Below are 144179 nucleotides of genomic sequence, written 5' to 3' on the forward strand. Positions count from 1 at the left end.
CCACTGTATTTATCAAAAGCATCCATCACCCTTGCTACTAAGTCATCTACAGTTTCAGTTGGTTTTTGGGTTATGGATGAAAGCTTACTGTAGTCTGGGGTTACTTTGTAATATGTTTCCATGCGACCTAGTACCGCTTCAAATGCGTCTTTCAGCGCTTCACTGTTCCAGTCAAAAAGTTTAGGTGGATCTGTCCCTACAGTAGGGTGATAAATTTTCCATTTCTCATCCACCTCACTCCAGGAAGTACCATTCATTCGCCTGAGGACTCTGTCGCATTCTAATGCTGTCAATTTAAAGCTAGCTCTCAAACCCCTTAGGCCTTTTACACAGTCTGCTATATCTTCCTTTGGGGTAGGAATACCTTTGAGAGCACTGATCATGTCATCCTCAGTCCAAGGTCTGTAGACCTCCTGTATGCTTCCTGAGCCATTTGGGAGTTCTATCATGGGCATAGACTGCACCACTGGGTCAAGTGGTGGGGAAGGTGCTGTAGGTACTTCCTCTTTTGGCAAGGGTGGATATACATTAACATAGGGAGGCGGAGGAGGATGGGCATAATTCTCCTGTAGGTGAGCCTCCGCCTCCTCCTCCTTGATGGCAGGTTTCTCCTTCCCTGACCTACCCCTTCTCTTCTCTGTCTGTTTTGGTTCAAGTTTAAATGTAGTCTTTTTGCTTGTCGTCCTGGTAGCGGGGGCGGACGCAGATCTATGTGAGGCCACCGATCTAGCTCTGAGCCGGGGTGACCTGCTAACGGGGGAAGGAGACCGGTCACGCCTATCGGCTACCTCGTCCTCCACCTCCCCCTCGTCACTACTCTCTGGGTCATCTTGTCGTGTGTGTGCAGTCACATAGTCACTTTCAACAACATCAGTCTTTTTCCCAAAGTAAAATGTACAAACGTCTTTCTTTTTCTTATCTGCCTCATCCTTCCATATTTCTGCTTGCTGCAGACCAAACCTTTTTTCTAACCTTACATCACCTTTAGCTTCATCCTTAATACGTTTTATGAGGGCCCGGCATTGCTTTGGGTGTAAGTGACCCGGGAATTGAAACCGCGCCCGCCAGAGGCCACACTTCTTTGTGTAAGAAGGATCCCTCCTGTGCATGATGACCTCGTCATCTGTAGCCTCTAGAGGACGGGGTTTGTTACTTCCTTGTCCCATGCCTGGGTTTGAGAATTACAAATGAGCTATGACAACAACTATTTTCAGTCCCTTTCTCTCTGGACTACCTTAAGGATTTTTTCTATCACCTCACGACTAGTGTTGGGCGAACATCTAGATGTTCGGGTTCGGGCCGAACAGGCCGAACATGGCCGCGATGTTCGGGTGTTCGACCCGAACTCCGAACATAATGGAAGTCAATGGGGACCCGAACTTTTGTGGTTTGTAAAGCCTCCTTACATGCTACATACCCCAAATTTGCAGGGTATGTGCACCTTGGGAGTGGGTACAAGAGGAAAAAAAAATTAGCAAAAAGAGCTTATATTTTTTGAGCAAATCGATTTTAAAGTTTCAAAGGGAAAACTGTCTTTTAAATGCGGGAAATGTCTGTTTTCTTTGCACAGGTAACATGTTTTTTGTCGGCATGCAGTCATAAATGTAATACATATAAGAGGTTCCAGGAAAAGGGACCGGTAACGCTAACCCAGCAGCAGCACACGTGATGGAACAGGAGGAGGGTGGCGCAGGAGGAGAAGAAGGCCACGCTTTGTGAGACACAACAACCCCGGCCTTGCATGAGGGCAAGAAGCGTGCGGATAGCAGGCTTTGTACCGCCATGCAGTCATAAATGTAATAAAGATAAGTGGTTCAATAAACAGGGACCACGCGGCAACGCTAACCCAGCAGCAGCAGACGTGATGGAACAGGAGCAGGCGCAGGAGGAGAAGGCCACGCTTTGTGAGACACAACAACCCAGGCCTTGCATGAGGGCAAGAAGCGTGCGGATAGCAGGCTTTGTACCGCCATGCAGTCATAAATGTAATAAAGATAAGTGGTTCAATAAACAGGGACCACGCGGCAACGCTAACCCAGCAGCAGCAGACGTGATGGAACAGGAGCAGGCGCAGGAGGAGAAGGCCACGCTTTGTGAGACACAACAACCCAGGCCTTGCATGAGGGCAAGAAGCGTGCGGATAGCAGGCTTTGTACCGCCATGCAGTCATAAATGTAATAAAGATAAGTGGTTCAATAAACAGGGACCACGCGGCAACGCTAACCCAGCAGCAGCAGACGTGATGGAACAGGAGGAGGCGCAGGAGGAGAAGGCCACGCTTTGTGAGACACAACAACCCAGGCCTTGCATGAGGGCAAGAAGCGTGCGGATAGCATGCTTTGTACCGCCATGCAGTCATAAATGTAATAAAGATAAGTGGTTCAATAAACAGGGACCACGCGGCAACGCTAACCCAGCAGCAGCAGACGTGATGGAACAGGAGCAGGCGCAGGAGGAGAAGGCCACGCTTTGTGAGACACAACAACCCAGGCCTTGCATGAGGGCAAGAAGCGTGCGGATAGCAGGCTTTGTACCGCCATGCAGTCATAAATGTAATAAAGATAAGTGGTTCAATAAACAGGGACCACGCGGCAACGCTAACCCAGCAGCAGCAGACGTGATGGAACAGGAGCAGGCGCAGGAGGAGAAGGCCACGCTTTGTGAGACACAACAACCCAGGCCTTGCATGAGGGCAAGAAGCGTGCGGATAGCATGCTTTGTACCGCCATGCAGTCATAAATGTAATAAAGATAAGTGGTTCAATAAACAGGGACCACGCGGCAACGCTAACCCAGCAGCAGCAGACGTGATGGAACAGGAGCAGGCGCAGGAGGAGAAGGCCACGCTTTGTGAGACACAACAACCCAGGCCTTGCATGTGGACAAAAAGCGTGCGGATATAGCAGCAATGCTTTTTGCCGCCATGCAGTCATAAATGTAATACAGATGAGAGGTTCAATAAACAGGGCCCGGAAACGCAACACCATCCCAGATGTTCATTGGTCATGTTACTTGGTTGGGGTCCTGGAGTGTTGCGTAGTCATTTCCAATCCAGGATTGATTCATTTTAATTTGAGTCAGACGGTCTGCATTTTCTGTAGAGAGGCGGATACGCCGATCTGTGACGATGCCTCCGGCAGCACTGAAACAGCGTTCCGACATAACGCTGGCTGCCGGGCAAGCCAGCACCTCTATTGCGTACATTGCCAGTTCGTGCCAGGTGTCTAGCTTCGATACCCAATAGTTGAAGGGTGCAGATGGATGGTTCGACACAGCTACGCCATCTGACATGTAGTCCTTGACCATCTTCTCCAGGCGATCGGTGTTGGAGGTGGATCTGCACGCTTGCTGTTCAGTGGGCTGCGGCTGCATGGGTGTCAGAAAATTTTCCCACTCCAAGGACACTGCCGATACCATTCCCTTTTGGGTACTAGCTGCGGCTTGCGTTGTTTGCTGCCCTCCTGGTCGTCCTGGGTTTGCGGAAGTCAGTCTGTCTGCGTACAACTGGCTAGAGGAGGGGGAGGATGTCAATCTCCTCTCTAAAGTCTCCACAAGGGCCTGCTGGTATTCTTCCATTTTGACCTGTCTGACTCTTTCTTCAAGCAGTTTTGGAACATTGTGTTTGTACCGTGGATCCAGAAGGGTATAAACCCAGTAATTGGTGTTGTCCAGAATGCGCACAATGCGTGGGTCACGTTCAATGCAGTCTAGCATGAATTGAGCCATGTGTGCCAGAGTCCTACCAGAATCCTCATCATCCTCTTGTGAGCGTTGTGATAGTTGTTGTGATGCATCATAGTCGTCACCTTCCTCCTGGTCTGCTTCTGCTGACCATTCGCGTTGAATTGTGGAAGTCCAACGTGCACCGCTCTGGCCCTCGTCAGTGGTGGCATGAAATTCCTGCTCCAACTCCAGCTGTTCCTCCTCCTCTTCTTCGTCATAGCTGCTGGGGCCAGCGTTCCCTGAGGCGGATGGCCTGATGTTGGTACCATCACGCTGATCGTTTTCTCCTTCAGATTCCCCCAGTTGCATCATGACAGCTGTTTCCTTGATTTTTAACATCGACCTCTTCAGTAAACACAGCAGTGGTATGGTAATGCTGACTGAAGAGTTGTCACTGCTCACAAGCAACGTGGATTGCTCAAAATTTTGGAGGACTTGGCAGAGGTCCAACATGTTGGCCCAATCGGATCCACAGAAGCTTGGCAGCTGGCCGGATGCGCCTCGGTACTGCGCCGTCATGTACTGGACCACTGCACTCTTCTGCTCGCAAAAGCGGGCTAGCATGTGCAGCGTAGAATTCCAGCGCGTAGGGACATCACACAGCAAGCGATGGTGGGGGAGATTGAAGCGCTCCTGCATCTTGGCGAGTGCCCCCGAAGCAGTACTGGAATTTCTACAATGTTTGGACACTCGACGCACCTTCAACAGCAGATCGGGCACGCCTGGGTATGTCCTCAGGAACCGCTGAACTACTAGGTTCATCACGTGCGCCAGGCAAGGGATGTGTGTCAGCTTAGCCAACCTTAAAGCGCGAATGAGATTACTCCCATTATCACACACAACCATGCCCGGTTTCAGGTCCAGCGGTGCCAGCCACAAATCCGTCTGTTCCTTTATTCCCCTCCAAATTTCCTCCCCTGTGTGCTGCTTATCCCCAAGGCAGATTAGCTTCAGCAACGCTTGCTGACGCATGCCAACAGCTGTGCTGCACTGCTTCCACGATCCTACTGCTGCTGGGTTAGCGTTTCCGGATGAGGTACAGCTTTGAGATGCGTTGGAGGAGAAGGAGTCAGAGAGGTAGGTGCTGCTGTTATCCAGTGGGAGGGACGGCGGTGCAGCTGTTTGTGGCGTGGGCAACACCCGTGCCGTAGCAGGTGAGGAATCGCTGCCAGGCTCCACAAGGTTCACCCAGTGCGCGGTAAGGGAGATGTATCGACCCTGGCCGAACGCACTCGTCCAGGTGTCAGTGGTGAGGTGAACCTTGCAGGCAACGGCATTCTTCAAGCTTCGGGTTATTTTGCTGACCACGTGCTCATGCAACTCAGGCACTGCAGAGCGTGCAAAGTGGTAGCGGCTGGGAACCACGTAACGTGGGATGGCCACTGACATCATGCCCTTGAAGCTGTTTGTCTCCACCAATCGATATGGCAGCATTTCGCAGGCCAGAAGCTTGGCTATGCTGGCTGTTACTGCCACGGCCCGGGGGTCATTTGCTGGCAATTTCCTCTTGCGCTCAAACATCTCCGACACAGACAACTGAACCGTAGCGCTGCACACGGAAGGGCTGTTGGTTGTTGTGTTTGATGAACACTGGGAGACCTCAAGAGCACTACTCCGGAAAGTGACAGTGTCAGCGTCGTCTGATGTTTGTGAATGTTGTGAACCACGCAATGGCTGGGCTACTGCTGCTGCTGAGGCGGGTCTGGTGAACCCAAGGGAGGCAGTGTTGTTTCTGGTACCCTGTCCTGACGCGTTTGCCCAAAGAGTGGGATGTTTGGATAGCATGTGACGGCTCATGCTGGTGGTGGAGAGGTTGTTAATATTTTTCCCCCTGCTCAGGCGGGTCTTGCACACCTTGCAAATCGCCATGGTAACATCCTCAGTGCAGTCTTCAAAGAAAGCCCAGACTTTGGAGCACCTGCCTCCTTGCTGGCGATTTCTGTTTGCTCCTCTTTTGCCTCTCACTTGAACTTCCACGCTTGTGGTGCCTGAAATTGCGCGCCGCCTACCTTGTGGCACAAGGCGAACTCGTGCAGCAGTGTGTTCTTCAACAGACTCATCTGTGCTGCTGCTACGACGGCGATGTTCTCGTTCACAAACAAAATCTGGGTCTCTGTCCACATTGTCCATACCCTCCTCTTCCATCTCCTCAAACTCGTCATATGTCATTGTGGGCCACCGCCGTGGAGTAGAGCTCCCCACAACAACCTCTGCGCAGCACACTCCAACGTCGTCTTCCAGATCTTGTCGGCCGACCTCCTGCAATTGCAACCCCTCCTGCCCAAATTGCTCTGGGATTTGGGTTTCCGAGTCCTCTTCGGACTCGCCTCGTATTTCAGTGCGCGGTGCATTTCCCACAGTTAACGGTTGTGAATCCAGGCACAACATTTCTGGCTGTTCCTCCATTGACCTTTGAAAGGTGGAAGTTTGTTGGGCTGGGAATAGCTCCTGCGAATACCCCATTGTGTCCTGAGGTAATTCATCGGACTGGTTATCTGGCAGTTGTGTGCGTGGTGTCGCTGCCGGTTGTGTCAGCTTTGTGCCCACTGGCTCCTTGTAACTGGCTGAGGACTCGGACCTCGTGCGTGATGTGCTGGTGCTGCTTAACCCACTGCTGGACGCTTGAGAGGTCATCCAAGTAATTATCTGGTCCTGTTCTTTTGGATTTGTGAGGGTTGTTGTCCTGGACAACATGGGCGGTATTGAGTGGGTTTTCTTGGGTGCTCCCCTGTGGCCTGTACGTGAACCGTCAGGGGAAACACCTCTTCCCTTGCCCCTCCCTCTTTCACCGGATTTCTTCCTCATTTCACTTATCCTTACAGTACACGCTGACTGGCAGCAGTACAGTGGCAGTACAGAAATGCTATACAGTACCACTATTCCCAGCAGCGACACAGAGCACAATGCTATACAGTGACGGGTGAGCGGTGTACCACTATTCCCAGCAGACACAGAACAGTACACAGAATGCTATATAGTGTGGCTGAACGAGCGGTGTACCACTGTTCCCAGCAGACACAGAACAGTACACAGAATGCTATATAGTGTGGCTGAACGAGCGGTGTACTACTGTTCCCAGCAGACACAGAACAGTACACAGAATGCTATATAGTGTGGCTGAACGAGCGGTGTACTACTGTTCCCAGCAGACACAGAACAGTACACAGAATGCTATATAGTGTGGCTGAACGAGCGGTGTACCACTATTCCCAGCAGACACAGAACAGTACACAGAATGCTATATAGTGTGGCTGAACGAGCGGTGTACTACTGTTCCCAGCAGACACAGAACAGTACACAGAATGCTATATAGTGTGGCTGAACGAGCGGTGTACCACTATTCCCAGCAGACACAGAACAGTACACAGAATGCTATATAGTGTGGCTGAACGAGCGGTGTACTACTGTTCCCAGCAGACACAGAACAGTACACAGAATGCTATATAGTGTGGCTGAACGAGCGGTGTACTACTGTTCCCAGCAGACACAGAACAGTACACAGAATGCTATATAGTGTGGCTGAACGAGCGGTGTACTACTGTTCCCAGCAGACACAGAACAGTACACAGAATGCTATATAGTGTGGCTGAACGAGCGGTGTACTACTGTTCCCAGCAGACACAGAACAGTACACAGAATGCTATATAGTGTGGCTGAACGAGCGGTGTACTACTGTTCCCAGCAGACACAGAACAGTACACAGAATGCTATATAGTGTGGCTGAACGAGCGGTGTACTACTGTTCCCAGCAGACACAGAACAGTACACAGAATGCTATATAGTGTGGCTGAACGAGCGGTGTACTACTGTTCCCAGCAGACACAGAACAGTACACAGAATGCTATATAGTGTGGCTGAACGAGCGGTGTACTACTGTTCCCAGCAGACACAGAACAGTACACAGAATGCTATATAGTGTGGCTGAACGAGCGGTGTACTACTGTTCCCAGCAGACACAGAACAGTACACAGAATGCTATATAGTGTGGCTGAACGAGCGGTGTACTACTGTTCCCAGCAGACACAGAACAGTACACAGAATGCTATATAGTGTGGCTGAACGAGCGGTGTACTACTGTTCCCAGCAGACACAGAACAGTACACAGAATGCTATATAGTGTGGCTGAACGAGCGGTGTACTACTGTTCCCAGCAGACACAGAACAGTACACAGAATGCTATATAGTGTGGCTGAACGAGCGGTGTACTACTGTTCCCAGCAGACACAGAACAGTACACAGAATGCTATATAGTGTGGCTGAACGAGCGGTGTACTACTGTTCCCAGCAGACACAGAACAGTACACAGAATGCTATATAGTGTGGCTGAACGAGCGGTGTACTACTGTTCCCAGCAGACACAGAACAGTACACAGAATGCTATATAGTGTGGCTGAACGAGCGGTGTACTACTGTTCCCAGCAGACACAGAACAGTACACAGAATGCTATATAGTGTGGCTGAACGAGCGGTGTACTACTGTTCCCAGCAGACACAGAACAGTACACAGAATGCTATATAGTGTGGCTGAACGAGCGGTGTACTACTGTTCCCAGCAGACACAGAACAGTACACAGAATGCTATATAGTGTGGCTGAACGAGCGGTGTACTACTGTTCCCAGCAGACACAGAACAGTACACAGAATGCTATATAGTGTGGCTGAACGAGCGGTGTACTACTGTTCCCAGCAGACACAGAACAGTACACAGAATGCTATATAGTGTGGCTGAACGAGCGGTGTACTACTGTTCCCAGCAGCGACACACAATGACTGGGGGGGACCCTGGCTAGCGTGGCTGGAGCGCGAACTACCCTGCCTGCCTACCCAAAGCTAAACCCACAGACAAATGGCGGAGATATGACGTGGTTCGGGTATTTATTTACCCGAACCACGTGACAGTTCGGCCAATCAGAGCGCGTTCGGGTCCGAACCACGTGACCCGTTCGGCCAATCACAGCGCTAGCCGAACGTTCGGGGAACGTTCGGCCATGCGCTCTTAGTTCGGCCATATGGCCGAACGGTTTGGCCGAGCACCGTCAGGTGTTCGGCCGAACTCGAACATCACCCGAACAGGGTGATGTTCTGCAGAACCCGAACAGTGGCGAACACTGTTCGCCCAACACTACTCACGACTCAAACATTCACATCTAGTCCTGTGAATAGGAAAAAGGAAGTAACACTTACGTTTCTGCAGTTGGAATCAATGGACCCGGGACCCTCAGTGAGTGGCACGCGATGTCTCTGAACTGTCTCCTCCGTCTGTGGTTCTTTGGAAGCAGCTGTTGAGGACGATGGAGTCTGTGTCGAGTGGCCTCTGTTGACAGGTTACCTTGTGGGTCCCCGGAGGACTTTGGGTGGACGTCAGCTGTGATTAGACGTCCAGCAGCACTCGACCAGAGGTCCAATTCGTCTACGATCAGTGCTTCCGGTTCGAAAAGACCAAAGATGTTGAAGTAAAAAGCAACCTTATCTACTTAGAAGCACCGGAGGAAACAGAATTGATTTCAGAAACAAAGCGTTGTTTATTACACACGTGCGGCTTCTCCCTGGATAACAAAGAGTCTATGATAAGCACAGCTCTACCCAGAAGAGAAGTAAGTTTCCCGCGCAGCTAACCCCCCCTATATAGTCCTCCGTTGTCTTCTGGGTGTCTCTTTGGTGATGTCAGGTCATAGGCGGTGTCATCAGGGAAAGTCAGTATCTGACCAGTAGAAGTTCAGAGTTCGATGCTTTCTCCTTATATGTCCTTACTGAAACCATGGCTCCCTGGTGGTTCCTCATTCTGTATAAGGCTCATGTACAGACAAGAGTGGGCCTCATCCTCCAGACACGCTCGCTTCCTGTGGAGAGTAAAAATATCCACGGCAGACTGGTGCTCTTTTGAACACATTCATCACCCTAGTTCCTTAACCCTAGTTTCACTGACAGGCTGCCTTAAAAGGTATCACGCAGCTGCTTAAACAGTAATACTGAGTTAACCCTTTAACACTTTGCTAAGCTTGATGCACAGAACACATATGATTATATCCACATCCCCTGCCTGCCAGAGTAGGAATGAGGGCATTGGCATGCTGTTTAATAACCCAGGCATAAAGGTTTTGTCACATGCTGTCATCATTCCGGGAAGGATGATGGTTGTGAATTTTGATTTATTTGGTTCCCAGTACCGTCTTTTTAACTGTTACGCTCCTGCAGACAAAAATGAGAGGGCGGAGTTTTTGGAGGTGCTCAAGTTCAATCTGCCAGGCCGCATTAAGACCATTGTGGCCGGCGATCTGAACTGTGTAAGATCGGTTGGGGATCGAGTGGGGTCAGGAGAGACCAAGCTGGACTCCACCAGTAGGATCCTCAACCAGATTGTGACAGATTTTGGACTGCAGGATGCAGCTTTGGCGGCAGGCAGTAGGGACAGGGAATATACTTACTTTTCGGATACGGGCACGGTTAAGTCACGCATAGATTACTTTTTACTTTCTAGGTATGTGTTGGTTTCTGCTGTCTCTTATCACCAGGTCACTTTTTCTGATCACAGAGCCATTCTTTGTTCCCTAGAAACGTTGGAGAGAGTGGTGTTTGGGAAGGGAGTCTGGAAGTTGAATGTGGAGTTGTTGGAGGATGTGGACGTACTTGAAAGATTTAGGGTGGAGTATGCAGGATGGGTGTGTAGGAAGAGAGGTTTTGTGGATTTGTTAGAATGGTGGGATTGGGCAAAGAGGAGGATTTCTGGCTTTTTCAGGAATCTGGCGTATGAGAAGAGGTGTTTGCAGAGAGAGGAGGAAGAGAAGTGGAAAGTGAGATTGCAGTATTTGGTGAAGATGAAGGAATGGGGGTATGAGGTGGAGGAAGAGATGGAGGAGGCAAGACAGCGAATGAAGGGGATGTTGATGGAGCGTGGGAAGAGGATTGTGTATCAGGCGAAAGTGAGAGATTTGGAAGAGGGGGAGTCTTGCTCCCGGTTCTTCTTTAAGAAGGTGGTGTCCAGTAGGGATGTGTTAGAGTCAGTGGTGGTGGATGAGAAGGAAGTAGTTGGTTCTGAAGTGGTGGAAGAGGTGCAGATGTTTTATGTGGATTTGTATGGAGGAGGGAATGTTGTGTCAGATGTGGAGATGGAAGAGTATTGTGATGAGGTGTTGGAGGAGTGTTTGGATCCGTTGGAGGTACAGCAGTTGAAAGAGTCGGAGGAGGTATGGGCGGCAGTGGGTGCCATGCAAACAGGCAAGACTCCAGGGAAGGACGGGCTCCCAGTGGAGTTTTTTAGGTGGGCCTGGCCTATCATTGGTGGGGAAGTGGTGGAGGTGGTCCAGGAGGTTTTTTCTTCTGGACGGTTGTCCCCATCAATGCGGGAGGGAGTCATCACCCTGATTTATAAGAAAGGACACAAAAAATTGATAAAAAATTGGAGGCCGATTTCGCTGTTGAATGTGGACTACAAGATAGTGGCGAAATTGGTCGCAAACAGGTTAAGGAGTGTGATAGCATCTATGATTGGAGAGGGGCAGACCTGTGCGGTCCCCGGTCGAAGAAGCGCCGATAACCTGGTTTTGTTAAGGGACATGATAAGTTTTTCACAGGAAAATAAAGTGCCGATGGTCATTGAGGGTATCGATTTGGAAAAGGCATTTGATAGAGTATCACACTCCTTCCTGTTCGGGGTGATGGCAAAATTAGGGGTCCCTGATTGTCTCCTGAAAGTTATTAGAAGTTTTTACACTGGAATTTCGAGCCACGTCTTGGTAAATGGGGTTTTGTCCAGGTCATTCCCCATTTTGTCCGGAGTCAGGCAGGGGTGTCCACTGTCGCCTATGGCTTTTATTTGTGTGGTGGAGCCTTTGCTGAGGTATGTCCAACGGGACAAGGTGGTGAAAGGATTTGTTGTGCCAGGTGGTGGTGGAGAGCAGGTGAAGTATTTGGCTTATATGGATGATGTGGCGTTTGTGGGTGGGTCGCAGGCTGATATTGATAGGGTGAATTTGCATGTGAAGGTGTATTGTGGAATGTCTGGAATGGCTGTGAATTGGGAGAAGTCCCAGCTGGTTTCCTTTGGGAGGCCTGTACCTTTGAATGTGGAGAAAGTGCCGGTGAGTGAGGAGATCAAGGTGTTGGGTGTGGTGTTTGATGCAGAGATGAAACGTAGAAAGACTTTGGATGAGGTGAAAGGGAAAGTGGTAAGAAAGTTGAACTTGTGGAGGTTGCGGAAGTTGTCTTTTTCAGGGAAAGTGTTGGTGGTGAAAGCTGTGATATTGCCATTGTTGTTGTATTTTTGTTTGGTCTTGCCTCCTGGCAAAAGATGGATGCAAGAGGTGCAGAGAATGTTGTTTGTCTTCTTCTGGGGTTCAAAGATGGAGAGGGTGGCACGGGTGACGGTTCACAAGGGTGTGTCTCTGGGTGGTTGGGATTTCCCTGATGTTGCTTCTTTTTTGTCTCTGTACTATCTGGTGTCTGTCCGTAGAGTATTGGAGTCAGAGGGGAGGGTGAAGGATTTTGTAAGATACTTGGGAGGATGGTTGTGGAACAAGTTGGGATGGGTTGCTAAGGACCTGAGCAAGCCTGTTGCATTCACAACCACGCTATGCTATCAAAAGGTTAAAGAAATTCTGTACAATTTCAATATGACAGGAGCAGCCTTGGCGGATATAAATAAACAGAACATAAAAAAATGGATCACAAGAAATGATATAATATGTTATATAAAAGGAATGACAAGTGCACAAGCAGAGACAATATGGAAAAGAATGAACATTAAAGGAACAACAAACAGACAAAAAGATGTGGTGTGGATGTCCCTGGTATCAGCACTCCCTACTATGGTTTTTTGCAAAAGGAGGGGTATGACTCCCTCAGGAAGGTGCCCAAGAGAAGGGTGCGGAGGGGAAGAAGATGTGGATCACGTTTTTTGGGAGTGTGATTTTGCAAGGGATTTTCGGAGGAAGTTGGGGTTTTTTTTAGAGGTGGTGGTGGAGGTTAGGGGCACATCTCTTTTAATGGTGATGGGTGGAGTGTCACTGGGTGCAAAGGAAAAGGATAGGAAGGGGTGGATCGTGTTTTCTGTATTCAAGGAAGTTCTGTGGGATGCAAGGAATCTAATTGTATTCAAGAAGGAGCAGTTGTCATTGGAAGCAGTATCTTGGCGAGATTGTATGTGGTGTATTTGGCAGATAAAAAAAGTGTTGGAGAGGAGAAGGCTCAGGAATGTTGGAAACAAAAAGAATGGAGCTCATTGATATAAAAAGTGAACAGATTTAATAAAGGCCGGTATGATGATTTAATTATGAAGGATGGGCAATATCGCTGCCAACCTGATGGAGAGATCCGCGTGATGGCTGGTTTTTAAAGGGACTCTGAGCTCACGAAAAAAAGAAAAGTTGTACTCACCAGGGGCTTTCTCCAGCCCAGTGCTGGTCGGGAGGTCCCACGCCGGCGTCCTGGCTCCTCTCCTTCTCCCCGCTCCGGTATAGCTGACAGGCCGCAGCCCGGGCGACACTCGGTGGAGTGTCGGGCTGCAGCTTCCGCGTATGACGCGGATTACGTCACACGCCGGCCGCCTCGCGTCATCACGGCGGCCGGCGTGAAAGTACTGCGCATGCGCGATTAAAGCGTCCGGCGAGAACACTTTGGTTTTTTTTCCAGGGACATGGATCGGTGATCAGGAACTATGTTCCCGTTCACTGATCCCAGGGCTACCGGGGGACACCACGGGGGTGCACCTGCAATCATGCGCGGGAGCGCGCCGAAGCGTGGGAGCGCAAGTGAGCAGCCACCCAGACGTAAGCTTCACGTCTGGGCGGCTGAAATGGTTAAAGAGAAACACTAATTGATTATGTGGGGAGTTAAAATATGAAAAAAAAGGCTTTCAATTAACATCAGGACTGGTTCCAGACAGCGGTCGTGCCACCCACATTGTGTCCAAAGTCCAACCGCAAGACTGGGACATCACAGTTTTCAGCCCAGACACCTCCAAAAAATGACACCGCAATTGTGTTTTGGGTTGAATATAGGTGGCGGTATCAGCAGCAGTGGCCTGTGGCACCGTGGCAGTGGGAGCCAGCGCCAGCTTGCATCAGCCTCTTGAAGTCCTGATCAGTGATGCTCGGATACCCCTTTTTATTATTCGAGTTAGGTCGAATTCGAATAGTAAATTATTTGAGGTCGGTCGAATATTCAAGTCAAATATTTTTTACTATTCGATTCGACCTCGAAATTCGAGCTCACTATTCGAGTCGGTATTCGAGTTCATTATTCGAGCTGACTATTCGAATTGGCCTTAAATAGCTTCCAACACTTGTTTTGGGGGTGAATGATGCAAGAAACATCTTTTTTTCCAAGTAACAACAGCAAGTGATTATGTGGGGATGTTCCTTTAAAAAAAAAAAAAAGGTGGAAAGAGAAGTTGTGTCCAAAATTCTGTTCAGTACTGTATACTTCTTCTTCTTCTTGTTCTTCTTCTTCTTCTTCTTCTTCTATATCTTCTTCTTCTATATCTTCTTCTTCTTCTATATCTTCTTCTTCTTCTTCTTCTTCATCTTCTTCTTCTTCTTCTTCTTCTTCTTCTTCTTCATCTTCTTCTTCTTCTTCTTCTTCTTCTTCTTCTTCTTCTTCTTCTTCTTCTTCTTCTTCATCATCTTCATCATCTTCATCTTCTTCATCATCTTCATCTTCTTCTTCATCATCTTCTTCTTCATCTTCTTTTTCTTCATCTTCTTTTTCTATATCTTCTTTTTCTATATCTTCTTCTTATTATTATTTTGTCTATTTCTTCTTCTTCTTTTTCTATATCTTCTTCTTCTTCTCCTTCTTCTTCTTCTTCTTTTTCTATATCTTCTTCTTCTTCTATATCGTCTTCTTCTTCTTCACTTATTTCTCTTCAATTTTTTTTTTTTTTAAGAAATGCAGCTATTTTTGAGCATAATAAATAGCTGGTGACGCATGATGGAAGCGCCATTGTATGTGCTCCCTGGCAGTGGAAACACACAGACAGCAGGAGGTAAATTCAGCAGCAGCAGCAGGAGAAGGATGATTGTGTGGCAGCAGGCAGTCAATGAGGCAGGCAGCGAGACATAATAGGCTGTGGTACCTAGCGGTGGTACCAGGCCATAAATACACAGCATGAGGTTCCAGACAGCGGTCGTGAAGCCCACATCGTGTCCAATACACAACTGGGACAACACAGTTTTCAACCCGGACACCTCAGAAAAATTAAACCTTTTTTTTTAATGTTTTTTTTTTGTTTTGTTTTTTACAGCAAATTACACATATAGCTATTGTTGGACGTAATAGCTGGTGGCAGAGTGGCAGCAGAAGGTAAATCTGTGTACTCTGGCAGTGGGAAACACAGCAGACAGACAGCAGCAGCAGCAGGAGGAATGGAGGAGTAGTGTGAGTGTGGCAGCAGGTAGGTAGGCAGCATGACATAATAGCCCTGGTACCTAGCGGTGATACCAGGGCTGTAAATAAACACAACAGGAGGTCCCAGACAGCGGTCGTGCAGCCCACATCGTGTCCAATACACAACTGGGACAACACAGTTTTCAACCCGGGCACCTCAGAAAAATTAAACCTTTTTTTTTTAATGGTTTATTTATTTATTTATTTTTACAGCAAATTACACATATAGCTATTGTTGGACGTAATAGCTGGTGGCAGAGTGGCAGCAGAAGGTAAAATCTGTGTACCCTGGCAGTGGGAAACACAGACAGACAGCAGAAGGGCAGTACACAGCAGCCCACTGTAGGTGTAAAATGTGTGGCTACAGGCGACGTAATAGTGAAACTGAACCAGGCTGGCTTAGTAGTGAGCAGGAGCCAGGAGGTGGTAAAGGGTGGTAAGGCATATTAACGATGGTTCCGGCAGCCAGTTCATGTCCCCCTCTCGCCGACAACAGGGGCCAGGAACTCGCCTTCCACCCACGCCTGGTTCATCTTGAGAAACGTCAGTCTGTCCACAGACTTGTGAGACAGACGTGAGCGTTTCTCGGTGACCACGCCACCAGCTGCACTGAAGCAGCGCTCGGACAGCACGCTGGAAGGGGGACAGGACAGCACTTCCAGGGCGTACTGCGCCAGCTCGCTCCAGATCTCCAGGCGCTTGACCCAATACTCCATGGGATCAACAGGGGCATCGCTGTCAAGCCCGCTGTAGGACCCCATGTAGTCAGCAACCATGTGGGTCAGGCGCTGGCTGTGACCGGAGGAGGATGCTGCTGCATGCACCTCCTCTCTAGTCACTGCTGGAGGCTCTACAGTCCTGTAGAGCTTGTTGCTGAGAGACAGCAGGTCTGTGGGGCACTTGCTGCTGGATGCAGGCACCTGCTGCTGCCTCTGTGCTGGCTGGACAGTGGGGGTGGAAGGCTAGGGGAAGGCTTCCTCCAAGCGCTCAACAAGGGCCTGCTGCGAACTCCTTATTTGTTGCGCTGGGTCTCCTCCTGTGATAGGCAGGAACTGGCTCAACTTCCCCTTGAGGCACGGGTCCAACATCATGCTGATCCAGATGTCCTCCCTCTGCTTCATCTGGATCACCCTGGGGTCCCTGCACAGGCACGTCAGCATGTGCGCTGCCATTGGGAAGAGGCGGGCCACGTGTGCTGGCACATCGATGGCAGTGCTGTCCTCATCCTCCTCCTCTGCCGCCTCATCCTCTCTCCACCCCCGCATCAACTCAGCTGCGCTCTGCTGATCCCCCTCATCAGCAGCAAGGTCAGGGACCTCCACCAAGTCCTCCTCCTCCTCCCCCTCAGAGGTAGACTGTGCAGCTGCATGCCGCTCCTGCTGGGCCAAGGCTGCCGCTCCCTGTTCCAGCAAAGCATTGAGGGCCCTGTTCAGCAGACAAACCAGGGGCACCCACTCGCACACCATAGCATGGTCCCTGCTCACCATGTTGGTGGCCTGCAGAAAGGGAGCCAGCACTAAGCACACCTGCTGCATGTGCCCCCAGTCGTCATCGGGGACAATGGACGGGATGTTGCTGGTCTTGTCCCTTTTCTGAGCAGCGGACACAGTGGCCAGGGCAAGGTACTGGTTGACAGCGTGCTTCTGTTCAACCAGACGCTCCAACATCGCCAGGGTGGAGTTCCAGCGAGTTGGAACGTCAAGGATCAGCCGATGGCGTGGCAGCTCCAGCTCCTTTTGCACGTCTTCCAGGCTCGCAGAGGCTGCAGGCGAGCGCCAGAAGTGACGCACAACATTCCTTGCTGTTTCCAGCAGTTCGCCCATCCCCTGGTAGGTGCGCAAGAACTTCTGCACCACCAGGTTCAGCACGTGGGCAAGACAGGGGATGCGGGTCAGGTTTCCCCTGTCGATTGCGGCAACCAGATTGGCCCCATTGTCGGCCACCATCTCTCCGACTCTTAGGTCTCTGGGGGTCAGCCAAATCCTCTCCTGCTCCTGGAGTTTGGCCAACACATGGGTTGCCGTCAGCTTGGTCTTCCCAAGGCTGACCAACTGCAGCAGCGCTTGGCAGTGGCGTGGCTTCACGCTGCTGCTGAGGCGGGGGGTTTGGCCAGGTGTGCTGGAGGATGGCAGAGGATCGGAGGAACCTGCTGCAGTTCCCCTGACCCTGCGGGGTGGCACCACCCACTGTGTTGCTGCTGCTGCTGTGCCCGCTGCTGCTCTCCCATCCTCACCCCCTTCCACCAAACTGACCCAGTGGACAGTGAAGGACAGGTAGTGGCCTGTCCCGAAGCGGCTGCTCCAGGAGTCCATGGTGACGTGGACCCTTTCACCAACCGCGTGCTCCAGCCCTCGCTCCACATTGGCCATCACAAAGCGGTGCAGTGTAGGCATGACCTGGCGGGCGAAGAAGTTTCTGCTGGGGAGCTGCCAGTCTGGGGCTGCACAAGCAAGCAGCGCACGCATGTCGCTCCCCTCCTGCATGAGCATGTACGGCAGGAGTTGGGAGCACATGGCCCGTGCCAGCAAGCCGTTCAGCTGCCGAACGCGACGGCTGCTGGGAGGCAGAGCCCTAACCACCCCCTGGAAGGACGTAAAAGAAGGGGATCATGTCCTTTTAAATACAGCACCACACAAGTATTAAATTCCAAATGTAACAATTTATTATATTCAAAATATCAATCACTATAGAACATGTTAAAAGCACTTAAAATAAATCATGCTGCCTGTAATAATCAATCAAATATACCATAAATCAATCAATAAATGAAGAGCGCACCATCATAGAATAAGTATATAATACCGTATACTCTAAGGTGCTCAATACAGAGCTACCCCAAGTAGTTGAACCCGGGTTCAGTGTTTAAGCCTAAATGGTGAGAGAAGACCTGTAAGGATAAAAAGTGAACACACAGTGCAAAATAACCATCAATATGATGCAAAACAATCAAAAGATGCAATATGATCAAAAAATCAATAGCTAACCAATGGTGCAGACATCAGTGATGTAATGTGATTCAATGGCTGTGACTATGATACCGCATGCTATGAGGCTAACATAGTATAAGAAGGCAAAAATACTTAGCCGGATGGGTGCAATGGCAGGCAGCAGAAGGAAGAGAAAGCCCCAGGCGGATGTCTCCACCGGTTCCGCGGCAAACGACGCCGCTTTATCAAGAGAGAGGGGGACTCCTGTAGCCATAATGGCGACGGACGCCAGGTTATATAGTGAACAGAGCGGTGTCACGTGGTCGCGTGACGTAAGGAGTTGGGAGCACATGGCCCGTGCCAGCAAGTCGTTCAGCTGCCGCATGCGACGGCTGCTGGGAGGCAGAGCCCTAACCACCCCACTGGAAGGACTCGCTCAAAAGGCTCTGGCGTTGCCTTTTGCTAGCACGGGAATCAGCGGAGACAGCAGAGGAGGCCACTGAGGACTGGCTGCCAGAACAGGCCTCAGTGTCGGCGGCAGGAGTTGCAGAGGGGGGAGGAGCAGTGCGTTTCCGCACTCCTGCTGGTGCTGCTGGAGGAGCAGGAGGGCGGGTGGCTGCTGTTGCTGCTGCTGCTGAAGGCTGTGCAGTGATGGGTGTGGTGCCACTGCCAGCACCAGATGCCTTCATGTCAGGAACCGGCCCGCGGCACGCCTGCGTATACGGTTCCCGACTGCGGGTTTGACCAGGTTAAGCGGGGAACAGCCTTATTTAAGCTACAAACAAGGCTGGAACCCCTCAAACACTTCCCACTGCCACCACTAGCGTTGCTAGACACGTTCACTCAGCTTTCGAGTGCTCAATACGCAATCTGCGTTTTCGTATTTGGGTCAGCTTTGCGCTTAGGCCAAATACGGGAACGCCACGCACCCACACACACACAGTTGCAATCTTACACTGTCGTGAAGCAAAGACCCACTAACAGTCGTTCCGAACGATACTGTTAGCCACTCTGCTGTCGCTACTCGCACTGGCGTTGTTCGTACGTTGGGTCAGCTGCGCGCTTAGGCCAACGTATGACAAACGCCCCCACACACAATGCAATTACAATTTCATCCGGTAGTGTTGCTCAAGCGTACAATTAGGCATGAACTTATACACGGTTACACTTCAGTCTCTTCTAGGCTATGAGTGTTAGTTTAGTACGGCAGAAGTCAAACTTATTAAATAATAATTTAATATTCTAGAAAAACATAGAACAATGCAGAACTTATTATATACAAAAAGATTACAAAAAACAAAGTAAAAATAGTTACAAGATAAAAGTTACAAAGATAACACACACGGATATTTGCGTAAAAAAAAATGGGGATTAAAAAAACGTTACCAGCTTAGGTTAGAACGTTGTTTGACGGGAGGACGCCGGTTCGACCAGGAGTCGCGATCCTCCCTAGCTATTCGCTACCTCCGAGAGAAGACCCCGGTGGCTGTCCTGGGCCACCTTAAATAGTCTGAAGTGTCCCCTGGGGCATTTAATGTCCAGCCCCCAGGAACTAATGCAGTTTCCCCGTTTGTGACATCACCGAACGCTTGTCATAATCCTTCTTGTGATATGCACTTCAAAGGGGGTTCCTGTTTTAGCTTCTTGAAGTTTGGCAGGACACAATGTCACCCATTGAACTCTGCAGACATCAAAAAGCTTCCTCCACATTATTTCCTTGGTTAAAGTGTATTTTAGCACATCCATGAAAAGATCGAATTTTGGTTACAGGTAGCAGTTTGCCTGTAATCCTGTTTACACTTACAGATTTCAAAGCAATTCCACTTCCGTTTTTAAAGTCTGTAGAAATTTCCAAAACCTTCAGGTGTCCGCTTCCCATCCCCAACACTCTGGCAGGCTTGCTTTGTATGATGGGACAATGGCTGATTCCAGTTCAAAAGCCATGCCGACCAGCCTATTCTTCCTCAATTGGCCGCTAATTAGCAGTACACACAGTTTCCCCGGCTGGACAATGAGGGCAGAGGTAATGTACATTTACATGCAGACTTACATTATCCTTCAGATTACTCTGGCCAGGTGGCCAATTACTACCAAGCACAATACACATCTGAGGTTTTACCCAGTAGACAGAAAAAAGACAGAAATATGTTCTGTTATTATCCTTAACATTATCAGCACCCCAATATATCACCACACCTCCCCTCTTTAGAATGGGGCAAGGCAGATGATCTTCCCAGATTATCCTGCCTGCGCCTACATTGTTGGTTCTGCTTGACGGGACAACCCGTCCGCATTCCCATGATTGCTCCCCTTCCTATGTTGAATGGTGAAGCTATATTGTTGGAGAACCAAGCTCCATCTCAGCAATTTTCCATTGTCACCAGAAACCCGATGTAACCAACTAAGAGGGTTGTGGTCGGTGACGACCGTGAATACGCGACCATAGAGGTAGTGCTGCAGCTTTTGTAGGGCCCATACAATTGCCAAGCACTCTTTCTGTATGGTGGCGTAGGCTACCTCCCGGGGTAGCAGCTTCCGACTTAAATACAGAATCGGATGTTCTTCCCCAGTCTGGTTTACCTGGCTTAACACAGCACCCAGGCCAAAGGCTGAGGCGTCCGTCTGGACCACAAACCGTCGGCTGAAGTCTGGCGCTTGCTAGAGATGAGCCGAAATTTTCGAAATTTCGAACTGCTTTTATTACGAATGCGAAATTTAACATTACGACCCAAATTCGTAATTTCGTAATTAATTTTCAAATCGTAATTTACAATTTCGTAATCGAAATTTCACTCCCGTAATTACGAATTTCCCTCTAGATGCCTAAAATGAATAGCACAGCCAGCCAGCCAGCCACTCCTCCTCCTCCTCCTCCTCCTCCTCCTCCTCCTCCTCTCTCTCTCTCTCTCTCTCTCTCTCTCTCTCTCTCTCTCTCTCTCTCTCTCTCTCTCTCTCTCTCTCTCTCTCTCTCTCTCTCTCCAGAGATCTGTAGTATTTCAAAACCATACTCACATTCATGACATGTCCAGGGATCAAACCCAGGCCAACCACATGGAAGACAGCTATGCTCACCACCATACCACCAAACACACACTAAATAGACTGCTAACCTAAATCTTACTTGTAGACAGTCATATGAGACACATGCTGGGTGCAGGGCTTTGTGATTGGACCATGCGATAGAGTGAGGTGCAAAAATGAAATCATGCCTAGCAGAGGATGGTTTCACAGTGCTAAATGCTAGGCTGGCTGAGGTGCAATTGGTTAGTGTGTCTGGCTGGTAACAGCAAGGTTACAGGTTCAATTCCATCCAGGCATGTCTTTTCCTTTTGCGTTCAACAGTTGTCCAAACAGAGCCAACAGAGCCCCAGATAGCCATGTAGAGTTAGGTCACAGCTAGCCTGGCTGTGGTGCAATTGGTTAGTGCGTCTGGCTAGTAACAGTAAGGTTACAGGTTCGATTCCATCCAGGCATGTCTTTTCCTTTTGCGTTCAACAGTTGTCCAAACAGAGTCAACAGAGCCCCAGATAGCCATGTAGAGTTAGGTCACTGCTAGCCTGGCTGTGGTGCAATTGGTTAGTGCGTCTGGCTGGTAACAGCAAGGTTACAGGTTCGATTCCATCCAGGCATGTCTTTTCCTTTTGCGTTCAACAGTTGTCCAAACAGAGCCAACAGAGCCCCAGATAGCCATGTAGAGTTAGGTCACAGCTAGCCTGGCTGTGGTGCAATTGGTTAGTGCGTCTGGCTAGTAACAGCAAGGTTACAGGTTCGATTCCATCCAGGCATGTCTTTTCCTTTTGCGTTCAACAGTTGTCCAAACAGAGTCAACAGAGCCCCAGATAGCCATGTAGAGTTAGGTCACTGCTAGCCTGGCTGTGGTGCAATTGGTTAGTGCGTCTGGCTGGTAACAGCAAGGTTACAGGTTCGATTCCATCCAGGCATGTCTTTTCCTTTTGCGTTCAACAGTTGTCCAAACAGAGCCAACAGAGCCCCAGATAGCCATGTAGAGTTAGGTCACAGCTAGCCTGGCTGTGGTGCAATTGGTTAGTGTGTCTGGCTGGTAACAGCAAGGTTTGATTCCATCCAGGCATGTCTTTTCCTTTTGCGTGCGCGCGCTGCGCCATTGAACCCCATGGGGTATTTTGCGTGCGTAAAACTTTACGCATGCAAAACTTTGTGCTCGGTGTTTGGACAACTGTTGAACTCAAAAGGAAAAGACATGCCTGGATGGAATCGAACCTGTAACCTTGCTGTTACCAGCCAGACACACTAACCAATTGCACCACAGCCAGGCTAGCTGTGACCTAACTCTACATGGCTATCTGGGGCTCTGTTGGCTCTGTTTGGACAACTGTTGAACGCAAAAGGAAAAGACATGCCTGGATGGAATTGAACCTGTAACCTTGCTGTTACCAGCCAGACACACTAACCAATTGCACCACAGCCAGCCTAGCATTTAGCACTGTGAAACCATCCTCTGCTAGGCATGATTTCATTTTTGCACCTCACTCTATCGCATGGTCCAATCACAAAGCCCTGCACCCAGCATGTGTCTCATATGACTGTCTACAAGTAAGATTTAGGTTAGCAGTCTATTTAGTGTGTGTTTGGTGGTATGGTGGTGAGCATAGCTGTCTTCCATGTGGTTGGCCTGGGTTTGATCCCTGGACATGTCATGAATGTGAGTATGGTTTTGAAATACTACAGATCTCTGGAGAGAGAGAGAGAGAGAGAGAGAGAGAGAGAGAGAGAGAGAGAGAGAGAGAGAGAGAGAGAGAGAGAGAGAGAGAGAGAGAGAGAGAGAGAGAGAGAGAGAGAGAGAGAGAGAGAGAGAGAGAGAGAGAGAGAGAGAGAGAGAGAGAGAGGAGGAGGAGGAGGAGGAGGAGGAGGAGGAGGAGGAGGAGGAGGAGGAGGAGGAGGAGGCTGGCTGTGCTATTCATTTTAGGCATCTAGAGGGATAGAAACCCTTACAAACCTGAAATAGTAAAATTTCGGTTGGAGACACGAAATTCGTCATTACGGGAGTGAAATTTCGATTACGAAGGCATCTAGAGGGATAGAAACCTTTGCAAACTTTAAAATACTAAATTTCGTAATCGTAATTACGAAAATTTGCGTAATTTGCAAAAATTACGAAATTTCGATTACTGCTAAAATCGTAATTGTAGTAATTTCGCAAAATTTCGGAAATTCGTAATTAGGTCATTACGCTCATCCCTAGCGCTTGCAACACGGGAGGGCTGGCTAGGGCCCTCTTCAGAGCTGTGAATGACTGTTCACATTCTGGCGTCCAGAGAATCTGCTTGGGCAGCTTCTTTTTGGTGAGATCTGTCAATGGCTTGGCGAGGGCACTGTAGTTGGGGACAAACTTTCTATAGTACCCAGCCGTTCCTAAGAAGGACTGAATCTGTTTCTTCGTTTGGGGGGTGGGCCAGGACACAATGGCATCTACCTTCCCCGCATCTGGACGAAGCTCTCCCCCCCCCCCACCACATGTCCCAGGTACTGTACCTGTTTCATGCCGATCTGACACTTGCTAGGCTTGACTGTTAGTCCTGCTGCAGTGATGCGCCCCAAAACCTGTGACAGCTGCGCTAAGTGGTCGTTCCAGTTGGCGCTAAACACGGCGATGTCATCAGGTAGGCGACAGCGCAGTGTCCCAAACCTTCCAGGAGACCATTTACAACCCGTTGGAAGGTGGCCGGGGCGTTTTTCATTCCAAACGGCATTATATTAAATTCAAACAGACCTGAGGGGGTGATAAAGGCAGACCTCTCCCGTGCCTCAGCTGTTAGAGGGACCTGCCAGTATCCCCGACTCAAATCCACGATTGTTAGATATTGCGCGCCAGCTAGCTTATCTAACAATTCGTCGACCCTCGGCATTGGGTAAGCATCTGACGCAGTTATCAAATTTAGTTTTCGATAATCTACACAGAACCGAGTGGTCTGGTCCCGTTTGGGTACTAGCACTACAGGTGATGCCCATGCGCTGTGCGACCGTTGGATCACCCCTAGTGACAGCATTTCCTCAATCTCCTTGCTGATGTGGGCCTGAACCTCAGGGGAGACTCTATAGGCTGACTGTCTAACCGGCTTGTTATTTCCGGTGTCAACATGGTGTACAGCCAGGCTGGTCAGACCAGGGCGGGCTGTAAAGGTACCATGGTAAAGGGTCAGCACATCAGATAGCCCAGCCTGCTGTTCTGCTGTCAACTCCGGATTGATCTGCACCTCGGTAACAGAGTCGGTTTCCTGGGTGGAGGCCAGGATGTCAACCAGGGCCTCTGCTTCACCATCCGGTAGCAAACTGCAGACAGGGAGAGCGCAAGCGGTTCTAGCATGATGATCCTTTAACATGTTTACATGGTGTGTTTTCAGCTGCTTACCTCGGTCATCCAGCGCGACCACATAGGTCACATCACTAATCTTCCTATGGATGGTATAGGGCCCATCCCAAGCGGCCTGCAGCTTATTCTGTCGCATCGGGTTTAGGACCCATACCTTGCGACCTACCTCATAAACTCTCTCCCTAGCCCCGTGGTCATACCACTGCTTCTGGGTGGCCTGGGCTTGGGTAAGATTCTCTCGCACTAACCCCACCAGGGTGTCCATCTTTTCCCAGAACTTTAGAACGTATTCCACTATGGAGACCCCGGGACCCATATCCTGCCCCTCCCAGACCTCTCGAATGAGATCGAGGGGTCCGCGTACCCTCCTCCCATATAAGAGCTCAAAGGGCGAGAACCCGGTGGATGCCTGGGGCACCTCACGATAAGCAAACAGTAAGTGAGGCAGGTATCGCTCCCAGTCTCTCCCTTGCGATTCAACAAACACCCTTAGCATCTGTTTCAGAGTACCATTGAACCGCTCACATAACCCATTTGTCTGGGGGTGGTAAGGGCTGGCCATGATGTGTTCTACCTGCATTTGTTTACAGAGGCATTCCATTAGGCGTGACATGAATTGCGGGCCGTGATCGGTGAGCATTTCACGGGGAAAACCGACCCGTGAGAAAATGCGCACCAATGCGTCCGCAACCTTGTCTGCCCGTATGGAGCTCAGGGCTACAGCTTCAGGGTAGCGAGTGGCATAATCGACCACCGTAAGAATGAAACGTTTCCCTGTGCTGCTGGGTATTGCTAGAGGCCCGATTATGTCCACAGCAACCCTTTGGAAGGGCTCCTCTATGATGGGCAAGGGCCTCAGTGGGGCTTTGTCTGTGTCACCTGCTTTGCCGACCCGCTGACATGCGACACAAGACCGGCAAAAATCGGCAATATCTGTCCCCATGTGGGGCCAATAAAAATTGTGTGCAAGCCGGGATTTGGTCTTGCGGATCCCCAAGTGACCAGCCAGGGGCACCTCATGTGCTATTCTTAATAGCTGCTCCCTGTACCTGTGGGGCACAATCAACTGCCTGTCTGCCTCCTCCACTCCAGACAGCTCAGAGGGAGTAACCTCTCTGTACAGTCTGCCGTGCTCCCAGTACACCCTCACTTTGTCGCCCTCCACCGGTGCCCTGTCCGCCAGACCCCTGAGCTCTTCCAGGCTGCTATCAAGTCGCACAGCCTCGGAGAACTCAGCGCTGTCGGCCACAGGCACCAGGGAGGTGGCAAACTGAGAGGCCTCTGGGTCCTCAGAGCCAGGCTCTGAAGTGGAAGAGCCCGACCCAGTGACAACAGCCCCTTCAGTGGACAATTCGTCTGCTGCAACCCGGTGAGCACTTCGGGTCACCACTGCAGCTGACGGAGCGTTCACTGTACGCATGTCATTATGCAACACATCACATATTACATCAACATCATCTGCATTCATGGTAACATCGTGTCCTCCTCCAGGCCTGGGCACTGGAGACTCACTAGGGCTGGCTCCTAGTACACAGTCCGTAGCCCCTGGGGCCTCACCAGCACTCCCCGCTTGCACAGCATTATCACACAGTACCTTGCAAGAGTCCGGAACTTCTGCGGGGGATGCAGGCTCCATGGGGCGTGGAGTAGGCTCATACCGGGCCACTAACTGTCCCAGGTCAGTACCCAACAAAACGTTTGTGGGGATGGCATCCGTTACCCCCACTTCTTTCATTCCGCTGCCGGCCCCCCAATCCAGGTGGACCAAGGCGGTGGGTATGGCGGGGGTGACACCCCCAACTCCTTTGACAGCCATAGTCTTGCCAGGAATGTACTCCTCAGAGTTCACAAGCTGGGGGTGCACTAGAGTCACCTCTGCTCCAGTGTCTCTTAGACCGGTGGTAACCGTATCCCCAACCGTGACAGGTTGCAGATTCTCTGCATAGCTACCTGCATTCCTGGTGGCACACAACGCATTTCGGGCCCCGCCAGAGTTTGGGGCTTCCTTCTTCTTTTCTGGGCACGTAGCACTGATGTGACCCGGTTTGTTACAGGCAAAACATCTCCGAGTGTCAACGGTGGCTGTTCTACCTCCAGGCGGCTGCGGGACTTGGCTTCGCTGGGTGCTCAGAGGAGAAGGTCTCGCAGGCTTTTCTCCCTTCCAGCTGGGCGCCGTAGTCCTTCGAAAGTCAGATGCTCGATTGGACGTGTAGGCATCAGCAACTTTTGCGGCCTCATCCACGGTCTTCGGCTCTCGGTCCCGTACAAACTGCCGGACCTCAACAGGACAAGTGTGGAGGAACTGGTCTTTTATTATCAGTTCCTGCAGGGCATCAAAGGTTTCAACCGACAGTCCTTTTAACCACTGCTGGAAGGCAGTGCGCTGGTTGCAAGCATGATCCAGGTAGCTGTCATTAGGACCTCGCTGCACTGTCCTGAAACGTTTTCGATACACCTCTGGCGTGAGGTGGTATCGTGCAATGATGGCTTTCTTAATTGCCTCAAAGTCTGTTTCTTCCTCCTGGGGGAGACTCACAAAACGCCTCCAGGGCCTTGCCTCTCAGCCCTGGTGTGAGGTATCTTGCCCACTGCTCACGGGGCACCCCATACTGCCGACAAGTCCTTTCAAACCCCTGTAGGAAAGTGTCTATGTCAGAGTCCTTGTCCATAGCGGGGAACTTATCCAGGGGGATTCTGTGGACTCGCTCACCTTCGCGTTCTGCGGGTCCAGCAGACCGGTTCTGCTGCTGAAGTTTAGCCAGCTCCAGCTGGTGTTGCCGTTCAGCACTTTCCCTCTCGGCCTGGAGTCGCTGGGCAGCTTGTTCCCTCTGGGCTTGTCGTATTTCCCTTTCTGCTTGCCGATGTTCCAGAATCAGCTTTAGGCGCAGTTCGGGCTCAGCCAAACCTAGTAGCTGTAGGTCGGCTTCCAGAGATGTCATCCCCATGTTCGGTGGATCATCCAGGACATCGTCTCCACTCGCATCCTGTGGCGGGAGCGATTCCTCCTCTGGCGTGTCGTGAGCTGCACCCGCTGACGTTGAAGCACGGGCTCGTTCTGCCTCATCATGCTCCTCGAGCGCACGAACTAACTGCTCCTTAGTCTGGCCGCTCACCGTCTCGATGCCTCTGTGCTCACACAGGTTGAGTAGCATCTCTTTGTTTTGCCTTGCATAGCTGGATGCTTTCTCAACCATCGTGTTGCAAAAAATAAAAAGAAAAAAGGGGGGGGGAGGGAAAGCAAACACCAAGTGTGTATCTTTGAACAAAAAAAAAAGTATATAGATTCTGCACTGAGTAGACTTCTGTAGGCTAGTTGCTTCTAGCAAGCTTCCAGCCTTTAGTACTCAGAATAGCGAGCTAAACTGCATACTAATGTACTAAACGATGCCACCACTGCCAGCCAATTATGTCAGGAACCGGCCCGCGGCACGCCTGCGTATACGGTTCCCGACTGCGGGTTTGACCAGGTTAAGCGGGGAACAGCCTTATTTAAGCTACAAACAAGGCTGGAACCCCTCAAACACTTCCCACTGCCACCACTAGCGTTGCTAGACACGTTCACTCAGCTATCGAGTGCTCAATACGCAATCTGCGTTTTCGTATTTGGGTCAGCTTTGCGCTTAGGCCAAATACGGGAACGCCACGCACCCACACACACACAGTTGCAATCTTACACTGTCGTGAAGCAAAGACCCACTAACAGTCGTTCCGAACGATACTGTTAGCCACTCTGCTGTCGCTACTCGCACTGGCGTTGTTCGTACGTTGGGTCAGCTGCACGCTTAGGCCAACGTATGACAAACGCCCCCACACACAATGCAATTACAATTTCATACGGTAGTGTTGCTCAAGCGTACAATTAGGCATGAACTTATACACGGTTACACTTCAGTCTCTTCTAGGCTATGAGTGTTAGTTTAGTACGGCAGAAGTCAAACTTATTAAATAATAATTTAATATTCTAGAAAAACATAGAACAATGCAGAACTTAATATATACAAAAAGATTACAAAAAACAAAGTAAAAATAGTTACAAGATAAAAGTTACAAAGATAACACACACGGATATTTGCGTAAAAAAAAAATGGGGATTAAAAAAACGTTACCAGCTTAGGTTAGAACGTTGTTTGACGGGAGGACGCCGGTTCGACCAGGAGTCGCGATCCTCCCTAGCTATTCGCTACCTCCGAGAGAAGACCCCGGTGGCTGTCCTGGGCCACCTTAAATAGTCCGAAGTGTCCCCTGGGGCATTTAATGTCCAGCCCCCAGGAAATAATGCAGTTTCCCCGTTTGTGACATCACCGAACGCTTGTCATAATCCTTCTTGTGATATGCACTTCAAAGGGGGTTCCTGTTTTAGCTTCTTGAAGTTTGGCAGGACACAATGTCACCCATTGAACTCTGCAGACATCAAAAAGCTTCCTCCACATTATTTCCTTGGTTAAAGTGTATTTTAGCACATCCATGAAAAGATCGAATTTTGGTTACAGGTAGCAGTTTGCCTGTAATCCTGTTTACACTTACAGATTTCAAAGCAATTCCACTTCCGTTTTTAAAGTCTGTAGAAATTTCCAAAACCTTCAGGTGTCCGCTTCCCATCCCCAACACTCTGGCAGGCTTGCTTTGTATGATGGGACAATGGCTGATTCCAGTTCAAAAGCCATGCCGACCAGCCTATTCTTCCTCAATTGGCCGCTAATTAGCAGTACACACAGTTTCCCCGGCTGGACAATGAGGGCAGAGGTAATGTACATTTACATGCAGACTTACATTATCCTTCAGATTACTCTGGCCAGGTGGCCAATTACTACCAAGCACAATACACATCTGAGGTTTTACCCAGTAGACAGAAAAAAGACAGAAATATGTTCTGTTATTATCCTTAACATTATCAGCACCCCAATATATCACCACACCTCCCCTCTTTAGAATGGGGCAAGGCAGATGATCTTCCCAGATTATCCTGCCTGCGCCTACATTGTTGGTTCTGCTTGACGGGACAACCCGTCCGCATTCCCATGATTGCTCCCCTTCCTATGTTGAATGGTGAAGCTATATTGTTGGAGAACCAAGCTCCATCTCAGCAATTTTCCATTGTCACCAGAAACCCGATGTAACCAACTAAGAGGGTTGTGGTCGGTGACGACCGTGAATACGCGACCATAGAGGTAGTGCTGCAGCTTTTGTAGGGCCCATACAATTGCCAAGCACTCTTTCTCTATTGTGGCGTAGGCTACCTCCCGGGGTAGCAGCTTCCGACTTAAATACAGAATTGGATGTTCTTCCCCAGTCTGGTTTACCTGGCTTAACACAGCACCCAGGCCAAAGGCTGAGGCGTCCGTCTGGACCACAAACCGTCTGCTGAAGTCTGGCGCTTGCAACACGGGAGGGCTGGCTAGGGCCCTCTTCAGAGCTGTGAATGACTGTTCACATTCTGGCGTCCAGAGAATCTGCTTGGGCAGCTTCTTTTTGGTGAGATCTGTCAATGGCTTGGCGAGGGCACTGTAGTTGGGGACAAACTTTCTATAGTACCCAGCCGTTCCTAAGAAGGACTGAATCTGTTTCTTCGTTTGGGGGGTGGGCCAGGACACAATGGCATCTACCTTCCCCGTATCTGGACGAAGCTCTCCCCCCCCCACCACATGTCCCAGGTACTGTACCTGTTTCATGCCGATCTGACACTTGCTAGGCTTGACTGTTAGTCCTGCTGCAGTGATGCGCCCCAAAACCTGTGACAGCTGCGCTAAGTGGTCGTTCCAGTTGGCGCTAAACACGGCGATGTCATCCAGGTAGGCGACAGTGCAGTGTCCCAAACCTTCCAGGAGACCATTTACAACCCGTTGGAAGGTGGCCGGGGCGTTTTTCATTCCAAACGGCATTACATTAAATTCAAACAGACCTGAGGGGTAATAAAGGCAGACCTCTCCCGTGCCTCAGCTGTTAGAGGGACCTGCCAGTATCCCCGACTCAAATCCACGATTGTTAGATATTGCGCGCCAGCTAGCTTATCTAACAATTCGTCGACCCTCGGCATTGGGTAAGCATCTGACGCAGTTATCAAATTTAGTTTTCGATAATCTACACAGAACCGAGTGGTCTGGTCCCGTTTGGGTACTAGCACTACAGGTGATGCCCATGCGCTGTGCGACCGTTGGATCACCCCTAGTGACAGCATTTCCTCAATCTCCTTGCTGATGTGGGCCTGAACCTCAGGGGAGACTCTATAGGCTGACTGTCTAACCGGCTTGTTATTTCCGGTGTCAACATGGTGTACAGCCAGGCTGGTCAGACCAGGGCGGGCTGTAAAGGTACCATGGTAAAGGGTCAGCACATCAGATAGCCCAGCCTGCTGCTCTGCTGTCAACTCCGGATTGATCTGCACCTCGGTAACAGAGTCGGTTTCCTGGGTGGAGGCCAGGATGTCAACCAGGGCCTCTGCTTCACCGTCCGGTAGCAAACTGCAGACAGGGAGAGCGCAAGCGGTTCTAGCATGATGATCCTTTAACATGTTTACATGGTATGTTTTCAGCTGCTTACCTCGGTCATCCAGCGCGACCACATAGGTCACATCACTAATCTTCCTATGGATGGTATAGGGCCCATCCCAAGCGGCCTGCAGCTTATTCTGTCGCATCGGGTTTAGGACCCATACCTTGCGACCTACCTCATAAACTCTCTCCCTAGCCCCGTGGTCATACCACTGCTTCTGGGTGGCCTGGGCTTGGGTAAGATTCTCTCACACTAACCCCACCAGGGTGTCCATCTTTTCCCAGAACTTTAGAACGTATTCCACTATGGAGACCCCGGGACCCATATCCTGCCCCTCCCAGACCTCTCGAATGAGATCGAGGGGTCCGCGTACCCTCCTCCCATATAAGAGCTCAAAGGGCGAGAACCCGGTGGATGCCTGGGGCACCTCACGATAAGCAAACAGTAAGTGAGGCAGGTATCGCTCCCAGTCTCTCCCTTGCGATTCAACAAACACCCTTAGCATATGTTTCAGAGTACCATTGAACCGCTCACATAACCCATTTGTCTGGGGGTGGTAAGGGCTGGCCATGATGTGTTCTACCTGCATTTGTTTACAGAGGCATTCCATTAGGCGTGACATGAATTGCGGGCCGTGATCGGTGAGCATTTCACGGGGAAAACCGACCCGTGAGAAAATGCGCACCAATGCGTCCGCAACCTTGTCTGCCCGTATGGAGCTCAGGGCTACAGCTTCAGGGTAGCGAGTGGCATAATCGACCACCGTAAGAATGAAATGTTTCCCTGTGCTGCTGGGTATTGCTAGAGGCCCGATTATGTCCACAGCAACCCTTTGGAAGGGCTCCTCTATGATGGGCAAGGGCCTCAGTGGGGCTTTGTCTGTGTCACCTGCTTTGCCGACCCGCTGACATGCGACACAAGACCGGCAAAAATCGGCAATATCTGTCCCCATGTGGGGCCAATAAAAATTGTGTGCAAGCCGGGATTTGGTCTTGCGGATCCCCAAGTGACCAGCCAGGGGCACCTCATGTGCTATTCTTAATAGCTGCTCCCTGTACCTGTGGGGCACAATCAACTGCCTGTCTGCCTCCTCCACTCCAGACAGCTCAGAGGGAGTAACCTCTCTGTACAGTCTGCCGTGCTCCCAGTACACCCTCACTTTGTCGCCCTCCACCGGTGCCCTGTCCGCCAGACCCCTGAGCTCTTCCAGGCTGCTATCAAGTCGCACAGCCTCGGAGAACTCAGCGCTGTCGGCCACAGGCACCAGGGAGGTGGCAAACTGAGAGGCCTCTGGGTCCTCAGAGCCAGGCTCTGAAGTGGAAGAGCCCGACCCAGTGACAACAGCCCCTTCAGTGGACAATTCGTCTGCTGCAGCCCGGTGAGCACTTCGGGTCACCACTGCAGCTGACGGAGCGTTCACTGTACGCATGTCATTATGCAACACATCACATATTACATCAACATTATCTGCATTCATGGTAACATCGTGTCCTCCTCCAGGCCTGGGCACTGGAGACTCACTAGGGCTGGCTCCTAGTACACAGTCCGTAGCCCCTGGGGCCTCACCAGCACTCCCCGCTTGCACAGCATTATCACACAGTACCTTGCAAGAGTCCGGAACTTCTGCGGGGGATGCAGGCTCCATGGGGCGTGGAGTAGGCTCATACCGGGCCACTAACCGTCCCAGGTCAGTACCCAACAAAACGTTTGTGGGGATGGCATCCGTTACCCCCACTTCTTTCATTCCGCTGCCGGCCCCCCAATCCAGGTGGACCAAGGCGGTGGGTATGGCGGGGGTGACACCCCCAACTCCTTTGACAGCCATAGTCTTGCCAGGAATGTACTCCTCAGGGTTCACAAGCTGGGGGTGCACTAGAGTCACCTCTGCTCCAGTGTCTCTTAGACCGGTGGTAACCGTATCCCCAACCGTGACAGGTTGCAGATTCTCTGCATAGCTACCTGCATTCCTGGTGGCACACAACGCATTTCGGGCCCCGCCAGAGTTTGGGGCTTCCTTCTTCTTTTCTGGGCACGTAGCACTGATGTGACCCGGTTTGTTACAGGCAAAACATCTCCGAGTGTCAACGGTGGCTGTTCTACCTCCAGGCGGCTGCGGGACTTGGCTTCGCTGGGTGCTCAGAGGAGAAGGTCTCGCAGGCTTTTCTCCCTTCCAGCTGGGCGCCGTAGTCCTTCGAAAGTCAGATGCTCGATTGGACGTGTAGGCATCAGCAACTTTTGCGGCCTCATCCACGGTCTTCGGCTCTCGGTCCCGTACAAACTGCCGGACCTCAACAGGACAAGTGTGGAGGAACTGGTCTTTTATTATCAGTTCCTGCAGGGCATCAAAGGTTTCAACCGACAGTCCTTTTAACCACTGCTGGAAGGCAGTGCGCAGGTTGCAAGCATGATCCAGGTAGCTGTCATTAGGACCTCGCTGCACTGTCCTGAAACGTTTTCGATACACCTCTGGCGTGAGGTGGTATCGTGCAATGATGGCTTTCTTAATTGCCTCAAAGTCTGTTTCTTCCTCCTGGGGGAGACTCACAAACGCCTCCAGGGCCTTGCCTCTCAGCCCTGGTGTGAGGTATCTTGCCCACTGCTCACGGGGCACCCCATACTGCCGACAAGTCCTTTCAAACCCCTGTAGGAAAGTGTCTATGTCAGAGTCCTTGTCCATAGCGGGGAACTTATCCAGGGGGATTCTGTGGACTCGCTCACCTTCGCGTTCTGCGGGTCCAGCAGACCGGTTCTGCTGCTGAAGTTTAGCCAGCTCCAGCTGGTGTTGCCGTTCAGCACTTTCCCTCTCGGCCTGGAGTCGCTGGGCAGCTTGTTCCCTCTGGGCTTGTCGTATTTCCCTTTCTGCTTGCCGATTTTCCAGAATCAGCTTTAGGCGCAGTTCGGGCTCAGCCGAACCTAGTAGCTGTAGGTCGGCTTCCAGAGATGTCATCCCCGTGTTCGGTGGATCATCCAGGACATCGTCTCCACTCGCATCCTGTGGCGGGAGCGATTCCTCCTCTGGCGTGTCGTGAGCTGCACCCGCTGACGTTGAAGCACGGGCTCGTTCTGCCTCATCATGCTCCTCGAGCGCACGAACTAACTGCTCCTTAGTCTGGCCGCTCACCGTCTCGATGCCTCTGTGCTCACACAGGTTGAGTAGCATCTCTTTGTTTTGCCTTGCATAGCTGGATGCTTTCTCAACCATCGTGTTGCAAAAAATAAAAAGAAAAAAGGGGGGGGGAGGGAAAGCAAACACCAAGTGTGTATCTTTGAACAAAAAAAAAAGTATATAGATTCTGCACTGAGTAGACTTCTGTAGGCTAGTTGCTTCTAGCAAGCTTCCAGCCTTTAGTACTCAGAATAGCGAGCTAAACTGCATACTAATGTACTAAACGATGCCACCACTGCCAGCCAATTATGTCAGGAACCGGCCCGCGGCACGCCTGCGTATACGGTTCCCGACTGCGGGTTTGACCAGGTTAAGCGGGGAACAGCCTTATTTAAGCTACAAACAAGGCTGGAACCCCTCAAACACTTCCCACTGCCACCACTAGCATTGCTAGACACGTTCACTCAGCTATCGAGTGCTCAATACGCAATCTGCGTTTTCGTATTTGGGTCAGCTTTGCGCTTAGGCCAAATACGGGAACGCCACGCACCCACACACACACAGTTGCAATCTTACACTGTCGTGAAGCAAAGACCCACTAACAGTCGTTCCGAACGATACTGTTAGCCACTCTGCTGTCGCTACTCGCACTGGCGTTGTTCGTACGTTGGGTCAGCTGCGCGCTTAGGCCAACGTATGACAAACGCCCCCACACACAATGCAATTACAATTTCATACGGTAGTGTTGCTCAAGCGTACAATTAGGCATGAACTTATACACGGTTACACTTCAGTCTCTTCTAGGCTATGAGTGTTAGTTTAGTACGGCAGAAGTCAAACTTATTAAATAATAATTTAATATTCTAGAAAAACATAGAACAATGCAGAACTTAATATATACAAAAAGATTACAAAAAACAAAGTAAAAATAGTTACAAGATAAAAGTTACAAAGATAACACACACGGATATTTGCGTAAAATAAAAATGGGGATTAAAAAAACGTTACCAGCTTAGGTTAGAACGTTGTTTGACGGGAGGACGCCGGTTCGACCAGGAGTCGCGATCCTCCCTAGCTATTCGCTACCTCAGAGAGAAGACCCCGGTGGCTGTCCTGGGCCACCTTAAATAGTCCGAAGTGTCCCCTGGGGCATTTAATGTCCAGCCCCCAGGAACTAATGCAGTTTCCCCGTTTGTGACATCACCGAACGCTTGTCATAATCCTTCTTGTGATATGCACTTCAAAGGGGGTTCCTGTTTTAGCTTCTTGAAGTTTGGCAGGACACAATGTCACCCATTGAACTCTGCAGACATCAAAAAGCTTCCTCCACATTATTTCCTTGGTTAAAGTGTATTTTAGCACATCCATGAAAAGATCGAATTTTGGTTACAGGTAGCAGTTTGCCTGTAATCCTGTTTACACTTACAGATTTCAAAGCAATTCCACTTCCGTTTTTAAAGTCTGTAGAAATTTCCAAAACCTTCAGGTGTCCGCTTCCCATCCCCAACACTCTGGCAGGCTTGCTTTGTATGATGGGACAATGGCTGATTCCAGTTCAAAAGCCATGCCGACCAGCCTATTCTTCCTCAATTGGCCGCTAATTAGCAGTACACACAGTTTCCCCGGCTGGACAATGAGGGCAGAGGTAATGTACATTTACATGCAGACTTACATTATCCTTCAGATTACTCTGGCCAGGTGGCCAATTACTACCAAGCACAATACACATCTGAGGTTTTACCCAGTAGACAGAAAAAAGACAGAAATATGTTCTGTTATTATCCTTAACATTATCAGCACCCCAATATATCACCACACCTTCCGCCTCTGGAACTCCTCATGCTGGTGGTAATGTTTAGCAGCAAGATGGTTGATGAGAGAGCTGGTGCTGAACTTTAAGGGGTCTGCACCTCTGCTCAACTTCCGCTGACAGTGGTTGCAAGTGGCGTACTTGCTGTAAACTGTGGGCATGGTGAAAAATTGCCAGATTGGTGACAAGAAAACCCCCCTACGGCCTGGAGCCGCTGCTGCCTGTCTCTCTGTGGTGGTTGGGGGGGGGGTGGCTTGGGTGCTGTGGTGGTACTGGCAGATGCTGCTGCTGAGTCTGAGACACCAGCAGGCTGTGGGACCTGCCTACTGCTGCCAATGCTTGCAATGATGCGCCTCCTTGCAAGGCCCACAAGCGCATCCTCCTCCTCCTCCTCAGAGCTGCTGATGATGACATCCCCAGGTGCTGGTGGTGGCGGCACCCAGTCTTTGTCTTTCACCCCGTCATCATCATCATCCTCCCCCTCCTGAAACATGTTCTGCTGGGATGATGACCCCCCAAACTCCTCTCCTGATGCATGGATGGGCTGCTTGACTGTCGCCACAGTCTTGCTGTCCAATCCCTCCTCCCCCAAAGTGCCCATCAGCATCTCCTCCTCAAAATTGCCAACAACAGCAGACAATTGACTCATGATGCCTGGGGTCAAAAGACTGCTGAATGACAGATCGCCAACTGACGGTGAACTGGCCTCCTCCCCAGGCCCTGCTGGGCGGCTGCTGCGAACAGGGGTGGTGGTGGTGGTGAGGGTGGAGGCCTCAGATGCAGAGCTGATGGCGGGCTGCTCATCCTCCGTCATCAGTTGCACCACAGTGGCTGCATCCTTTTCCTCAATGGGACGTTTCCGACCCGGGTGGAGGAAAATAGGAGCAGGTACTACACGCTGCTGCTGCTGTGTCTCTGCAGCGTGAATTGCAGATGCTCCTGCTGGGCGCCCAAGGCGTCCACGGCCAGTGGCTATAGGAATGTTAGCCACTGACGCAGCTGCTGCTGCTGCGGAACTGTGCATGGTGGCGCGGCCGCGGCTTGCCACAATGCTGCTCCCTTTCCTCCTGATTCCCTTGCTGCCCTTCCCCTTGCCCAAACCGCGCTGGCTGCCACTTCCAGACATCTTAGATGTTTTGGGCATAAACAAAAAAGTTTTTTTAAAAGGGCGGGTGAAAAAGTGGGGTACTTTAATGGAGTGGGTTGGTGGGTGAGGTGACACTAATCACTAAGTGATTAGATCGCTAAGTGATTACTAGTACAGTACAAATACAAAATACAATAATCAGTAATCAGTAAGTGTGAACAGTGAACAGTGAGTGTGTCCCCTAGTACACTAACTAGAAAATACAATAATCAGTAGTAATCAGATTCAGTAGAAGGAAATAGAGTGTGTGCTGTACACTACAGACAGTGCACGCACACACACACGCAGGAGCTAGCCTATGAACAGTGACTGAGTGTCCCTAGTACAGTAAGTACAACTAGAAAATACAATAATCAGATTCAGTAGTAATCAGATGATTCAGTAGAAGGGAATACTGTGTACTGTGTACACTACAGACAGTGCACGCACACACACACGCAGGAGCTATGAACAGTAACAGTGAGTGTCCCTAGTACAGTAGTATAACTACAAAATACAATAATCAATCAGTAAGTAAAGGACAAGACAGGGTAGAATACACAGCAGAAACACTGGTATAGATGATAAATAAACTAACAGAGGACAGGAGGACAGCTGCCCACACAGGCAAGGCCCTGAGGCCTAAAGCTGTGTAAGCTTGCCTGCAGCAGCAGCTGTCTCTATGTAACACACAAGCTACTAACTAAAATACAATCTCTATCTAGCTAACAACAATATAGGTGTATATAGCAGGTGTATGTGAGCAAAAACGCTAGGTAATTGACCACTATAGAGCACTTGCTAAGCCAAAGCACAAAGGAGCAGATCTCTCTCTGTACAAGTCAAGCAAGAACGGAAAAACCGAACATGGCGGCCGCTATTTATAGGGTAGGGGCTGGCCAGGGTCCCCCTCTGTGATTGGCTGCCGTCAGAGGGCCTGGGAGCCCTCTGATTGGCTCTAAGGACATCAATCTGGGCTATGACTCTATTCGAGCTCGAATAGCGCTGTTTGCTCGAATAGCTCGAATAGTGAGTGGGCTATTCGAGTTCACTCGAATAGCCCATTCGAATAGCTGCAGCTATTCGAGGTCGGTATTCGAGCTCGAATAGCTGAAAAAGAGCTCGAATATTTGAGATACTCGAATATTCGAGCTCTGCTGAGCATCCCTGGTCCTGATGCTCAACAACATTTTTTTTGGCCAGATGGGTGATGAAGCTGGAGATGCCATACTTGTAGGGGTCACAACCTCTGCTCATCTGTAGTTTGCACACATTGCATATGGTAGGCTGACCAGCTGTCTTTTTTTTCCCGGACAGGTCCTGACAGGTTTTTGAAATGTCTCCAGTGAAGAGAGCCGAACACAGAGGGAGTCACAAGAGCCGATTGAAGAGACAGAGAGCCGAACAGCCAAGACTCAGTCCAGTGTTTTCCCCAGAGCCTATCAGCTGGGCAGTAGTGTTGTCCGGATCATGAACGATTCAGATCTTTGATCTGGATCTTTTTTGTGAGTCGAATGATCAGGATCATTACAATGAACGAATGATCCGGATGATCCGACTCACAAAAAAAGATCCTGATCAAAGATGCAAATCGTTCATGATCCGGACCACACTACTGCCCGGTAACAGTAAAAAAGGGCGCAGGAGGCCAGTGGACAAATCGGGCGCCGCCATTCACTCCCATAATAAATATCCCTTACTGTTTCTAAAACATTATTGTACACACAATACAGTGATCACTAAGGAGGGTCTTAGGGTTAGGCACCACCAGGGGGTCTTAGGTTTAGGCACCACCAGGGGGGTCTTAGGGTTAGGCACCACCAGGGGGGTCTTAGGGTTAGGCACCACCAGGGGGTCTTAGGTTTAGGCACCACCAGGGGGGTCTTAGGTTTAGGCACCACCAGGGGGGTCTTAGGTTTAGGCACCACCAGGGGGTTTTAGGTTTAGGCACCACCAGGGGGGTCTTAGGTTTAGGCACCATCAGGGGAGTCTTAGGTTTAGGCACCACCAGGGGGGTCTTAGGTTTAGGCACCACCAGGGAGGTCTTAGGTTTAGGCACCACCAGGGGGTCTTAGGTTTAGGCACCACCAGGGGGGTCTTAGGTTTAGGCACCACCAGGGGGGGTCTTAGGTTTAGGCACCACCAGGGGGGTCTTAGGTTTAGGCACCACCAGGGGGGTCTTAGGTTTAGGCACCAATCCGCGGGTCTAGGGGTTAGGGGTAGGTACAGGGAGGGTTACTTACTAATTTTTTTTAAACGTTGTTATACGTTTCACTTTCTAAACGGAAGATTAACGTTTTCACAATTGCCGATTTCATGCACATTATTTAATGATTTATAACTTTATAAAACATAATTTTTTAACGAATTTAAACGTTATCCATGTTTATCGTTTAAAACCCCGCGCCCTTTTTTCTCAGCGCCCCTTTTTAACGTACGCCTACTGCAAAGCTGATAGGCTCTGGGGAAAACACTGGACTGAGTCTTGGCTGTTCGTCTCTCTGTCTCTTCAATCGGCTCTTCTGACTCACTCTGTGTTCGGCTCTCTTTACCCGAGACATTTCAAAAACCTGGCAGGACCTGTCCGGGGAAAAGAGGACATCTGGTCAGCCTAGCATATGGCAAACTTGCTGTCCAATGAGGGCAGAGTGAAAAACCTCCAGATTGGGGAGGTGAAGATTCCCCTGCGGCCTGAATGGGATGCTGCGGCTTTTCTCCCTGTGGCGGTTGGGGGTTGAGTGGTGCGGCTGGTGGTAGCGGCAGAAGGATGTGGTGGGTCCCGCATTCCACGGCCACTGTCTGCAATGCGGATCCTCTGTGCCAAACCCACCGATGCATCCTCCTCTTCAGAGTCAGAGCTGACATTCCCATCCTGTGGATGGTAGTCACAGTCCTTCATCTCATCATCAACATCATACCCCCCCTCCCCCTCCTCAAACACCAGAATATCCTCCTCAAACTCCTTGCGGCTAACAACCCTGAGTTCGTTTGCGGTGCCTGGAGCAAAAAGCTCGCTGACTGAGGGTAGGCTGCCCGCTGGGGTCGTCACTGACACGGCAGACCTTCTGAGGGTGGCCACAATGTTGCTCTCTGTCCTCTTGCCCTTGCTGCCCCTCCCTCAGCTGCCAGTGCCAGCAGACATAGTACAACTTATAAAGGGAGGGGGGACACCAAGAGCCCAATAGTGTGATATTGTATAGATCAGCCCTGTCCAACTGGCGGCCCGTGGGCCGCATCCGGCCCGCCAGACCTCCTGTTGCGGCCCGCTCCTCTCCCCGAGATGCAGGCATGGCGTGCGCTATGGGCGCCATGCCTGCTCCCTCTTGTGTGGCCTCTCCTGTGTCCCCGCTGCCTCACAGCTCAGCTCAGACCTCACAGATCGCGGCGACAGGAGGCAGACAGAGCGCGCTGCACGCGCATAACACCCGCATGGAGTACGTCACATGCGGAAGTGAAATCAATCACTTCCTCATGTGACGTTCTGCCGCGCGGGTGTTATGCGCGCGCTCTGCTTGTTTCAGTCGCCGCGATCTGTGAGGTCTGAGCTGTGAGGCAGCGGGGCACAGGAGCGAGGTAATGGACGCTGACTGGGGGGGCAACCGTCACTTACTGGGGGGCACCTGTCACTATCTAACTGGGGGTGGGGGGCACCTGTCACTCTAACTGGGGGGAACCTATCACTATAACTGGGGGGGCATCTGTCACTCTAACTGGGGGGAACCTGTCACTCTAACTGGGGGGGCACCTGTCACTCTAACTGGGGGGGGGGGCACCTGTCACTATGTGACGGGGGGGGGCACCTGTCACTATCTAACTGGGGGGGCACCTGTCACTAACTGGGGGGGCACCTGTCACTATCTAACTGGGGGGGCACCTGTCACTATCTAACTGGGGGGACACCTGTCACTAACTGGGGGACACCTGTCACTATCTAACTGGGGGGACACCTGTCACTATCTAGCTGGGGGGACACCTGTCACTATCTAACTGGGGGGACACCTGTTACTACCTCATCCGGCCACACCACAGCATCACCGCCAGCCCGGCCACAGCAGCACTGCAAGGCCTTTCAGCCCACACATCATCACCAATCTGGCCGAAAACACTATTGCCAGGCCAGCCAGGCACAGCAGCCAGTAGAGGAGAATACAGAAGCCAGGTAAGAAAATTGTTTATCTTCAGAGTTTATTTTCAACTTGGATTTTCCATAATGTTCATGTATGAGTTAAAACGTTTGTATGTAGTTTAAATTGCTGTTGCCACTTTGCGATAGATAAGTGACTTTTGGGTTGCAGTTTGGACACTCGGCCTCCAAAAGGTTCGCCACCACTGTCATAATCTATTGCTAAGTTCATGTAAATTTGCCTCCACCCGTGGCCACACCCGCATTCTGGTCCATGGCCACACCCATTTTTCGGCGCGGCGCGCTAGAGGCGCTCAGTGTGGTTTTGATGCTGTTAAGCTGTATGCTCCTTTTTGATTGGCCTGATGAAGCGGGATTGAGCCCGTGAAACGCGTTGCCTATTTTTACTGTGGAGTATAAATAAATTGTTGTTTGACTGTTGATGCCACAGTCCTTCCTTTGTTTGCTTTGTCTGCATGGATGGGATAGGCCCACCACTGCTTCATCGGTTTTAAGCTCGTTTAAGTGACTTTTATTCTATTGGTGCCTCTGGAAAGCTTCTACATATAGTACAACTTATATGTGATGATGTCACCAGATCTAATCAGCACGGAGTGACATACAGCAGATAAGAAGAAGACACAAGAGCACATTGTCTATAATCTGTCACACTGACAGCTCAGCACAGCAGCAATCTGTAGTAAGCTAACACAGTACTACTCTAACAACTAACTAGCACTGCAGTACTAACTACACAATAACACAGTAATCCTATTCCCTATAACAGCAGGCCTGCTCTGTGCACAGACAGCACACACAGTCACAGGTCCTGCTGCAGCACCTCTTCTGACTGTCACTCACTGAAATCACACAATGACAGCTAACTACTAGAGTTGAGCTGAAATTTTCGTAATTTCGCATTACTATAATTACGCATGCGAAATTTGCGATTACGATGCAAAATTAGCGTAGCGAAATTGCCATTAAAATCGTAATTGAAAATACCATAAGCGTAATTTTCAACGCGAAATTTCGCGTTTCGTTCATGCCGTAATTTCGCATTAAACGCTACCGTAATTTCGCGTTAAACCGTAACGCTCCGTATAATATAAAAAAGCCGCCGACTTTAAGGGTTAATAGCAAAGCCCCCTTAAATGCTAAGAGCCTCAAATTTGGAGAATATATTAAGGAGATCAGGAGGAATAAGAGGAAAATTTTTTTTTTCAAAAAGACCTTATAGTTTTTGAGAAAATCGATGTTAAAGTTTCAAAGGAAAAATGTAAACATTTAAAAACCCGCCGACTTTAACGGTTAATAGCAAAGCCTGCTTAAAGTTTAGGAACACCAAATTCCCAGGGTATATTAAGGGGATCAGTGGGAATAAGAGGAAAAATTTTTTTTCAAAAAGACCTTATAGTTTTTGAGAAAATCGATTTTTAAGTTTCAAGGGCGAAAATGTCTTTTAAATGCGGAAAATGTCAGTTTTTTTTGCACAGGTAACAATAGTGTATTATTTTCATAGATTCCCCCAAGTGGGAAGAGTTTTACTTACTTCGTTCTGAGTGTGGGAAATATAAAAAAAAAACGACGTGGGGTCCCCCCTCCCAGACCTCTTTAACCCCTTGTCCCCCATGCAGGCTGGGATAGCCATAATGCGGAGCACCGGCCGCGTGGGGCTCCGCACCCTGACTATACCAGCCCGCATGGTCCATGGATTGGGGGGTCTCGGAAGGGGAGGGGCAGCCAAGCTTTCCCCTCCCCCTCCGAGCCCTTGTCCAATCCAAGGACAAGGGGCTCTTCTCCACCTCCGATGGGCGGTGGAGGTGGAGGCCGCGATTTCCTGGGTGGGGGGTTCATGGTGGAATCTGGGAGTCCCCTTTAAAAAGGGGTCCCCCAGATGCCCACCCCCCTCCCAGGAGAAATGAGTATAGAGGTACTTGTAGTACCCCTTACCCATTTCCTTTAAGAGTTAAAAGTAAATAAACACACAAACACATAGAAAAAGTATTTTAATTGAACAAAAAACATAACCACGAAAAAAGTCCTGTAATATTCTTAATTAACCATTAATACTTACCTGTCCCTTTAAATAAATGATCCCACGCAATATCCTCGGAAATGTTCTATCAGTTACAATGTAACAAAGTTATTACAATATAACAACTTTGTTACATTGTAACTACGCCGCACCCGACGTCACTCACCGCCGCCGCCGCCACCGCGTCTGCGCTGCAGGACCCGAGCTCTGAGCTATAGCTCAGAGCTCTCAAAAGCATCTTTGTATTTGGGCTCCAAGGAGCCCCATTGGTCCTTAGCAGACCAATGGGGTTCCTTCTGATTTGAAGGAACCCCATTGGTCTGCTAAGGACCAATGGGGCTCCTTGGAGCCCAAATACAAAGATGCTTCTCAGAGCTCTGAGCTATATAGCTCAGAGCTCTGTCGGGTCCGTGCAGGACGCTAAGTCCCCGCCGGCTCCGCTGCCCTCCCCGCCTCTCCCACATGTCACCCACATGTCACCCACATGTGGGTGACATGTGGGTGACAGATGTGGGCGGGGTGGACAGCGGGAGCTGCGGGGACTTAGCGTCCTGCACGGACGCGTATGCGGCGGCTGAGCGGCGAGTGGCGTCGGGTGCGGCGTAGTTACAATGTAACAAAGTTGTTACATAATAACTTTGTTACATTGTAACTGATAGAACATTTCCGAGGATATTGCGTGGGATCATTTATTTAAAGGGACAGGTAAGTATTAATGGTTAATTAAGAATATTAAAGGACTTTTTTCGTGGTTATGTTTTTTGTTCAATTAAAATACTTTTTCTATGTGTTTGTGTGTTTATTTACTTTTAACTCTTAAAGGAAATGGGCAGGGCCGCCATCAGAAATTTTGGGGCCCCTCACAAATCATCAGTCCGGGCCCCCCCCCCCCCCCCAAACTGAGAAATGTGCGTAGCCATTACATGTTGGCAGAGCTAGTTGGAGGCTTGCTGTCCACAAATTAATCACGAATAACCACGGTGGATACTCGTGATTCAAGTTAGCTCTAATTGCCACAGCTGAGCGGCTAGATGCGGCGGGGTTAATTACCCAGACCGCCGCTCTCCGCCCAGCGTTTCAACGAGGTGCAAGTTTCCGAATGGACGCGTTGCAAGCCTCGATATCGAGCACTTCCTCCTTCAAGCCGGAAGGAGGAAGTGCTCCATCATTTTTTTAGAACCTCCCAGTTTTATTTTCTGTTTAAAAAAACTAAAAAAGTAGGTTTAATGCTATTGTCTCATATGGTAATGATTCAGCTTTTCCCATAGTCTCGCAGTTAGCAATCATGTGACCCCCAACAAGACAAATTCAGCAATCATAAGGCCCCCAACAAGACAAATTCAGCAATCATGAGGCCCCCAACAAGATAAATTCAGCAATCGTGAGACCCCCAACAAGACAAATTCAGCAATCATGAGGCCCCAACAAATCATGAGGTCCCCAACAAATCATGAGGCCCCCAACAAGACAAATTCAGCAATCTTGAGGCAATGAGGCTCCCAACAAATCATGAGGCCCCCAACAAGTAAAAATTCAATCATTAGGCCCCCAACAAGACAAATTCAGCAGACATGAGGCACATAATGCCCCCTTATTATGGTAGACACCTCTCACCTGGATTCTGACAGGGACCCCCAGGTTAGGTAGTGAGTGACATGGAGCCCCTTTAGCTAGTGAGTAAGTGACAGGGAGCCCCTTTAGCTAGTGAGTGAGTGACAGGGAGCCCTTTTAGCTAGTGAGTGAGTGACAGGGAGCCCCTTTAGCTAGTGAGTGAGTGACAGGGAGCCCCTTTAGCTAGTGAGTGAGTGACAGGGAGGCCCTTTAGCTAGTGAGTGAGTGACAGGGAGCCCCTTTAGCTAGTGAGTAAGTGACAGGGAGCCCCTTTAGCTAGTGAGTGAGTGACAGGGAGCCCTTTTAGCTAGTGAGTGAGTGACAGGGAGCCCCGTTAGCTAGTGAGTGAGTGACAGGGAGGCCCTTTAGCTAGTGAGTGAGTGACAGGGAGCCCCTTTAGCTAGTGAGTGAGTGACAGGGAGCCCCTTTAGCTAGTGAGTGAGTGACAGGGAGCCCCTTTAGCTAGTGAGTGAGTGACAGGGAGCCCCTTTAGCTAGTGAGTGAGTGACAGGGAGCCCCTTTAGCTAGTGAGTGAGTGACAGGGAGCCCCATTAGGCAGTGAGTGAGTGACAGGGAGGCCCTTTAGCTAGGGAGTGAGTGACAGGGAGGCCCTTTAGCTAGTGAGTGAGTGACAGGGAGCCCCATTAGGCAGTGAGTGACAGGGAGGCCCTTTAGCTAGGGAGTGAGTGACAGGGAGGCCCTTTAGCTAGTGAGTGAGTGACAGGGAGCCCCATTAGGCAGTGAGTGAGTGACAGGGAGGCCCTTTAGCTAGGGAGTGAGTGACAGGGAGGCCCTTTAGCTAGTGAGCGAGTGACAGGGAGCCCCCCCCAGCCGCCGCCGCTGCCTCCCCTACCTTGCCAGGCTGCCAGCAGCATCAGACCTCAAGATCAGCGGCGACCCGACCAGTAAGAGCGGGCGCTGGACGCACCCGCTCTATATGCGGAAGTGACGTCACTTCCGCATATCAGTGCGGGCGCTGGGTCCTAGCGCCCGCACTATTGTCGCCGCCTGATCGGGGTCTGACGCGGCGGCGGAGGCGGCGGCTAGAGGGATGGAGGGAGGGAGCAGTGGCCAGGGGAGGTTGAGCGGCGGTCGGCGGCACCCGCTAGGGCCGCAGCGGGGATGGGGCCCCCCTGCAGGCCCGGGCCCGTGACGGGAGTCACGGATGTCCCCCCCTGATGGCGGGCCTGGAAATGGGTAAGGGGTACTACAAGTACCTCTATACTCATTTCTCCTGGGAGGGGGGTGGGCATCTGGGGGACCCCTTTTTAAAGGGGACTCCCAGATTCCACCATGAACCCCCCACCCAGGAAATCGCGGCCTCCACCTCCACCGCCCATCGGAGGTGGAGAAGAGCCCCTTGTCCTTGGATTGGACAAGGGCTCGGAGGGGGAGGGGAAAGCTTGGCTGCCCCTCCCCTTCCGAGACCCCCCAATCCATGGACCATGCGGGCTGGTATAGTCAGGGTGCGGAGCCCCACGCGGCCGGTGCTCCGCATTCTGGCTATCCCAGCCTGCATGGGGGACAAGGGGTTAAAGAGGTCTGGGAGGGGGGACCCCACGTCGTTTTTTTTATATTTCCCACACTCAGAACGAAGTAAGTAAAACTCTTCCCACTTGGGGGAATCTATGAAAATAATACACTATTGTTACCTGTGCAAAAAAAACTGACATTTTCCGCATTTAAAAGACATTTTCGCCCTTGAAACTTAAAAATCGATTTTCTCAAAAACTATAAGGTCTTTTTGAAAAAAAAAATTTTCCTCTTATTCCCACTGATCCCCTTAATATACCCTGGGAATTTGGTGTTCCTAAACTTTAAGCAGGCTTTGCTATTAACCGTTAAATTCGGCGGGTTTTTAAATGTTTACATTTTTCCTTTGAAACTTTAACATCGATTTTCTCAAAAACTATAAGGTCTTTTTGAAAAAAATTTTTTCCTCTTATTCCTCCTGATCTCCTTAATATATTCTCCAAATTTGAGGCTCTTAGCATTTAAGGGGGCTTTGCTATTAACCCTTAAAGTCGGCGGCTTTTTTATATTATACGGAGCGTTACGGTTTAACGCGAAATTACGGTAGCGTTTAATGCGAAATTACGACATGATACGACTGTAATGCGAAAATTACGCGAAAATTACGCTTACGCGAAATTTCGTGAAATCCTTCTTCGTTACGATTATGTACTTACGGCCATAATCGTAATTACACTAATTACGCGAAATTTCGCAAAATCGTAATTAGGTCATTACGCTCATCTCTACTAACTACTATTATTATTATTATTATTAATTTATAAAGCGCCAACATATTCCGTGGCGCTGTACAAAGTAAGAAACAAACATGGGGTACATAATACAGACAATGGTGCACACCAATATACAAGATACATAATTAGTGACAAAATACAAAAAATGATACAGCATACAGAATACAAAATACAGAAGTGGTAATGACAGTGATAAAAGTAACATGATGAATAAAATGTATAATGATTTCCAAGATACAAAAGGGGGAGAGAGCCCTGCCCTTGCGAGCTTACAATCTAAAGGGAATGGGGGGAAACAAGAGGAGGGGTAGTATACGATAAAATATATAAAGGCAGTATGTTTTAGGATACTGTGAAGAAACGCGGAAAAGCCGCCGCTTCTCAGGGTGAGGCGGCTGTTTCCGCGTCCAGCATGGCGTCACAACGCGGAAAAACCGCCGCATGCCGCATAGGCAGAGCGGCGGAATCCGCATTGGGAGTGGCGGAATCCGCATTGGAGGAGGCGGACTTGCCGCATGGCAGTGTCCCTGACAAGGGGGCTGAGCGTGGGGAAGCCGCCGCTGGTGTAGTGAGCGGTGCGGCAACTCCCACGCCCGGTCCGATGGATACATTGCAAGACAGTACTGGTGTGGCTGGGACTGATAGTCCACCAAGATTCAGAGTGACACGCGCGCGCGCGCGCGTGCAGAGGCAGAGCTTATATAACAGCCAGAAGTGAGTCAGCTGACCAGGCTGGTCAGCTGACATTTTCCACAACTCTCATTGGTCCAGCAATTAGGGAGGGGCCTGGAGAGTGTTCTGGTATATATACTGCTGGCTGTTCAGTTGCTGGTTGTCTGGCGTTGCGATCACTACGTGGTAGCACGCAGACCTGAGTCAGATCCGAAAGTGTGCCGGGACCAGCTGGAGCTGTAATCCTACACTTAGCTAGAGATTGTTGATAGTTTAAAGTACTAGTTTGATTGTGATTATCTGTTATGACCTTCTGCCTGCCTGACCATTCTCCTGAACCCTGATTCTGTACTTTGTCATTTTGATACTCTGTTGCCGAACCTCGGTTCATTCTTAGACTCTGCATCTGCCTTCTGATTTTGTACCTCGATATTTCTGATACCCTGTTGCTGAACCCTGCCTGTACTTTAGACTCCACCTTTGCCTCCCGAATCTGTACTTTGTCTGTCCGTGTGGTTACGACCTGATCTGTCCGACCTCGAGAACCGACCTTACTGTTAGAGGCGGTTCCCAGTCCTGATAGTGACACTTCCTCTAGAGTAATAAAGCAGAGGGACACCAAGAGCCCCAATAGTGTAATTCGTCTTGGGGACAACAAAATAAATGAGAAGTTAAAATTATACTTACAAACCAGGGTTACCAATAGTCAACCACTGTATAGGCAGGTGGGGAGAACAATCCTGACCCCACTCAGGAATAAAAAGTCGCTCTCTGTAGACAGGAAAATAGGGTAACAACCCTCCACCCAGGGTGGACTCAATGTAGTGTACAAGATACAGAGGCGCCAAAAGAATAAAAGGTAATTAAATGAACTTAAAAAAACCAACTGGTTAAACAGAGGAGGCAGCAGTGGTCTTACCCCCTCCAAACAGACACAGGCAAGGACTGCGATTCAGACAGTCGACAATTTATTCGGAACTCCAAAAAACAATGCAACGCGTTTCACAGGCCATACATCCCGCTTCCTCAGGCAAAATACAGTAGGAGTCACAGCATCTGTATTATATCAGCGAGCTCGGCGCCAAGCTCACTGATATAATACAGATGCTGTGACTCCTACTGTATTTTGCCTGAGGAAGCGGGATGTATGGCCCGTGAAACGCGTTGCATTGTTTTTTGGAGTTCCGAATAAATTGTTGACTGTCTGAATCGTAGTCCTTGCCTGTGTCTGTTTGGAGGGGGTAAGACCACCGCTGCCTCCTCTGTTTAACCAGTTGGTTTTTTAAGTTCATTTAATTAACTTTTATTCTTTTGGCGCCTCTGTATCTTGTACACTTCCTCTAGAGTGTCACTCTCGTTCTGTCACTCCTTCTCTCAGCCTGACTCCTCCCTCCGGGAGAGTCCAGAAGGAATTGTGCAGTACTCCTTACTGCTCTGAGGCCAGTCCTCTCATTATTACTGTTTGCACCAAACACTCTACTCAGGTGTCCAGAGGTTAGCTTGTATATCTGATTGTCGGTGATACTGCAGATCATCAATAATCAGGTATATATCTGTATTGCCAGTGATACTGCAGATCACCGGTAATCAGATCCTCTCTGTGTTACACCGATCGTTACAGATACCTAGTAGGAGTGCAATTTGGTCTTAGGACAAAGGGAAGTGGCCTAAGGTAGTGCATATGCTTGTCGGAACAAGTGTGCTTATAGAGAGCGTTTAAAAGTAACAAAGGTTGCGAGTGACGGATGTGTTGTGGAAGAGGATTCCAGAGGAGGGGTGAAGCGTGTGCAAAATCTTGTAAGCGTGAGTGTGAGGAGGTGATTCTAGAGGAGGACGACAGAAGATCGTGTGCAGATCTGAGATTGCGATTGGGTTTGTATCTGGAGATTAGTGAGGATATGTACCGGGGAGAGAGATTGTGGAGAGCTTTGTAGGTTAGGGTTAGGAGTTTGAACTGTATCCTCTGGTTAATTGGCAGCCAGTGAAGAGCTTGACAGAGAGGGTCAGCAGAGGAAGATCGAGAAGAAACATGAATGAGACGAGCAGCTGAGTTCAGTACCGATTGGAGCGGGGCCAGTTTGTTAGAAGGCAGTTCACAGAGTAATATGTTACAGTAGTCCAGACTAGAAATTATAAGATCAATGGTGTAGTGAAGGTGTTTAGTAGCACTCCAAAGGTTGATCACTGTATACAGCACTTGCTTAGCCAAACAGCACTGGAGATATCGCTCAGTGAGCAGTCACACAGCAAGGATGAGATTTCTGATCATGGCCCCCCTCCTTATATACAGGAGGGGCTGGCCAGGATTCCCTGCTGTGATTGGTTGCTAGGGCTTAGTCTGGGACTTCTGGGAGCCCTCTGATTGGCTTTGAACGTTATTTGAGTCATCTCTATGGTAACAGTATTTGGATTTGGATATCCGTGCGGATATCCGCATACCAATTTGGATACCACATGCTATCCGCGGATAGCAATCCGGATTTCCGCAGATATCCGAAATCCAGATCTAGATAGTGGAAAAAAGTGCGGATATCCACGTGATTCAAATATCTGAAATGCGGATGAACACCACTGATAAGTAGGCGCAGAGGGAGCACTGTAGGCACAAGGGGCAGAGAAGGCACATTGTTCAGACTTAAAGGATACCAGAGCCCAAATTATTAGGTGAAACGGGGGAGCAGGCACATATAGGGAGCTGTCCTGATGCCCACTGTTCTCCCGTTACAGCATAACTGGGCCTGCGCAGGAGGTTTTCTCAGGCCCCGCTGGGCCGATTTGCATAATTTTTTTCCTACACGCAGCTAGCACTTTGCTAGCTGCGTGTGGTACACGATCGCCGCTGCTACCCACCGATTTGCCGCTACCCGCCGCGCCGAGCCGCCCCCACCCTCCCAGATCCCTGCGCAGCCTGGCCAATCAGTGCCAGGCAGCGCTGAGGGGTGGATCGGGATTCCCTCTGATGTCCCGACATCCCACCCGGACGCCATGGCTGAACGGGATTTCCTGCTTACTCTGATCGCCGGAGGCGATCGGAGTGGGTGGGGGGATGCCGCCACCCTGGGCTCGCTACATTATTTGAAAAAAAAATAAAATAAAAAAAAGTGCTGCGCTGCCTCCTTGCCGGCGGGAAGTGGACCGGCAAGGAGGTTAACTTCCTACAACTACAGTTAGACAGTGATGGCATCCCCAAAAACCTAATTGAACTATTCTGGCAAAAAGTATGTTTTGAATCCTCTCCATCACTAGCACCGCCCACAGCTCGCTTGTATTTCCATATTGACAACTCTCATTTTATTTATTTGTTTATTTCTATAGGGTTCATCCACGACGACACAAAAATCTACTAGCCTTTAAATTTGCCATCGAAGAGATAAACATAAGTCATCGTATTTTGCCTAATGTGACTCTGGGATACCACCTGTATGATTCATGTGGAAATATGAAAAAAGCCATAAAAGATGTTCTGCAGATACTGAGTGGCCACATGTGGACAGCCCCAAATTACTCCTGTATGGAGAGGCAAGATGTGGTGGGTTTTATTGGAGATCATGGGTCTGACACCACTGTACATATAGCCCGGCTGCTACGTATGTACGGCTATACCCAGGTAAGGGAAACAGAAGAATTCTTGTCAGGGGAACAATCTCAAATCTAACACAGCTCAATACTCCAATCAATCAGGCTGATTAGTATACATTAGAAGGATTATCTGTGAAGTACACAGGGGGAGATGCAGCAATTAGAATTCCATGGCTGAAAAAAGCCCAATAACGCATACTGTTTGTATGAAAAAAAATCACTCAAAGTAAGTTGTTCCTGATTAACAATAATGTGTTTTGGGGTGTATTTTGACATATACCCATGCTGGGTGGGAGAATTATCTCTGTAAATGAGATTTTTTTTTTTATTTTTTTACACGCAATTGTCCATTTACAGAGATATTTCTCCCACCCAGCATGGGTATGTGTAAAAATACACCACAAAACACATTATACTACTTCTCCTGAGTACGGCAATACCACATGTGTGGCACTTTTTTGCACCCTAACTGCGCTAAGAGGTCCAAAGTCCAATGAGTACCTTTAGGATTTCACAGGTCATTTTGAGACATTTGGTTTCAAGACTAATACTCACGGTTTAGGGCCCCTAAAATGCCAGGGCAGTATAGGAACCCCAAAAATGACCCCATTTTAGAAAGAAGACACCCCAAGGTATTCCGTTAGGTGCATGGTGAGTTCATAGAAGATTTTATTTTTTGTCACAAGTTAGCGGAAAATGACACTTTGTGAAAAAACACAATTAAAATCAATTTCCGCTAACTTGTGACAAAAAAAAATCTTCTATGAACTCACCATACTCCTAACGGAATACCTTGGGGAGTCTTTTTTCCAAAATGGGGTAATTTGTGGGGTTCCTATACTGCCCTGGCATATTAGGGGCCCTAAACTGTGAGCAGGGCCGGATTTGTACTTTCCAGCGCCCTAGGCCGGCTGTCACCAACCGCCCCCCACCCCCACATTCTGTCCAACTCTGACTAGTTTGAACGGGCCCCCCTCTGTTTTGCTGCTTTGCCCCGTTCAACAAAGAAGCAGTGCATGCTCTGTCCACTCCATGTAATTTTGCGCTCCTGTCTGCATGCACAGCAGGCGATAGTGTTCTGGGCTTGCATACTTCAGAAATGATGCTCATGTATGAGCAGCACTTGGCAAGTACACATATACCCATAACACTCCCTCAGCTCCTGTGCACATGCATACAGGAGTGCAAAATCACAAGGAGCCCCAGTGGACAGCGCTGCTTCTTTGTCCTCTGTGCTACTAGCTGCCGTCAGAGCCACAAATAGGGAACAGTGTAGCACAATGCAGAGAAGCCCATCCAAACCAGAGAGCAGGTAAGTAGAAGGATCCGACACTACACACACTGGCATAGATGTAGTGTAATGCTAGGTACACATGATGCAATTTTCTGACAGATTTACTGTCAGGTCGTTTATTTCCATCATGTCTGATCTAATTTCAATTTTTCGATCAATTTGCTGTTCACTTCTATGAAAAATCATTCAGAACATTGATTGGAAAGCAGATCGGACATGTTGGAAATAGTCGACCTGACAGTAAATCTGTGAGAAAATTGCATCGTGTGTACCCAGCATAAGCTCAGGTGTACTTTACACAGTGACAATTTAGCACTTCTCAAGAGCCGCTCCAACACTATGGAACTCCACCCATTAGGGCAGCCCCCTCCTTCAACACCTTCAAGAAGGCCCTCAAAACTCACTTTTTCACTCTGGCCTACCACCCCTCACAAGTGCTCTAAACCCACAGCTGAACTCTGGTCCCCTACCTTTCATGTCCCTACCTCTCCCTCTAGATTGTAAGCCTTTGGGCAGGGTCCTCCTCCTTTTGTGTCTTACCTGATCATGCACCTCCATTACTGTGCACCTATGCTATGCATTTGAGTGAACCTAACTTGCCTAATCTCCATGCTCCCACCCAGTGACTTACTAAGCATTACCTGGCTCTCATACTGTGCTGTGTGATCTCCATGCTCCATCCAGTGACTAAGCATTACCTTGTACTCATACTGTGCTGTGTGATCTCCATGCTCCATCCAGTGACTAAGCATTACCTTGTACTCATACTGTGCTGTGTGATCTACATGTTCCCATCCAGTGACTAAGCATTACCTTGTACTCATACTGTGCTGTGTGATCTCCATGCTCCATCCAGTGACTAAGCATTACCTTGTACTCATACGGTGCTGTGTGATCTCCATGCTCCATCCAGTGACTGAGCATTACCTTGTACTCATACTGTGCTGTGTGATCTCCATGCTCCCATCCAGTGACTAAGCATTACCTTGTACTCATACTGTGCTGTGTGATCTCCATGCTCCATCCAGTGACTAAGCATTACCTTGTACTCATACTGTGCTGTGCTGTGTGATCTCCATGCTCCCCTCCAGTGACTAAGCATTACCTTGTACTCATACTGTGCTGTGTGATCTCCATGCTCCATCCAGTGACTAAGCATTACCTTGTACTCATACTGTGCTGTGTGATCTCCATGCTCCCCATCCAGTGACTGAGCATTACCTTGTACTCATACTGTGCTGTGTGATCTCCATGCTCCATCCAGTGACTAAGCATTACCTTGTACTCATACTGTGATGTGTGATCTCCATGCTCCATCCAGTGACTAAGCATTACCTTGTACTCATACTGTGCTGTGTGATCTCCATGCTCCCCTCCTGTGACTAAGCATTACCTTGTACTCATACTGTGATGTGTGATCTCCATGCTCCATCCAGTGACTAAGCATTACCTTGTACTCATACTGTGCTGTGTGATCTCCATGCTCCCCTCCAGTGACTAAGCATTACCTTGTACTCATACTGTGCTGTGTGATCTCCATGCTCCCATCCAGTGACTAAGCATTACCTTGTACTCATACTGTGCTGTGTGATCTTCATGCTCCATCCAGTGACTAAGCATTACCTTGTACTCATGCTGTGCTGCCTGATCTCCATGCTCCATCCAGTGACTAAGCATTACCTTGTACTCATACTGTGCTGTGTGATCTCCATGCTCCCCTCCAGTGACTAAGCATTACCTTGTACTCATACTGTGCTGTGTGATCTCCATGCTCCCATCCAGTGACTAAGCATTACCTTGTACTCATACTGTGCTGTGTGATCTCCATGCTCCCCTCCAGTGACTAAGAATTACCTTGTACTCATACTGTGCTGTGTGATCTCCATGCTCCCATCCAGTGACTAAGCATTACCTTGTACTCATACTGTGCTGTGTGATCTCCATGCTCCATCCAGTGACTAAGCATTACCTTGTACTCATACTGTGCTGTGTGATCTCCATGCTCCATCCAGTGACTAAGCATTACCTTGTACTCATACTGTGTTGTGTGATCTCCATGCCCCCATCCAGTGACTAAGCATTACCTTGTACTCATACTGTGCTGTGTGATCTCCATGCTCCCCTCCAGTGACTAAGCATTACCTTGTACTCATACTGTGCTGTGTGATCTCCATGCTCCCACCCAGTGACTAAGCATTACCTTGTACTCATACTGTGCTGTGTGATCTCCATGCTCCCCATCCAGTGACTAAGCATTACCTTGTACTCATACTGTGCTGTGTGATCTCCATGCTCCATCCAGTGACTAAGCATTACCTTGTACTCATACTGTGCTGTGTGATCTCCATGCTCCCCTCCAGTGACTAAGCATTACCTTGCACTCATACTGTGCTGTGTGCTCTCCATGCTCCCACCCAGTGACTAAGCATTACCTTGTACTCATACTGTGCTGTGTGATCTCCATGCTCCCCATCCAGTGACTAAGCATTACCTTGTACTCATACTGTGATGCGTGATCTCCATGCTCCATCCAGTGACTTAGCATTACCTTGTATTCATACTGTGCTGTGTGATCTCCATGCCCCCCTCCAGTGACTAAGCATTACCTTGTACTCATACCGTGCTGTGTGATCTCCATGCTCCCATCCAGTGACTAAGCATTACCTTGTACTCATACTGTGCTGTGTGATCTCCATGCTCCCCTCCAGTGACTAAGCATTACCTTGTACTCATACTGTGCTGTGTGATCTGGTCTTTCTTGTATTCCTGTATTGTCATATTGCTGTATGTCACCCCTAAATATTGTCTGTAACCTAAACTAATGTCCAGCGCTGCGTAATATCTTGGCACTTTATAAATACAATAAATAGATAAGTAAGACAGATCTCAAAATCAGTCAGCAGGAAGTTTTGTAACAGAATAACACTTTTTATTGGCTAACCAAAAGAAAAACAGTGAGCCTTTGGTTAATGAGCCATCTTCAGACTTTGTTCCTGTATACAAGATGTTAGGCACACAGCTATATATACAGTCAGCAGGAGATGCATTGATTGTTTTGTAAATATAAATAAATGTAACACAGTTGTCATTCTGTTTCAAAACATCTTGCTTTCACTGATGGTCAACACAGTACTTTGCTGGCAAAAAAAGCCAGGAAAGAGTTAAACTGTAGCACAAAAAATGTTGTTGTCATTCTCTAGGAGAAAAAAAAAAACATAAATTTAACAGATCTGAGGTCTTTAACAGCACTGACCTACTAGTAATAAACTAACATCGGTCAGGGAGGGGGAGAGCTGCTAATTCCTGCCTGTGAATGCGTGCTGCATGAAAAAAACGAATCGGAACTCAAGAGTTCAGCTACTTGAGCCCATATATTTTTCTTCTCACAGCAGATTGTTTGTCCCCTCTCATCATACAGGTGACAGAAGATGCTGACTGCCATAACACACACTTTGCGCAAGTAAGAGAGATGCAGGGATCTCTGAAATTCAGGCAGACCAGAGCAAAGCAGGAGAGGTGATTTACTTTGACATGTGACCTCTTATCTCTCCAAGTCCTGCGCCCTGCTGATTTTTATCGCCCTAGACCATGGCCTCTGTGACCTTCCCAGAAATCAGGCCCTGACTGTGAGGAGTAGTCTTGAAACCAAATGTCTCAAAATGACCTGTGAAATCCTAAAGGTACTCATTGGACTTTGGGCCCCTTAGCGCAGTTAGAGTGCAAAAAAGTGCCACACATGTGGTATCGCCGTACTCAGGAGAAGTAGTATAATGTGTTTTGGGGTGTATTTTTAAATATACCCATGCTGGGTGGGAGAAATATCTCTGTAAATGGACAATTGTGTGTAAAAAAACAAAAAAATTTCATTTACAGAGATATTTCTCCCACCCAGCATGGGTATATGTAAAAATACACCCCAAAACATATTATACTACTACTCCTGAGTACGGTGGTACCACATGTGCGGCAATTTTTTGCACCTTAACTGCTCTAAGGGGCCCAAAGTCCAATGAGTACCTTTGGGATTTCACAGGTCATATTGAGACATTTGGTTTCAAGACTACTCCTCACGGTTTAGGGCCCCTAAAATGCCAGGGCAGTATAGGAACCCCACAAATGACCCCATTTTAGAAAGAAGACACCCCAAGGTATTCATTAGGAGTATGGTGAGTTCATAGAAGATTGTATTTTTTGTCACAAGTTAGGGGAAAATGACACTTTGTGAAAAAAAAATCAATTTCCGCTAACTTTTGACAAAAAATAAAATCTTCTATGAACTAATCATACACCTAACGGAATACCTTGGGGAGTATTCTTTGTAAAATGGGGTCACGTGTGGGGTTCCTATACTGCCCTGGCATTTTAGGGGCCCAAAACCGTGAGGAGTAGTCTAGAAACCAAATGCCTCAAAATGACTGTTCAGGGGTATAAGCATCTGCAAATTTTGATGACAGGTGGTCTATGAGGGGCCGAATTTAGAGGGGAGAATAGATGCAATCAATGCACTGGGGAGGTGATCGGAAGGGGGTCTGAGGGAGATCTGAGGGTTTGGCCGAGTAATCAGTAGCCCACACAGGGCAAATTAGGGCCTGATTTGATGGGTAGGTGTGCTAGGGGGTGACAGGAGGTGATTGATGGGTGTCTTAAGGTGTGAATAGAGGGGGGAATAGATGCAAGCAATTCACTGGGGAGGTGATCGGGGGTATCTGAGGGCAATCTGAGGGTGTGGGCCGGTCATTGGGTGCCCGCAAAGGGCAGATGATTGTCTGATCTGATGGGTATGATGGGTAGCAGTGACAGGTGGTGACAGGGGGTGATTGATGGGTGATCAGTGGGTGATTAGAGAGGAAAACAATTGTAAATAATGCACTGGGGAGGTGATCAGAGGGGTCTGGGGGGCTATTTGAGGGTGGGGGCGGGTAATTGGGTGCCCGCAAGGGGCAGATTAGGGTCTGATCTGATGGGTAGCAGTGACAGGTGGTGACAGGGGGTGATTGATAGGTGATCAGTGGGTGATTAGAGAGGAAAACAATTGTAAATAATGCACTGGGGAGGTGATCAGAGGGGTCTGGGGGGCTATTTGAGGGTGGGGGCGGGTAATTGGGTGCCCGCAAGGGGCAGATTAGGGTCTGATCTGATGGGTAGCAGTGACATGTGGTGACAGGGGGTGACAGGGTGATTGATAGGTGATCAGTAGGTGAATACAGGGGAGAATATATGCAAGCAATGCACCGGCGAGTTGATCTGAGAGGGTCTGGGGGGCTATCCGAGGATGTGGGTGGGTGATTGGGTGCCCACAAGGGGCAGATTAGGGTCTAATCTGATGGGTAGCAGTGACAGGTGGTGACAGGGGATTACGGGGTTATTGATAGGTGATCAGTAGGTGATTACAGAGGAGAATATATGAAAGCAATGCACTGGCGAGTTGATCAGAGGGGGTCTGTGGGCTATCTGAGGGTGTGGGCGGGTGATTGGGTGCCCACAAGGGGCAGATTAGGGTCTAATCTGATTGGTAGCAGTGACAGGTGGTGACAGGGTGACAGGGTGATTGATAGGTGATCAGTAGGTGAATACAGGGGAGAATATATGCAAGCAATGCAGCGGTGAGTTGATCAGAGAGGGTCTGAGGGGCTATCTGAGGGTGTGGATGGGGGATTGGGGTCTATTCTGAAGGGTAGCAGTGACAGGTGGTGACAGGGGGTGACAGGGTGATTGATAGGTGATCAGTAGGTGATAACAAGGGAGAATATATGCAAGCAATGCACTGGCGAGTTGATCAGAGCGAGTCTGGGGGGCTGAGGGTGTGGGCGGGTGATTGGGCGCCCGTAAGGGGCAGATTAGGGTCTGATCTGAAGGGTAGCAGTGACAGGTGGTGACAGGGGGTGACGGGTGATTGATAGGTGATCAGTATGTGATTACAAGCGAGAATATATGCAAGCAATGCACTGGCGAGTTGATCAGAGCGGGTCTGGGGGGCTATCTGAGGGTGTGGGTGGGTGATTGGTTGCCCGCAAGGGGCAGATTAGGGTCTTATCTGATCGGTAGCAGTGACAGGTGGTGACAGGGAGATTGATAGGTGAAAAGTAGGTGATTACAAGGGAGAATATATGCAAGCAATGCACTGGCGAGTTGATCAGAGCGGGTCTGGGGGGCTATTTGAGGGTGTGGCAGGTGATTGGGTGATCGCAAGCAGGGCCGGTTCAAGTAACAATTGGGCCCTAGGGCAAAATTAGTCTGGGGGCCCCCCAACAGACACCCCCCGACCAAAAAGCGTCATTAGAGGCCCTTTGTTGCAGCCAAATATTCCTCCTGGGCGCAAGAACTGGCTGCTGACCCTCCCCAATCACCTCCCAACTTAACAGACTCTGCAGAGTCTCTGGGGAGCAACAGTTAAGATAGGAGAGGGACACCTTGGGGGCCCCTACAGGCTCTGGGGCCCTGGGGCAATTGCCCATTTTTTCCTATGGTAGCTCTGGCCCTGATCGCAAGGGGCAGATTAGGGTCTGATCTGAAGGGTAGCAGTGACAGGGGGTGACCGTGTGATTGATAGGTGATCAGTAGGTAATTACAAGAGAGAATGTGTGCAAGCAATGCACTGGCGAGGTGATCAGAGTGGTCTGGGGGGCTATCTCAGGGTGTGGGCGGGTGATTGGGTGCCCGCAAGGGGCAGATTAGGGTCTGATCTGATGGGTAGCAGTGACAGGTGGTGACAGGGGGTGATGGGGTGATTGATAGGTGAAAAGTAGGTGATTACAAGGGAGAATATATGCAAGCAATGCACTGGCGAGGTGATCAGAGCGGGTCTGTGGGCTATTTGAGGGTGTGGCGGGTGATTGGGTGCCCGCAAGGGGCAGATTAGGGTCTGATCTGATGGGTAGCAGTGACAGGTGGTGACAGGGGGTGTTTGATGGGTGATTGATGGGTGATCACTGGGTGATTAGAGGGGAGAGCAGATGTAAACAATGCACTTTCGGAGGTGATCTGAGGGTAGGTCTGCGGGCAATCTGAGGGTGTAGGCGGGTGATCAGATGCCCACAAGTGGCAGGTTAGGGTCAGAGCTGATCGGTGGCAGTGACAGGGGGTGATTGATTTGTGATTGACAGGTGATTTACAGGTGATCACAGGGGAGAATAGATGTATACAGTACACGGGGGGGGGGGGGTCTGGGGAGGATCTGAGGGTGTGTGGGTGGGGGGGGTGATCAGGAGCACCCAGGGGGCAGTTTGGGGACTAATCTAAAAAATAGCGCTGAGATAGTGACAGGGAGTGATTGATGGGTGATTAGAGGAGAGAATAGATGTAAACAATGCACTTGGGAGGTGATCTGACGGCGGGTCTGCGGGCGATCTGAGGGTGTGGGTGGGTGATCAGATGCCCGCAAGCAGGGCCGGTTCAAGTAACAATTTGGCCCTAGGGACAAATTAGTCTGGGGGCCCCCCAACAGACACCCCCAACCAAAAAGTGTCATTAGAGACCCTTTGTTGCAGCCAAACTTGCCTCCTGGGCCCATGAGCGGGCTGCTGACCCTCCCGCAATCACCTCCCAACTTAACAGACTCTGAAAATTCCCTGGGGAGCAACAGTTAAGATGGGGAGGGACAACTTGGGGGCCCCTACAGGCTCTGGGGCCCTGGGGCAATTGCCCATTCTTTCCAATGGTAGCTCCGGCCCTGCCCGCTAGGGGAAGGTTAGGGTCTGATCTGATGGGTAGCAGTGACAGGTGGTGACAGGGGGTGATTGATGGGTGATTGACAGGTGATTGACAGGTGATCAGTGGATGATTATAAGGGAGGATAGATGTATACAGTACACAAGGGGGGGGGTCTGGGTCTGGGGGGGTATGGGGAGGATCTGAGGGTGTGGGGAGGTGATCAGGAGCCCCCAGGGGGAAGATAAGGACCTAATATCTAATATAAAAAATAGTGTTGACAGATAGTGACAGGGAGTGATCGGTGGGTGATTAGAGGGGTGATTGGGTGCAAACAGGGGTCTGGGGGGTGGGCATGGGGGGGGCTGAGGGGTGCTGTGGGCGATCAGGGGGCAGGGGGGGGCAGATCATTGTGCTTGGATGCAGACTAGGGTGGCTGCAGCCTGCCCTGGTGGTCCCTCAATCACTGGGACCACCAGGGCAGGAGGCAGCCTGTATCATACGCTTTGTATACATTACAAAGCGTATTATACACTTCTAGCGCGGTGATCGAAGGGTTCTTCTGAACGCCCGGCGGGTTGCCAGCAAATGCGCGCGCATCACAGCACGCAATCCCGGACCGGAAGAGTCCCAGGACCGACGCCAATTGGCGTTACGTGGTCCTGGGCATGCCACTTTGCCACCACCAATGTACAGTGGGCGATCGGCAAGTGGTTAAAGAGGATCTGTATTTAAAAAAAATTGCTCCAGGGATACTTACCTCGGGAGGGGGAAGCCTCTGGATCCTGATGAGGCTTCCCTCATCCTCCTCTGTGTCTTTGTCAGCCTGCCCAGGTTCATCGAAATGCGGCGATGTAAATATTTACCTCTCCGATCTATTGCAGGTGTAGTATCCGCTCTTCCCTCGGCTAAGGCAGAAATAGCCAAACCCGATCATTCCGCTCAACTGCACAGGCATGAGCACTTTTGTGCCTGTGCAGCCGAGCGGATATGATCGGGCTCGGTTATTTCGGCCTTACCCAAAGGAAGAGCCACTGGTGCGTATGCGCTGGATCCCGGTGAGGTAAATATGTCAAGCCTTGTGAGGCTTGTCGGGGGAGGATTGCCGGCGGAAACAAGGGAGCCAGCGCTGGTTTGCCTGCAGCTAAAGGGATGGGGGAAGCCTCATTAGGACCCTAAGGCTTCCCCATCCCGAGGTGAGTACCCACAGGGGATGTTTTTTTTTTTTTAATACAGAGTCTCTTTAAGGATTATATTAATTTGATTTCTCCTTTATGTATAGGGTTATTTTGTTACTTGTTTTCTAGATTAGTTACGGAGCTAGAGATAGCTTATTAAGTGACAGAAGGGAGTTTCCGCATGTTTTCCGCACGGCTCCAGACAATGAGATGCAACATGTGGCAATTGCAAGGCTGCTGGAGAGCATGAGGTGGAACTGGGTTGGCATCATTACATCTGATGATGAGTACGGAGAACGGGAGCTCCAACAACTCAGCAGAATTCTGGCAAATCATGGAGTTTGTATCGAATTCAAGATACGTGTGTCCAGAAAGACTGTCAAAGAAATTCCTCGCGAGCTGAAAGACTCCACGGCTGAAGTCATCATTTTGGCTGGCTCAGCTACCACAGCACACTATAATTTCTTACGCAATACTCGCCCTTATCACATTGATAAAACATTCATTGTGCCTGATTCTTGGTCACAGGAACCAGGGCATCATTTTTACAGTAACTGCAACTTGATGTTCAAATCTGTCTTTCTTGCCCTCCCAAGATTGCAGGAATATTTATACAGGACAAATCCGTTCTCCTACCAGCCAGATGACCCACTAATGGATGATATTCTCATTACACGTTATGGATGCTATTCTAGAAACAGATTTAAAAATTACTTTCTTGCACCTATAATGCCCCATCCTGTTCACAACTGCACTTTGGAGACAATGAACAAAACTCAATATGTTTTTACAGAAGATAATACCCCGGAAAGAGTATATATGGCCGTCACTGTATTGGCCCGGGCATTGCACAACATGTTTCTTCCTTTGAAGATGAATAAAACAGAAATGGCAACACAATTCCACAGAATGAAGCATAAGGTGAGTGTGACCAATATACAGAAGGCCTCCACCTCATGGCTTCCAGCGTGTCCAGGCAAGAGAGGTTTTCTTAGGGCCTTTTCTTCTAGCTGTGATCCACTTCCAAAAACAGATTGCAGCTATTTTACATGAAAATCATGGTGCTCATTTTCCAGTAGCACAATGAATTCTTTTTTCAATGTGCAATCGCCAGCCTGCACGATTCTCGGTACAATCGTGTTTCATTCCTCCTGGCTTCACAGCGCAGACACAGCAAGTGGAAACTGAGAATTGTGTTATTACAGCACAGTGAGATTGCACTGAGATTGCAGGGAAAATGTAGGCTAGCCAGTCATGCTCACCGACAACTCGTGATCATGGAACAGCCGTGGACCACGAGTATTTTTCCAGTATTCGGCTTTGAAATCCGAAGCCGTGGATTGATTTGAACCACAGAACATGGCCACGACAGGCCGTGATTTTGTATATGCATTCACGATCATGAAAGCGGGGGGGGGGGGGGGGGGCGTGGTTAGGTCATGATTAGCGGAAATGGGCGGAAATGACTTCCCTGGGCCAATCAGAGGCCCCCAGCCAGGCCCTAGCAACCAATCATAGGAGGGGAGGCTATGCCCTCCCCTCCTGTATATAAAGCAGCAGCCATGATGGAAAGCTCCAGCCTTGCTAGACTCTGGCACTGAGAGGAGCATCTCCAGGTCATTGTTGCTTCAGCAAGTGCATTTTTTAGTGTTAACTCCTAAAGGTCTGTACACACGCCTGATCAGAGGCAACGACAGGTCTGTCATCACCTCCTGCTGGGCGTGTTTTCAGCAGACAGTACAGCGTGTTTACAGTCTGTCGGTGGACTGATAAGGCTGTTTCTGAGTGATCTGCCCGGCATGTATTCCCGCGACAGTTAGCAGCGGCGCATAATAGGGGTCCAATCGCTTCAGTGTTTAGCCTCCATAGAAGCAGCCGCACGCACGCTGCGAACGTGCAAGGCGTCCCCCTCCGTCCCAAGCAGCAGCTCCACTAACACGGGTAAGCACTGGACACATTTTGTGATCATCATATATATTATCAAGCATTTGCACTTTATATCATACTAGCCGACCCGCGGCGTAGCATACGCCGCATAAGGGGGTAGAGGGCAGGAAGGGGGTATTGGGCACAACAGCGGGGAGGGGGGTCGGACCCCCCCTCAATTGGGTCCCTCATGTGTGTTCCCCTCCAGCTTAAGCTCAGCAGGAACCCCCCCCCCCTCACCTGGGTCCCCCATGTGTGCTCCCCTTCCAGCTTAAGCTCAGCAGGAACCCCCCCCCCCCCCCCCACCACCTGGGTCCCCCATGTGCGCTCCCCCTCCTGCTTAAGCTCAGCAGGAACCCCCCCCCACCACCACCTGGGTCCCCCATGTGCGCTCCCCCTCCTGCTTAAGCACAGTAGCAGCCGCCACTATTAGTAAGAGGCAGTGGGCGGGGATGACTCACCGCTTCCGTGTTCCAGCGTGCATTCCACTGTCGTCACTTCCTGCAATGCCGCACACTGTATTGATGTAATTTGCCTTTTTAAAACAGAAGGAAATCTGCAATAATTCAGCTATAAGTGAACATTTATGGTTACCCACAATGCACCGCTACTAAATATGCCAATTATTCTTTTTCACCCTTAGTAACCCAAGCAAGCATCCAGATCCACTGGTGTATAGCAAGCCTATAGCTTTAAATTTTACACAGCCATGTCAATACCACATGTGACAGCCTGTTTCAGACTTTTGGTCCTCATCAGTACTTGGCAGGGATTGACATGGCAGTATGAGATAGGGCTTGGACCAGTACAACAGAGTAACCAAGCAGCTCAGGGTGACCCAAACCACACGGAATATATAGGTGGTTAAAAGGGACCAAAAATACCTTCTACTAAAAAAATCAAAGCTTGGTGTAATTTGGCTTCTTAAAACAGAAGCAAATCTGCAATAATTCAGCTATAAGTGAACATTTGTGGTCACCCACAATGCACCGCTGCTAAATATGCAAATTATTCCTTTTCACCCTCGGTAAGTCAAGCAAGCCTATGGGCCTGATTCACAAAGCGGTGCAAACTGTTAAGCACGTGAAGTGCCGTTCGCAGACTTTTGCGCGTGCAAAGTGCCGCAATCGCACAAATCGCGGCAAATTGCGCACGCAATAGACCCCAATAGCGTGTATCACAGCATTTCGCACGCACAAAGCTCCACGAACGGTACTCCTCGTGCTAACTGTACCTATACCTATAGCTTGAATTTTTACACAGTCATATCAAGCCCATATGTGACAGCCTATTTCAGACTTTTGGTCCTCATCTGTACATGGCAGGGATTGATATGGCTGTATGAGATAGGGCTTGGACCAGTACAACAGAGTAACCAAGCAGCTCAGGGTGACCCAAACCACTCGGAATGTATATAGGAGGATAAAGAAGAACAAAAATCCCTCCTACTAAAAAAGAACAAAGCTTGGTGTAATTTTCCTTCTTAAAACAGAAGCAAATCTGCAATAATTCAGCTATAAGTGAACATTTGTGGTTACCCACAATGCACTACTACTGAATATGCAAATTATCCCTCGTTGCCCTTGGTTTGATAAGACACTACTTCTTCTTCTTGCTTGGACCAGCCCCTTCTTCTTGCTTGGACCGGCCCTGGGGGCAGGGCGCTACTTCTTCTTCTTGTTTGAAGGTTGAGGCACTTACTCTATTATATATATAGATGGTACAGTTGGTTTTTCTGTGAGTTTTTTATATATTGATAGCACATAGCACTTTTTGCTTTGCACATCAGCAATTTGTAGTTTGTTTGAACACTACATATATATTTTTTTCACTTATTTACCTACTAGCTGGATGCCCGGCGTTGCCCGGGTATGTATTTGGCTGGTGTTGGCTCTGCCCACTTTTCCCAACCCTAACACACAATTACTTAATGACCAAGTATGTAAGCTTTGCGGTCTTTGGCATCAATAATTTGCAATGAAATAAAATTAATCTGATTGGATGTGGCTCCACCCCTTTTCTGAATTTGAACCCCAATCACCCAATGGCCAAGTGTACCAGGTACAGGTGATTAACAGTGCAAGAATGGCAGCAATTAAATATTCCCCTTAAAATCAATAGGTGGATTTTGATTGGCTTTTATAGGCTCCACCCACTTTTCTGAATATTAATCCCAGTCACCCTGTGAGCAATTGTGCAAAGTTTGAGAACCCTACCATTAACAGTGTAAGAATGGCTGCAGTTTACATTTGCGCAATGAAATTTGTATTTTTTCTACCCACTTATTTCCTAACATTGTTCAGGTATGTATTTGGCTGGTGTTGGCTCCGCCTACTATTTCTAACCCTAACACACAATTACTCTATAACCAAGTGTGTGAGCTTTGCGGTCTTTGGCATCAATAATTTGCATTGAGATTAAACAAATCTGATTGGCTGTTTGTGGCTCCACCCCTTTGTCTGAATTTAAATCCCAGTCACCCAATGACCAACTGTACCAGGTTTAAGGCTTGTGCCATTAACAGTGCAAAAATGGTAGCAATTACATATTCCCCTTGAAAATCAATAGGTGAATTTTGATTGGCTTTTGTAGGCTCCACCCACTTCTCTGAATATTAATCCCAGTCACTTAGTCACCAATTGTGCAAAGTGTGAGAACCCTACCATTAAAAGTGTAAGAATTGCTGCAGTTTACATTTTCTCAGTGAAATTTGCATTTGTCTCCGCCTACTGATGACCCAGCATTGCCCGATTATGTATTTTGCAGGTACTGGCTGCGCCCACTTTTCCTAACCCTAGCACACAATTAATCAATTACTCAATGACCAAGTTTGTGAGCTTTGTGGTCTTTGGCATCAATAACCTGCATTAAAATGAAACAAATATTATTGGCTGTGTGTGGCTCCACCCTGTTTTATGAATGTAAACCCCAGTTACGCAATGATCAACTGTACCAAGTTTGAGGCTTGTGCCATTAACAGTGCAAGAATGACAGCAATGAAATATTCCCCTGAAAAATCAATAGGTCATTTTTGATTGCCTTTTGTAGGCTCCACCCACTTTTCTGAAAATTAACCCCAGTCACCCAGTAACCAACTGTGCAAAGTTTGAGAACCCTGCCATTAACAGTGTAAGAATTGCTGCAGTTTACATTTTCTCAGTGCAATTTGTATTTGTCTCCATCCACTTATGACCCGGCGTTGCCCGCTTATGTATTTGGCTGGTGTTGGCTGTGCCCACTTTTCTAACCCTAACACACAATTAATCAGTTACTAAGTGTGTGAGCTTTGCGGTGTTTGGCATCAATTATTTGCATTGGAATGAAACAAATCTAATTGGCTGTTTGTGGCTCCACCCCCTTTCAGAAATTTGAACCTCAGTTACACAATGATCAACTGTACCAGGTTTGAGGCTTGTGCCATTAACAGTGCAAGAATGGCAGCAATGTAAATCTCCACCTTGAAAATCAATAGGTGAATTTCGATTGGCTTTTATAGACTCCACCCACCTTTCTGAATATTAACCCCAGTCACCCAACCTCCAACTGTGCAAAGTGTGAGTACCCTACCTATAACAGTGTAAGAATGTCTGCAGTTTACATTTTCCAGTGAAATTTGTACCCTTTTTGGTTATGAGAATAAAAAGTATCCTATACTTTATTCCAGGTAGTGTACTATGTGTGTGCCAAATTTCATTCAAATCTGTTCAGCCATTTTTGCGTGATCGAGTAACAAACATCTAAATATCCAAACTTTCCCATTTATTATACTAGCTGGTCGCCCGGCGTTGCCCAGGTATGTAATTGGCTTTGGCTAGTGTTAGCTCTGTCCACTTTTTCTAATCCTAACACACAATTACTCAATGATGACCTAGTTTGTGAGCTTTGCGGTCTTTGGCATCAATAATTGGCTGTGGCTCCACTCCTTTGAAAATCAATAGGTGAATTTTGATTAGCTTTTGTAGGCTCCACCTACTTTTCTGAATATTAATCCCAGTCAACCACTGTGCAAAGTTTAAGAACCCTGCCATTGACAGACAGTGTAAGAATGGCTGCAGTTTACATTCTGGCAGTTACATTTGTATTTTTCTCCACCCACTGATGTCCTGATATTTCCCGGGTATGTATTTGGCTGCTGTTGGCTGTGGCCACTTTTTCTAACCCTAACACACAATTGTCAATAGTCAATGAACAAGTTTGTGAGATTTGTGGTCTTTGGCATGAATAACTTTCATTGAAATGAAACACATCTGATTCGCTGTTTGTGGCCCCACCCCTTTTCTAAATATTTAACCCCAGTCACCCAATGATCAACTGTACCAGGTTTGAGGCTTGTGCCATTAACAGTGCAAAAATGGCAGCAATTAAATATTTGCCTTGAAAATCAATAGGTGAATTGTGATTGGTTTTTGTAGGCTCCACCCACTTTTCTGAATATTAATCCCAGTCACCCAGTGACCAACTGTGCAAAGTTTTAGAACCCTACAATTAATAGTGTAAGTATGGCTGCAGTTTACATTTTCCCAGTGAAATTTGTGTTTGTCTCCACCCACTGAAGACTCGGCATTGCCCAGGTATGTATTTGGCTGGTGCTGGCTCCGCCCACTTTTTCTAACCCTAACACAAAATTACTTAATGACCAAGTTTGTGAGCTTTGTGGTCTTTGGCATCAAAAATTTGCATTGAAATAAAATAAATATGATTGGCTGTGGCTCCACCCCTTTACTGAATTTGAACCCCAATCACCCAATGGCCAACTGTACCAGGTACAGGTGATTAACAGTGCAAGAGGCTTGTGCCATTAACAGTGCAAGAATGGCATCAATTAAATATTCCCCTTAAAGATTAATAGGTGGATTTTGATTGGCTTTTGTAGGCTCCACCCACTTTTCTGAATATTAATCTCAGTCACCCAGTGACCAACTGTGCAAAGTTTGAGAACCCTACCATTAATAGTGTAAGAATTGCTGCAGTTTACATTTTCTCAGTGAAATTTGTATTTGTCTCCGCCTACTGATGACCCAGCATTGCCCGATTATGTATTTGGCTGTTGTTGGCTGCGCCCACTTTTCCTAACCCTAACACACAATTACTCAATTACTCAATGACCAAGTTTGTGAGCTTTGCGGTCTTTGGCATCAATAACCTGCATTAAAATGAAACAAATTAGATTAGCTGTTTGGGGCTCCACCCCCTTATATAAATTTAAACCCCAATCACGCAATGATCAACTGTACCAGGTTTGAGGCTGGTGCCATTAACAGTGCAAGAATGGCAGCAATGAAATATTCCCCTGAAAAATCAATAGGTAATTTTTAAATGTTTTTTGTAGGCTCCACCCACCTTTCTGAATATTAATTCCAGTCACCCAGTAAACAACTGTGCACAGTTTGAGAACCCTACCATTAACAGTGTAAGAATGGCTGCTGTTTACATTTTCCGAGTAAAATTTGTATTTGTCTCCGCCCACTTATGACCCTGCGTTGCCCGATTATGTATTTGGCTGGTGTTGGCTGTGCCCACTTTCCTAACCCTAACACACAATTACTTACCTGCATTAAAATGAAACAAATCAGATTGGCTGGTGTTGGCTGTGCCCACTTTCCTAACCCTAACACACAATTAATCAATTACTCAATTACCAAGTTTGTGAGCTTTGCGGTGTTTGGCAACAACAATTTGCATTGGAATGAAACAAATCTGATTGGCTATTTGTGGTTCCACCCCCTTTCTGAAATTGAATCTCAGTCACCCAATGATCAACTATACCAGGTTTGAGGCTTGTGCCATTAACAGTGCAAGAATGGCAGAAATTTAAATATTCCCCTTGAAATTCATTAGGTGAATTGTGATTGGCTTTTATAGGCTCCACCCACCTTTCTGAATAATAACCCCAGTCACCCAACAACCAACTGTGCAAAGTTTGAGAATCTTACCATTAACAGTGTAAGAAAAACAAAAGTTTGCTTTCTTAAAGCAGAGTCCCAGTGGATTGGCGTACAGCCCACGTTTTCCCATTATTTAAGAAGGGCAAAAAATCTGATCCAGGAAATTATAGACCTGTAAGCTTAACATCAGTTGTATGCAAACTATTTGAGGGGTTACTAAGAGATACTATACATGACTTCATAGTAGAAAATAATCTTATTTCTCAGTATCAACATGGGTTTACTAAAGACAGGTCCTGTTTGACTAACATGCTCAGCTTTTGTGATGTAGTGAATGCTAATATGAATATTGGGAATGCTGTAGATGTGATATACTTGGACTTTGCAAAGGCCTTCGACACTGTTCCGTACAAAAGTCTGGTGCAAAAGTTGAGGATGCAAGGACTGGGGAAGAGTCTGTGTGCATGGATAGGGAACTGGCTAATGGACAGAAAACAAAGAGTTGTGGTCAATGGATCGTACTCAAAATGGGAGACTGTTAGCAGTGGGGTCCCACAGGGGTCTGTACTGGGTCCAGTGCTCTTCAATTTATTTATTAATGACCTAGTAGATGCAGTAGTGAGCAATGTTGCTATTTTTGCAGATGATACAAAATTGTGCAGAATCATCAACTCTCAGGAAGATAGTGTCATATTGCAACAGGATCTGGATAGGATGGCTATATGGGCACATAAATGGCAGATGAAATTCAATGTTGACAAATGTAAAGTCATGCATTTTGGTCGTACCAATGGTCTAGCACCATACAAAATAAATGGGATACAGTTGGGAACATCAAACTTGGAGAAGGACTTAGGAGTACTCATCGACAACAAGTTAAATAATCGTACTCAATGCCAAGCCGCTGCAGCTAAAGCGAACAAAATTTTGGGATGCATTAAAAGGGAAATAAAAACTCGAGATGCTAGCATAATATTGCCCCTGTTTAACTCTCTAGTAAGGCCACATCTGGAATATGGAATTCAGTTCTGGGCACCACATTACAAAAAAGATATTGCAGTTTTAGAGCAGGTGCCGAGACGAGCTACAAAATTGATACGTGGGATGGAAGGTCTCACTTATTAAGAAAGGTTAGATAAACTGGGTTTATTTAGTCTAGAGAAAAGACGCCTTAGAGGGGATCTAATTAACATGTATAAATACATCAGAGGGCAATATAATAGCTTGGCGGATGAGCTTTTTGTCCCTAGGCCTTCTCAAAGGACTAGAGGACATGAGCTGCGCATGGAGGAAAAACGTTTTAGCCATTTATTTAGGAAAGGGTTCTTTACAGTAAGAGTGATTAAGATGTGGAATGCATTGCCACAGGAAGTCGTTATGGCAAACTCTATACCTGCATTTAAAGGGGGCTTAGATGCTTTCCTTGCGTTGAAAGACATCCATGGCTACAATTACTAGGTAATGCCTAATGATGTTGATCCAGGGATTTTATCTGATTGCCATCTGGAGTCAGGAAGGAATTTTTCCCTTTTGGGGCTAATTGGACCATGCCTTGTAAGGGTTTTTTCGCCTTCCTCTGGATCAACAGGGGTATGTGAGGGAGCAGGCTGGTGTTGTACTATGTACTGGTTGAACTCGATGGACGTATGTCTTTTTTCAACCAAAATAACTATGTAACTATGTAAAAAAGAAATAATTTGCAATAATTCACGTTGGAGTGAGCTTGAAATGTCTCTCAAAGCATCACTGCTGAATATATGCAAAATAATCATTGTTACCCTTAGAAGCTAAACACACCTCCAGAACCGCTGGAATGCAATGATGTGTCAGCTTGCTAAATTGTACAGAGCCATAATAATCCAACATGCATACAGACTGTTTTGGATTGTTTGATCCTTATCAGTGCATGGCATAGATGAATTTGGCTCTATGTAGTAGGGCTTGTAACACCGAGAGGTACAGACTAACCAGCAAGCTCATGGTGACCCAGAACTCATTGGAGTGTGTAAGGGACTACAATGGTCCTAAAAGCCCCCTTACTAAGATGTTAAGAAAAACAAAAGTTTGCTTTCTTAAAACAGAAAGAATTTGCGATAATTCAGGTTGGAGTGAGCTTGAGATGTCTCCCAGTGCATCACTGCTGAATATATGCAAATTAACCATTGTTACCCTTAGAAGCTAAACACACCTCCAGTGTAACAGTGTAAGAATGGCTGCAGTTTACATTTTCCAGTGAAATTTGTATTTGTCTCTTTTTGGTTATGGGAATAAAAAGTATCCTATACTTTATTCCAGGTAATGTACTATGTGTGTGCCAAATTTCATTCAAATCCGTTCAGCCATTTTTGCGTGATCGAGTAACAAACATCCAAACATCCAAACAAACAAACAAACAAACAAACAAACAAACAAACATCCAAACATCCAAACATCCAAACAAACATCCAAACAAACATCCAAACATCCAAACATCCGAACTTTAATTTATTTAATTTACTAGCTGGTCGCCCGGCGTTGCCCGGGTATGTAATTGGCTAGTGTTACCTCTGCCCACTTTTTCTAATCCTAACACACAATTACTCAAGGATGACCTAGTTTGTGAGCGTTGCGGTCTTTGGCATCAATAATTGGCATTGAAATGAAATAAATCTAATTGGCTGTGGCTCCACTCCTTTGAAAATCAATAGGTGATTTTTGCTTTTGTAGGCTCCACCCACTTTTCTGAATATTAATCCCAGTCACCCAGTGACCAATTGTGCAAAGTTTAAGAAACCTGCCATTGACAGAGTAAGAAAAACAAAAGTTTGCTTTCTTAACACAGAAAGAATTTGTGATAATTCAGGTTGGAGTGAGCTTAAAATGTCTCCCAGTGCATCACTGTTGAATATATGCAAATTAACCATTGTTACCCTTAAAAGCTAAACACACCTCCAGAACTGCTGGAATGCAATGATGTGTCAGTTTGTTAATTTGTTCAGAGCCATAATAATCCAACATGCATACAGACTGTTTTGGATTTTTTTTTTTCTTCGTTTTTTGGCCTTTCAGATTAAAATCACTTAAAAACCAGCCATCACGCGGATCTCTCCATCAGGTTGGCAGCGATATTGCCCATCCTTCATAATTAAATCATCATACCGGCCTTTATTAAATCTGTTCACTTTTTATATCAATGAGCTCCATTCTTTTTGTTTCCAACATTCCTGAGCCTTCTCCTCTCCAACACTTTTTTTATCTGCCAAATACACCACATACAATCTCGCCAAGAAAAAATTGCATACTGCTTCCAATGACAACTGCTCCTTCTTGAATACAATTAGATTCCTTGCATCCCACAGAACTTCCTTGAATACAGAAAACACGATCCACCCCTTCCTATCCTTTTCCTTTGCACCCAGTGACACTCCACCCATCACCATTAAAAGAGATGTGCCCCTAACCTCCACCACCACCTCTAAAAAAAAACCCCAACTTCCTCCGAAAATCCCTTGCAAAATCACACTCCCAAAAAACGTGATCCACATCTTCTTCCCCTCCGCACCCTTCTCTTGGGCACCTTCCTGAGGGAGTCATACCCCTCCTTTTGCAAAAAACCCTAGTAGGGAGTAGTGTTGGGCGAACATCTAGATGTTCGGGTTCGGGCCGAACAGGCCGAACATGTCCGCGATGTTCGGGTGTTCGACCCGAACTCCGAACATAATGGAAGTCAATGGGGACCCGAACTTTTGTGCTTTGTAAAGCCTCCTTACATGCTACATACCCCAAATTTACAGGGTATGTGCACCTTGGGAGTGGGTACAAGAGGAAAAAAAAATTTAGCAAAAAGAGCTTATAGTTTTTGAGAAAATCGATTTTAAAGTTTCAAAGGGAAAACTGTCTTTTAAATGCGGGAAATGTCTGTTTTCTTTGCACAGGTAACATGCTTTTTGTCGGCATGCAGTCATAAATGTAATACATATAAGAGGTTCCAGGAAAAGGGACCGGTAATGCTAACCCAGCAGCAGCACACGTGATGGAACAGGAGGAGGGTGGCGCAGGAGGAGAAGGCCACGCTTTGAGACACAACAACCCAGGCCTTGCATGAGGACAAGAAGCGTGCGGATAGCATGCTTTGTACCACCATGCAGTCATAAATGTAATAAAGATAAGTGGTTCAATAAACAGGGACCACGCGGCAACGCTAACCCAGCAGCAGCACACGTGATGGAACAGGAGGAGGCGCAGGAGGAGAAGGCCACGCTTTGTGAGACACAACAACCCAGGCCTTGCATGAGGACAAAAAGCGTGCGGAGAGCATGCTTTGTACCGCCATGTAGTCATAAATGTAATAAAGATAAGAGGTTCAATAAACAGGGACCACGCGGCAACGCTAACCCAGCAGCAGCAGCAGCAGCAGCACACGTGATGGAACAGGAGGAGGCGCAGGAGGAGAAGGCCACGCTTTGTGAGACACAACAACCCAGGCCTTGCATGAGGACAAAAAGCGTGCGGATAGCATGCTTTGTACCGCCATGTAGTCATAAATGTAATAAAGATAAGAGGTTCCATAAACAGGGACCGGCAACGCTAACCCAGCAGCAGCAGCAGCAGCAGCACACGTGATGGAACAGGAGGAGGCGCAGGAGGAGAAGGCCACGCTTTGTGAGACACAACAACCCAGGCCTTGCATGAGGACAAAAAGCGTGCAGATAGCATGCTTTGTACCGCCATGTAGTCATAAATGTAATAAAGATAAGAGGTTCCATAAACAGGGACCACGCGGCAACGGTAACCCAGCAGCAGCAGCAGCAGCAGCAGCACACGTGATGGAACAGGAGGAGGCGCAGGAGGAGAAGGCCACGCTTTGTGAGACACAACAACCCAGGCCTTGCATGAGGACAAAAAGCGTGCGGATATAGCAGCAATGCTTTTTGCCGCCATGCAGTCATAAATGTAATACAGATGAGAGGTTCAATAAACAGGGACCGGAAACGCTAAACCATCCCAGATGTTCATCGGTCATGTTACTTGGTTGGGGTCCAGGAGTGTTGCGTAGTCGTTTCCAATCCAGGATTGATTCATTTTAATTTGAGTCAGACGGTCTGCATTTTCTGTGGAGAGGCGGATACGCCGATCTGTGATGATGCCTCCGGCAGCACTGAAACAGCGTTCCGACATAACGCTGGCTGCCGGGCAAGCCAGCACCTCTATTGCGTACATTGCCAGTTCGTGCCAGGTGTCTAGCTTCATGCCCGGTTTCAGGTCCAGCGGTGCCAGCCACAAATCCGTCTGTTCCTTTATTCCCCTCCAAATTTCCTCCCCTGTGTGCTGCTTATCCCCAAGGCAGATCAGCTTCAGCAACGCTTGCTGACGCATGCCAACAGCTGTGCTGCACTGCTTCCACGATCCTACTGCTGCTGGTGCTGGGTTAGCATTTCCGGATGAGGTACAGCTTTGAGATGCGTTGGAGGAGAAGGAGTCAGAGAGGTAGGTGCTGCTGTTGTTATCCAGCTGTTTGCGGCGTGGGCAACACCCGCGCCGTAGCAGGTGAGGAATCGCTGCCAGGCTCCACAAGGTTCACCCAGTGCGCGGTAAGGGAGATGTATCGACCCTGGCCGAACGCACTCGTCCAGGTGTCAGTGGTGAGGTGAACCTTGCAGGCAACGGCATTCTTCAAGCTTCGGGTTATTTAGCTGACCACGTGCTCATGCAACTCAGGCACTGCAGAGCGCGCAAAGTGGTAGCGGCTGGGAACAACGTAACGTGGGATGGCCACTGACATCATGCCCTTGAAGCTGTTTGTCTCCACCACTCGATATGGCAGCATTTCGCAGGCCAGAAGCTTGGCTATGCTGGCTGGCTGTTACTGCCACGGCCCGGGGGTCATTTGCTGGCAATTTCCTCTTGTGCTCAAACATCTCAGAGACAGACAACTCAACCGTAGCGCTGCACACCGAAGGGCTGTTGGTTGTTGTGTTTGATGAACACTGGGAGACCTCAAGAGCACTAGTCCGGAAAGTGACAGTGTCAGCATCGTCTGATGTTTGTGAATGTTGTGAACCACGCAATGGCTGGGCTACTGCTGCTGCTGAGGCGGGTCTGGTGGTGAGTCTGGTGAACCCAAGGGAGGCAGTGTTGCTGGTGGTACCCTGTCCTGCCGCGTTTGCCCACAGAGTGGGATGTTTGGATAGAATGTGGCGGCTCATGCTGGTGGTGGAGAGGTTGTTAATACTTTTCCCCCTGCTCAGGCGGGTCTTGCACACCTTGCAAATCGCCATGGTAACATCCTCAGTGCAGTCTTCAAAGAAAGCCCAGACTTTAACTGGCTGAGGACTCGGACCTCGTGCGTGATGTGCTGGTGCTGCTTAACCCACTGCTGGACGCTTGAGAGGTCATCCAAGTAATTATCTGGTCCTGTTCTTTTGGATCTGTGAGGGTTGTTGTCCTGGACAACATGGGCAGTATTGAGTGGGTTTTCTTGGGTGCTCCCCTGTGGCCTGTACGTGAACCGTCAGGGGAAACACCTCTTCCCTTGCCCCTCCCTCTTTCACCGGATTTCTTCCTCATTTCACTTATCCTTAAAGTACACGCTGACTGGCAGCAGTACAGTGGCAGTACAGAAATGCTATACAGTGGTGGGTGAGCGGTGTACCACTATTGTCAGCAGTGACACAGAGCACAATGCTATACAGTGGCGGGTGAGCGGTGTACTACTGTTCCCAGCAGACACAGAGTGGAAGTAAACACAATGCTATATAGTGTGGCTGAGCCGTGTACACAGAGTGGCATTAAACACAATGCTATATAGTCTGCTATATAGTCACCCCGAACAGGGTGATGTTCTGCAGAACCCGAACAGTGGCAAACACTGTTCGCCCAACACTACTGGGAGGGAACGCAGATTTTAGTACCTAAACACACGATACAACATGTTTTCCGGGGTCGGACTCTGAGGCACATACAGATGGTCCCGATCATCATCCTCATCATACAACTCTTCTCCTGAGTCTGACCCACCCACCACCTCTGCCACCCCAACATCCCCAGACACAGACCCCTCATCGTCCTCAACATTAACTTGGGATGCTGGCCTGAGCCAGACCTCCTCCTCCACATCAGGCCCCATCATCTCCTCAATGGCAGCCCTCATTAATCGCTCTGGCGACGGACTGATGGACACAACGTTCTCCTCCGGGGAGGGCTGCTGCTGACCACTGGCTGCTGGGGTGGATGTTATAGCTTGCGTGGGGCGTTGGCTGTTGCTGTTGTTGGGAGTGCTGCTCACAGCGGAGGTCTCTGGGGAACTCATGTTGAGCTCATATAGTGGTTGACGGTGAGTGGAGTATTACTGATCCCAGCAATATACACACTGACTGGCAGAGTACGCAATGCTATATAGTGTGGCTGAGCGGTGTACACAGAGTGGCAGTAAACACAATGCTATATAGTCTGGCTGAGCGAGCGGTGTACTACTGTTCCCAGCAGAATCAGAGTGGCAGTAAACAATGGTATATAGTCTGGCTGAGCGGTGTACACACAATGCTATATAGTCTGCTATATAGTGTCAGTAAACAATGGTATATAGTCTGGCTGAGCGAGCGGTGTACTACTGTTCCCAGCAGAATCAGAGTGGCAGTAAACAATGGTATATAGTCTGGCTGAGCGGTGTACACAGAGTGTCAGTAAACAATGGTATATAGTCTGGCTGAGCGAGCGGTGTACTACTGTTCCCAGCAGAATCAGAGTGGCAGTAAACAATGGTATATAGTCTGGCTGAGCGGTGTACACAGAGTGTCAGTAAACAATGGTATATAGTCTGGCTGAGCGAGCGGTGTACTACTGTTCCCAGCAGAATCAGAGTGGCAGTAAACAATGGTATATAGTCTGGCTGAGCGGTGTACACAGAGTGTCAGTAAACAATGGTATATAGTCTGGCTGAGCGGTGTACACACAATGCTATATAGTCTGCTATATAGTGTCAGTAAACAATGGTATATAGTCTGGCTGAGCGAGCGGTGTACTACTGTTCCCAGCAGAATCAGAGTGGCAGTAAACAATGGTATATAGTCTGGCTGAGCGGTGTACACAGAGTGTCAGTAAACAATGGTATATAGTCTGGCTGAGCGAGCGGTGTACTACTGTTCCCAGCAGAATCAGAGTGGCAGTAAACAATGGTATATAGTCTGGCTGAGCGGTGTACACAGAGTGTCAGTAAACAATGGTATATAGTCTGGCTGAGCGGTGTACACACAATGCTATATAGTCTGCTATATAGTGTCAGTAAACAATGGTATATAGTCTGGCTGAGCGAGCGGTGTACTACTGTTCCCAGCAGAATCAGAGTGGCAGTAAACAATGGTATATAGTCTGGCTGAGCGGTGTACACAGAGTTTCAGTAAACAATGGTATATAGTCTGGCTGAGCGGTGTACACAGAGTGTCAGTAAACAATGGTATATAGTCTGGCTGAGCGGTGTACACAGAGTGGCAGTAAACACAATGCTATATAGTCTGGCTGAGCGAGCGGTGTACTACTGTTCCCAGCAGAATCAGAGTGGCAGTAAACAATGGTATATAGTCTGGCTGAGCGGTGTACACAGAGTGTCAGTAAACAATGGTATATAGTCTGGCTGAGCGGTGTACACAGAGTGTCAGTAAACAATGGTATATAGTCTGGCTGAGCGGTGTACACAGAGTGGCAGTAAACACAATGCTATATACTCTGGCTGAGCGAGCGGTGTACTACTGTTCCCAGCAGACACAGAACAGTGAACAGAATGCTATATAGTGTGGCTGAGCGAGCGGTGTACCACTATTCCCAGCAGACACAGAACAGTGAACAGAATGCTATATAGTGTGGCTGAGCGGGCGGTGTACCACTATTCCCAGCAGACACAGAACAGTGAACAGAATGCTATATAGTGTGGATGAGCGAGCGGTGTACCACTATTCCCAGCAGACACAGAACAGTAAACAGAATGCTATATAGTGTGGCTGAGCGAGCGGTGTACCACTATTCCCAGCAGACACAGAACAGTGAACAGAATGCTATATAGTGTGGCTGAGCGAGCGGTGTACCACTATTCCCAGCAGACACAGAACAGTGCACAGAATGCTATATAGTGTGGCTGAGCGAGCGGTGTACCACTATTCCCAGCAGACACAGAACAGTAAACAGAATGCTATATAGTGTGGCTGAGCGAGCGGTGTACCACTATTCCCAGCAGACACAGAACAGTAAACAGAATGCTATATAGTGTGGCTGAGCGAGCGGTGTACCACTATTCCAAGCAGACACAGAACAGTGAACAGAATGCTATATAGTGTGGCTGAGCGAGCGGTGTACCACTATTCCCAGCAGACACAGAGTGGCAGTAAACAGAATGCTATATAGTGTGGCTGAGCGAGGTACACAGAGTGGCAGTAAACAGAATGCTATATAGTGTGGCTGAGCAAGCGGTGTACTACTATTCCCAGCAGACACAGAGTGGCAGTAAACAGAATGCTATATAGTGTGGCTGAGCGAGGTACACAGAGTGGCAGTAAACAGAATGCTATATAGTGTGGCTGAGCAAGCGGTGTACTACTGTTCCCAGCAGTGACACAATGACAGGGGGGACCCTGGCTAGCGTGGCTGGAGCGCGAACTACCCTGCCTGCCTACCCAAAGCTAAACCCACAGACAAATGGCGGAGATATGACGTGGTTCGGGTATTTATTTACCCGAACCACGTGACCGTTCGGCCAATCAGAGCGCGTTCGGGTCCGAACCACGTGACCCGTTCGGCCAATCACAGCGCTAGCCGAACGTTCGGGGAACGTTCGGCCATGCGCTCTTAGTTCGGCCATATGGCCGAACGGTTTGGCCGAGCACCGTCAGGTGTTCGGCCGAACTCGAACATCACCCGAACAGGGTGATGTTCTGCAGAACCCGAACAGTGGCGAACACTGTTCGCCCAACACTAGTAGGGAGTGCTGATACCAGGGACATCCACACCACATCTTTTTGTCTGTTTGTTGTTCCTTTAATGTTCATTCTTTTCCATATTGTCTCTGCTTGTGCACTTGTCATTCCTTTTATATAACATATTATATCATTTCTTGTGATCCATTTTTTTATGTTCTGTTTATTTATATCCGCCAAGGCTGCTCCTGTCATATTAAAATTGTACAGAATTTCTTTAACCTTTTGATAGCATAGCGTGGTTGTGAATGCAACAGGCTTGCTCAGGTCCTTAGCAACCCATCCCAACTTGTTCCACAACCATCCTCCCAAGTATCTTACAAAATCCTTCACCCTCCCCTCTGACTTCAATACTCTACGGACAGACACCAGATAGTGCAGACACAAAAAAGAAGCAACATCAGGGAAATCCCAACCACCCAGAGACACACCCTTGTGAACCGTCACCCGTGCCACCCTCTCCATCTTTGAACCCCAGAAGAAGACAAACAACATTCTCTGCACCTCTTGCATCCATCTTTTGCCAGGAGGCAAGACAAAACAGAAGTACAACAACAACGGCAATATCACAGCTTTCACCACCAACACTTTCCCTGAAAAAGACAACTTCCGCAACCTCCACAAGTTCAACTTTCTTACCACTTTCCCTTTCACCTCATCCAAAGTCTTTCTACCTTTCATCTCTGCATCAAACACCACACCTAACACCTTGATCTCCTCACTCACCGGCACTTTCTCCACATTCAAAGGTACAGGCCTCCCAAAGGAAACCAGCTGGGACTTCTCCCAATTCACAGCCATTCCAGACATTCCACAAAACACCTTCACATGCAAATTCACCCTATCAATATCAGCCTGCGACCCACCCACAAACGCCACATCATCCATATAAGCCAAATACTTCACCTGCTCTCCACCACCACCTGGCACAACAAATCCTTTCACCACCTTGTCCCGTTGGACATACCTCAGCAAAGGCTCCACCACACAAATAAAAGCCATAGGCGACAGTGGACACCCCTGCCTGACTCCGGACAAAACGGGGAATGACCTGGACAAAACCCCATTTACCAAGACGTGGCTCGAAATTCCAGTGTAAAAACTTCTAATAACTTTCAGGAGACAATCAGGGACCCCTAATTTTGCCATCACCCCGAACAGGAAGGAGTGTGATACTCTATCAAATGCCTTTTCCAAATCGATACCCTCAATGACCATCGGCGCTTTATTTTCCTGTGAAAAACTTATCATGTCCCTTAACAAAACCAGGTTATCGGCGCTTCTTCGACCGGGGACCGCACAGGTCTGCCCCTCTCCAATCATAGATGCTATCACACTCCTTAACCTGTTTGCGACCAATTTCGCCACTATCTTGTAGTCCACATTCAACAGCGAAATCGGCCTCCAATTTTTTATCAATTTTTTGTCTCCTTTCTTATAAATCAGGGTGATGACTCCCTCCCGCATTGATGGGGACAGCCGTCCAGAAGAAAAAACCTCCTGGACCACCTCCACCACTTCCCCACCAATGATAGGCCAGGCCCACCTAAAAAACTCCACTGGGAGCCCGTCCTTCCCTGGAGTCTTGCCTGTTTGCATGGCACCCACTGCCGCCCATACCTCCTCCGTGGCCACCGACTCTTTCAACTGCTGTACCTCCAACGGATCCAAACACTCCTCCAACACCTCATCACAATACTCTTCCATCTCCACATCTGACACAACATTCCCTCCTCCATACAAATCCACATAAAACTTCTGCACCTCTTCCACCACTTCAGAACCAACTACTTCCTTCTCATCCACCACCACTGACTCTAACACATCCCTACTGGACACCACCTTCTTAAAGAAGAACCGGGAGCAAGACTCCCCCTCTTCCAAATCTCTCACTTTTGCCTGATACACAATCCTCTTCCCACGCTCCATCAACATCCCCTTCATTCGCTGTCTTGCCTCCTCCAACTCTTCCTCCACCTCATACCCCCATTCCTTCATCTTCACCAAATACTGCAATCTCACTTTCCACTTCTCTTCCTCCTCTCTCTGCAAACACCTCTTCTCATACGCCAGATTCCTGAAAAAGCCAGAAATCCTCCTCTTTGCCCAATCCCACCATTCTAACAAATCCACAAAACCTCTCTTCCTGCACACCCATCCTGCATACTCCACCCTAAATCTTTCAAGTACGTCCACATCCTCCAACAACTCCACATTCAACTTCCAGACTCCCTTCCCAAACACCACTCTCTCCGATGTTTCTAGGGAACAAAGAATGGCTCTGATCAGAAAAAGTGACCTGGTGATAAGAGACAGCAGAAACCAACACATACCTAGAAAGTAAAAAGTAATCTATGCGTGACTTAACCGTGCCCGTATCCGAAAAGTAAGTATATTCCCTGTCCCTACTGCCTGCCGCCAAAGCTGCATCCTGCAGTCCAAAATCTGTCACAATCTGGTTGAGGATCCTACTGGTGGAGTCCAGCTTGGTCTCTCCTGACCCCACTCGATCCCCAACCGATCTTATACAGTTCAGATCGCCGGCCACAATGGTCTTAATGCGGCCTGGCAGATTGAACTTGAGCACCTCCAAAAACTCCGCCCTCTCATTTTTGTCTGCAGGAGCGTAACAGTTAAAAAGACGGTACTGGGAACCAAAAAAATCAAAATTCACAACCATCATCCTTCCCGGAATAATGACAGCATGTGACAAAACCTTTATGCCTGGGTTATTAAACAGCACGCCAATGCCCTCATTCCTACTCTGGCAGGCAGGGGACCAGATGGCATTGCCCCCTGCCCATTCCCCAGAGCCTGGTACCGTCTTCAATATACACTCCTGCAGACAAAAAATATCCGCCCTAAAATTTGCAAGGTCCTGCAGGACTGCAGCCCGGCGGTATGAGGAGCCGATCCCCCTCACATTTACAGACAAGCAGGGACAGGACCATCACCAAAAGACACCACGTGTTATGCACCCTACACTCAGCCATCATCACTTCTTGGATGCCCTGGGACTCTTCCTTAAGCCCACTATAGCGGGCTCCTGCTTTCCTTTTCTATTTTTCTTTCTTTTTTGTTTCTTTGACTCCGCCATATTCCAGTCCTCTGGACCAGAATCTCCAGCAGCACTTGGCCCAGGCACCTCTGGGTTAATCCTCCTAGCTGGTTTGGTGTTTTTCCAGCTAGTGGGTACAGGAGACTGCGTCATGTCAACTTTTAACTCTCCCTCAGAAATGTCACTAACAATACGCATTTTTGCCACATGGGTGTCATCACTCTCTGATTCGGTCACAGCATCTTTTCTTTCTTGATAAGGTAGTGGATAATCACTGTCACTCTCTTCTATCACCACCTCTTTCTCCCCTTCCACCTTCCCAGGGTCAGTTATGTCCATCTCACTCTCCTCCTCCTCATTTGCATAACCTCCTCCCACCTCCTCTGACGTCATGCTGGCTGATTTCCCTCCTTTATTTGAATTTGGGGAGCTGTTATTTTTGGAGGGAAGTGAGGGAGCCCCCTGCTGGGATCTCCCCACAGCAGTGTCAGCCTTTGTCTTTTTCCCTGCGCTTTTCACAGGGCTAGAATGTGCTGGCAGAGTCTTCTGCGAGAGAGCAGAAGAAGGGGCGGCCTTAGGATTGTGCAGGGGGTCAGCTGACTGCACAGCTGTTTCCCCGCCTGCATTTTTCTTGTTCTCGCCGGCTGAGCCGGCTCCAGGAGCTGTGGCACTACTGCTCCCAGCAGACCTGCGGCTACTAGCGTCCATGGCAGGCCGCTGGGGGTCTGTGCAGACATCAGGCACCTCTGCCTGGCTCACGAGAAGCACGGGGGAGGCTTCGGTACTGGTGGCATGGGTCGGGGAAGCCTCAGCACACTCTCCAGGCTCACGCTGCGGGTCCCGCTCGGTAGAAACTGAGCTGATGACGTCACCAGCGCCAGGGGAATCCCGCTCTGCTGGAGAGCTGGGCACAACTTCGGGGAGCTGCTCCGGGGGGTCTCCTCCACAATCTCACTCTGCACAGCCCCAGCCTGACTCTCCACAGCGAGGGGACTCGGGGCAACCTCAGTCACAGCACATAAATCAGCTTCTCCAGTCCTACTCGCTGCAGACACGGCAGCGGCAGCCTTCTTACAGGCAGGACCGGCAGCCTTCTGCACATCAGAGGGAAACTCTGCAGACAGAGGCACGGCGTCCTCTTCACCCCCACTCCCTACAGCATCATCATTTTCATCCACATCCTCACCCAGTTTTCTTTTCTTCACTCGCTGCGGTTTTGGCACCTCCTCTGCCTGCAGCATCTGGGAATCAGTCACATCTTCCACAGGGGGGACAGGGGGGGTCTCAGCAGCGGTTGGGCCCGAATAACACACACTGGTGCCCTCTCCAGCTGCATCAGCAAAGGGAGGCTCAGTAACAGCCTCAGGGTCCCGGGGCTCCACATGGGGAGCCAGTGACCTCCTCCTTCCCCTGCTGTATGAACCAGCTGCAGCAGCATACGTGTAAATCCTTGTTTTGCCACGCTTTTCACAATCTTTGGCCAAGTGGCCACTTATCCCACAGAGGTCACAAACTTTCACCTTCTTGCAGCTGGAGCCAGGGTGCACTGGCTCCTTGCAATGTCTGCACCGCTCCTCAGAAACACAACTTCCGGCTCCATGCCCGAACATATAGCACCTCCGGCAGTAGAGAGGCTGCCCAGGATACGTGACATAACCTCTCTCCCCGGCAATAGAGAAGACAGGGGGTGGGTGAACTACATCATGCCAGCACCCCTCCTGCCTCTTGAACTTCACAATAAACTTCATTTTGCTTCTGTATACTCCTATGTGATTGTATATTTTTTCAGCATAGCTCACATCCTCAAAATATCGCAGCATAAACAGCCTGACCACATCTGGCTCCACGAATGGATTGTACATATGTACATAAATCTGTCTCGCCTTTTCGTTAAATAATGGCGTGACCGACTCCAACCAATTAACATAATCTTCCCTGCTCTCTCTATAATCTGCCAGCACTTTTAGCGCATCTTCCTCATTATGCATTGTGATATCATAGGTCCCTTGTCCTGGGAAATCTTGTATTGCAAACATCTTGCTCTTATTCAGCTTCAACCCCTCCACCAGTACCTTATCGATGAACGCCTTCGGTCCATGTCTCCTCCAATCCGTCTTTACGACAAAGGGAATTGAGTTCCGCAGTTTTGGCATGCCTCCTCCACTCGACGCAGCTGCTATCCTCTCCCCGTTTATCCAGGGCCCCCACAAGAAGGACCCTTAGAATACCCCTCGTGCCAAGTCCAAGTAAATATCCTCCACCTGATCTTCGCCAAAAGTCCTAGAAGCCTCAGACTGTTTTGGATAGTTTGATCCTCATCAGTGCATGGCATGGATTAATTTGGCTCTATGGAGTAGGGCTTGTGAATCTGAGAGGCACAGACTAACCAGCAAGCTCATGGTGATCCAGAACTCATTGGAGTGTGTAAGGGACTACAATGGTCCTAAAAGCCCCCTTACTAAGATGTTAAGAAAAACGAAAGTTTGCTTTCCTAAAACAGAAAGAATTTGCGATAATTCAGGTTGGAGTGAGCTTGAGATGTCTCCCAGTGCATCACTGCTGAATATATGCAAATTAACCATTCTACCCTTAGAAACATTTGTACCTTTCTCAGCATCAACATGGGTTTACTAAAGACAGGTCCTGTTTGACTAACATGCTCAGCTTTTATGAGGTAGTGAATGCTAATATGGATATTGGGAATGCTGTAGATGTGATATACTTGGACTTTACAAAGGCCTTCGACACTGTTCCCCACAAAAGTCTGGTGCAAAAGGTGAGGGTGCAAGGACTGGGGAAGAGTTTGTGTGCATGGATAGGGAACTGGCTAATGGACAGAAAACAAAGAGTTGTGGTCAATGGATCGTACTCAAAATGGGAGACTGTTAGCAGTGAGGTCCCACAGGGGTCTGTTCTGGGTCCAGTGCTCTTCAATTTATTTATTAATGACCTAGTAGATGCAGTAGTGAGCAATGTTGCTATTTTTGCAGATAATACAAAATTGTGCAGAATCATCAACTCTCAGGAAGATAGTGTCATATTGCAACAGGATCTGGATAGGATGGCTATATGGGCACATACATGGCAGATGAAATTTAATGTTGAAAAATGTAAAGTCATGCATTTTGGTCGAACCAATGGTCTAGCACCATACAAAATAAATGGGATACAGTTGGGGACATCAAACTTGGAGAAGGACTTAGGAGTACTCATTGACAACAAGTTAAATAATCATACTCAATGCCAAGCCGCTGCAGCTAAAGCTAACAAAATTTTAGGATGCATTAAAAGGGAAATAAAAACTCGAGATGCTAGCATAATATTGCCCCTGTTTAACTCTCTAGTAATGCCACGTCTGGAATATGGAATTCAGTTCTGGGCACCACATTACAAAAAAGATATTGCAGTTTTAGAGCAGGTGCAGAGACGAGCTACAAAATTGATACGTGGGATGGAAGGTCTCGCTTACCAAGAAAGGTTAGATAAACTGGGTTTATTTAGTCTAGAGAAAAGATTCCTTAGAGGAGATCTAATTAACATGTATAAATACATCAGAGGGCAATATAATAGCTTGGCGGATGAGCTTTTTGTCCCTAGGCCTTCTCAAAGGACTTGAGGACATGATCTGCGCATAGAGTAAAAACGTTTTAGCCATTTATTTAGGAAAGGGTTCTTTACAGTAAGAGTGATTAAGATGTGGAATGCATTGCCACAGGAAGTCGTTATGGCAAACTCTATACCTGCATTTAAAGGGGGCTTAGATGCTTTCCTTGCGTTGAAAGACATCCATGGCTACAATTACTAGGTAATGCCTAATGATGTTGATCCAGGGATTTTATCTGATTGCCATCTGGAGTCGGGAAGGAATTTTTCCCTTTAGGGGCTAATTGGACCATGCCTTGTAAGGGTTTTTTCGCCTTCCTCTGGATCAACAGGGATATGTGAGGGAGCAAGCTGGAGTTGTACTTTGTACTGGTTGAACTCGATGGACGTATGTCTTTTTTCAACCAAAATAACTATATAACCATGTAACTATGTAACTCCTGCAAGGTGTCAAATGTGTTGCTTATAGTAGCGCTGGTGGCTGCGGAAGATGAGGTGTTCTGTGTTAAATAGTCAACCACGTCCTGACAATCTTGGGAGGTGATGAGACGTGCCTTCTTCTGAGCACTGTACTTTGGGCCAGGGCCACACTAAATCACATCAACACGACCTCGCACAGACCTGCCGGGTGGCCTTCCTCTGGGTATGACTCTCCATCTGCCTCTACCTGTTTTTTCCCCTGTGTGTCTATATCGGGGGGGATGAAGTAAAAGGTATGCACTGATTTGACTAATACAATGTGCAGTCACACAGGTGCAGTTAACTGGTATGCACAGAGTGGTATATCACACTGCGTGCACTCACATAGGTGGGTGGGTTCACTGAACACAACAGGTAGGTATATGCAGTGATGAGGTGGGTTCACTCAACACAACAGGTTGGTATATACAGTGATGAGGTGGATTCACTGAACACAACAGGTAGGTATATGTGTTGATGAGTAGGGGTTCACTGAACACAACAGGTAGGTATATGCTGCGATGAGGTGGGTTCACCGAACACAAAAGGTAGGTATATGCAGTGATGACATGGGTTCACTGAAAACAACAGGTAGGTATATGCAGTGATGAGGTGGGTTCACCGAACACAACAGATAGGTATATGCAGTGATGAGGTGGATGCACTCATCACAACAGGTAGGTATATGCAGTGATGAGGTGGATGCACTGAACACAACAGGTAGGTATATGAAGTGATGAGGTGGGTTCACTGAACACAACAGGTAGGTATATGAAGTGATGAGGTGGGTTCACTGAACACAACAGGTAGGTATATAAAGTGATGAGGTGGGTTCACTGAACACAAAAGGTAGGTATATGACGTGATGAGGTGGGTTCACTGAACACAACAGGTAGGTATATGCAGTGATGAGGTGGGTTCACTGAACACAACAGGTAGGTATATGCAGTGATGTGGTGGGTGCACTGAACACAACAGGTAGGTATATGCAATGATGAGGTGGGTTCACGGAACACAACAGGTAGGTATATGCAGTGATGAGGTGGGTTCACTGAACACAACAGGTAGGTATATGCAGTGATGAGGTGGGTTCACTGAACACAACAGGTTGGTATATACAGTGATGAGGTGGATTCACTGAACACAACAGGTAGGTATATGTGTTGATGAGTAGGGATTCACTGAACACAACAGGTAGGTATATGCTGCGATGAGGTGGGTTCACCGAACACAAAAGGTAGGTATATGCAGTGATGAGATGGGTTCACTGAACACAACAGGTAGGTATATGCAATGATGAGGTGGGTTCACTGAACACAACAGATAGGTATATGCAGTGATGAGGTGGATGCACTCATCACAACAGGTAGGTATATGCAGTGATTAGGTGGATGCACTGAACACAACCGGTAGGTATATAAAGTGATGAGGTGGGTTCACTGAACACAACAGGTAGGTATATGACGTGATGAGGTGGGTTCACTGAACACAACAGGTAGGTATATGCAGTGATGAGGTGGGTTCACTGAACACAACAGGTAGGTATATGCAGTACTGGGTATTACAATGTGCAGCTGCCTGCCACACACACAGGTAGTCACTGAATGTACTGGGCCTGGCAGTGGCACACACAGTATGAAGTATCAAGGCTTTCTATGCAACACAAGTGTCAGTGGGACGTACAGGCAAAAAAAATAGATCACAATAACAAGATTAGCTCTCAAAAGAGCTGCTGTGGGGTGCTATTTTAGCGAATCAGCCAGGAGCAAGCTAACAAGACAAGAGCCTAACTAATCTTTCCATATGAGAGACAGTCTGCAGCAGCTTGCCCTTCTCTCAGTATTGCAGGCACACGAGTGAGTGTAATGGCCGGCGCTCTCTGCCTTATATATGGGGGAGGGGGGGGAGTGGCCCCAGGACTGAGTGTAGCCTGATTGGCTACAATATGCCTGCTGACTGTGCTGTAGAGGGTCAAAGTTGACCCTAATGACCCTAATGGACTGGGGGCTGTATGGACAAAAAGAAAAAGACACAGGGACACCGGGAGCCCTTGTGGTGTATTATCTCTGGATAGAGAGTCTAAGAAATGGGTTTAAAACTACTCACAAGAATAGGTTGCTTAATGAGGCAACCACTCGATCACGCATGTGGGGAAATCCCGTCCCCACTCGGTCTTTTCATCAGGATGGTCGCTGCTCCTTAGAAAAAATATTCCTCACTCCCCAACGGGTTGTGAAGACCCCACGTAGTGGGGTAGTAGACTAGATTGTGAGACGATAGGAGGCGCCCTTGGTATTTCAGGTTCTTATGCTGTTTGCTGAATATATATATATATATATATATATATATATATAAAAAATGATGTAGTTCGCCTACCTTAGTAAAGGAGACTTCCACTTTACATAAAAAGGTTTTTTACTTTATTGATGACAAGCACTGGACAACGCGTTTCACGGCTCAAACCGCTTCCTCAGGTCAAGTAGGGTGCTTGCCGGGATAATCAGAGCTTCTGGGCGCCAAAAAAAAAAAAACGCGTTGTCCAGTGCTTGTCATCAATAAAGTAAAAAACCTTTTTTATGTAAAGTGGAAGTCTCCTTTACTAAGGTAGGCGAACTACATCATTTTTTTATATATATATATATATATATATATATATATATATATATATATTCAGCAAACAGCATAAGAACCTGAAATACCAAGGGCGCCTCCTATCGTCTCACAATCTACCCTAATGGACTGGCGCATAGCTAGAAATGACCCATAGCAAAACATTTTTATGCCTCCCCCCACAACCTTCCAACCCCACAAAGCATATAGGTTATCCAGACATGGGTGCCACTGCCCCCCCCAGCATATAGGTTAGCCAGACATGGGTGCCACTGTCCCCCAGCATATAGGTTAGCCAGACATGGGTGCCACTGCCCCCCAGCATATAGGTTAGCCAGACATGGGTGCCACTGCCCCCCAGCATATAGGTTAGCCAGACATGGGTGCCACTGCCCCCCAGCATATAGGTTAGCCAGACATGGGTGCCACTGTCCCCCAGCATATAGGTTAGCCAGACATGGGTGCCACTGTCCCCCAGCATATAGGTTAGCCAGACATGGGTGCCACTGCCCCCCAGCATATAGGTTAGCCAGACATGGGTGCCACTGCCCCCCAGCTTATAGGTTAGCCAGACATGGGTGCCACTGCCCCCCAGCTTATAGGTTAACCTAGGGTGACCATATTTTGATTTCCAAAATAGAAGACGATCACAACAGCATGTGGGCATGGTCAGATTTCCCCACAAAATGCAATCTTATTGACAGCAGATTTCCCTACAAAATGCAATCTTATTGGCAACAGATTTCCCCACAAAATGCAATCTTATTGGCGGCAGATTTCCCCACAAAATGCAATCTTATTGGCATCAGATTTCCAGGTAAAATGCAATCTTATTGGTAGCAGATTTCCCCACAAAATGCAATCTTATTGGCAGCAGATTTCCCCGTACAATGCAATCTTATTGGCAGCAGATTTCCCCACAAATGCAATCTTATTGGCAGCAGATTTCCCCACAAATGCAATCTTATTGGCAGCAGTTTCCCCCCCACCCCGGCCCCCACCCCCCCAATAGACCCCTCACAGCTCCGTCCAACCACCACAGCAGCCATGCTTACACAGTCCTGCTGCAGCTTGCCTGGCGTGGGGTTGGGTGATGGGTCGGGTTGGGTCGCTCCGCTCCTCCTCGGGTCCAGGGCACGCTTCTCTGCTCTGGCTCCAGTTGCTCGCCGCAGCACACTCTGAGCCTCTGAGGCAGAGGCAGCCAAGCCATTCTGCGGTCCGCTCCCCCTCCGTGAGGCCATCGCCACGTCACTCCTCCTTCTTCCTCCCTGGCTGGCCGGAAGCCGGAACTATAGAGTAATTGTCGGCCGGCCGCCAGGGAGTTTCAATGTGCGCTGGACAAAAGTAGTCCCCCTCCTTACACCAGCCAGGCAGACACTTTAAGAGAAGAGGGGGACTGAGGGGGGCCGGGGGGGCCGCTCTTTTATAATTATTGGGGGGGGGGGCGGACCAGCATTATAATAATTTAAAACAAATAGTCCTCTGCTGAGCCATGGGCCCCTTGTGATGTAGGGCCCCATAGCAACCTCTATGGTTTCTATACTGATTGCTACGCCCCTGCTAATGGAGCATTATGGGGGCGAAACAAACTTCCGAGAAAGTTCACCTTCGCGATCCGTTCAGGCCATCTCTATATATCAGTTGTATTCAGCTCATTAGCCAGTGAACAACTTCAGTTAGTGGCATTCACTGCCACTGTTCAGTCACTACGTTTACTCAGTGACGTTGTACTGTTGCATTAGTGCAGTCAGACCGCTGTCCAATAATTTTTGTAATCTACAGTACAGATCAAAAGTTTGGACACACCTTCTCATTCAAAGAGTTTTCTTTATTTTCATGACTATGAACATTGTAGATTCACCCGAAGGCATCCACACTATGAATTAACACATGTGGAAGTATTGTGCATAACCAAAAAGTGTGAAACAACTGAAAATATGTCATATTCTAGGTTCTTCAAAGTAGCCACCTTTTGCTTTGATTACTGCTTTGCACACTCTTGGCATTCTCTTGATGAGCTTCAAGAGGTAGTCACCAGAAATGGTTTTCACTTCACAGGTGTGCCCTGTCAGGTTTAATAAGTGGCATTTCTTGGCTTATAAATGGGGATGGGACCATCAGTTGCGTTGTGGAGAAGTCAGGAGGATACACAGCTGATAGTCCTACAGAATAGACTGTTAGAATTAGTATTATGGCACGGAAAAAAAACAGCTAAGTAAAGAAAAACGAGTGGCCATCATTACTTTAAAGAGAATCTGTATTGTAAAAATCTCACAAAAGTAAACATACCAGTGCGTTAGGGGACATCTCCTATTACCCTTTGTCACAATTTCGCCGCTCCTCGCCGCATTAAAAGTGGTTAAAAACAGTTTTAAAAAGTTTGTTTATAAACAAACAAAATGGCCACCAAAACAGGAAGTAGGTTGATGTACAGTATGTCCACTCATAGAAAATACATTCATACACAAGCAGGCTGTATACACCCTTCCTTTTGAATCTCAAGAGATCATTTGTGTGTTTCTTTCCCCCTGCAGCTATCTTCCACTGAAGTGTCAGGCTGTTTCTTCCTGCAGAGTGCAAACAGCTCTGCCTGTATGTAATTCCTCAGTATGTGAAAGCTCAGCCAGCTCAGAGAAGGATTTATCCAGCTTGTAAAAGATAAGAGAGAAGCTGCCCTAATCTAAATAATACACAGGCAGTGTGCAGAGAGGGGCCTGGAGGGGGGAGATGCATCACAGAACCACAACACTGAAGAACTTGGCAGCCTTCCAGACACAGGCTGACAAGTCTGACAAGAGAGAGATAAGTTGATTTATTACAGAGACTGTGATAGTATAAAGTGCTGCAGTAAGCCAGAACACATTAGAATAGCTTTTGGAACTTGTAGGATGATAAAAAACAGGATGCAATTTTTGTTACAGAGTCTCTTTAAGAAATGAAGGTCAATCAGTCCGACAAAACTGGGAAAACTTTGAGTGTCCCCAAGTGCAGTCTCAAAAGCCATCAAACGCTACAAAGAAACTGGCTCACATGCGGACCGCCCCCAAGAAAGGAAGACCAAGAGTCACCTCTGCTGCGGAGGATAAGTTCATCCGAGTCACCAGCCTCAGAAATCGCAGGTTAACAGCAGCTCAGATTTGAGACCAGGTGAATGCCACACAGAGTTCTAGCAGCAGACACATCTCTAGAACAACTGTTAAGAAGAGACTGTGTGAATCAGGCCTTCATGGTAGAATATCAACTAGGAAACCACTGCTAAGGACAGGCAACAAGCAGAAGAATGCACATTAGACCAGTGGAAATCTGTGCTTTGGTCTGATGAGTCCAAATTTGAGATCTTTGGTTCCAATTCCAACCACCGTGTCTTTGTGTGATGCAGGAAAGGTGAATGGATGTTCTCTACATGCCTGGTTCCCACCGTGAAGCATGGAGGAGGAGGTGTGGTGGTGTGGGGGTGCTTTGCTGGTGACACTGTTGGGGATTTATTCAAAATTGAAGGCATACTGAACCAGCGTGGCTACCACAGCATCTTGCTGTGGCATGCTATTCCATCCGGTTTGCGTTTAGTTGGACCATGATTTATTTTTCAACAGAACAATGACCTTAACCACACCTCCAGACTGTGTAAGGGCTATCTTACCAGGAAGGAGAGTGATGGGGTGCTGCACCAGATGACCTGGCCTCCACAGCCACCAGACCTGAACCCAATTGAAATGGTTTGGGGTGAGCTGGACCACAGAGTGAAAGCAAAAGGGCCAACAAGTGCTAAGCATCTCTGGGAACTCCTTCCAGACTGTTGGAGGACCATTTCAGGTGACTACCTCTTGAAGCTCATCAAGAGAATGCCAAGAGTGTGCAAAGCAGTAATCAAAGCAAAAGGTGGCTACTTTGAAGAACCTAGAATATGACATATTTGCAGTTGTTTCACACTTTTTGGTTATGTACTATACTTCCACATGTGCTAATTCATAGTGTGGATGCCTTCAGTGTGAATCTACAATGTTCATAGTCATGAAAATAAAGAAAACTCTTTGAATGAGAAGGTGTGTCCAAACTTTTGGTCTGTACTGTATGTTATTTTACTGTATATCAGTTGTATTCAGCTCATCAGCCAGTGGACAACTTCAGTTACTTGCAGTGACTGCCACATGTCAGTCACTAAGTTTACTCAGTGACATTGTACTGTGCTAGTAGCGTGCAGCCAGTTACTTTGCTGTGCGCATAGTGCAGTAAAACCGCGGCGCTGTCCAGTGATTTTTGAGTTCTATTACTGTATTCAGTATTTGTGAATTGCACAGTCTGCGCATTTTTTCCCTGAAAAATCAATAAAAGCCTGCTGTTATATTCTGTCAGTTCCCAGGTCCACACACATATTGGGCCTGATTCACAAAGCGGTGCTAACAGTTAGCACGCTGGTGAAAAGCCCTTTATCATGTCTAAACTCAGTTTAGGCATGATAAGTTTAGGCGTGATAAGTTTAGGCATGATAAGTTTAGGTGTGATAAGTTTAGGCATAATAAGTTTAGGTGTGATAAGTTTAGGCATGATAAGTTTAAGCACCAACTGGGTTAGCACCGCAGTGCACAGCTGATCAAAAGTTTTGCGCTAGCAAAGTCTGGTGCACTTCGCATAGAGTTTAATGGCGCTGCTTTGCGTGCGGGACTTTGCGTGCGATCTAAACTTATCTAAACTTAGCATGCCTAAACTTATCATGCCTAAACTGGCTTTTCACCAGCGTGGTGCAATGGTTATCACGCCTAAAGTCTTTTAGGGGTGCTAACTGGGTTAGCACCGCTTTGTGAATCAGGCCCATTGACTGTAAAAATCAGCACACTTGCAGAACACCTGCAATATTTGTCATCCAATATGTCTGGCAGGGGTTGTGGGGGAAATTCAATATTGTTTGGAATAATTCCAAAAAAAGAAGACTTTTAAGGTATGCACAAATAATGAGACTAACAGCACTATGCACTGACAAAGCCCACGTGATCAAGTGGGCATAACACGTATGCAGGCGTGGTCACCAAGCCCACAGAGCAAGAGCGTGTAGCCTGGCGTCACCCACCGAACAAGTGGAGCGCAGAATCTGACCAGCCAGAAAAGGAAAAGACACCTCGTCGGAACCCCGGGAGTCGCAGAGTCAGGGCAGCGTGATCAGCGGGACGCCGCAGCCACAAGCCCTAGAAGGTGACGATAACATAAGGGGATAGAAGGCGTGGTGAGTACTGCGGTGCAGCGTGGATAAAACTTAAAGAGACACTGAAGCGAAAAAAATATATGATATAATGAATTGGTTGTGTACTATGAATAATTACTAGAAGATTAGCTGCAAAGAAAATATTCTCATATTTTTATTTTCAGGTATATAGTGTTTTTCTAACATTGCATCATTCCCTAATATGTGCAAATTACACAACACTCTGCATTCAAAAATGATTCTTTCAGAGCAGTCTCTGAACTAATGACCTTTCCTCTGGCAGAGAAAAAGACATTTGTTTACTTACAGTTGAGATAATAAAAGTCAGATAACAGCCCTCTCCACGACTTTGAAAGTCGTAGAGCTCAATGGCTTTTTTTGCATAGAGATAACAACCGGAGTTTCTTAACTCTTCCTGTACTGGAAACAATTAGACTGATGTATCTGATCTTAATGTTTTATTTCTTAGCTGTACTACACATACAAATCATAATATCATACATTTTTTTTTCGCTTCAGTGTCTCTTAAAAGGGACACTCTTGAATGCATAAAAGTTGGTGAGCAAAACAAGGAGAACATTTCCAATATGTCCGAGCTGCAACTTGTGATATTAATACACTGAATGAAAGGATAATGTCCTAAGGGGTAATTATACAACAACCAATAGATTGGACTGAGTAGTCGAGATTGGTAGAAGAAGATACTACGATTGCTGCAGGTTACCATTCAAAGCAGGTCGAGGGATGATAATTGGAATCATTGATCCTAACTGCCCAATTTTTGCCAGCTTATAGGAGAACTTCCCATTTGTGCCACGCTCTTTGATCAGCAAGATCTGGCCAGAGACTGTGCTTCATGTATGGTTGGTGTGTGTAGGTGAGGAGTACTCCAAGTTCTAGGCTGGCTTTTTTAAGGGGGGGGGGTTATGGGAACTGTATGTAATTTTTGATACAATAAATTTTGTTATGCAGATTGAGAACTTGAAAGTTCATTTGTTTGAGACGTATTTAGCTATTCAATGTTCTCCTCCCAAGGGGAGTTAATGCCACATAATGATTGAAGACTAGGGCACCAGGATTACTATGTGTAGCATGCCTAAATAATGATCCACACTGAAGCACACTATCATGCTCAAGATAATATAAGATTTCTATATAGGAGGATCTATATTGACAAGGTGAGACCACAAAAAAAGAAGTTTGATTCCAAAACTTCATTTCACACTTTATTGGATCCAAAACATTCTTTTTCAAAAAGTTAAACGTGTTATCGATAAAAAATCTTCAAAGTTCAAATGTAGATAAACATTATATTCCAACAGATGGTAGACGCTGTGTGCTTTGTTTGATGAAACAGTACATTTCAGGTAGTACAATTCAGGCAACGACACTAGTCCTTTACAAAGCATAAAGTATATCTACAAATCAAACAAATATAAACAGATTAAAATCAATATAACAAGAAAAGCAACATGGTTAGAAAGTAAGAGCCACCATGTGAAGAGAAAATCTCAACCACCAAAGGAAAAGCGTAAATCGAGAGAAGAATCGTTGGTAAATAGGTTAAGTACCCAGCAGATAACTAGTAAGAAGTGCAAGAAATAGAAGATGGTAAATCCGAAAGAAATAAAAGAAGTACCAGCTCCAGAAAAGCCTAACACCCAAGAACAGAATGAAAAGAGAAAAAGGGTAAGGAAATGCATCTCATAGGACCAATAGAAGTGCAAATATTACAGTATACAAATATTAGGGGTTGTGGGGGTGGCAGGAGAGGGAATGCCATTGCCTCTGTCACTTCTGGGACTGCTCTATAGCCAGGGAGTGGGCACTCAGCTGTACGGGGTTGGGGTGCAGCAGATCCTAGGCCAAGTCAGCCGACACTGCGGTCACCATTTTTCAAAACTTCTTCGGGTCCCCGTGTGGTGGTTGAGTAGCTTGAAACTGCTGAATTGATGGACATGATGAGTGAATCCCAGACCTCTGCTGTGAGCAGCGTTCCCAGCAGCAGCAGCAGCCAACACCCCACATTTGCTGTGACATCCACCCCAGCAGCCAGTGGTCAGCAGCCCTTCTCAGACAAGAGCATTCTGTCCCTCAGCCTGGCATCTGGGAACGTGTTAATGGCTGACGCTCAGGACATACTGGGCACTGATATGGAGGAGATTGTGCTCAGGCCAGGATTAGAAGTCTTTTTGGATGATGAAGTGGAGTCTGGGGATGTAGGGGCAGAAGAGGAGGTGGGGGAGTCAGAAGAAGAGCTTTATCCTGATGATGATGATGATGATGATGTGGACTGTCCGTATGTGCAGCTTGAGTCTGCAGAAGAAAGCTCAGAGCAGGATGATGAGGGGCAGGCCGCTACTTGTCCATTATGGTGCACTGGGTGACATTAGTGGAACGGGGGGGAGAACAAGAGCGCAGCAGGCCACTTGGTGGTGCCACCATACGGGATCAGGGGGGATGCAGCAGGCTCCTCTGATCCCATTCCCTCCACACCCCACAGCAAGCAAGCCCGCCTCAGCAGAAGCAGCGCCAAGCTTAGCCACTGCCAAGCACTGCTGAAATTGGTCAGCCTGGGGAAGGACAAACTTGTGGCTGCCCTCAGGCTGCAGGAGGATGCCTGAAAGTAGGTTATGTGGTGGCCGATAATGGGGCAAACTTGGTGGTCACATTTCAGCAGGGAAACCTCCAGCACATCCCCTGCTTGGCCCATGTTCTCAATCTCGTGGTGCAGTGCCAGGGTTGCTCGGATACCACTTTTTAAAATCTGAATGGATTCGGATCCGGATACCCAGATATTAGAATCCAACGCGGATATCCGAATCTGAACTTTCCACTATCCGTGTTAATGAGCATATCCGTACTCATTATCCGTGGATATCTGACCTATTCGGATATCCGCATAGAAAAAATGGAAGTGACCTTTAAATTGCTTTTAAAATGTTGTTTTAGGGTAGATGATGCATATATCATTATGTTTTATTAAAGAGTAACACTAATTGATTATGTGGATTGATTAAAATACAAAAAAAAAGGCTGTCTATTAACATCAGGACTGGTTCCAGACAGTGGCCAACGGTCGTGCAGCCCACATTGTGTCCAAAGTCCAATCACACAACTGGAACATGACAGTTTTCAGCCCGGACACTTCCAAAAAATGACACCACAATTGTGTTTTGGGTTGAATATAGGTGGTGGTATCAGCAGCAGTTGCCTGTGGCACCATGGCGGTTGGAGCCAGCGCCAGCTTGCTTCAGCCTCATGAACTCCTGATGCTCAACAACATGTTTTTTGGCCAGATGGGTGATGAAGCTGGAGGTGCCATACTTGTAGGGGTCACAACCTCTGCTCATCTGTAGTTTGCACACATTGCATATGGCAAACTTGCTGTCCAATGAGGGCAAACTTGAAAAAACCGCCAGATTGGGGAGGTGAAGACTCCCCTGCGGCCTGAATGGGATGCTGCTGCTTTTCTCCCTGTGGCGGTTGGGGGTTGAGTGGTGCGGCTGGTGGTAGCGGCAGAAGGCTGTGGGTCCCACATTCCACGGCCACTGTCTGCAATGCTGATCCTTCATGCCAAACCCACCGACGCATCCTCCTCCTCAGAGTCAGAGTTGACATCCCCATCCTGTGGATGGTAGTCACGGTCCTTCATCCCATCATCAACATCATACCCCCCCTCCTCAAAACCCAGAACATCCTCCTCAAACTCCTTGCGGCTAACAGCCCTGAGGTTGATTGCGGCGCCTGGAGTGAAAAGCTCGATGACTGAGGGTAGGCTGCCCGCTGGGGTCGTCACTGAAGCGGCAGACCTTCTGAGGGTGGCTGCAATGTTGCTCTCTGTCCTATTGCCCTTGCTGCCCCTACCCCGGCTGCCAGTGCCAGCAGACATAGTACAACTTATATGTGATGATGTCCCCAGATTATGTGGGGTACGTGTACTTTATTAAAATCGGGGTTGGACTTTAACGAAAATCAGCATGGAGTGTCAGACAGCAGAGTATAAGACAGTGCATATTAACTGTCTAACTGTCACACTGACACTGCTCAGCACAGCAGCACTGCAGTAATCTGTGGTAAGCTAACACAGTACTACTCTAACAACTAACTAGCACTGCAGTACTAACTACACAATAACACAGTAATCCTATTCCCTATAACAGCAGGCCTGCTCTGTGCACAGACAGCACACACAGACACAGGTCCTGCTGCAGCACCTCTTCTAACTATCACTCACTGACTGAAATCACACAATGAAACAAGCTAGCTACATGACAAACAACAGACCAATAGTGTAATGAAGGTGTTTAGCACTCAAAATGTTTAGGATTATCACTGTACTAGCAGACCTAAGCCCGTTTAAAAACGGACTCTAGGTCCAGTGGCGTAGCTAGGGTATTTGACACCCGTGCGGATAATTTACCGACCCCCCCCCCCCCCAAAAAAAAAAAAATACTGTGAAGCGTGCCACGACAAAAAATGGGTGTGACTATGACATCACATGGGCGGGGCTAACTGTGATGTACTGTAACAGTAAGGCAGTGGGCTAATATAGGTAGCCAGAATAGTTTCCCCCAGCATAGGTTAGATAGGTAGGTGCCCCCAGTAGAGGTTAGTTAGGTAGGTGCCTCCAATATAGGTAGCTAGTATAATTGCCACCAGTATAGGCTAGCTAGGTAGGTAGGTAGGTGCCCCCAATATGTTAGATAGATAGCTGCCCCCCAGTATAGGTTAGATAGATAGCCTCCCCCCAATATAGGTTAGATAAGGTAGCTGCCCCCCAGTAATAGGTAGGTAGGTGCCCCCATAATGTAGGGGGGAGCCGCAGCCGCGGTGAGGGCAGCCCGACCTCTTCCTCTCTTCCTCTCCCTGGGCCACCCTCCATGCTTCCCCCCTCCAGACTGCAGAGTAATGCGCAGGGAAGCGCTATACACATCTACTCACCTCTCTGGTTCCAATCGCCGCTGATCTCCTCCTCTTGCATAGATGCTGATACACACACTGCCTCCTGCTAAACAGAAAGCAGCGTGTGTATCAGCGGCTATGCAGAGAGGAGAAGACCAGTGGCGAGTGAGCGGCGATTGGAACCAGGGAGGTGAGTAGATGTGTACAGCACTTCCCTGCGCATTACTCTACACCCGGCGGCCCGGTGACCCGCCGAACACCCACCATACCGTGCGACCACCAAGTGCACACCTGGCCACCCGCTGACCCGCCGCCTGCTCACATGCCGCCCGCTCGGCCTCCCACTCGGCTCCCTGGTTCCATCCTCCTGTGTCTGTGTAGCATTGTCCATGCTGCGCACATGCGCACAGCAGTTCAGCACGGATAACGCTACACAGGGAAAGCGTGACGGACACAGGGAGATTATTATAGAGGATACAGCACTTGCTTAGCCAAACAGCACTGGAGATATCTCAGTGAGCAATCACACAGCAAGGATGAGCTTTCTGATCATGGCCCCAATTCTTATATACAGGAGGGGCTGGCCAGGGTTCCCTTCTGTGATTGGTTGCTAGGGCTTAGGCTGGGACTTCTGGGAGCCCTCTGATTGGCTTAAAACATTATTTGAGTCATCTCCATGGTAACAGTATTCGGACTCGGATATCCGCATGGATATCCGCATACCAATTCAGATATTGCATGCTATCCGCGGATAGCAATCCGGATTTCCACAGATATCCAAAATCCGGATCCAGGGTCGTATAGCGGTAAAAAGTTTGGATGTCCGCTTAGTTTGGATATCCAAGATCCGGATGAGCACCACTGTGCAGCACTTCCTGCGCACCTACGGGGGAATAAGTGATCTGCTATTTCCGCCGCTCAGCCACTGCCTCTGCAAACCTGTCCGGCCAAAAGTGGAAATTAGGCAAGCCACAACACCGCTTAATTATTGATGTGCTAACTCGCTGGAGTTCAACTCTGGCCATGCTAGAGTGGCTGTGTCAGCACAGGGTGGCTTTCAGGGCCTACATTTTAGACCAAAGCATCCCCAGCAACCAGCAATTCCCTATCATCACTGCAACACAGTGGACACTGATGCAGCAAGTGTGCCTGGTCTTGACTCCCTTCTTGCAGGGACAAAGATGGTGAACCAGGAACAGGCCTCTGTGTGTGAGTGGGTGCCCCTGGTTTGCCTGCTGGACAGGACAATGTGCAATTTGATGGAAAAGAGGGAGGCAGCCCTGAGGCAGCTGGATCAGGAGCAGATGGCAGCACAGTCCAGCTCACAGGAGGGCTTACAGGTAGTGGAGGAGTTGGAGGTTCCTAACCTTAAAGGGAACCTTAACTGAGAGGGATATGGATGTTTGCTTTTAAATAATACCAGTTACCTGGTAGCTCTGCTGGTCTCTTTGGCTGAAGTAGTGGCTGAATCACACACCTGAAACAAGCATGCAGCTAATCCAGCTTAAGCAAGAGCCTGTATGCAGTGCAGATGCCCAGGTCAGAGGAGCCAGCAGATACAGCATCCTCCTCCAACCACTAGCAGTGACTGACCAGCATGGTGTCTGACTACATGGGGTCATTCATCAGGCTTAATGATACCGACAGCCCCATGGACCCCTTGGAGTACTGGGTTGAGAGACTGGACATCTGGAGGGAGCTTGCCCAGTACGCCCTGGAAGTCCTGTCCTGGGGGTTCAAATGTCCTCTCCGAGAGATGCTTCAGTGCGGCCGGTGACGTGGTCACCGAGAAGCGCTCTTGGCTATCACACGCCACTGTGGACAAACTCACCTTCCTGAAAATAAACCAGGCTTGGGTGGAAGGTGAGTTCCTGGCCCCTATTGTCGGCCACAGGGGGACATGAAGTGGCTGCTGCAATTTGTTAACCATGCCTGCCTTTTTTAAAGCAAGTTAGAACCTGCCTGCTTTGGTTCATTTTTTTTTGCTGTGGTACTACCAGTGAGGTGCCATGGTCGTTCTGTGCTTCCGCACTGACCACTTAGCCCTCCTCCTGCTGCCGCTGATGTTATAGTTCCCTACTAAAAAGTCTGCGTTCCCAATGCCAGGGTCCAAAGAATGCATATACATTTTTTGGTCAGCATTATCATGCTGTGGTACCACCAGTGAGGTGTCATGATCATTTGTTCTGTGCTGCCATGTTGACTGCCGCTGCTCAGTCATCCTCCTTCTCCTCCTGCTGCTGCTGCCACTGATGTTCCTCTATTTAACTACTAAAGTCTGCATTCCCAACGCCAGGGTCCACAGAATGTATAAAAATGTTTTGGGCAGCGTTATCATGCTGTGGTACTACCAGTGAGGTGCCATGGTCGTTCGTTCTGTGCTGCCGCACTGACTGCTTTGTCCTCCTCCTGCTGCCGCTGATATTCTAGTTCCCTACTAAAGTCTGCATTCCCAATGCCAGAGTCATCAAAATGCATCTAATTTTTTGGGCAACATTATCATGCTGTGGTACCACCAGTGAGGTGCCATGGTCGTTTGTTCTGTGCTGCCATGCTGACGGCTGCTGCTTAGTCCTCCTCCTTCAGTTGCCGCTGTGGTACCTCTATTTAACTACAAAGTCTGCGTTCCCAATGCCAGGGTCCAGGGAATGCATATACATTTTTGGGCAGCATTATCATGCTGTGGTACTAGCAGTGAGGTGCCCTGGTCGTTTGTTCTGTGCTGCCGCACTGACCGTTTAGTCCTCCTCCACCTGCCACTGATGTTCCTCTATTTAACTATTAAAGTCTGCATTTCCAATGCCAGGGTCCACGGAATGCATCTAATTTTTTGGCCAGCATTATCATGCTGTGGTACTACCAGTGAGGTACCATGGTTGCTCGTTCTGTGCTGCCGCACTGACTGTTTAGTCCTCCTCCTGCTGCTGCCGCTGATGTTTTAGTTCCCTACTAAAGTCTGTGTTCCCAACGCCAGGGTCCACGGAATGCATCTCATTTTTTGGGCATCATAATCATGCTGTGGTACTACCAGTGAGGTGCCATGGTCGTTTGTTCTGTGCTGCCGTGCTGAATGTTGCTGCTAAGTCCTTCTCCTGCTGCTGCCGCTGATGTTCCTCTATTTTACTACTAAAGTCTGCATTCCCAACACCAGGGTCCACTGACAACTCTGCTGTGCCATGTCATTGCTATCGCTGCAAGGGAAAAAAAATGCAAAAACCTTTTAGGGTGTTTTTGTGGTGTCGCCCAGTTGTCTCATCCTCCTCCCTCCAGTCTTACCCCCACCGCCAGGTGCCATCGAGACTCGCCATCATCTCTCCAGCCTAAGCAAGCGCCTGTATGCAGTGCAGATGCCCAGAACAGAGGAGCCAGCAGACACAGCATCCTCCTCCAACCACCAGCAGTGACTGACCAGCATGGTGTCTGACTACATGGGGTCATTCAGCAGGCTTAATGATACCGACAGCCCCATGGACCCCTTGGAGTACTGGGTCAAGAGACTGGACATATGGAGGGAGCTTGTCCAGTACGCCCTGGAAGTTCTGTCTTGGGGGTTCCAGTGTCCTCTCCGAGAGATGCTTCAGTGCGGCCGGTGATGTAGTCACCGAGAAGTGCTCTCGGCTATCACATGTCGCTGTGGACAAACTCGCCTTTCTGAAAATAAACCAGGCTTGGGTGGAAGGTGACTTCCTGGCCCCTATTGTTGGCCACAGTGGGGCATGAAGTGGCTGCTGCAATTTGTTAACCATGCCTGCCTTTTTTAAAGAGAACCCGAGGCGGGGTTCTTACAATGCAATCCCAATACAGAGGCTGAGTCTGCCTATAGAGCCCAGCCTCTGTTGCTATTTAGCTTCCCCCAAAGCCCCCCCTGCGAGCTGATAGACCCCAATAATCACAGCCATGCTGTGCGGGCTATGTTTACCTCACTAATGTCAGTATTCACTCTCCCCCACCTCCTGAATCGCTCCGGTCCCCGCCAGTGTCTCTTCCCTCAGCGGGGAGGGAAGGGACGTAGATGGAGACCGGAGCGACTCAGGAGGCGGGGAGAGCGGATACTGACATTAGAGAGATAAATACTGCCTGCTGTGACACGCTGCGTGTCGACAGCGCGGCTGTGTTTTATGGGGCCCCACAGCACGCAGGGGGCGCTTTGGAGGAAGCTAAATAGCAACAGAGGCTGGGCTCTACAGGCAGACCCAGCCTCTGTATGGGGATTGCGTTGTAAGAACCCCGTCTCGGGTTCTCTTTAAAGCAAGGTAGAACCTGTCTGCTTTGGTTTATTTTTTTGCTGTGGTACTATCCGTGAGGTGCCATGGTCGTTCTGTGCTTCCGCACTGACCACTTAGTCCTCCAAAATGCTTACTACAAGAAAATGTATGCGTGCTCAACACCAAGCTTAACCCTTACAAGTCCGGCTGTGCAAATCTGGCTAAATTGGCTCCTGGATAGTGCTATGTAGCATGAACTAATTCCCGCAGGGCAACCGCTTCGCGGTATTGGTTTTTGACCCTGCAAGGTTTGGCATGCGAAAGCAAATGCATTTTTGCATGAGCAATGCCTCATGATAAGCCAATTTAGCCAGATTTGCACAGCCAGACTTGTAAGGGTTAAGCTTGGTGTTGAGCACGCATACATTTTCTTGTAGTAACCACTTAGTCCTCCTCCTGCTGCCGCTGATGTTCCTAATCCCTACTAAAGTCTGCGTTCCCAACGCCAGGGTCCACAGAATGCATATACATATTTTGGTCAGCATTATCATGCTGTGGTACCACCAGTGAGGTGTCATGGTCATTTGTTCTGTGCTGCCATGCTGACTGCCGCTGCTCAGTCCTCCTCCTCCTGCTGCCGCTGCTGCCGCTGATGTACCTCTATTTAACTACTAAAGTCTGCGTTCCCAATGCCAGGTTCCACGGAATGCATATACATTTTTTGGGCAGCATTATCATGCTGTGGTACTAGCAGTGAGGCGCCATGGTCATTCGTTCTGTGCTGCCGCACTGACCTCTTAGCCCTCCTCCTGGACCTGCCGCTGATGTTCCTCTATTTAACTATTAAAGTCTGCATTCCCAATGTCAGGGTCACCTTTATAATCCAGGGAATTTTGGAGATTGTATCATGTATGGGGGTTTTGGTATTAACGTTAAAAGAAAATCCGGATCCACGGCCGTGGATCGCCGTGATTGACTCATGGCGAAAATCCAGTTTGAATTTGTAAGTCAGTTTCAAATCCGGATTGTTAATCCCAACGGTTCCTGATTTTCTTTTTATCCACGGCTGTGGGTGTCGAAACTAAGGATGGGGGAATCCGGAAATCCGGATTCACTCGAATTTGTGATTGGGAGGTATCCAAGTATCACTACACAATAATATGAACCATGTGGTGTATAGGGGTGATGCTTGATCAGGGATGAGCAGAAACTACGCCAGTGTGAATTTACGCATCGTAGTTCGCATCTACGCATCGTATTTCGTAGGTGAAGTTTCAAAACTGCTCTTACGAATGTAAACATAGTGAAGTACCGTTACGCGTAGCTTTCGCCCACTATGCGTAGTTAACATGTGTATTGCGTAGTGAACTACGGATGTGTTACTCGCGTCTAATTTTCCGCATGCGATTGCATGATTACAAATGTACGCAGTGGAAAGGGGAATGTACGCATAGAAGAGTTCCCAGTATAAGTATTTAAAGAGGAATTAATGCGTAAAATTTTCTGCATACAGGCATAAACATCCACTACGCTTCATACTACGCGTAATTGCGTATTTTAATGCGTAGTCTACGAAATGCATACGAACTGAATATTTTATTTCGAAGTCGTAGTTTGGCGAAGCGTAATTGCGTAAAACTACGCGTAGTTCCAGCGTAGCAAAGTTGGCTGACTACTACCATCCCTATGCTTGATATAGGTTGTCCAGGGCCCCCAACTGTCCCGTTTTCAGCGGGACAGTCCCAATTTTGGGGGCTGTCCCACGCTGCCCCCCCCCCTTGTCCCGGCCGCTGGGGAGAGAGGGGGGGGGGAAACCCGATCGAGGCACCAGCCCGGGGATGCGTATGCGGCATGGATGCCCGCCGCTATTAAGCTTCTCCCTCCCTCCCTCCTAATGTGCCCCCAGTGTCCCCTTCCCCTCCGCAGAGTAAACAAATGTGCAGCGGAGCAGGCTGTAACTTTACCGTTGCCTCTCTGCTGCGTACTGGGATCCCATCTGCTCTTCTCACGGCTTCCTGTCAGGTTTAGCCAATCCTGTCAGGTTTAGCCAGGATGCAGCGGCTTCCTGTCAGGAAGCCGCGAGAAGAGCAGATGGGATCCATTAGGAGGGAGGGAGGGAGAAGCTTAATAGCGGCGGGCATCCATGCCGCATACGCATCCCCGGGCTGGTGCCTCGATTGGGTTTTCTTTTCCCCCCTCTCTGCCCACCCATGGCCACCCTCCCCACCCTCCTCCCCCTCCCCCCCCCCCCCCCACTGGCACCCTCCCTTTCGGGAGTAATTAATTAAAAAAAATTAATTAAAAAAAAGAAAAAAAATAGTGGGCGTGACTAGGGGGTTGGGGTGTGGCCAGGGGTGTGGCCTAAGTATCCCGCTTTCAACACTTAAAATGTTGGGAGGTATGAGGTTGTCCCTAAGATACAAACAACCTGCTGATCCTATAAAGAAAACTGCACAAAACTGTGTGCTTAGCACACCAAAGAACTTAATGAAAAAAGGATGCTGAAACCCATATTAGAAAAGTATAAACAATTTATTATTCCGTAAGAATGAAAAAGGAGACTGTGCGGTGCACGGCCTAAAGTGCAAAAACTACCCCCATAAAAGGACCCAGGACCCAAGCCCCACCAGTAACACCATATATTACCCCTAGCACAGGAGAAAGACCACCCCAGGTAGATCTCCCTGTTCACTATCCCAAAGTGCAGACCTGCTGTAAAGAGTTCTTGTAGTGTGGTCAAAGTAAAACCAAGTCATGTATCACTTCACCAAGACTCTTATGTAAGCAGCATATAGCACAAGCAAATGAGATAAACAGAGGAACACCAAGAGCCCCAATAGTGTAGTATGTATTGACAAAGGGGATAATGACAAAGAGTAATAGTTGTTATACTTACAAGCATGGGTCACCAATAGGCAACCACTGTAAAGGCAAGTCGTGTTGTGTCTGCTTGGAGGGGGTAAGTCCACCACTGCCTCCTCTAATTCCCAAATTTTTGGCTTTTAAGCTCCTTTAAAACCCCTTTTTATCCTTTTGGCACCTCTGTTCTCTCCTATATAATATAGCACAAGCAGCACATGAACTATGCAAGTCTTTTAGAACATTCAGCAGCTATTGGTTCAGTGACAAGGGTTCTCAAATATGACAGTTCACGCTTTAGACTCAAGTAACCGTCACTTCACAACATCTCCAGTCTGTATCACATGCCCAATACATGAATGCAGAACTTGTCAACGTGCTTTAGCTCATAGTTCATATATGCAGGTTTAGGGTAAAGGCTCCTGGGTGCCTGTTGTGGTGGTGCAGATTGGGTACAGGGCCAAGTGACTGGGTCACCATCAGAAAGCTCTACCCCGCTCCGGTTGCGGAGGAGCAGATGCGCCTGAGTGAAGTTTTTCTTTTTGTACCCCATCAGGGACGTCTCCCTCACCCGGGGAAAGCAGGATGAATGTTGCCAGGGAGACACGCCAAAGCCCCTCACCTCCTGGCGCCACTTGATAGAACGCCATGGCTGGCGTGGATAACGCGGGGAAACCCCTTCACATACCCTGCTGATGTCACTCCTTCTCCCTAGGACGGTGGCCCAGCGTTACCATAAAGGATTAACACGTTTCAGCTGCGAGCCAGCCTTCGTCAGAATCACAAGTACTTTGTGCTGCCATCTTGTGGATTTCTGTAGTCGGTGCATTGCAGGATTTCCTTTTTCTTCAAAAGTTAACTCTTTCCCTGCCCAATTGCTTTCCTATTAATCCGTTTGATGCCATATCTATGCACATTTTTAGCTCAAGTTTGATTCATTTAAAACTATCTTGTAAGGGGAGGGAGGATGGGGGGGAGAAAGGGACCTGCTGATCCTGTTTCATTTCATTACACAAACTCTTCCTGCACTCCCCCAGCTTAGTGTGTAAATGCAGAGTATAGTTCAGCAGAAGCTGTGCTCTCACTTCTCTGCTGGAGTCCAGTGCTGTGCCTGTGGGACCACCCTGCCTGACCCAACCCCTTCCTGCACTACCCCAGCTTAGTGTGTAAATGCATAGTAAAGTGCAGCAGAAGCTGTGCTCTTACCGAACCGCTGGAGTCCAGTGCTGTGCCTGTGTGATCATCCTGTCTGTCCCCATCCCCTTCCTGCACTCCCCCTGGTTAGTGTGTAAATGCAGAATATAGTGCAGCAGAAGCTGTGCTCTCACCTCTCCGCTGGAGTCCAGTGCTGTGCCTGTGTGACCATCCTGTCTGTCCCCATCTCCCTCCTGCACACCCCCAGCTTAGTGTGTAAATGCAGAGTATAGTGAAGCAGAAGCTGTGCTCTCACCTCTCTGCTGGAGTCCAGTTCTGTGGCTGTGTGACCATCCTGTCTGTTTCCATCCCCTCCTGCTCTCCCCCAGCTTAGTGTGTAAATGCAGAGTATAGTGCAGCAGAAGCTGTGCTCTCACCTCTCCACTGGAGTCCAGTACTGTGCCTGTGTGACCATCCTGTCTGTCCCCATCCCCCTCCTGCTCTCCCACAGCTTAGTGTGTAAATGCAGAGTATAGTGCAGCAGAAGCTGTGCTCTCACCTCTCCGCTGGAGTCCAGTGCTGTGCCTGTGTGACCATCCTATCTGTCCCCATCCCCTCCTGCTCTCCCACAGCTTAGTGTGTAAATGCAGAGTATAGTGCAGCAGAAGCTGTGCTCTCACCTCTCTCCGCTGGAGTCCAGTACTGTGCCTGTGTGACCATCCTGTCTGTCCCCATCCCCCTCCTGCTCTCCCACAGCTTAGTGTGCATTCCGCCCGACTTTAACATCGATTTTCTCAAAAAACTATAAGGTCTTTTTGAAAACTTTTTTTGCATCTTGTTCAGACGATTCTGTTTAATAAACCCTGAAAATTTGGTGTTTCTGGGTCTTACGGGGGCTTCGCTATTAACCACTAAAGTCGGCAGATTTTTACTGTAATGTAAAATGCAGAAAATAGGCAGATGCAGACTTTCTGCATTTTACATTACAGTAAAAATCTGCTGAATATAGCGGTTAATAGCAAAGCCCCCGTAAGTCCTAGAAACACCACATTGGCTTATTAAACTGAATCTTGTGAACAAGATGCAAAAAAAAGTTTTCAAAAAGACCTTATAGTTTTTGAGAAAATCGATGTTAAAGTCGGGTGTCCGGCAGAAATTTCCGCGATTTCCGGTGGAAATCTGCCTATGGAGCTTGCATTACCGATTTCCGCATTCCGATGCGGAAATGCAATTTCTGATCGGAATTTCGGAAATTGCATTTCCGCGGAATCCGAATGTGCATCCCTACTGTCCAGCTTTGTATTCTGCTGCCAGGCATAGTACAGAAAGGCAAGACTCCCTGATTGGAGGGGATCTGGCCTTTTGAAGATGTGTTGGTGTTTGGAACTTCAGATTACACTATGCAATAATTAATGAATCATTATGTGTTATTTCATGTACTTCCCATAATGCTCTCTAAGCAGGGGCATAGCAATAGGGGGTGCAGAGGTTGTGACCGCATCGGGGCCCTGCAGTATTAGCTCTCTATTGGTCCTCTGCTCATAATAATCACTTCTATAGATACTTTGAATAGTGGTAATCATTAACAAACTGTTCCCCATCCCCTTCTTGCACCTCTGACACTGTAGCTGCCATTGGCAGGGATTGCTATGTATAGAGTGCTTGGGGATAATCAGTAACAAGCTGCTCCCCATCCCCTTCTTGCACTTCTGACACTGTAGTTGCCATTGGCAGGGATTGCTATGTATAGAGTGCTTGGGGGTAATCAGTAACAAGCTATTTCCCATCCCCTTCTTGCACCTTTGACACTGTAGTTGCCATTGGCAGGGATTGCTATGTATAGAGTGCTTGGGGGTGATCAGTAACAAGCTGTTCCCCATCCCCTTCTTGCTCCTCTGACACTGTAGTTGCCATTGGCAGGGATTGCTATGTATAGAGTGCTTGGGGGTAATCAGTAACAAGCTGTTCCTCATCCCCTTCTTGCACCTCTGACACTGTAGTGGCCATTGGCAGGGATTGCTATGTATAGAGTGCTTGGGGGTAATCAGTAACAAGCTGCTCCCCATCCCCTTCTTGCTCCTCTGACACTGTAGTTGCCATTGGCAGGGATTGCTATGTATAGAGTGCTTGGGGGTAATCAGTAACAAGCTGCTCCCCATCCCCTTCTTGCACCTCTGACACTGTAGCTGCCATTGGCAGGGATTGCTATGTATAGAGTGCTTGGGGGTAATCAGTAACAAGCTGTGTTCCCCATCCCCTTCTTGCTCCTCTGACACTGTAGTTGCCATTGGCAGGGATTGCTATGTATAGAGTGCTGGGGGGTAATCAGTAACAAGCTGCTCCCCATCCCCTTCTTGCTCCTCTGACACTGTAGTTGCCATTGGCAGGGGTTGCTATGTATAGAGTGCTGGGGGGTAATCAGTAACAAGCTGCTCCCCATCCCCTTCTTGCATCTCTGACACTGTAGTTGCCATTGGCAGGGATTGCTATGTATAGAGTGCTTGGGGGTAATCAGTAACAAGCTGCTCCCCATCCCTTTCTTGCTCCTCTGACACTGTAGTTGCCATTGGCAGGGATTGCTATGTATAGAGTGCTTGGGGGTAATCAGTAACAAGCTGTTCCCCATCCCCTTCTTGCACCTCTGACACTGTAGTTGCCATTGGCAGGGATTGCTATGTATAGAGTGCTTGGGTGTAATCAGTAACAAGCTGCTCCCCATCCCCCTCTGGCACCTCTGACACTGTAGTTGCCATTGGCAGGTTTTGGTGCACCGTATCAATTGTTATGTATACAGTGCTTGGGGGTCCCCAATGTAAAACTTGCGTCGGGGCCCACAGCTCCTTTGCTACCCCACTGTCTCTAAGATTGTTGTGTTGTCTCTTACAGCTACCGCGTTATGTCAGAGCAATTAAGCAAACAAACAGAATTTTTACTGATAACGGAGCAGTGACCTCTGCAATGCATATTAGAAATTATGTACCTCCATTTCAAGACATCGACATGTTATCATATAGACATGTAGGAGGTTTTCAGGAGTCTCTACCTGAGGATCAGCAATTTGACATTAACACACAGCATATAACATGGAACCACGATGAGGTGAGTCACCAGGATGACGATCATTCATGATTAACTCTGAAAACATATTGTAAACATTGGAAATTCAACCCAAATTCTTAAAGGCAAATTCCACGGTCAGCTGAAAAAAGATAAATATACAAATCCATTTACCTGGGGCTTCCTTGAGCCCGTGACAGGCAGAACGTGCCCTCAATGCTGCTCCGGAGGCTCCCGGTTGTCTCCAGTGGCTCCCCTGACCTGGCCAGGCCGGCTTCCAGGTCGGGCTCTTCTGCACTCTAAAGTGCATCTCACTTGGTCGCGCTGACCTCATCGGACGTCCTCCAGGCTGTACTCTGCAGGAGCAGTACAGCCTGGAGGACGTCTGATGACGTCAGCGCATTGTTTCCCTAAAATCAGCACCAGATGGCAGCAGAGCTAGAGGACAGTGCAGCCTTGTCTCCATCCACTACAGCCCTCAGGCTGTGTTACTCTTACCCAGGGCCGGGACGACACAAAGGCCCGAGAGGCTCCAGCCTCTGAGCGGCAGGTCATCAGGTCTGGATAGGGCGCTTTCAAAGACATTCCAATCTTCAGGCAGTTTAGGAAAAAAAAGGTTTTTTTTCTACTGTCCTGCAAGACACAGCTAAGGGAGGGGAGATAAAAAGCTCTTTGCACAGTTGTTCTGAAAGACTGCACCTAATAAGGAGTCATACATAGTTTAGACAGTAAGATTGGTAGACAGTTCCTTGTTTGTTTTTTTTAACTCTTCTTCACTGACTTCTGTCAGTGATGTCATCCAGCTGCTCCCCCAGGAAGCTGCTCAGTCAAGCATGGCTGGCTGATGGAGAATGGAATTCTGACGGTTAAGGCAAAAGGTATGTTTGGTGTGTGTGTGTGTGTGTGTGTGAGGGAGCAGCCCTGCCCCCCTTCCTCCATCCTGAACCTGTACTCTGGACGTCAGGGAGACAGGCTGTAAAGGCTTCTGTGCTTTTCCCTACCCCCCTTCACCCCCAGTACTGATAAGGACCTGGACTTACAGAAATGACACTGCAGTGTCCTAATGCTGCCATGCTAGATTAAAGGCAGCCATACATCTAGTGATGATGGGCAGATTTCACCAAGAAACAAATCTCTCTCTAATCCAATCTGATTAGAGAGAGATCTGTCAGTTGCCCATACACCTCAGACCGATTCCCCATTGATTTTAGCATGACATCTCTTGGGAGTCAGAGGAGTCCCCAGCTTCTGCTGCATCCGCCACAACCCCCTAGTGTATAAATGTGCCCCCCAGTGTGTATGTATACATAACCTGTCCTGTGTTGCCCTCCGTCCATACGTCTTCTGCTCCTCCATTTGCGCTTCACACTGGCATTTAGCACACGTGACATCACACATGCGTCACACACTATATGCTGGTGGCATGTGAGCCAGAAATGGAACAGAAGAAGCTGAAGACGGATGGGCACCGTGTGGTAAACGACACAGGACAGGTAATGTATAAATGCACACATGGGGACACATTTATACATTTGGGGGAACAGCGCCAGGGGTTTTGTCTAGAGTGACCAGACGTCCCGGATTGCGTTTCTTTTCCAGGTGAAATGTTTGCCCGCATTGCGTTTCTTTTCCTGGTGAAATGTTTGCCCGCATTGCGTTTCTTTTCCAGGTGAAATGTTTGCCCGCATTGCGTTTTTTTTCCAGGTGAAATGTTTGCCCGCATTGTGTTTCTTTTCCAGGTGAAATGTTTGCCCACATTGCGTTTCTTTTCTGGTGAAATGTTTGCCCGCATTGCGTTTCTTTTCTGGGGAAATGTTTGCCCGCATTGCGTTTCTTTTCTGGTGAAATGTTTGCCCGCATTGCGTTTCTTTTCTGGTGAAATGTTTGCCCGCATTGCGTTTCTTTTCTGGTGAAATGTTTGCTTGCATTGCGTTTCTTTTCTGGTGAAATGTTTGCCCACATTGCGTTTCTTTTCCAGGTGAAATGTTTGCCCGCATTGCGGTTTTTTTTTTTTCCAGATGAAATGTTTGCTTGCATTGCATTAATTTTCTGGTGAAATGTTTGCCCGCATTGCGTTTCTTTTCCAGGTGAAATGTTTGCCCGCATTGCGTTTTTTTTTTCCAGATGAAATGTTTGCCCGCATTGCATTAATTTTCTGGTGAAATGTTTGCCCGCATTGCGTTTCTTTTCTGGTGAAATGTTTGCCCGCATTGCGTTTTTTTTTCCAGATGAAATGTTTGCTTGCATTGCATTAATTTTCTGGTGAAATGTTTGCCCGCATTGCGTTTCTTTTCTGGTGAAATGTTTGCCCACATTGCGTTTCTTTTCCAGGTGAAATGTTTGCCCGCATTGCGTTTTTTTTTTCCAGATGCAATGTTTGCTTGCATTGCATTAATTTTCTGGTGAAATGTTTGCCCACATTGCGTTTCTTTTCCAGGTGAAATGTTTGCCCGCATTGCGTTTTTTTTTTCCAGATGAAATGTTTGCTTGCATTGCATTAATTTTCTGGTGAAATGTTTGCCCGCATTGCGTTTCTTTTCTGGTGAAATGTTTGCCCGCATTGCGTTTCTTTTCTGGTGAAATGTTTGCTTGCATTGCGTTAATTTTCTGGTGAAATGTTTGTCCGCATTGCGTTTCTTTTCTGGTGAAATGTTTGCCCGCATTGCGTTTCTTTTCTGGTGAAATGCTTGCCCGCATTGCGTTTCTTTTCTGGTGAAATGTTTGCCCGCATTGCGTTTCTTTTCTGGTGAAATGTTTGCCCGCATTGCGTTTCTTTTCTGGTGAAATGTTTGCTTGCATTGCGTTTCTTTTCTGGTGAAATGTTTGCCCACATTGCGTTTCTTTTCCAGGTGAAATGTTTGCCCGCATTGCGTTTTTTTTTCCAGATGAAATGTTTGCTTGCATTGCATTAATTTTCTGGTGAAATGTTTGCCCGCATTGCGTTTCTTTTCTGGTGAAATGTTTGCCCGCATTGCGTTTCTTTTCTGGTGAAATGTTTGCTTGCATTGCGTTAATTTTCTGGTGAAATGTTTGCCCGCATTGCGTTTCTTTTCTGGTGAAATGTTTGCCCGCATTGCGTTTCTTTTCTGGTGAAATGTTTGCCCGCATTGCGTTTCTTTTCTGGTGAAATGTTTGCTTGCATTGCGTTAATTTTCTGGTGAAATGTTTGCCCGCATTGCGTTTCTTTTCTGGTGAAATGTTTGCCCGCATTGCGTTTCTTTTCTGGTGAAATGTTTGCCCGCATTGCGTTTCTTTTCTGGTGAAATGTTTGCTTGCATTGCGTTAATTTTCTGGTGAAATGTTTGCCCGCATTGCGTTTCTTTTCTGGTGAAATGTTTGCCCGCATTGCGTTTATTTTGTACTGACATGTTTGCCCGCATTGCATTTATTTTACACTGACATGTTTGCCCGCATTGCATTTATTTTATACTGACATGTTGCCCGCATTGCGTTTATTTTGTGCTGACATGTTGCCCATTGCGTTTATTTTCTGGTGTGTCCGGGGTAACTGTTACTGCATTTATTATTTAATGGTCATAGGTGGCTATGTTTGCTGCTTTGTGGTTACGGTATACTATTAGCATCACACAGTTTCTGCACACCCATGATACAAAGTCTCGTTTGTCCACATCATGGTGTAAACACTGCTTTCTTATGCCTCGCTGTTACATCATTACGTTAGCTCCGCCCATACAATGTCATGGCCACGCCCATTTTTCGCCGGGCCGCGCAGCCCTCCCCCCAGTCTTTGTCGCTGCGCGCTCCTCAGTCCTCCCCACTTTTCACTGTGGCCACTCTCCCCCCCTACGCCCCCCCCCCCCCCCCCTCCCCGTCCCAGGTTGGACCCACAAAAATCTGGTCACTCTAGTTTTGTCGCATCCATCACTCGCACCACTTTACAAAGTACATAGTCGTGTCACTGACAGTCCTTTGATGAGCTCACTTTCTATTCTCTGCCATAGTCATAATCTAATATCCTACAATATTATTATTATTATGTATTTATAAATCACTGACATCTTCTGCAGCACATTACAGAGTACATAGCCATGTCACTGACTGTCCTCAGAGAAGCTCACAATCTAATCCTACTATAGTCATAGTTTAATGTCCTACCATATTATTATTATGTACTAGCTGATTGCCCGGCGTTGCCCGGGTATGTATTTGGCTGGTGTTGGCTCCACCTACTTTTTCTAACCCTAACACACAATTACTCACTGACCAAGTTTGTGAGCTTTGCGGTCTTTGGTATCAATAATCTGCATTGAAACACAAATCTGAGTGTGTGTGGCTCCACCCCCTTTTCTGAATTTGAACCCCAGTCACCCAATAACCAACTGTACCAGGTTTGAGGCCTGTGCCATTAACAGTTCAAGAATGGTAGCAATTAAATATTCCCCTTGAAAAGCAACAGGTGAAGTTTGATTCACTTTTGTAGGCTCCAACCACTTTTCTGAATATTAATCCCAGTCACCCAGTGACCAACTGTGCAAAGTTTAAAAACCCTGCCATTAACAGAATGGCTGCAGTGTACATTTTCCCAGTGAAATTTGTGTTTGTCTCCACCCACTGATAACCCGGCATTGCCCGGGTAAGTATTTGACTGGTGTTTGCTCCGCCCACTTTCTAACCCTAACACACAAACACTCAATGACCAAGTTTGTGAGCTTTGGAGTCCTTGGCATCAATAATTTGTATATTCCCATAGAAATTAAACAAATCAGATAGGCTGTTTGTGGCTCCACCCCTCTCCAGCATTTGAACCCCAGTCACCCAATGACCAACTGTAGCAGGTTTGAGGCATCTGCTATTAACAGTGTAAAAATGACAGCAATTTAAATATTCCACTTGAAAATCAACAGGTGAATTTTGATTGGCTATTATAGGCTCCACCCACTTCCCTGAATATCTTAGTCACTCAGTGACCATCTGGGCAAAGATTGGGAACCCTGAAATAAACAGTGTAAGAAGGGCTGCAGTTTACACTTTCCGAGTGAAATTTGTTTTTGGCTCCGCCCACTTTTTGTAACCTGGACACAAAGTCACTACTCAATGCCCAAGTTTGTGAGTTTTGGGGTCCTTGGCATCAATAATTTGTATTTTCCCATGAAATGAAACAAATCTGATTCACTGTTTGTGGCTCTGTCCCCTTTTCTGAATTTGAACCTCAGTGACCCAATGACCAACTGTACCAGGTCTGAGGCTTGTGCCATTAACAGTGCAAGAATGGAAGCAATTTTAATATTCTCCTTGAAAAGCGACATGTGATTTTTGATTGGCATTTTTAGGCTCCACCCACTTTTCTGATTATTAATCCCAGTCACCCAGTAACCAACTATGCTAAGTTTGAGAACCCTGCCATTAACAGTGAAGAAGGGCTGCAGTTTACAATATCCCAGAAAAAAATCTGTTTTTCACTCCACCCACTTGTTGTAACCTTGACACACAGTCACTACTCAATGACCAAGTTTGTGAGCTTTTGGGTTCCTGGCATTAAAATTGTGCTAATGGAAGCAGTTTATCCAGCAAAGAAATCTGGCAGTTTTTGGCTCCACCCCTTTACTGAATTTGAACCCCAAACGACCGACTGTAGCAGGTTTGAGGCCTCTGCTATTAACAGTGTGAGAATGGCTGCAGTTTCAATATTCCCCTTGAAAATCAATAGGTGAATTTTGATTGGCTCTTGTAGGCTCCACCTACTTTTCCGAATATTAATCCTAGTCACCCAGTGACCAACTGTGTGAAGTTTGAGAACCCTGCCATTAACAGTGTAAGAAAAGCTGCAGTTTACATTTCCCCCATGTAAAAAGTTAGTTGTTTTTTGCTCTGCCCACTATTTCTAATCTTGACATACAGTCACTCAATGACCAAGTGTATGAGCTTTGGGGTCTTTGACATCAATAAGTTGCATTTTACCATTGAAATTAAACAAATCTGATTGGCTGTTTTTGGCCCGCTCCCTTCAGAATTTAAACCCCAGTCTCCCAGTGACTGACTGTAGCAGATGTTAGGCCTCTGCCATTAAGAGTGCATGAATGGCAGCAATGCAAATATTCCCTTTGAAAATCAAAAGGTGAATTTTGATTGGCTGCTGTAGGCTCCACCCACTTTTCTGAATATTAGTCCCAGTCACCCAGTGGCCAACTGTGTCACGTTTGAGAACCCTGCCAATAACAGAATGGCTGAAATCAATCTAACAAATCTGATTGGCTGTTTGTGGCTCCACCCCTTTAGTGAATTTGGACCCCAGTCACCGAATGACTGACTGTATCAGGTTTGAGGCCTCTGCCACTAACAGTGTAAGAATGGTAGCAATGTGAATATTCCCCTTGAAAATCAATAGGTACATTTTGATTGGCTGTTTTAGGCTCCACCCACATTTCTGAATATTCATCCCAGTCACCCAGTGGCCAATTGTGTAAAGGTTGGGAACCCTGCAATGTAAAAAATGAAGTTGTTGGCACCGCCCACTTTTTCTAATCTTGACATACAGTCACTCAATTATCAAGTTTATCAGCTTTGGGGTCCTTGGTATCAATACTTTGTATATTCCCATTGAAAAATAAACAAATCTGGCTGTTTGTGGCTCCGCCCCCTTCCTGAATTTGGACCCTAGTCACCCAGTGACCAACTGTACCAGGTTTGAGGCATCTGCTATTACCAGTATAAGAGAATGGTAGCAGATGAAATATTCCCTTTGAAAACCATTAGGCGGATTTTAATTGGCTGTTGTAGGCTCCACCCACCTTTCAAAATCTTAATCTGTCACCCAATGACCAACTGTGCAAAGTTTGAGAACCCTGCCATTAACGGTGTAAGAATGGCTGCAGTTTATATTTTCCCAGTAAAAGTTGTTTTGGCTCCGCCCACTTTTTGTAACCTTGACACACAGTCACTCAATGACTAAGTTTGTGAGCTGTCAGGTTCCTGGCATCAAAAATGTGTGAATGGAAGCAGTTTATCCACCAAAGAAATCTGATTGGCTGTATGTGGCCCCGCCCCTTTAGTGAATTTGGACTCCAGTCACCCAATGGCCGACTGTAGCAAGTTTGAAGCCTCTGCCATTAAAAGTGTAAGAATAGCAGCAGTTTAAATATTCCCCTTGAAAATTAACATGTGAATTTTGATTGGCTGTTGTAGGCTCCACCCATTTTCTTGAATCTTAATCACATTCACCCAGTGACCAACTGTGTCAAATTTGAGACCCCTGCGGTTAACAGTCTAAGAATGGCTGCAGTTTACATTTTTCCATTTAAAATTAATGGCTGAAATTTGATTGGCTGTTTTATGCTCTGCCCACTTTTCCTGGATTTGTAACCTCGGTCACCAAGTGACCAACTGTGCCAAGTGTGGGGACTCTGGCTTGAATACTGCGAGAATGGCAGCCTTTTCCATTTTTTCCATTGACTTGAATGGGTGAAATCTGATTTGCTGTTTTTAGCTCCGCCCAGGTGTACAGGGGGGGCGCGAGACCCCCAGAACCTATCATCCCAGGTAGTAAGGGATCTGCATACCAAGTTTCGTTCAAATCGGTCAAGCCGTTTTTGCGTGATCGCGGCACATACACACACACACACACACACACACACACACACACACACACACACACACACACACACACACACACACACACACACACACACACACACACACACACACACACACACACAGAGGAGCTCACAATCTAATCCTACCATAGTCATAGTTTAATGTCCTACCATATTATTATTATGTATTTATATAGCACTGACATCTTCTGCAGCACTTTACAGAGTACATAGTCATGTCACTGATGGTCCTCAGAGGAGCCCACACTCTAATCCTACCATAGTCATAGTCTAATGTCCTACCATATTATTATGTATTTATATAGCACTGGCATCTTCTGCAGCACATTACAGAGTACATAGTCATGTAACTGACTGTCCTCAGAGGAGCTCACACTCTAATCCTACCATAGTCATAGTCTAATGTCCTACCATATTATTATTATGTATTTATATAGCACTGAAATCTTCTGCAGCACATTACAGAGTACATAGTCATGTCACTGACTGTCCTCAGAGGAGCTCACAATCTAATCCTACCATAGTCATAGTCTAATGTCCTACCATATTATTATTATGTATTTATATAGCACTGACATCTTCTGCAGCACATTACAGAGTACATAGTCATGTCACTGACTGTCCTCAGAGGAGCTCACAAACTAATCCTACCATAGTCATAGTCTAATGTCCTACCATATTATTATTATGTATTTATATAGCACTGACATCTTCTGCAGCACATTACAGAGTACATAGTCATGTCACTGACTGTCCTCAGAGGAGCTCACACTCTAATCCTACCATAGTCAAAGTCTAATGTCCTACCATATTATTATTATGTATTTATATAGCACTGCCATCTTCTGCAGCACATTACAGAGTACATAGTCATGTCACTGACTGTCCTCAGAGGAGCTCACACTCTAATCCTACCATAGTCATAGTCTAATGTCCTACCATATTATTATTATGTATTTATATAGCACTGACATCTTCTGCAGCACATTACAGAGTACATAGTCATGTCACTGACTGTCCTCAGAGGAGCTCACATGGTAATACTACCATAATCATAGTCTAATGTCCTACCATATTATTATTATGTATTTATATAGCGCTGACATCTTCTGCACCACATTACAGAGTACATAGTCATGTCACTGACTGTCCTCAGAGGAGCTTACACTCTAATCCTACCATAGTCATAGCCTAATGTCCTACCATATTATTATTATGTATTTATATAGCACTAACATCTCCTGCAGCACTTTACAGAGTACATAGTCATGTAACTGACTGTCCTCAGAGGAGCTCACAATCTAATCCTACCATAGTCATAGTCTAATGTCCTACCATATTATTATTATGTATTTATATAGCACTGGCATCTTCTGCAGCACATTACCGAGTACATAGTCATGTCACTGACTGTCCTCAGAGGAGCTCACACTCTAATCCTACCATAGTCATAGTCTAATGTCCTACCATATTATTATTATGTATTTATATAGCACTGACATCTTCTGCAGCACATTACAGAGTACATAGTCATGCCACTGACTGTCCTCAGAGGAGCTCACACTCTAATCCTACCATAGTCATAGTCTAATGTCCTACCATATTATTATTATGTATTTATATAGCACTGACATCTCCTGCAGCACATTACAGAGTACATAGTCATGTCACTGACTGTCCTCAGAGGAGCTCACACTCTAATCCTACCATAGTCATAGTCTAATGTCCTACCATATTATTATTATGTATTTATATAGCACTGACATCTCCTGCAGCGCATTACAGAGTACATAGTCATGTCACTGACTGTCCTCAGAGGAGCTCACAATCTAATCCCTGCATTGTCATATACTAATATTTTCACTATAGGATTGTTTGGGGGAATCCAGTTGACTTGTATGTTTTTGTACCAGTATGTTTTGAAGATGTAGGAGAATATGAAGTATCTGAATGAAATCTGGGGGCACTTATACCTGGCTTCCTATATCTGGAGTGATACTGGGGGCCTCTATACCTTGTTCCTGGCTACCTAATCAGGGGGCACTAGGGATGCTAGGAAAATTCAGCGGAATTATTAATTCCGTGATTCCGGCCGGAATTAGCTAATTCCGATGGTCGGAACGGAATTCCTATACCTCTTAAACGGAATTCCGCGGAAATTTTATAATTCCGACAAAATTTCCGGAATAACACCCAAGAAATCTCCTCCTCCTCCTCCTCCCACACTACATGCTAAAGCTGGCCTAGCATAAACCATACTACCATTATGATCAATTCAATAGAAAAAGTAGCATGAATAAGGATTTTTACTTTTTGAAAAGCATGCTTATATTCCATAGCTGGGATTTGAACCCAGGACACAGTGTGTAGTTGGTATCTGTCTTACCCTCTACACCACGAACCACACTACATGCTAAAGCTGGCCTAGCATAAACCATACTACCATTATGATCAATTCGATAGTAAAAGTAGCATGATTAAGGATTTGTACTTTTTGAAAAGCATGCTTATATTCCATAGCTGGGATTTGAACCCAGGACACAGTGGGTAGTAGGTATCTGCCTTACCCTCTACACCATGAACCACACTACATGCTAAAGCTGGCCTAGCATAAACCATACTACCATTATGATCATCAATTCAATAGAAAAAGTAGCATGATTAAGCATTTGTACTTTTTGAAAAGCATGCTTATATACCATAGCTGGGATTTGAACCCAGGACACAGTGTGTAGTAGGTATCTGTCTTACCCTCTACACCATGAACCACACTACATGGTAGTAGGTATCTGTCTTACCCCCTAGACCATCAACCACACTCAGGGCCGGGCCGAGGCAGAGGCTGGAGAGGCTCCAGCCTCAGGGCGCAGTGTAGGAGGGGGTGCACAATTCATTCAGCTGTCATTCCCAATTGTGTTTGAAGCAGAAAGAAATAAGAAAAGGTGATACATGGCAGTGACTGCAAGCCAGATAAGTAGATATTAAGGTGTTGGGGGGGTTGGGGGCCCTGGGGCACCTCTTAGTGTAATAGCAATCAGTGTGTGACGGCTGAGGTGGGAGGGATGGGGGGCGCACTTTGCTGTCTCAGCCTTTGGTGCTGAAGGACCTTGTGTGAGAGAGAGAGAGAGAGAGAGAGAGAGAGAGAGAGAGAGAGAGAGAGAGAGAGAGTAGATTCACACTGAAGGCATCCAAACTACGAATTAACACATGTGGAAGTGTAGTACATAACCTAAAAGTGGCAAACAACTGAAAATATGTCATATTCTAGGTTCTTCAAAGTAGCCACCTTTTGCTTTGATTACTGCTTTGCACACTCTTGCATTCTCTTGATGAGCTTCAAGAGGTAGTCACCTGAAATGGTTCTCACTTCACAGGTGTGCCCTGTCAGGTTTAATAAGTGGGATTTCTTGCCTTATAAATGGGGTTGGGACCATCAGTTGTGTTGTGGAGAAGTCAGGTGGATACACAGCTGATAGTCCTACTAAATAGACTGTTAGAATTTGTATTATGGCAAGAAAAAAGCAGCTAAGTAAAGAAAAACGAGTGGCCATCATTACTTTAAGAAATGAAGGTCAGTCAGTCCAAAACATTGGGAAAACTTTGAAAGTGTCCCCAAGTGCAGTCTCAAAAACCATCAAATGCTACAAAGAAACTGGCTCACATGCGGACCGCCCCAGGAAAGGAAGACCAAGAGTCACCTCTGCTGCGGAGGATAAGTTCATCCGAGTCACCAGCCTCAGAAATTGCAGGTTAACAGCAGCTCAGATTAGAGACCAGGTCAATGCCACACAGAGTTCTAGCAGCAGACACATCTCTAGAACAACAGTTAAAGAGAAACTCCAACCTAAAATTGAACTTTATCCCAATCAGTAGCTGATACCCCCTTTTACATGAGAAATATAATGCTTTTCGCAAACAGACCATCAGGGGGCGCTGTATGACTGATTTTGTGCTGAAACCCCTCCCACAAGAAGCTCGGAGTACCGAGGTACTTTTGGCAGTTTGTTACAATGTAACAAGGTTCACAGACAGGAATTAGCTGTTTACAGCTGTCTCTAACAGCCAAAACAGCTAGGAGCAGCTACATAACCTGCCCACAGTAAAAATGTCACCATGTAATAAATGTCATAATGTAAATCGGGGAGAGGAAAGATTTTACAATGAGCAAACGCTGACTAAATCATTTATACATAATTATGGTAAAAAATGAAGCACTTTTTTTTTACTACATTATTTTCACTGGAGTTCCTCTTTAAGAGGAGACTGTGTGAATCAGGCCTTCATGGTAGAATATCTGCTAGGAGACAACTGCTAAGGACAGGCAACAAGCATAAGACTAGTTTGGGATAACAAACACAAGGAATGGACATTAGACCAGTGGAAATCTCTGCTTTTGTCTAATGAGTCCAAAATTGAGATTTTTGTTTCCAACCACCTTGTCTTTGTGTGACGCAGAAAAGATGAACAGTGGTCTCTATATGCCTGGTTCCCACCATGAAGCATGGAGGAGGAGTTGTGATGGTGTGGGGGTGCTTTGCTGGTGACACTGTTGGGGATTTATTCAAAATTGAAGGCATACTGAACCAGCATGGCCACCACAGCATCTTGCAGCGGCATGCTATTCTATGCAGTTTGCATTTAGTTGGGCCATCATTTATTTTTCAACAGGACAATGACCCCAAACACACCTTCAGGCTGTGTAAGGGCTATATTTATCAGGAAGGAGAGTGATGGGATGCTGCGCCAGATGACCTGGCCTCCACAGCCACCAGACCTGAACCCAATTGAGATGGTTTGGGGTGAGCTGGACAGCAGAGTGAAGGCATCTCTGGGAACTCCTTCTAGACTGTTGGAAGACCATTTCAGGTGAATATTACATATTTTCAGTTGTTTCCCACTCTTTGGTTATGTACTATACGTCTACATGTGTTAATTCATAGTTTGGATGCCTTCAGTGTGAATCTACAATATTCATAGTCATGAAAATAAAGAAAACTTTGAATGAGAAGGTGTGTCCAAACTTTTGGTCTGTACTGTATCTATTTTACAGTCCTCATTATTTGATTGTTTGATATTTTGTCCCGTCAGTATCTACCTTTAGGGGCCTACTACTTCTTAACTGGGAAAATCTCTGGTTTAGAATTTTTACCATTTCTAGGTTGCATTGGGTCATATCTAAGATTTTGAGCATGGATGGAACCTCCTCAGTAGACCAACCGAAAAAGCAGAGCCTGTCGGGTTGCACAGATGAGGTGGGAGATTGGCTGTCTGTATTCAAGGTGATAAGGCTCTATTCCTATTAGAAAGAGTGCCAATTCAGGATGTGTAGTCACTCTCGATTTTATTATCTTGAAGATCGTGTTGGAAATTATGTACCTGCGGTTTTTCACTTTGACACTTTACCATAGTAAATGGAATAATGTGCTCACATATCCACACTTCCTCCAGCACAATCGGCCATTTTCAATGGAGAAGTTGGCCAATAATCTAGGAGAGAGGTGTCATTTGTAAAATATCCTCCTAGACGTGTCTAATTGCGTCATGCATCTGGACATCTTTAGGCAGTTACGAGCCTTTATCAATTGGGCTGAGTTAATTGCTGTCTGTAGTTCCGAAAGACCAAAACGTAGCATATATGTCTTCAGGGAAACTGATTGGTCAGAGATCTAGAACCCGTACCAGACCAAAATACCCCCAGAATCTTTGAGTCGTATCTAGGGAAAATAGCGCCTATGGCAAGCACTGAAATTGCCCCCCCCCCCCCCCACACACACACACACACACACACACACACACACACACACACACACACATTCTGACCCCCCCTTCCTCTCCCAGATGTTTGGTTTTTTTGTTTTTGATTTTTCCAAATTAAAATGTGTGAATTAAAGGGAACCTAAACTGAAAAAAAAATGTTTCACTTACCTGGGGCTTCTACCAGCCCCCTGCGCCCACGCGATCACAGATCAAGTCTCTGGTCCCCCGCTGCCACTTCCTTACCCACTCAGTCGTGTGCATGGCCACTGCAAAAATCTTGTACTGCACATGCCCAGGACGCTCCCGGCGATGGGAGCATGATCGAGGATATGCACAGCCAGGGTTGCACAGGCACAGTGGCCATTCAATGGGCAGTCGACAAGAGCAAAACTAAGTGGCAGTGGGGCACCAGAGGATTGATCCGAGATGAAGCAGGACGGGGTGGCTTCGGGGGGAGGCAATTTAGTTTAAATTTAGGTTCCTTTTAATTCACACATTTTAATGTAAAAAGAACTCACCATGTAGTGCAATAGTCTTAGTTTTCTGTGGATCTGTTGTGCTGTTGCGACACACAGGCTTCTAGGTGCTGGAAGAAACCCTAGGTAAGTAAGTATATGTAACAATCACTTTTTTAAGGCTAGAAAAAGAAGTGGAAGTGGCAAGAGGAGAGCTGACCCCGGGTCACAGCTGGTCTGAAGGATATCTGCATATTAGAAGGTTCCCTTCCCTGTAAGATTTCTGTCTTCTGGCAGCCAGAAGCCCCCACGCTCTGCACTGCAGAAAGTTATTAAACTTAAGGTGCATACACATGGCATACTTCTACAAACAACAGGTCCGCCAGACCCTCCCACTGGGTGGACATTCAGCCAACAGTAGCCAGTGTGTTCGCGCTGTCGGGAGACTGATAAGGCTGTTTCTGAAAGATCCGCCCAGCGGGAGGGTCTGCCAGACCCTTTGTTTGCGGCAGTGTGACGTGTGTACGCGCCGTTACAAGTCTCACTCACGCTGGCATGTTCTTATCACTGCCTCATCCTGTCTGCTAGCTAAACAGCCTGCACAAGTCAGCTGGGTGAAGATTGCAACTTACTTATCACTTATTATTACCTTTTAACGTCTTGTTTTTCTGCTGCCAGCCAGAAGCCAAATGTGATCTCTGCTGCTCGCAGCCTGACCTGCCTAGCTGCTTCATAGTCAGTGTGTGTGTCACCTGACCACCTGCAGCTCCATGCACAGACTGTTTCCTCTTCCACCCCCATCATTCCCAGCGGCACAGAGGCGGCCAATCAAGAGGGGGATCGATGATGTGAGGCAATGAGTGATGAGGACGTTGCTATGGCGACTGAGATGCTGGGCAGCGCAGCGAGGAGGAGGACCACATAGACGCGAGCAGCCCACAAGTAACACACAGTCCCTCTCCCCCTCCTCTCCTTCTGCAGGTGGGCGGCATAGATTACAGCGCTGGCAGTGTGCCAGCAACATGGGAAGAAGGTGCGTGCCGCAGTGCCAGGACTGACCTGAGGGGTAATTAATTAAAATGCTTACAGGGGATGCCCCCCCAGGTGAGTAACAAGGGGGCACACATAGCAGGCGCCCTATGTGCACCCCTAAACATACGCCTCTGCTCGATTGCAAGGGATTATCTAGATAACATAGTAGATATCTGGGGAGTTGACCCCTAGTTAGTGTACGTGGTCCCAACCAGTGTGCTACTTGTAGATATTGGAAAGTTGTGAGTTTAAACCCTGGAGATTTTCCGTTATAATGAAAAAAGGGAGTAGCTTGCCTTCAGTGGTTATGTCAGTCATTGGGCTTGGAATGGAAATCTAAGAGGATTTCTGTTAAGGCTTGAATTGGAATATGCACAGTTGGATAGGCTCTATCTCCTGATTTAGGTACAGCTAGACCTGACCATGCTTGTATGGAGCTAACGTCCTCCTTTGCTGTACCTGTTTTGAATGCAAGTTGTGTATTTTAGTCCACATTGTGGAGCTCTGCACATCTATTGCAGGTAGTCAATTCGGTTGCAGCCTTTGTTTGGAAGTTCTGCCAATGTCTCCTGCTGTACAAAACTCATGTAAGTATAACTTATGGCTAGCTACATCCATGTGCTTCAATTTGCATTCAAATTATAGATTAGTATTAGTACATGATTTGCATCTGATTTTCATTGAAGGCATGTATTAAGCCCTTGTGGAGCTCTGCATGCCTCTGTTGGTCTACAATTCAGTTGCAGCCTATGAGCGCTGTCATTTGTTTGATGCATGCTTGTATGGTGGCTTGGAAAATGGGAGGGGATTGCACTCCTGGGTTAAATCCAAGTGCGGAAAGGATCAGAGGGTTTCTTAGGGATTTTGTGGAGGAGGGTTTTGTCTCAAGCGCTACCCAGGATTTAAGTATGGGTGTATGCCCCAAAATCTAGACATGTCTAGCAGACAGGCTCTGTGATAGATGTTCAGATCAGGGAGGCCAAAACCTCCCTAGATGTTGGGATTGTCAGAGTGGTGATTGCAGTTCTGTGGTGTTTCATTCTCCATAAAAAGTGGAGGATCAGTTTTCTGGCCACTGGAAAAAAAATGGTGTGAGTTGTATAGGGGTTGTTTGGAACACATATAGCACCTTAGACAGTACCTGAATCTTATATGCAGCAATTTTATCCGCCAGGGAAAATTTGAGCTTAGATGTCGGAGTGAAATCTGTTTGCATCTGTGTAATAAATGGAAGGATATTGGCAGTGTATAGATCTGAGAAAGATTTGGATATTTTAATTCCAAGATATGACAGGCTTTCTTTGGCTTATGAGAAAGCAAATTTGCTAGAAATCTCTTTCCGGAGATCTGGAGTTAGATTATATCCCATCATCAGGGATTTGTACTCACTGACTTTGTACAAGGATACTTTAGAGAATTCCAGGAACGTATCTCTAACCAGCGTTGGTTGGATAGTGTCAGGAGGACATCATCTGCAAAGAGATTAATAACATTTGTCTGACCGTTCAAGTTGACTCCTTCAATACCAGGATAACTCTGTAATTTCCTAACTAGAGTCTCCATCACTAGAACAAATATAAGGGCCCATATGCCATACACCTTTTTCCCTGAGTTTTCTCTCAGTTGATATTTCACAACTTGTCATAAAATGCCTTTTATGCCTCCAGCCAGCAAGAAAATACTCAAAATAAATTTGATAGTACTTTTACACTATTTTTGGGGTACTTTTTCATTTGTAAAATGCTGAAAAAATTAGTTTAAAGAGAAGATGAAAATCATCTCCTAGGCAATAACTCAGGTGAAAGCGTTAATTGCATACGGGCCAAGGGGACAGATGGGGCATTCCTGCCTGGTACCATTTGAAATTTATTTGATAGGAATCCTAAAATGTTTACACGCGCCGAAGGGTTTTGATAAAGTGCCATGATTGCCCTGTGGAAGTTGCCCTGGATGCCAAATTTTGTCAGCATCCAAAGTGAGGAGCAAAGAAGGCCATAGACAAAAAGAAAAAGCCACCCATGCGGTAATGCTAAAGTGAATAATAATGAAATTAAAAAACTCCAAATTACAAACATTATGAAGTCTTTATTAAGCAGGGACGTATCTCACTAAAAACAATGAAACAAGACCAACAGCCAAGCACAGCAGTACAGTACATCGGTCTATACAGCAATTCGTTTCAACCAATAAACCCCAGGACTATCGGGTAACGTATGAAATACAAAATCAAAACACACCGCTTTACAAAAGGTACAAAAAAACAACAACAATGGGCCCTACTTGAGACAGATCAAAGACCAGAAAATAGCGGAAAGGTCCTCAAAGAAATGAAATAGTCCTTTCCACAGACGTCCTGGGTGTAGCCGCTAGCCAAGCCATCCCTCACGTGTATCGCAGCACCGTTGCTTGTTCAGAGGATACCAGCATGAACAACGTTCCCCACTTAAATAGAAAAAATCCTGTCGTCCTACACTTCCTGAAAGACGTGGCCACATCATGATGATGATGCAATGGCGCCGTGCGTCATCACATGAAACATTGTTTCATTTCAATGCAAATTATTGATGACAAACGCGCAAAGATCACAAATTTGGTAATTGAGTAATTGAGTAATTGTGTGTTAGGGTTAGAAAAGTAGGCACAGCCAACACCAGCCAAATACATAAGCGGGCAATGCGGAGTCATAAGTGGGCGGAGACAAATACAAATTTTACTGGGAAAATGTAAACTGCAGCCATTCTTACACTGCTAATGGCAGGGTTCTCAAACTTTGCGCAGTTGGTCATTGGGTGACTGGGATTAATATTCAGAAAGGTGGGTGGAGTCTATAAAAGCCAATGAAAATTAACCTATTGATTTTCAACGGGGATATTTACATTGCTGCCATTCTTGCACTGTTAATGGCACAAGCCTCAAACCTGGTACAGTTGATCATTGGGTGACTAGGGTTCAATTTCAGAAAGGGGGTGGGGCCACAAACAGCCAATTAGATTTGTTTCATTCCAATGCAAATTATTGATGCCAAACACCGCAAAGCTCACAAACTTGGTAATTGAGTAATTGATTAATTGTGCATTAGGGTAAGAAAAGTGGGCGCAGCCAACACCAGCCAAATACATAAGCGGGCAATGCAGGGTCATAGGTGGGCAGAGACAAATACAAATTTTACTGGGAAAATGTAAACAGCAGCCATTCTTACACTGTTAATGGTAGGGTTCTCAAACTTTGCACAGTTGGTCATTGGGTGACAGGGATTAATATTCAGAAAAGTAGGTGGAGCATACAAAAGCTTATCCAAAATTACCTATTGATTTTTCAGGGGAATATTTACATTGCTGCCATTCTTGCACTGTTAATGGCACAAGCCTCAAACCTGGTACAATTGGTCATTGGGTGAATGGGGTTTAAATTGATAAAAGTGGGTGGAGCCACAAACAGCCAATCCGATTTGTTTTATTTTAATGCACGTTATTGATTCCAAAGACCTCAAAGCTCACAAACTTGGTTATTGAGTAATTGATTAATTGTGTGTTAGGGTTAGGAAAAGTGGGCGCAGCCAACATTAGCCAAATACATAATCGGGCAATGCCGGGTCATCAGTGGGTGGAGACAAATACAAATTTCACTGAGAAAATGTAAACTGCAGCCATTCTTACACTGTTAATGGTAGGGTTCTCAAACTTTGCGCAATTGGTCACTCGGTGACTGGGATTAATATTTAGACAAGTGGGTGGAGCCTACAAAAGCCAACCAAAATCCACCTATTGATTTTCAAGGGGAATATGTAATTGCTGTAGAAACCTGGTACAGTTGGTCATTGGGTGACTGGGGTTCAAATTCAGAAAATGGGGTGGAGCCACAAACAGCCAATCAGATTTGTTTCATTTCAATGCAAATGATTGATGCCAAAGACCGCAAAGCTCACAAACTTGGTCATTAAGTAATTGTGTGTTAAGGTTTAAAAAAATTGGGCAGTGCCAACTCCAGCCAAATACATACCCAAACAATGTCGGGACCTTAGTGGGCTGAGAAAAAAACACATTTCATTGGGGAAATGTAAACAGCAGCCATTCTTATACTGTTAATGGTAGGGCTCTCAAACTTTCCACAGTTGGTCACTGGGTGACTGGGGTTAATATTCAGAAAAAGTGGGCAGAGCCTACACAAGCAAATCATAATTCACCTATTGATTTTCAAGGGTAATATTTACATTGCTGCCACTCTTGCACTGTTAATGGCACAAGCCTCAAACCTGGTACAGTTGGTCATTGGGTGACTGGGGTTCAATCTGAGAAAGGGGGTGGAGGCACAAACAGCCAATTAGATTTGTTTCATTCCAATGCAAATTATTGATGACAAACACCGCAAAGCTCACAAACTTGGTAATTGTGAGAGAACGCGGAAAAGCCATCGCGTGTGCTACTGAGCAGGCGGCTGATTCCGCTTCCAGTGCGGCGGTTTGCACGCGGAAGCATGTGCCTGGTAGCAGGGCAGAACGCGGAAAAGCCGCCGCATGCAACAACAGTAAGGCGGCTGGTTCCGCGTCCAGCACGGCGGTTTGCACGCGGCAGCGTGTGTCTGGTGTGACTGAGTCGGTTAGTGCACACAGGCTTAGGAATACGCGCGCGCGCGCTGAGAGGCAGAATTCTTATACTGGGCAGAGAGAGTCAGCTGATCACGCCGATCAGCTGACTCCAGTGCAGGATACTATTGGTTGATCAATTAGAGGTGGTGCTGGAGAGCACTACTCCATATATAGTTACTGCTGGCCAGTTGCAAGTTGTCTGCCGTTGCGAACACTACGTGGAAGCACTCAGACCTTAGTCAGATCCAACAGTGTGTTTGAACCAGGTGGACCTGGGAATTCACACTGAGCTAGATTACTTGAACTGTTATTCTGTTTATGCTTAAGCTAGTTCCAGGGTGTTGAGACCACGGACCTTGCACTCAGACTAGGGAACTGTATTATCATTTGTGTTATACTCCAGACTAGTTCCAGGGTGCTGAGACCACGGACCTCTCACATTTAGACTAGGGAACTGTATTATCATTTGTGTTATACATCAGACTAGTTCCAGGGTGCTGAGACCACGGACCTCGCACCCAAGACTAGGAAACTTGTGCGATCATTTTGTTATACATCAGACTAGTTCCAGGGTGGAGAGACCACGGACATCACACCCAGACTAGGCATTGTTTGATATCTGTTATGACTTATTGCTTTCTTGACTACGCCTCTGTCCTCTGATTCGGTACCTCGCATATCTGATATTCCGTTGCCAGACCCTGTTTGCCTTGGATACCGAATCAGCCTTCTGTCTTTGTACTTTATCTGTCCGTGTGTTACCGACCAGGCGTGTCCAACCTCGAGAGCTATCTCCCCCCTTAAGAGATAGTCTCCATATCAGATAGTGACATCCACCTTCAGGTGTCACTCACTCTCTGGGCCTTCCTGTCTCCAGCCTGACTCCACCCCTTGGAGAGTCTCAGGCTGCTGGAAGGTTCCTGTGCTCGCACAGTAGTGTTCTTTTACTGCCTAATATCACCTGCCCAGCAGGTGCATTACTCAAAGTACTACTGTTACACCAAACACTTACATACCCATAGGTGTCCAGAGTTAGTAATATATCTGTATTATCGGTGATTCTGCAGATTATCAATAATCAAGTATATATCTGCATTCTTGGTGATACTGCAGATCACCAATAATCAGATTCTCTCTGCATGCTGACACCAATCGTTACAGTAATTGAGTAATTGATTAATTGTGTGTGAGGGTTAGAAAAGTGGGCACAGCCAACACCAGCCAAATACATAAGCGGGCAACCCCGGGTCATAAGTGGGCGGAGACAAATACAAATTTTACTGGGAAAATGTAAACTGCAGCTCTCCTTACACTATTAATTGTAGGGTTCTCAAACTTTACACAGTTAATTACTGGGTGACTGGGATTAATATTCAGAAAAGTGGGTGGAGCCTACAAAAGCCAATTAAAAATTACCTATTGATTTTTCAGGGGAATATTTCATTGCTGCCATTCTTGCACTGTTAATGGCACAAGCCTCAAACCTGGTACAGTTGATCATTGGGTGATTGGGGTTTAAATTTATAAAAGGGGGTGGAGCCACAAACAGCCAATCTGATTTGTTTTATTTTAATGCAGGTTATTGATGCCAAAGACCGCAAAGCTCACCAACTTGGTCATTGAGTAATTGTGTGTTAGGGTTAGGAAAAGTGGGCACAGCCAACACCAGCCAAATACATAATCGGGCAATATCAGGTCATCAGTGGGCAGAGACAAATGCAAATGTCACTGAGAAAATGTAAACTTCAGCAATTCTTACACTTTTAATTGTAGGGTTCTCAAACTTTGCACAGTTGGTCACTGGGTGACTGGGATTAATATTCAGAAAAGTGGGTGGAGCCTACAAAAGCCAATCAAAATTCACCTATTGATTTTCAAGAGGAATATGTAATTGCTGCCATTCTTGCACTGTTAATGCCTCAGATCTGGTAAAGTTGGTCATTGAGTGACTAGGTTTCAAATTCAGAAAAGGGGTGGAGCCACAAACAGCCACACAGATTTGCTTCATTTCAATGCAAAGTATTCATGCCAAAGACCAAAAATCTCACAAACTTGGTCATTGAGTAATTGTGTGTTAAGGGTTCCAAAAAGTGGCCACAGCCAACCCCAGCCAAATACATACCCAGGAAATGTCAGGACATCAGTTGGCGAAGAAAAATACAAATTTAACTGGCAGAATGTAAACTGCAACCATTTTTACACCGTCAATCGTAGAGTACTCAATGTTTGCACAGTTGGTGACTGAGATTAATATTCAGAAAAGTGGGTGGAGCCTACAAAAGCCACTCAAAATTCAGCTATTGATTCATTCCTGCACTGTTAATGGCACAAGCCTCAAACGGTACAGTTGGTCCTTTGGTGACTGGGGTTCAAATTTAGAAAAGGGGTGGAGCCACAGCCAACTAGATTTATTTAATTTCAATGCAAATCATTAATGCCAGAAACACAAAACTCACACACTTGGTCATTGAGTAATTGTGTGTTAGGATTAGAAAAAGCGGGCAGAGCCAACACTAGCCAAATACATACCCGGGCAATGCCGGGCGTCCAGCTAGTATAATAAATGGGAACATTCATATGTTTAGATGTTTGGATGTTTGTTACTAGTGGCACAAGCATCAAACCTGGTACAGTTGGTCATTGGGAGACTGGGGTTCAAATTCAGAAAGGGGGTGGAGCCACAAACAGCCAATCAGATTTGTTTCATTTCAATGCAATTTATTGATACCAAAGACCGCAAAGCTCACAAACTTAGTCATTGATTAATTGTGTGTTAGGATTAGGAAAGTGGGCACAACCAACACCAGCCAAATACATAAGCGGGCAACGCAGGGTCATAAGTGGGCGGAGACAACTACAAATTTTACTGGGAAATGTAAACTGCTGCCATTCTTACACTGTTAATGGCAGGCTTCTCAAACTTTGCATAGGTGGTCGCTGGGTGACTGGGATTATTTTTAAAAAAGTTTATTGATTTTCAAGTGCCATTCTTGCAATGTTTTGGCACTGTAAAACCTGGTACAGTTGGTCATTGGGTGACTAAGGTTCAAAATCATAAAAAAGGGTGGAGCCACAGCCAATCAGGTATGTTTTATATACAAATTATTGATGCTAAAGCCTGCGCAGCTCTCAAACTAGGTAATTGAGTAATTGGGCCTGATGCTATTCCAGGTGATAAGTAGCTTGCAGATGCGAGCTACATATCACCTTGCCATCGCACGAGGATTACCGGCAAATCCTATTGCCAGTTTCACTCGTGCGATGGTCAATCGTTAGAGAGCATTACTCAAGCGAAAGCCTGAGCGATGCTCCCTATTACCGGGCGATGGGGAGCGAGGTTTACCCTGTGGTGCTTTCCATCAGCACCACGGCCTCACTCCCCACACATGCGCACAATCCGCCGAACATCCGCCGCCATCTTCCGCCGCTGCATCTGGGGGTCTCCTTTAATAAGGAGACCCCCAGAGCTCCCCGCCGGCCGCCGCTCATCTCCGCAACCCCCCACAAAGTTACAAAGCTACAAATTGCTTAAATTCCTTACCGCCGCTTTACACCCGTCGGCCGCCGCATTTTGCTGCAAGTCCCCGCTGTGTAATTACAGTGTACCAATGAAAATGACTCAGCCTGTGAACCAATGGGGAGCCCCGGCGGCTGATTCAAAGATGCTTTGCCGGGACTCTGTTATTAGCGAGTGTAATTACAGTAACTCGTACACTGTAATTACACAGCGGGGACTTGCGGCGAGATGCGGCGGCCGACGGGTGTAAAGTGGCGGTAAGGAATTTAAGCAATTTGTAGCTTTGTAACTTTGTGGGGGGTTGCGGAGACGAGCGGCAGCCGGCGGGGAGCTCTGGGGGTCTCCTTATTAAAGGAGACCCCCAGATGCAGCGGCAATGTCGTGCGTTAGCATGTTTAGACCTGCTTTTTGCAGGTCTAAGCTAACGCTCATGTCTGCCGGGAAGCATCGATAATATCGCCCAAGCAAGTTCTTTTAGCACCCTGCCTAGGGCTAAATGCAATTGGATCAGGCGACTTTATAGTCGCCTGATTATCGGACTCACCAGCGTTTAACACTGGCGCGTCTGACAATTGCATCAGGCCCATTGTATGTTAGAGTTAGAAACGGTTGGTGGAGTAGACACCAGCCAAATACTTACCCGGGCAATGCCGGGCCATCAGCTAGTGTATATATAGATATTAGCTGGACGCCCGGGGTGGCCCTTTTATGTATTTGGCGGGTGTTGGTTCCATCCCCTTTTTCTAACCCTAACTGTAACGATCGGTGAAGCACAGAGAGGATCTGCTTACTGGTGATCTGCAGTATCATGGGGAATACAGATGTATACCAGATTATAAGTGATCTGCAGTATCACTGATAATCCGATATACCAGCTAACCTCTGTTCACCTGAGTAGAGTGTAGTGTTTGGTGTAACAGTAACACTAGGAGGACTTAGCCTCAGTGCAGTGAGGAATACTGCATGGTTTCCTTCCGAAGACCTGAGCTCTCCAAGGCGGGAGGAGTCAGGCTGCGAGTAGGAAGGTAGTCTGAGAGTGACACTCAGAAGGAAATGTCACTAACAGGACGGGGAACCGCCTCTAATAGTGAGGTCGGTTCTCGAGGTCGGACAAGCCAGGTCGTAACACACGGACAGATAAAGTACAGATACAGTAGGCAGAGACGGAGTCCAAGTACAGGCAGGGTTCGGCAACAGGGTATCAGAAATATCGAGGTACAGGATCAGGATTCAGGAGGCAGAAACAGAGTCTAAGGACGAGCCGGGGTTCGGCAACAGGTAGCAGAAATATCGAGGTACAGGATCAGAGTTCAGGAGGATAGTCAAACAGGCAAAGGGTCATAACAGATAATCACAATCAAACTAGTACTTTAGCTATCAACATAATCTAGCTAAGTGTAGGATTACAGCTCCAGCTGGTCCCGGCACACTTGCGGATCTGACTACGGATCTGGGTGCTCCCACATATGTGATCGCACGCCAGACAAAGAGCAAGTGAACAGCCAGCAGTATATATACTCAAGGACCTTTCCAGGACCTCCCTAATTGCTGGTCCATTGGGAGCAGTGGAATTTGTCAGCTGACCCAGCTGGTCAGCCGACTCCCTTCTAACTGCTATTTAAACTCTGCCTCTGTGCGCGCGCGCGTGTAACTCTGAATCCAGGTGGACTATGAGTCCCAGCAACACCAGTACTGTTTAGCAAAGTCTCGAGTGCAGGAGCTGCCTCTGATGCGGATTCCGCTGTTACCAATGCGGATTCCGCCGTTCCCAATGCGGATTCCGCCACTCTGCCTATGCGGCAAGCGGTGTTTTTTCCGCGTTGTGACGCCATGCTGGACGCGGAAACAGCCGCCTCACCTTGAGAGGTAGCGGCTTTTCCGCGTTTCATTACACTAACACACAATTACTCAATGACCAAGTTTATGAGCTGTGCAGGCTTTAGCATCAATAAATTGCATTGAACTGAAAGAAATCTGTTTGGCTGTTTGTGGCTCCACTCTCTTTCTGAATTTGAACCCCAGTCTCCCAATGACCAACTGTACCAGGTTTGAGGCTTGTGCCATTAACAGTGCAAGAATGGCAGCAATTAAATATTCACCTTGAAAATCAATAGGTTAATTTTTATTGGCTTTTGTAGGCTCCACCCACTTTTATGAATATTAATCCCAGTCACCCAACCATTAACAGTGTAAGAATGGCTGCAGTTTACATTTTCCCAGTGAAATTTGTATTTGTCTCCGCTTACTTTTTGGTTATGGGAATAAAAAGTATCCTATACTTTATTCCAGGTAATTTACTATGTGTGTGCCAAATTTCATTCAAATCCGTTCAGCCATTTTTGCGTGATCGAGTAACAAACATCCAAACATCCAAACATCCACATGCATGTGTATAATATGTGTGTGTGTGTGTGTGTGTCTATAGGGTATAGTAGCTGGTGGTCTGGCATTGCCCGGGTATGTATTTGGCCGGTGTTGGCTCCGCCCACTTTTCCTAACCCTAACACACAATTACTCAATTACTCAATGACCAAGTTTGTGAGCTTTGCAATCTTTGGCATCAATAATTTGCATTGAAATGAAATAAATCTGATTGGATGTGGTTCCACCCCTTTTCTGAATTTAAACCCCAATCACCCAATGGCCAAGTGTACCAGGTACAGGTGATTAACAGTGCAAGAATGGCCGCAATTAAATATTCCCTTTAAAATTCAAAAGTGGATTTTGATTGGCTTTTGTAGGCTCCTCCCACTTTTCTGAATATTAATCCCAGTCACCCAACGACCAACTGTGCAAAGTGTGAGAACCCTACCATTAACCGTGTAAAAATGGCTGCAGTTTTCATTTTCCAGTGAAATTTATATTTGTCTCCACCCCCTTTTTGGTTATGGGAATAAAACGTATCCTATACTTTATTCCAGGTAGTGTACTATGTGTGTGCCAAATTTCATTGAAATTCGTTCAGCCATTTTTGTGTGATCGGGTAACAAACATCCAAACATCCAAACATCCGAACTCTCCCATTTATTATATTAGTAGGATTAGAAGGATGTCTGTGTGTTTATAACGTGTGTGTGAAGGGAGGGATTTTGTTATAGTGGACTAGCAGAAGACCCGGTGTTGCCAGGGTATGTATTTGGCTGTTGTTGGCTTCACACACTTTTTCTAACCCTAACACACAGACACGTAATGATCAAGTGTTTTTAGCTTTTGGGTTTCTCTGCAGCAATAATTAGCATTTTTCACTATCAGAAATCTGAAATCCAATTGGCTGTTTGTGGCTCCACCCTGTGAAGTCTAAGACCTGTAATATAAATTTAAAGTGAGGCCAAACACCTCTACTCATACGTTGGCTAACGGACTCCGAATTTTAGGCCCTTAGGAAGAAGATCACACGGACACCAGCTACATGTTTGCAAACCAGATCTTCTTAGTTTAATAATGAAAGACTTCAAGTTTTTATAGCATTATGTCATTAAGTTAATAATTACAATATGGCGTGATTGGTTCCTATTTCTGACTTTCATACCTGTCAGCTAATAATTTTGCTAAACACTGCAGAAACATACATATCTATCTGACATGTCCTAAGTCCTTTATTATCTGGTTTCAGTCAGCTGATTTATTAAGATAGAGAGAGGAAATTAAACTTTGAAATCATTAGACTCCCCTTATCTAGTTTCTATTGCTCTGAGCTGCTGCTAGAGAGAAACAGATTTCTGTCTATTTTCCTATTATAACAGAAACTTAAGAGAACCTGTCTCGTTATACAAGGAGGATTCTACAGTTAGGTATATCTATATTAATGTAAACCTCACATTTCCCCCCTTTTGGCCATATGATGGCCACATAAATTAATAAATCAATTATAACAACAATTAACAAACAAGAATTTTACAGAAGTAATTCAAAGCTTTCTAACATAAACTTCTGACTACACTACAGCTAAACGCGGTCACCACACGATAAGCGCAACAGTGACAAGCGCGTTCAAGGCACGGTCACCGCACGTTAAGCGCAACAGTGACAAGCGTACCAACCCTGATAGCCAATTGGCCTTCAGGCACAGGATCTAATAGTTAGACCGACGATGTCACGCAATTTTCATACTCCTGGGTAGATATTTCATCATAGGAGTTTCTTCGTTGAACTAGGTAGATGTGAGCTTCAGATGTGCGAGTGCACCTGCTAATGAAACACATAATGAATCTATAGCAAAGGTAAAACATCAGAACTGTGAGCAGGAACATCACCAGATAGGCAACTATTTGTTTAAAGAACCCTCCAATTGAACCAAATAAATTCCCTATATTTGTACCTTTAAAAGGATTCCATCCCTCATTGCCTATTTCCCTAGCGGTGTTTTGCAACTCTTTTACTTTTTGTAAGTGGTTGAGGACAATGTCGCCACTGTCGTCAATCCACGTACAGCAATCATCCTAGACCACCATGCACACCCCCCCCCCCCCCCCTGGGCCGCTAATATATATATAATCTAAGTCCAATTTTTCTTGTAGTGCCAACTTGCATACTTGGGCTATTTCAACTGTGTTAGCAGTGACCGCTGCAATGGTCTCATTAAACATATTGTCAATTAGTCCAGAGTAGTTATTTAATCTTATCATCATTTGCATCCCCCAACCTGTCCATGTAGGGAAAAGGCCCATGCATAATCATTGGCGGTAAACAGACTCCTTTTATATAGATTGTGATGGGGCAATAAATATTTCTTTGCAGTTATAGCTTTTTCTTCTACAACAGCTACTCCTGGAGCTAAGGTGGCTACAGTACATTGACCATAGCTACCTCTTGGCAGCCAGGCATAAGCCCAGCACCCACAAACAAAGTAATAGGGTGGTTGCAATGAGATTATACCTCGTGAAAACATTTCCTTTGTTACATTAACATGTGCTCCTGCTCCTATCATAGCAAGCTCTATTCCTAACAAGTTTGCACACTCTGGGATCCGGATAGCATCTAATACAGTGAAATTACATAAAGTTTTATTAATACCTTGATCTGAGGGACAATTCATATAACCAGTATTGCCCCCTAGGAGCATAAGTAAGGCTATTCCTAGGGACCATGCGTCAGTACCTATATCATTTATGCTTACAATTTTCCAGAGCATAGTAAAGTTATATGTGGCGTTATTGCAATATGATTTGGGCAGTCTACCTAGGGATACTAGAGGTGTCTCAGGGATTTTTCTATATCCATGCATATTGTGGGCTTTGAATTAGGCATTGGTTTTAACACAGTGGTTCTCCAGACAGCTCTGGCTCTATCTGCAGTATGGTTTTGTCCTAAAATGTCCTCTTTACTTAATGCTTCAGTTGTTATGGGGATGGCTATTAGTGGCAACCCCTTTGAATCCTTTGGCCTCATACCACATACCCAACATTTTGTTTTATTCTCAGCTAATGCCACTCTCCTTTGCAGCATCATATACAGGTTTGGTTCTTCCCAGAACAAGTCTTGAACCTGAAATACATTGACAAAATACACAAATAACACAATGTGTAAGCCTATCAGTTTAACCATTGTTGTCTTTGGTCACTTTCTTACAATGACTGACGTGAGTCCAGTTAATGAATTCCTCAAGTTTTACTGAAGTAGCTGTCACAAGGAGAAATCATTTTTATGAGTCTCAGCTAAATGGTTTTGTATGGTAATGACATATTCTGCTAGATTTGAATGAAATGATTGGATTTGCTGAGGCAAATTTATTCTGTTCTAGGTACCTGTCAAACAAGATTTCATATGGACTTAACCTAAGTCTGTGTTTCATTGGGGTAGTTCTTACGCTATACAGGACGATAGGTAAACATTCTGTCCACAGCTTACCTGTATCTTCACACATTTTCCTTCCCTTGTTTTAATTGCACCATTTAGTCTTTCTGCTTTCCCACTACTATTGTGAATGATAAGGAGTATAGAAAGCCTGTGTGATACCCATAGCCTGCATTATTTCCTGTACCACCTGTCCTGTGAAATGAGAACCTTGTTCACTGACAATTACCTCCGGCAGTGAATATCTGCATATTACCTCTGCTAGGGCTTTGTTTTTGCTTTTTTATGTTTTAGCATTTGCTTTGATTACTGGCCAACACTCAGGCCAATCCTGAAAAGACATCGACACAAAGCAGGGCAAACTCATACCCTCCCACATTTGGGAGCTGTATGAAATCAATTTGCAACCTTTGCAACAGGTACTCTGGCCTAGGCATATGCCTTTGCCTTACCTTCACTACTTGTCCAATATTATGTCGCATGCAGATCTCACAATTTGCTGTGACTCGGGCAGCAACGAAGCTGAACCCAGGTGCTATCCAGTATTTACCTACCAGAGCAACCATATTATTCTTACCCATGTGAGTTGGACCATGTGTTAGAGCAGCCATCATTGGGTATAGAGATCTAGGAAGACAGAACAAAGATCCTGCCCTCCACACTCCATCTTCTTCTTGCTGTGCCCTCTTACTACTCCATGCAGCTTTGTGACTGGTAGCTTCTTGTCTTTGTAGAGTTTTCAGCATCTCCACATCCACTGGTACAGGTGGAATCTCTGAGATATTGAACAGTGCAACTTCCGACAGGGGGGTGAGAGCTGCGGCTTTGGCAGCGGCGTCTGCTCTTCGATTACCTTTAGCTTCCTTTGACTGCTCTTTTGTGTGTGCTTATACTTTTAATATGGCTACCCTGGATGGTAACTGGAGAGCCTCAAACAAGTTACTTACTAGATCAGCATTTTTAATTGGTTTAGCTGCAGCCGTCATAAAGTTCCGGGACCTCCAAATCGGACCGTAGTCGTGTGATATGGAAAATCCATACCTGCTATCTGTAAAGACATTGGCAGTCTTACCTGTGGCCAGAGTACAGGCTTCAATGAGAGCATAAAGCTCAGCTTTTTTGGGCTGATTTATTTGGAGGTAAATATTTCTGTACCACTGTTTCCTCCAGTGTTACAACAGCATAACCAGTGTGTGGCTTACCATCCTCAGTGTAGTACCTAGAACCATCAACAAAGAATTTAAAATCTGGATTTTGCAAAGGTGTATCTTGGACATTAGAGGTTTGGATAGTTTCCATGTCTATTAACTCCAGACAATCATGTTCCTCTATCAGTTCAGTTTCCTCATTTGGTAAGAGTGTAGCTGGATTTAGGGTGTTACATCTTTTTAATTTTAGGTTTTCTGGTGTAAGCAATGCAACCTCATATTTTGTTAACCTTGCCATTGACAAATGTTTAGTCTGTACCCTGTTTAGGATTTCAAGTACACTGTGGGGTGTTAACAGATTAAGAGTATGTCCTAGCACCAAGTCAGCCGACTTAGTAAGCATGAGGGCACAAGCTGCTACACTCCTGACACATCCAGGGGACCCCTGAATCACTGGATCAAGTTTGGCTGAAAAATAGGCCACAGGTCTCTGCTTGGAGATATGCATTTGAGTGAGTACTCCTGTTGCATGTCCTTTGCTCTCATGGCAGAAAAGGAAAAATTCTTTCTTGTAGTCAGGCAGCCCCAACACTGGTGCTGTGACTATGGCTTGTTTTAAGGCCTCAAAAGATGCTTTGCCTGGTTCAGTGATTACAAATGGTTCCCTGGAGACACTCTCATACAAAGGTGTCATCAGCTGGGATGCATTGGGAATCCAATCCCTGCAGTAACTTACTAAACCCAGAAATGTCCTTAACTTCCTGACAGATGTTGGCATTGGGTAATTTTTAACATTGGATACCCTCCTGTCTGCTGTTAGACGGTTTGCTCCTTGTGGAATGCAGTGACTAAGAAATGTTACACATGGCAGACAGTATTGAAACCTTGTTAACTTTTTTTTTTTTTTTTTTTTTTAGAGATGATAACATAGCAAACTGAAATGTAAATGTAATACCACTTCTGATGTGCAGGTGATGCTTTAACACTTGTATTTATGTATATTCACCAACAATCCTCTATGCTGCTTAGTCACTGTACTATCCCTCTATTTGTCTCTTCCTTTAAATGCTTATTGCTTCAACAAATATGATACTTGCTGCCATATTGCCTCTCCATAGACAGTCTTTGCTCCTTTTCAAACCTTCCCTTTTCAAGGCTGCACTACCAGCAGATGTTGTTGCACCCCTAGACGTAGCTGCTCCAGCTCCAACACCTTACACCTTGATGCTTTCATCTGGCCACCCAGCAGGCAGTCGCCTCCTAGGGGCATACCTATACTGTCCAACATAGAAACATTCTACAACCTGTTCTGGCTTTTTCTGAGATTCTGTCATCCACAATTTAATCTGAGTAATTAGCTGTTTCCTTTCTAGCCACTTCTGATGCCTGGCTATAAAATCCTTCCAAAAGTCATAATCTAATCTTCCACCATCTGGCATTTTAGTTTTCTTGCAAATACTTTTAAACGGGGCTGTAGCCCACGTACCATGGGTGTCTGTCATCCACTCAACTGCTGTCTTACCAGGAGGTTTAGGATCAAGACCTGCTTGATTCGAGCCAAGAGGGGTAGATACATTATTTCCCATCTTTAGCTTACACACTTACTACTTTAAAAAGTGCACTTTGTATCACGGGTTGGCCAACCACTTACTACAAATACATGAGATAAAACCTCTAGACACCTTTTTATCAGACACCCTTATTCTATCTAGCAAACGTAATTTCTCAAATGCCTATAAACACAACGTTCCTAGCCCTCTACCTGCAATATATTTAGACCAGAAGATATGATGCTGCAATATGTTCCTAAGCTATCTGCTGGTTCAGTCTACAAAGAGTTAATTTCTGTGTTAGCAACGAAGATTTTACACAGCGAGGAAAACTTACAAACCAGGGGCCCTTTGACCTGTAGGTTTACCTCTTATCTCAGGCCGGTTAATGAGAGATATATTCTCTCTAGCAGCAGAGGCCTGTTAATTATTAACTAATATAGACTGAACTGAAACAGAAAGCTTTGGCAGACGTGAGGAGTGAAACACTGCTACGCAGCGTTTATACACAGTCTTATATTATTTTGACATATATTATGGTCTAGAATTTGCGTAAAAACCACTTCCTAATGCCACCTCAATACAGCCACTGATTAAATCAACAAAGCTAAACCGCAGCAACCTGTCTATGATCTATTTATAACACTTTACAACCTTTTTTGAAAAGACATGCATAAACAACAAAGTTACAGCTACAAATTACATCAACACTGCACTGTAAGGTATTACACATGCATTTTCAGAATGACCCTTAATAAACCCCAAATACAATGTTAGATTACATAAAAACAAGCACCACAGACAAGACAAATACATCCAAGTAGCCAAGGTTCAGTTTTTGAGAGGCATTAATACTCACCCAGACCACAAGAGGCTGTGAGAGAGAGGAGACAAAGATATATAGGAGCTAAGTCAAGCGGTTCTTACCAAGTTGACAGATCTTCCACTAGGCAGCTGTTGTCCTGCTATCTCACACCTCAGACGATCCTAGGTGAATATTATCTGCTCGGTCCCTGTTCGGGCGCCAAATTGTGAAGTCTAAGACCTGTAATATAAATTTAAAGTGAGGCCAAACACCTCTACTCATACGTTGGCTAACGGACTCCGAATTTTAGGCCCTTAGGAAGAAGATCACACGGACACCAGCTACATGTTTGCAAACCAGATCTTCTTAGTTTAATAATGAAAGACTTCAAGTTTTTATAGCATTATGTCATTAAGTTAATAATTACAATATGGCGTGATTGGTTCCTATTTCTGACTTTCATACCTGTCAGCTAATAATTTTGCTAAACACTGCAGAAACATACATATCTATCTGACATGTCCTAAGTCCTTTATTATCTGGTTTCAGTCAGCTGATTTATTAAGATAGAGAGAGGAAATTAAACTTTGAAATCATTAGACTCCCCTTATCTAGTTTCTATTGCTCTGAGCTGCTGCTAGAGAGAAACAGATTTCTGTCTATTTTCCTATTATAACAGAAACTTAAGAGAACCTGTCTCGTTATACAAGGAGGATTCTACAGTTAGGTATATCTATATTAATGTAAAGCTCACAACCCCCTTTCTGAAATTGAACCCCAGGCATCCAATAACCAACTGTACCAGGTTTGAGGCTTGTGCCATTAAAGTGAACATCCGGACTAAAAATCGACTCAGCAGAACTGAAAAGGCTTGGTGTTTCTTTAACAGTTTCACAGCATCAGAACTTTGTTTCTCTTATGCAAACCTCATTTTTAGCTGCATAGAAGAAAACTGCCCGGGCTTTTTTCCCCTGATGCTGTGCAAAGCATGATGGGATTTCTGATTTTGTTGTTCTCTTTCTGCTGTTTTGGTGCAATTTTTTTTTTTTACACTTTGAATTTGACATTTGAAGCCTAGCGTGTGCAGCTGGGAGGGGTAATCAGGACACAGGATAGTTGGAACTGTGTCTCCTGCTCCTTTCAACCAAAAAGATGGCTGCCCCCATGACAAAGATGGCAGCCCCCATGAATCACAAACATTTGCCTGTTCTTTTAAAACAGGGTGGGTATGAGATTATATTACCTATCTATTCTAATTAACATAACTAATGTAACTTGATGACAGTATGTTTGTTTAGGCCGAAGTTACCCTTTAACAGTGCAAGAATGGCAGCAATGAAATATCCCCCTTGAAAATCAATAAGTGAATTTTGTTTGGCTGTTGTAGGCTCCACCCACATTCCTGAATATTAAACTCAATCACCCAGTGATCAACTGTCCGAAGTTTGGGAACCCTGCCATTAACAGTGTAAGAATTGCTGCAGTTTACATTCTCCCTTTTTCCATGAAAGCAGGACGTAGAAACACTGATGATTTATTTCAAAATTTGTATCAGCTGTAATGTTTTTCCTTCAAGGTTATTTTTTGTTGCATATCTTTTAAAACAGAAAGGAAGTACTGAGTTCAGGACAACTTTAAAATCTATTTTCTCCAAAACTACAAGGTCTTTTTTCCTCTTACTCCCACTGTGCTCCTTAAAGTGAACCAGAGAAAAAGCACCCTCATGTATTTTACCATATATATCAGTGGGAACATTAGAGAAAACACCTACCATGCTCTCTGTTTCATCCTTCACTGCTCAGCCTGC

At 47.1% G+C, this 144179-nt stretch overlaps 1 protein-coding gene and 1 pseudogene across 1 annotated transcript; both read right to left on the reverse strand.

Moving 5' to 3' along the window:
- Window positions 1–13432: 13432 nt before the first annotated feature.
- LOC137547819 (uncharacterized) lies at window positions 13433–30259 on the reverse strand (annotated as a pseudogene).
- Window positions 30260–30820: 561 nt separating this feature from the next.
- LOC137562286 (uncharacterized) lies at window positions 30821–81755 on the reverse strand. The gene is made up of 5 exons (XM_068277675.1): window positions 81482–81755; window positions 80693–81333; window positions 79712–80050; window positions 32545–34053; window positions 30821–30838 (listed from the first exon to the last, which is right to left on the reverse strand). Exons 1-5 carry the CDS (start codon window positions 81753–81755, stop codon window positions 30821–30823), a joined length of 2781 nt encoding a protein of 926 aa, XP_068133776.1.
- Window positions 81756–144179: the final 62424 nt, after the last annotated feature.

Source organism: Hyperolius riggenbachi, chromosome 1 (genome assembly GCF_040937935.1).
Source record: "Hyperolius riggenbachi isolate aHypRig1 chromosome 1, aHypRig1.pri, whole genome shotgun sequence".
In the NCBI taxonomy this organism is placed as follows: Eukaryota; Metazoa; Chordata; class Amphibia; order Anura; family Hyperoliidae; genus Hyperolius; species Hyperolius riggenbachi.

What these genes read in the sequence shown, in the direction of transcription:
- LOC137562286 (XM_068277675.1), bottom strand. Translation starts at nt 81,755, where the DNA reads ATGATGGTTGTGAATTTTGATTTTTTTGGTTCCCAGTACCGTCTTTTT. An exon ending in TGCAGCTTTGGCGGCAGGCA is followed by an intron (nt 81,334 to 81,481) that starts GTAGGGACAGGG and finishes TTTGTTCCCTAG; the next exon opens with AAACATCGGAGAGAGTGGTG. An exon ending in ATGAGGTGAAAGGGAAAGTG is followed by an intron (nt 34,054 to 79,711) that starts GTAAGAAAGTTG and finishes GAGAAAGCATCC; the next exon opens with AGCTATGCAAGGCAAAACAA.